Raw genomic sequence first — 121,896 nt, 5'->3', positions numbered from 1 at the left:
ATTTAAATAAATTTTAATACAAATCTGATTGTCCTTATAATCCCTCAAACAACCAATTACTTTTTTTAATAAAAACAAGCTTCTTTATTGATATATGTAATGCCACCTATAGTGGTCTACTTTTTCAATAAGAACCTAAACATTTTCTCACCACTTCGAAAGGAGCAACACAATTCCCATAAATCAACCATTTGAGTGGTAGAAAAATCAAAAATAAAAATTTTCCCTTTAAGAATAACAAACACACCTTTTAAACAGTTTAAACCTTTTGTGCGGTGTTCATAAAGGCACCATTCATTGCCAGTGCGACAACACTTAAAACTAGTCTTCGTAATCGCTACAGAGATTAACTGGAACAATTAAAGTGAACGAAAGTGCTACAGTTGCATAATTTTCAGATCATTTGTTTTCGTCCCTTACTGATATCAATACTAAGGATAAAGAGGGCTCGCTCTTACATGGATTTTGTTAAGTGAAATCGGGGCCAAGGAAACTTGAGACATTGAAATGTTATGGATGAAGTGCTTTATTCTTTTGATTTGGTGGCACGCCTAAAGGTAATAATAAAAATATATTCGAAAAGGTGAACCCACTTTATTTTGATTCAGTGTATCTCGTATGAGATTATGTAATTTATTTTTTATTAAATCAAAAAAGGTTCTACGAGTTTTTTTATGAATCATACTCAAATAAAGTAATAAATAAAAAAAAATATTGTTTATCTTTTCGTTTCTTATAGAATACGCTCAACTCGAACACGGAGAATTCAAAAGAGACATCAAATTCCCGTATAAAATCCGATTCGTAAATATGTTAAAATTTGTTCTTCAATTCAAAATTATCTCCTTAATTTGTAGATAATTAATTTAAATTTTGAGACAGAAGAAATCAGAAGATTTTGTTGCTATCTCTAATTCTTAAAATCCTATCTCAGCAAATAAAACATAAAATAAAAATATTATAAATAACGTAAAATTAAACCAATTTAATCAAATGGTTTAAACAGATTATTCTTCTTGTTTCTCGGAGTGGAATATTTCATAGAACTGATTTAACGTTGCTAAACAACAGAAATATCCAACAACGACATGTGTTTCGAAATAGAATGTTTGCAAATGAAGTGCAAATATAAAGAGTTTGGAAAGTTAAAAGCAAAACTTTTTCTTACCAAAATTAACCTTTTTATTATTTAATACTTGGATTGTTACCAGATAGGTGCTTAACAAATTTCCGGATTGTTATCTCATTGCCGACATGGAAATCGCGACATTTTTTTACAGAAATTTCCTCCTGAACAATTTTTAAATCCATCTTATCAATGCCTTAAAACCCTTATTATGACCTATAAAGTTCTAACTACATGAAGCCCTTCATATATAGAATATTAATGAAGCTCTAGCTTCTTATGCGACAATTCAATATCTATTCAATATAGCATAACAACGTCATTAAAATTAATTTATTAGGAGTTTTAGGTAAGTATATTTCTTTTTAAACATCTTTATTAAATATCTTAATTAAATGCTATTCGGTAGAACACTAAATTTATTCAATACAATATATTCAATGCATAGTTTAAACTTTATTCAATGCATAGTTGTAAAATTCTAACTTTATAATTCACTTAAATTGCAACCTTTTTTACTTTGTTTTGCTTGGAGTCCACTGAACAACGTACTTGGTATGAAATAAAAGGAGAAGTGACTGTCAAGAAAAACTATAAAGTTTTATTCTTAACATATAAATAACCAATCATTACAGGATAAGTTATACAAAGTTATTCATTTTTTTCTGTATCGGAAGTTTAGAAATTGTGATACTCAAAAGAATGCATATCATATATCATTGAAGGAAAAAAAAAAGATACATGCAATAATTTTTATTTTTCATTGCACTCTCTTATTCTTTACTCAATTCATTTTTAAGAATACAAATGAGTATTTATTTACCAGTAAAGATTTATTCTGTCTAAAGATATTTCAATTTCAAAAGTTTGCATTGTAAGATTATCGTCAGCCATTGAAAAATGGACTGATCACAAGACTCAGTACCCAGTAGATCACCGAAGTCAAGCATCACTGACTGCGGTCATTGAGCGAGCGGGTGACCACTTTGATCAGCCTGCGAAAGAAAATAAAAGTTCGCAGAATAGGTATACATTAAAATTACTCTGTCGTAAAGTACTCGACTTTCCACACAGCTCACTAGGCTACCAAAGCAGTGGGGCTATCCGCTCTGCACAGGATCAAAATTATGATAGCCTGTCTTCGAATCATCCTTAGGGATGTTTCCCCGATCACCCCCCATAGCCAATTGGGCAGTTTTAATGTGACGTAAATAGGCTACTACTACAACATTCAAAAGTGAAATATTTTGCAATTTTTCAAGTTTCAGAAGTATTTAAATCTTTCACAAATGCAGCACTTTTCAAGTATATTTTCAGTAATGTTTCAGCGAAAGAACTATAAAGTTTTTGATGAACTATAAGCATTTTTGTATTCCTTTACGAGCATGTTTACATAAAACAGAATACTCTTACATTAACTATCATACTTAGTTTTACAAATAAATCACATTAAAAAAAATGAAACTGATTATACTACAAAAAAGTTATTACTTCGCTGTTTAGCGAAAAAAATTTTTACTAACCATGTGCTACAAAAACTATATTTAAATTCGAAACTGTCAATAATTTATAATTAGAACTGTAACTGCGGAAGTTCAATAGTTGCCATTTGCGTGAGATTTAAAATATTTGCGAGTGATTTAAAATATTTGCACTCACTCTTTACGAACCATATGAATTGTTGTCTAAAGGATCATAAATGTATACTTCTTAATAATTACGCCAAATATGTTTTCTTTTATATTTTTTTCATTCATTTTCTCTTTTTCGCTCAAATGAATCCATATAATAAACGATCAACAAACACTTATTAGTATTTCAATCTTACTTTTACTCCAATTTACACTCTAGGCGTCATTAACAGCTCCATTTGCAGGGAAAGCAGATAAAACTTAAGTGTTACAAAGCAATAAAAGGGGAAACAAAACAGATACACCTTTCCATATAATTACATTTTGATTGAACAATCCATTTTTTTCGAACAATGTAATGAGGAATTTCCTTTTCTTTCGCTCAATTTCTTCTTTACAAACAGTTCGCCATGCGTTGATGCCATTCTGCAAACGATTGCAGCAATGAATTTGAAGTGAAATGACAACGACAGTAAGCTCAGGTGACTGAAACGATTTTTCATAATCTCACGGATGAGCCATATAAAAAATGCATGTCCGGTTTTCTCTTGCATCACTAACTTCCTTAATTGAAGAGAGGGAGGCATTGTCTTGACCATATGAAGTTTATGTATAACAGTTATAATACGAAAGAATAAAAATTATTCATTCTTTGCGCGTGTCGATTACTTAATCGCAATCGGTTGCGTTAAACGCAAACGATAATTTATTCTCTTTGATGTGTACCAAGATCGATACCAATTTGTCGATGTTAAATTGGAATGAGCTATTAATTAAGAGCAAGAGAATGACGAAAGAATTAATGTTATCAGACTGCGAGCATTACTCCTGCATACATCATTTATTTCATTCGAGATACAAGTGATATGTTTTTGTTTTATTTCTTCTTCGTCATACTTTGCTTAAATTATAAATGAGTGGAATATTATAATAACAATATTTATTTCACTTCGTCTTCAATATTCTGTTTTCTAACTTGACAGTATTCAGAAATGCCTATGATTTATGTTTAAAACCTATTACAAATCAAATTCTTGAACATTTGAATGATACTTACTCTTACTTTTTATACGCGAAACTAGCGGAGTAGATTATTTTAAAGCCCATTTTATCTTACCTGCAAATCGAATTTGAATTTTCATTTGTGAATTATTTTCGAAATGAATATACTATTTAAAGTCTTTCGAAAAAGTCATATAATGTTTTTTGTGGGGGGGGGGGATATTTTTCTTCCAATTATGCCTAAATAGTTTCTTTGTTAAAAATTTATACTAATTCATTAAATTATATTACTATAGGTATGATTCCATTACTGTATGTTCTTGTCAGTATCGAAATTATAGTATTCAGGGGTCTGTCTAGGTTTTTCTGAGAGGTACCAATTTTGTGAAAATTTAGACATAATTTGTGAAAAATTAAAAATTATATTTAAAAATCAACACAAAAATATGGTAAAAATATGGATTTATCGCTTCTTAAGGGATACAAAAATAAAATTTTAAGAAAAAGTATTTTGTGAAACTACCGTTTTTCCTAAAACTGAATTTGTGAAACTACCGTTTTTCCTAAAGTTGAATTTGTGAAGGTACCGCTAAACGGTAGTAAATTCGGCCTAGACAGACCCCTGGTATTGCTATATATTGCCAAAACATATCTATATTAACGATATGCCACAATATTTTCAAACTTATTTATTTTAAATTAGTCCATCTCGTTATACAAATACAGTTTATCAACACTGTTCATAATATGTAACTCGATAAATTTCGTTATCAATAATACTCCCATTATTATCGTATTCGATAATTATCATTGTCAATAATTGTTATTATCTATGATACTTGCGACATCATAATATTCGATTTTAATTATTGTCGATAATTATAGTGTTCGGTAGTCATTGTAATCGATAATTATTGACACATTATTGTACTTTTACTATTTAAAGAAAGCATGCACTGAGAAAAAAAAGTGTGATCAAAGCTACCATAATATGGTAGCATTTATCGTGTTTCTGGCTCTATGGGAACACCAAAATGCTCGGTAATTTTTACCGAAGAGTTTTGGTAATGAGTTTAGAAATATTAACAAAAATATATGGATTTATAATATGTGATAATATTAGGTAATTTTTTCTTGATTCCTTAAGGAAGGGCATGAAAAACCACTAATCCGGTTAAATTTACTATTCCGTATTGTATTTTTTTACTAAATGTGTGGTAATGAAAACTGAAACTTTGAAAACCAGAATTTCCATATGACCGGAAAAATTATAAATTAATGTTAACTAAATAAACTCAAAAAACGGAAGAGGTAAGATATTTTTTTAATTCGAAATTTCAATCACTTCAAAAATATATTAATTAGAAATAACAGTTCGACATGTTTGAAGAGTTCGCAAACATGAGCCCATTTCATTCTTGTTCTGTTTTTTCTCTTTTTTTCTCTCTCGGCTACTGCGGTCTTTCTGGTTTTGTGTCTCGCCTTTATTTTTCCAATTTAGTAAGCAATTTTACGTTTTATATTTCGAATCCCTTTTGTTTCTTCTCATTTAGGTCTCATTACATAATACAAAACTAATAATTTAAATACCGTATAATTTGAATTTTATTACCAGAATTATAGATTTTTTGCCAGAAATGTCATTACCATACAGTACAAAAATTTAACCAGAATTTGTTTCTTCGTATGATATTTACTTTATATTCTTAGAATTCTATAAAAAAAATATCGTTATCGCGATGTTCAAAAATCTAGATTTTTTTTGACATATCGATATATTGCATAGCTCTAGTTTACGTGATATAGATTGCAAACTGAACATATACTGCGTTAGTGATTTTATTTATTCTTATTGAATAAAGAATGAAAGCCCAACATTGTATCAATTATTTTAACAGAGATCATAAAGTGATAAATAAGGAAAAATTAAGAAGATTTTGCGTAGTGAAAAAAATTGGACGACTACAATAATGCCGTAAATGATCACGTAATTGTAAGATAAAAGAAAGGGCATTTGTTCTTCATGTGAAAGTATATCCCAGTCTATGCTTTCACACGGAAAAATAAATAAGGCGTTGAATGCTGTTTTAATACTATTATTATTTTATTTTCTACACTCTCAGTCTCATCTTAAAAACAAATGATAACATCATATACTATGCCCAGCATTTCAAAATAAAATATCATTAAATATTCACTGGAAATTTATTTGTAAAAGTAACATTATTTGCGTTTTTCATTTATTCTCTTTCGTTTATTGCGTATTATTGTTTGCAGTTTAAGATGTCTTTGCAGTGACACAAGTTAAAATTTGTTTAGCGCATTTACAGAAAAAAAAATGCAATATCTCCTTAGATTAAACACTTTAAGATTTCATGTTTCTTTTAATGGTTAACAAATGAAGGTTTTAATAAAAAAAAGCTATTGTTAATATTTTCGTACTGTTAAAAATATCAAAAAGCTATTTTCAACTAACTGTTTTTCGTATATTTATAAAAGGAAAATAATTTTTTTTTCAAAACATTTTAATTAAAAATTTTGCATAACTTTTTTTGCAAAAAATATGTTGTTAAAATAAAAATATAATTATTTAATAAAATTACAGATGTTTTAGTTAGTTATTGTTAAATAAAATCTCAAAAATTTATCAAATTACTTCAATTTAAAAATGTATTTCAAAATTTATTTAAATTATGCTTGACGAGAAAAACTTGAATAATATGAAAAAAAGTTATATTTATGTTATGCCTGCTTGATCAGCCAATGTCAAATTGTTATTTATGTTACGAAATTTAGGAATTAATCTTTTAATATTTTGCAACCTGTACATTTGAGCATTAAAACACAAATATATTCACAGGGAATTTAAAAGTAAAAGTAATATTATTTGTGTTCTTCATTTGGTCCTTTTTATTTATTACGTTTTATTATTTGCAGTTTAAGATGTCTTTGAGATGAACAAAAATTAAAATTTTTACGGCTCATTTACAGAAAAAGAAATCTTAAAATATATTATAATTTTTGCAAAATTATGGAAACCTGTACTTTTGTGCTTTAAAAATAGCATTTATCATTTAAAATTATTACTTTATTAATTGTGAGTTTTTTTCTTCCTGTTGAAGAAAGCTATTTTTAGCTGAAGCTTGTTTTTTAACTAATCACATAACCCTTTTTTTTCTTCAAACGTAACTATTTTTTTTTATAAAACTATAAATATTTTTAGCTAATTTAAGGATTCCTGAAGTTTTCCTACTGGGATTTTTTTCACATAAAAAATTTTAACAAACTATCACTTTTAGCGATGATGCATTGATGAGGAAAAAAAATAATAACATAACAGTCAACAAAGAAATCATAACAATCGATATTTCGAATGTTATTTTTCAAATAAGTTGAGAGGTATTATTTTTGTTCCTCAGTAAAATGTACAGTTTACTTAAAAAAAAAGTCGATATTTTAGCACCTTGACAAACTAAATATAACTACAAGAAAGTGAAATAATAAAGATAACATGATTAAACATTTTTTAAAAAACAAAATAGCCGCCTTCCCTCCTGCATTCGTATTTCCCGGATGCTGATACCCCAGGGTCACCTCAAATTAAATTTGCAATATACTTAAAAATTTAAACAACCAAAGCAATTTTGAATGAAACTATACAAAATATGAGATTTTTTTCCTTGAGAGTTAATGACATTCTCAACGCGCTACCGATATGAGAAAATAAAATGCGACGCCCAAAATTAGAATGAGATAAATGCATATGGCTATTTAATGGCCTTATCTCACGCATTATTTTATTACATTTCCCACTTCATTGTTATACTTTTCAAGCTGTAACATTCCAGCATTGAATTTTTTCCGTGAATTGCATTTAGCATTGGTAAAAGGAAAATTTAGAAACCCATTTTCACTTGCGCCGAGTCATTTCATACAACAAAAGCTAAATGTGTCCTCGCAATTATCGTCCTTCAAGACATATACACTAGCTTCCCATTAACAAAAATAGATATAAAAATGATAATGTACAATAACGTTTTGCTAATATCGTGAGAAAATTCATCCAAGTTTATCCAACCAAATTATTTACCGTTTTCATCTATGTAGATTAAAATTTTAATCCATAGAGTCAAGGTCTCGACTGTTATTTTAACTTACTTAGAACACAAATGGGTGGTAAGAGTTTAAAAAATTAAATAAACGAGAAAACAGTCAGCTAGAAAAATAAAAGCTATTACATTCGTTTGTTTGGATCTATTCGTTTGGTTTGTTTGACGAGTTTTTAATCTTGTTTCAAAACAATGGAATACTTATTGAAGATTAAGAGAAGTCGCGCAATATACATTTAGGCTCTAATTTCAAATATATTGCATACATAAATAAAATCTATCATGGCTGCGGTAAATTAGTCACATTTTTTAAGATGAAGATAGTAAAAAAAAAATTTTAGAATTTATTTTCTTGCAATTTTATTTCCAAATTATTCTAAAAAAGTTATTAATAGAGAACAAAGTCTGGTGCCAGTTAGAAGTAACAGATACTAACACTGTGACTGTGTCTAGCGTAAATCCGAGAGCTCGAAATAATTTTAAAACAAAAACTTGTGTTTAGTCCCGCAGTGGACTGATCGTTAAGACACGGATCCCAGCAGTTCACCGAAGTCAAGCATCACTGGCTGCGGTCAGTGTGCGGGTGGGTGACCACTTGGATCAGTCTGCGTAGGGACCGAGGGTGTGTGGTATTGGTCCTCGTTAAACTGTGCTACCGTAAAGTGCTCGACTTCGCGCGCAGGTCGTCGGGCTACCGAAGCGGGGATGCCATCCCCTCCGCAGAGGATCAAAATTGTGATGGCATGCCTTCGGATCATCCTCCGGGATGTTTCCCAGACCGTCGCCAATAGCCCATTGTGCAGCTCTAATGCGACGTAAATTAACAAGAACAACAACAAAACTTGTGTTTAAATTTTTATAATAATAAAGTTTAATCACAATTAGAATTCCCAACTGAAAATCAAGCGCTTAGAACAGGAAGGATTGGAACAATACTGTTCAACGAGCCTTAGCCCACAGTGAGCTATAGCACTATAAAAGAAAGAGGAAAGGAAACCGTATAGCCAATCATATCCGCCAATCACATCCGCAAGCACAGCGCTCAGCTTCTGAAGAGGTGTTCCAGGTTTGTATCCCAGCTACGACTTTTCGGACGACTGCTTCTCTTGACTCGCATAGTTCACAGTGTTAAAATAATAGAGTGTGCTTGTTAAAAAAAAACAGTACTTTTTTGCTTAAAAAATAGGCGTCTGTTTTTAAATAACAGTATTTCTCTCTGAAATAAACGGTTTTATACTGGCACATTAGCTGACAGTTTCTTTTTTTTTTTCATAAATTTGACGGACTTTTTTTTTACAGTGTAGTATCTTTGTCAGTCTAACTACTGCAACTGATCAATCTATTGTTACAGCGGGAAGAAACAGATTCAAAGTTTGTTCAATATACGACAAAAGCATACTTGTTTTTATCCTTATTTGTTTAAATGCTATAAATCTAATTCGCCTTCTCACCACTTACGTATGAATTTTCTTTTAATTTCATGCTGTTGAGGATTATCTGTAATAGTCACGACGATATATTTATACTGGTGACAAATAATGATTACAATTGCAAAGTTCGATGAAATTTGCTAAAGAAATTTTAATTTCCATCATGCAGTTGGAAAGTAAAGGACGAATAGAGAAAGGGTGCATTCTCTGGAGTTACAGTTTTCCAGAATAGTTTGAAAATACTGGGATATTGCACTTCCGAAAGAGCCGTGATGACTCAGGGGATAGAACGTTCGCCTTCCAATGACGTGAACCGGGTTCAAATCCCAGAAATTGCTGGTCGATACGAATTCCACATCCAGCTTGCACCGACCACAGTGCTGGCTGACGTAAAATATTCTCAGTGGCAGACGCACCAATGGTTAAAATCCCCTTAATGTCAGGCTAGCAGCAGGAGGTTTTCGTGGTTTTCCTCTCCATATAACTCGAATGCGGGTTAGTTCCATGAAAAGTCCTACACGAATTTAAGTTTCTCAGAAGTTCCCTTATCTACTACATTGGGTTCAAAATTACAAGGCTACGGAGTTGAACATTAATAGTCGTAAACCCCAGAAATTCGGTCGACTGTTCAACGACAGTCATAAATATATTTACCACGGTGGTTCTGTTTCTTGGCCTCTTAATTCTAGAATTTAAAATTTGTTAATCAGCCGTAAATATATTCACCAAAGAAAAACTACCTTTGATAATATTTGATGTGAAGACTGAATTTTTTTTCATTAATTGTTTTATCCATAAAACTCCTTAAATAATAGGTCTTATGTCAAACAGTTAAATTTACGGGCCTGGAGTGGTATCTAGTCTAATTCAGAATTTGTTTTTGGTACTACATAAGTAGAAATTGAATAAAACAAGGTTTTTAAAAACAGAATTCTTATAGACGTTGAGAATAGTTATATGAAAAACATAATTCATTACTCTTAAATCTGGTAGTTTTATTTTGAAAAGTTCGACGAGAAATACTGATGCAATTTTTTGATTGATGCAAATTCTGCAGATTATGCAGATTACTGATGCAAATTATGCAGAATTTATCAGAGAAAACAAAATTTCGTAAACTAATAAAATAAAGTTTGTAAATCTCAACTATACTTTCTGCTGTAGAAAACTTCACGTTAACTCCCTCCTCCAAAAGTGACCCTATAAACAGCGCAAGCCTCTCCCTCGAAATATGTTTCAAAACATTTTTTTTCCTTTACGATTTTCTGTAATTTATTAAAATTTTGAAGACCGCATTTTTCTTATAGCCATTGTCCACCCTTGTCTGTCATATGATTTTTCAGAAAACTTCTAAGAATGTGTATTAGAATCTGGTACCATTAAGTCAGAATCATAATAGCAATAATAACTTTGAAACTCTTGAGTCTCGAAATTTCAACACTTTCTCATTAAAAATATATTATAGCTAAACACTTCCATTATCCAAAACGACGCTGAACGCCGTAAAGAAAATAAGCAAAGAAAGAAAAAAAAGAGAAAATGTTGGTGCTGCCAACTTGCGCTAAGTAATCACGACATTGTTATGCCAGCGACCTACTTTTCAAATGACAACTAAGAGATCGTTCACTCTTCAGGAATCAAACTAACATCCATTGTTTTCCTACAATCAGGAAGGTGGCGCTGTGATTCGACCTTGGCAAAGAAAGTGAAAGTTCTTTTTTTACTCATATTTTTTGTTCTTTTTTTCAGAGACGCAACTAAAAAAGAGGGCATTTTTTTGTTCCGAACACCACGCCTTTGTAAACGAAGAAAGCTTTAAGAGAAATTCAACCTGTGGTCGATTTAGTATTGCACGAAGTTTAACTTTTTTTTTTCACGAGTTTAGGTCAAGGTTTAAATCTACCGTAATTTAGTTTTACTAATAGGCTACTTTAGGAAGCTGAAAATTCCTTTTTTGTTTCTTTTTTTCAACGCTTAATTGAGGGTGGAGTTGAGGTAATAAAGAACTACTTAACTAGAGTTTCCGTTGGGATAAAATATTGTAACCTACTGTTCATTCCATGCTGTTCAAAATTAGAATAAATAAATAGAACCCAGCAGCATTTTTTAAATTTATGCCATGCTGTTATATTTCTTTACTTTGTTTTATCAACGTCAAAGATGAATAGCTTAGTGTAAGATGATGATGATGATGAAATATATACAAGGCCATATACCATATACAAAGACGAAAGATGAATAGAATAAAAGCAAAATGTAGTTTTAACAACAACTTTTAACTCCGTTAATTTTTAATGCAACTCCGGTGACAAGGAAACTCTCTTTTCAAGTTTCGAGACAGACTCACCTTCTTGGTGGTTTTTTGAGAAAAACTGATCAGTATTTGAAGTTTCCGGAGAATTAAATTCAGTAAAACTTTTTACGGCTAACCCGACAACCGGTAAAAAAAGCTATATAATGTTTTGGAATAAAAATATCTAAACCAAATGAAAAATTAAATCTATCGCAATTAAAATAGTGTAGTTTTTTGATTATGTGAGCAGGTGCATATATTTGAATAACAAATATTAGCCTTAAAAATAGCTGAATCGATTTAATATAAATACTTTTAAACCTTTTATTATGAAATGTAACATATTACAAACAAAATCCTTAGCCACTTTCAAGATATGCGAGCTGCTAAAAATAAATATAAAATTTGAACCACATAAACAAATATTGCTAGCAAATCTCTTGCAATTTTCGAGTACATTTATTACATATGCACGCAAAGCTTATTGATAATTCGTCAAATTCATATAATATAGTATTCAAAACATTTAAATGTTAAATATTATTTTTGAATCTTTAGCTTGATTATCCAAATTTTATCACAAAGAATTGAGCAATTAAATATCTGATGTTATTTTTGTTATAAGCTACGCTTTTACCTGTTTGCAAACTATTGCATTCCTTTTTGCAATGCGTCATGCTTAATACAAATGTTTTTGGATTTTTTAATCAGCCTAACATTTATAGGCTTTTATTTAAATAGTAATATTTTTAGGGTTTTAAGAAAATTTATTATACTTTACACAAATAGCCTAATTTGTTACAAGCATTTTCAAAATGAATCCAAAATATTTTAGGCTGATTACATGACTGTGTAATAATGCATCATTCATTAATCAATCAGGCTAATTCACAAAACGTTTTCTATTCAGAGCACCAGCATAATACAAAACTCATTGCAATATACCTAAGCAAATTCAAGCTGAATAAATGCATTATCTTCGTGCATTTTTAGCCAGGCTAAAATCATATGGGCTGATTTTAGTAAGCCTTAAAAATATCGGGTTTAATAATAAACTCTGGGGAAGCGAATCCAAAGTAATCGAATTTTAAAAGTACGATTTCTTTAAAGTTTGATTTTATAAGAACTATTTGATCTATTTCAATCAAATTTCGTATTTTGCAATGAAAACTTATATTCTTTGAAATGATATAAAGAAAATTTGTACTTTACAATTCAATTTTTTTTATTAGTATTAAATGAAAGATCAAAAAATAAAAAATATTTACTAAAAGTTATTTATTTTCAAAAAATATCTTTCTATAAGCGAATTTTATAATTGTGTTCAAATTATTTTTAATTCACTTAAAAAGTGGTATATGTAACAGTTATGGCAAAATACGCAAAAAGTAAAATTAACATAAGAGGGTCCAAACTTTAGACCGCTCTATTGACCATATTGGAACCATATTTCCCCGATTGCGGCTACCCTCTTTATTTTGGGGATCAGAAATTCGAATCCAAGGAAAAAAAGTATGTTTATTCAGAGAAAGTATGTTTGTGTCTGATTTCGTAACTTGAAATATCGTCTGCACTAATTAATTAGCATCTTTAAGATCACCCATACGAACCATTAAAATACTAGTTCGTAAAGATCCGATCATTAGATCAAAAGTTATTCAGTGTGGTCTGATATTTTTTGTACTACACAGTGGGCAAAATATAAAAAAACTGCACTTTATTAATTTTTGATCTAATACAGTGCTTTTCAGCGTGCAAGATTAATCTGTCCATGACTTAATCTTAATTAAACTAATTGATTAGTGTAACGATGTTTTAAGTTATGAAATCAGACTATTAAGTTTTGAATTTCTTGTGGTTGATGCATTTGGATTCTTAATCCTTAAGAACTTCGCAGTTAAGAAATTTGTGGTCGCAGTAATCGGGAAGAAGAAGTCGAAGTAATTAGTAATCGGGAGTCGTCGCAATTAAGAAATTATAGTCCCAATGTTTGGTCAGAAGAGGGGTCAAAAGTTAGGTTCAGACTACTACATTTTAATTTTTTGTAAATTTTGTTAGTTATCTGGAATTAATAAGGCAAATGAAAAACTTTCTGCATAAAAATATGAATATCGTTCACACAATGGTAATTTCCCGCAAAATAAAGTTTTTTTTTAAAAATTAATTATGATTTTTATTTTTGTTTGAAGTGCAAGGTACACAAATTTTTTCCACACTTTGAACTTAGTAATTTGAAATGAAAATGCACTAAAATTGACCGAATAGTTTGTGAGTTAGTCTGTAAGTAAAAAGAAAAAAATTAAAGAGCTCGAGAGTTTTTAAATGTTTCTAAGATTGTTCAATCCGTACTGTTCAAATATTGGATTTTTTTCATTTAAAATTGCATCGTTTTAAATGAGGTAACAATTAGCAATCCTTATGCATCAAAATTTCTGAACATCCCTAAATAATTAAAAGAAAGCTTAGCTCTACATATTTGGTTGTTTAATAGAAATTTTTGTCTTTAATTTCAGTGCATTTTTCAGTTTTAAATATTGAAAAAAAAGTAGAATTTTAAAATTTTAAATTCTGATAATAAAATAAGACAAACTGCAGTTTTAGTAATTTTACAGCTAATAAATAAAAAAAACTGCTGTTTTCAAATTCAGAGGATATTATTTTTCTCCGTCACTTTTTTAAAGCTTTTAAAATCATTTTTAAAAATGTCTCGTTGAAGATTTGTTAACAATATTTGTAACTTATAGAACAATACAACAACGCAAAAAAGTTTTTTTTATAATTTATGTATATTTTTTGTACCTCTTCTCCTCATAATCTCCATATCTTCATTCAATTTACATTTTCGATTTTAAACTGTATCAAATTCATGCGAAGATTCTGAGCTGTTCAGATTAAATCTCTTTTTTCTTAACTATTGACTAACTAATGTTTTAAAAAATCAATGATTTTTATCTAAATGATACATTATTCCCCCTTTAAAGAGTTAAACGATAAATTATTCAATCTAAGCAATCTGCAAATTTAAAAACAATCGCCTATAAAACCAATTGCTTGATTGTTCATTTCATGTTATAGCCCATTGTAACATTTGGTCACAAATTCAACAATCATTTCCGCTGATTTCCATGATATCTCAAAATTTTATTCATGGAATAAACTTAAGGACAAAAATCTAGAAAATGAAAGAAAGTCAAAACCATGCATATCGAATTATTTTTTCAACATTCTCCACAGCTTAGAACTCCACCCTTAGTATTGAGCAAAAACCAAATAAGTTCTTGATCAACAATCTGTAATAATGCCATTAATTTCACCTTTTTTGATCGAAATCTAAAGGTTCTCCATAGAAATGGAAAGTGCTTTCTTGTTCTGATTATTATTCTTTGTTCTTAACTTATGCATTTATATTCTAGCTCAATTTCGCTCTACAATTGCTTATCAAGGGTCTCCATTTTGTTCTAGTCGTGTGCCAACCCATTTTTTACCTTCACCGTACGAGATTCGTAGCTTAGATTGTGCTCGGAACTAGATCACTCCTCCATCTCGGAGTGATGATAACTTTTATGGTGAAGCGTTTAACTGTAACTGTAAAGGTTGTTGAGGCAAGCTGTTTAGTTTGTCGTTAAAATCATTTTTAATAAATTAGCGGGTGTGGCTGCTGCGATGCATTAGGTGGGTGGTAACTGGTTGGAAAAACTAAAATTGCACGCGCCTAGAAACAATATGCGTGACTACTTAAACCTTCATCTACAGATTCAATTTCTTATTGTTATTTTAAATATTAAAAATTGGATTCGTCTTAATATGAATTGCAGTTATTTGCACTTTAAATTACATCATATTCCATATTTAAAAAAAATAATTACGAATAAATAAAAAAATATGTGTTTCAGCACGAAATAAAAGATTTCAATCATAAATAAATGTAATTCACTCAAGAGTAAAATAATATCACTTTAATTAATTATTTACCATTAATACAAGTTAAAGAATTAAATATGTATTATTTATTAATAATATAATTTAATTACTTATATCTTTATTGTAAATAATAGAAAGTGGACTTGTTTTACACTTTTTATATTACATCGCATTCTTTAAAATAAAAACTAAATTGTACTAATGACTAAGTTTTATACGAATAAACATAAAACAATATATGTCAGACACATGCAATAGTTTTTAAAATAAAACTATCCAATGATATCGAACGTGATCTTCCACCCCACCCCCAGGTCGAAAGCAACTTAGGAATCTTAAATATGAACCCCTATTTTCTTAATGCAGATTCAGATTCTTCAGAAAAAAGTAATTAAGAACATAAAAATTGACATATTTTATTTATTTTTTTATTTATTTATTTATTTATTTGCGTTTTTTAAAATTTTCTTTTGGAAAAAAAATAACGAAACATTTTAGTTTTATTTTTCAAAATTATCCCTCACCTCGCTTCCAGGTTTTAGGGGGCAAGATCGAGTTTGATATTAATGGATAGCTTTAAAAAAATATATACCCAATGCATCATTTTTTCCTTTTTTTCTATACCATGTATATTTCTCGAGATATTTGACCAATTTTTTCTTACACCCTTTTTACCTTTTTAAAAAGTGAGCTTACAGAAATTACGATTATTTGAAAGAAAAAAAATAATCTGAAATTTCATTATTTTTCAGCTTGATTTTATTAATTATAGTTCGAATTAAATTAAAAGGCGTCTTGATCTTATTTACATTGCGAATAATGATATACATAATTAAGAAAATTCCCTTTTAAACCAGCCAGAAACTAAAACTTTTTCACAAACCTAAAATATAAATTTTATAAATTAGGCCAAAACCCCTTTTCATTGCGGTTTTACCATGCAATGTATACTGAGTCGTGATGGCTCAGGGGGGTAGAGAATTCGCCTTCGGATGAGGGTTCAGATCCCAGCGATGACAGATTGATATGAATTCCCGACCACAGTGCTGACGTAAAATATCCTCAGTGGTGGACGGTTCATAGGTTAGAGTCCCCTTGCCACGAGGCTAACAGTGGTGGGAGGTTTTTGTGGTTTTCCTCTCACTGTAACGCAAATGCGAGTTAGTTCATCAAAAAGTCCTGCACGAAAACAAATTTCACTCAATACTTGAGACAGGAGTTCCCTTGTCTTCTGGATTGGGTTTAAAATTATAAGGTTACAGAGTTGAACATTAGTAGTCATAAACCCAATAAATTGGATCAACTGTTTAACGACGGTTGTAAAATATAAAATAATGTATACTATAATCATTTTAATGCAATGGTCACAGACAATATGAAACAAAAATGAAGGAGGCAGCGTTATACTCATAGTCTATAAAAAATGTATTTTCGTTTTGTTTATAATGCAGGGATAAATACATTAGAACCCTAAGCAACTTTTCTTGAACAACTATTGTTTATTTAATGCTGCCATACGGCATTCACTTTGCACTTAAATTACGAAACAAATTTTGTACGTAGAATACGCAGCAAAACAATTAGTTGTAAACTTTAAATAAGTCATTCTAGAACATAACCTTCACAATTCACATTATAAATGCCACAACGCTACTTAAAGACATATCTCAATTTTACTTTCAAAAGGTTCATAAATTCAATTCAAACTGCATTTCAATTACACAGATATTTGTCTAACTCAATTAAAATGCCATGCATAACTTAAAATATTTTAATTGTACATCAAACGTAATTCAGTTAAAAAGAAATCGAAATTTTAATTGGTCCATTCATTAACTCGATAATTAACTGGAACAACAAAAACAGCGCAAGCAATAGTTGTGATAACAACTCAACTGTTCGGAAACAAAGCACTCGATATTTCTCCTCATTGAAAAGCTTTATTTAAGACCCGGAAATGTGTGTAATTCAATAAATAACAATATACTTTCCCTTCCTCCGTCAAAAAAACAATAATGTTTATCATATTCGTTGAAATTCTATGAATTTTTTTGTCCATAGATTGAAATGGTGCTAATTGAACGCACAATACCACTTTGTTTGAATTTAAAATTTGCAAGCGATTTTGTAAGATTTAAATTATTCGATTTCCGCTGTCGCCTGCAAGTTATTACTGCAAAATGGAATGTGTATACGCAAAATGATCGTTTGAAATCATTGTTCTTTAAGAATGAATCGGTAGAACGTTTAGTCTACTATTTCGTGATGAGAACTTGTTAATAACTGGATGTAAGTTTGCAAAATGAAATATTCTCAGCACGTTGTTTGATTTAAAAGATATTGAACGTTTTCTCGTATAATTTGATTTCTGTTGGAACAATTGAAATTTTTTAGTAATTAAAATCACATTACATTTGTTCAACTGTTGTTTTTATTTTAATGAATAAAATATTTACGCAAATTCCTTACATTAATTGACGTAAGGCTGAAATTACGCTGTTAGGAAAATTGAAATTCGCTCAAATTTTAGTATACCATAAATTCTAAATTTAAAATTTAAGAAAGAAATCAAAATTATTTTCGTTTTGCATTAAATATTTTTAAAAAAATTTGTTTATTTTGCAACAATTTAGATTATTTTTACTAGAATGTGTCATTTTACCTTGAATCTATTAATGCTTTACTTTATGTAATTTCAAATTTTCATAATGTTAAATACGCGTAAACAAAATTCAACTAAGTGTTAAGCAGAAAAAAATCAAAAATAGTAATATTTTAGTAAGAAGAGCTGAAGGAATATCATTATGTTTGAGCAAACTATATTTAGAAAAGTTACTCTCAGTTTTAGATTGGTCAGAGAATAGAGATTTTACACAATAAAAAATTATAATTTTATCTACACAATAAAAAATTCCGTATCAAAATCTAACGTCACACATGTATCCGGTATTTTTTACCAGATACATGTGTAATCCATTTTTACCAAATTAGCATCCTTTTCACAGAAAAATTTTATAGAGCAAAATATCTGATATACCTTAAATTTAACAGTAATATTTATTGTAAAATCACTAACTCAATATAGCTAATAATTGTTAGCGTAAAATTTACAGTATAAAACTGTATAGTAAAAATGTATTTTCAAATAATGTATCCAGAATACCGCTAGTTTTTATTGTAATTTTAACCGAAATTTTTTAGAGTATATTTTTAAAAACATTCTTTTCTAAATACATGATAACCAAGGGGAAAGAATGGTTTATATTCGATTTTTGAGAAAAATGATGATTGGATCACTATCAGTTGCATTTTGAAGATTACTGTGTTTTGACAAATCAATAACGTGAAAAGTTGGTTTTCCCTGAGAGTTATCACACAGTGAAGCTAGATCATACGTGGAAAAACCCTTTCTTTTCTCAACCAAAATTGTTTTTTTCTCTGAATTAGATTTTATGAGTTCTTATCCCGAGTGTATTATTTACAAAATGAGCAAATATTTTAATGTCAATCATTTTATGTTCCTAGAAGAAAATTTTTTAAAGCTTTAAATTTAAATCAGAAATATCAACAAACCATATTTCTTATATATATATATATATATATATATATATATATATATATATATATATATATATATATATATTACGGACGGGGAGTGTTGATGAAGCTTCAAAGCAGTCTAGGGTTGCGTTTTAAAGCTTTTATTATAACAAAAAACACTTAAATGACAATAGATAATAATTAGAGCTGGAACATCTTAATGAGCTCGCTCCCCGTAGCCGTTCAGTGAGTGAATGTAAGGGAGTCTGCTTACTCACAGGTGGCGCTAGGGTGGCGATGCAACACTCTGTCATCCTGACTTAGTCGGTCTCCGACTAATTGCTTCGAAGGTAAATATTACACATCACAATAAAAAGAAAATATTGATGACAGAAATATTTTGACAATTGAATATAAAACAATAAATTTATGAAAATTTAAATCTAAACTAGTTCTAAATAAGTAATAAAAAGATATTTTCAAATATATAAATCCACAAATTCTTTTATCTCACTTATGAAAAATACGATCAATATGAATATTTTGATCATTAAAATAGAAATTTGTCATCAATATCAGTTAAATATGTTCAATTAATTTTTGATTTATGCAATAAAATCCAAAATGAAAATAAAAAAAAAAAATTTTTTTTTTAAAAAAATTTGAGTCTGTGTAAAAGTTCTTGCACTAAAAATTTTAAAAAAAAATCGAAAGTCAGTGTAAGAGTTCTTGCACAATTGAAAAGTTCATAGTTCATATGAAAAAAAAAGGAAAAAGTTTATGGATCTTCCCACGGTTTCATTAAGTCTGCTGCTGTGGATGTGACAGTTGGTCCTTCTCCTATACCGATCTTGTGAACATCATATCTATCGTTGGGTCTAATTTTTGTCACTGTGTATGGACCGAAAAATTTTGGTCGAAATTTCAAACCTGTCTCAAATTGGGTTCATTTGATGGCAACTCTGTCGTGGAGCTTATACTTCGTTGCTGTCTTTCGTCTAGTATTATAATTGTGCTTGGTTTTTTCTTGCATCTCAAGTATATTGCTTTTTGCTTCTTTTCGCATTTGTTGTTGATTTTCAAGTAAAATATGTATGTGCTCTTCTTCGAGAATTTTCTTGATGTGCAGGTCTTCTTTATTTCTCATCTTAACTCCTGTTAAGAGCTCGAAGGGTGTAAACTTTGTTGTTGAAGAAACAGTGCTGTTGATTACTCGTTGGACTGCTGGTACATGCTTGAACCATTTGCTGGGGTTGTCAAGGGATAACTTGGTGATGACTGAGATTATCGTAGCATGAAATTTTTCCACCTGTCCATTCCCACGAGGTTGACCTGTGGTGATTGTGATATGATCAATTTGTTCGTCTTCACAGTACTTTTTGAATTCTATTGAGGTGAATGCGGATCATTTATCTGATATGATTCTTCTTGGATTTCCAAAAGTAATTTGTTGCAGTTGTAGTTTTTCCAAGGCATCTTTAGCTGATGTTGACTTGACTGGATAAATCCGTAAGAATTTGGTGAAAGCATCGACGACGGTGTAAATGTATTTATAATTCTTATGTGTACTGGGTAAGGGACCAAGAAAATCTATGTGGTATGTATCAAGAGGAATGTCTCCTTTTGGGATGGGATGTAAGAAACCTTCTTGTTTTCCTACTTTACGTGATGAGAGTATACATGGAATGCAATTGGAAATTATGTTTTCAACAGTCTTTCGCATGTTTGGAAAATAGAATTGTTGTTTTAGCAAATTTTCCGTTTTATTTATGCCAAAATGTCCTTTAGAATGTTCAAGTTGTACAATTTGTTTTTGCATGTCAAGTGGAACAACCAAAAGTTCTTGATCATTGACTATTTTGTAAAGCACATTGTTTTTTAATGTATAATCAGGTGCTGAAGAATTATTAATTAGTTGCTTTATACTTGCTGTAAACTCATCATTGATTTGTGCTTCTCTGATTTTCTGTGTTGTTTCATTGTATTGTATTACCATAACTGGATAGCGGCTAAGAGCATCTACATGTTGCATTCGTTTACCTGGCCGATGAAGTATTTCGTAATCAAAATCTTCTAAAAAGAGTGCCCATCGTGCTATTTTGGGTGGTAGATCTTTTTTTGTCATTGTCTTTTGAAACGCCTGGCAATCTGTATATATTTGGAATTTTGTGTCTATTAGATAGTGTCTAAATTTTTTTAATGCTGTAACTATCGCTAAAACTTCTAATTCGTAGCTGGAATATTTCTCTTCTTGGGGAGAAGTTTTACGACTCATGTATTGTATGGGATGGAAATTGTTATCAGAGTCCTTTTGAAGGAGTATAGCACCAAATCCTTTAGCACTGGCATCACAGTGGAGTTGTATTGGAGCACCTTGCTGATATAGATGTAAAACAGGTTCAGATGATAAAATTTGTTTCAGAGAAATGAAAGCTTGTTTCTGTGCAGGGCCAAAAATAAATTTGACTTTGTCTCGTAGAAGGTCGCTTAAAGGTCTTGCAATTAGTGCATAGTCTTTGATAAATTTTCTAAAGTATCCGGTTAGTCCTAAAAATGATTGAACATGTTGAGTTGTTTTGGGTTCTGGAAAGTTCATGACGGCGGTTGTCTTAGTTGCTGAAGGGCGAATGGTGTTTTGCTCAATAATATTTCCAAGAAAGGTTATCCTACGCTGTAGAAAATTGCACTTTTTGAAATTAAATTCTACACCATAACTAGAAGCTACTTCAAATACTTTTTTGAGTTTTACAATTCCTTCACTCTTATTTTTAGAAGGCACTATGATATCGTCCATATAAATTATAACAGTACCATCATTTAAAAGATCTTTAAAAATAATTTGAATGTATTTTTGGAATACGGAGGGAGAGTTACACAGGCCAAAAGGAACTTTGTTAAATTCGTATTGTCCAGTTGGTGTTACGAAGCTGGTAAATTTGCGACTGTCAGGTTCAATTGAAACATGGAAATAACCGTTCCTAAGGTCAAGGTTGGAAAATAACACTCCTCCTTGAAGTCTATCGAAAATGTCATCAATGAGTGGTAATGGGAATCTCTGTTTAATTGTTTTGGAATTAAGAGCGCGATAATCTACGCATATTCTTGTTGACTGATCTTTTTTCTTAACAAGAACCAAAGGTGCGGCGTAATCGGACGAACTTTCAGAAATAATTCCATCGGTAAGCCATTGGTCCATTTGGTTTTCAACGATAATTTTTTCTGTTTGGCCTAGCCTTCTTGGTCGTAACGCGATAGGTTTATCGTCAGAAAGAATTATTTTCATTTGTAAGTTGGTATCTTTAATTTTGTTTGGCTTATAAGATTTAATAAGTTGTTCAATTTCAGTACGCGTATCGGATTCTAAATGAGATAAATCAACATCGGTGTAAACTATATTTATATTAGATAAACAACAGTCTGTATTTTCAATAAACGCATTTTTAATCTCTTTATTTTCCGGATTAGAAGAATTAAAATCGTTTGTTTCTGTTTCGGCTGACGAAAAAATATCGGTTTCGGTTTGTTTGTTTACATCGGAAAGAGCACGGTTAACATTGGATGTGACGCAGCGATCACGTGTTTCGGTAGTATCCGCTTTCCTATTAGATGCAGACGTCATTGAATCAAACTCATTTATTTGTTTTTCAAATAAATTTTGAGTAGAAGTACTTTTGCATTCGCATAACAAATTTTCGGTTTCAGTTTGAAAAGGGAGTGGTTCATTAATATTCTCTATCTCAAAGAAAGACTGACCTTCGTCTAACTGACGCGACTGTATTGTACCCTTGTCGGATCTATTTTTAGAAACTGGGGGAGAAAAATTATCGTTTTCTGTATGGGAAATGAAAGAATTTTGATTTTCTTTTTTAGACATTGAGTTTAATTCGAAAGTATTTTGTTGTTCGTTTTTAGGCAAAGGAAATTTAGTTTTAGAATAAGGAGAAATCATGTTTTCTTTTGAAATTCGATCATATTCTTTTTTAGCTTCATTTAAATCATCCAAAATATTTGGGGGAATTATTAAATCACAATAAAGATTTTTACAAACGGCTGCCGTTACTGTTATAGGATTGTCACGAAAACTTGGAAGCGATAATTTTACTTTTGAAAGTTCAGCTTGTACTTCATTTCCGAAAGCACAAGTTAATTGAACAGTTCTGACACTTTTTGTTTTGGGGGGAATTAAGTGTTCTCGTACGCAAATAATATTGGCTCCCGAATCAACTAACGATTGAATGACTAGTTTATCATTAACGAAAATTTTTTCATATTGTAATTCATGCTTAGATTCATTAAATATTTTAGCTTCGACTTTGCAAACAGGGTCCCGATTTGAGTTAAATCTACGATTTGAATTAGTTTCGTTTCTGGGAAAGTTTTCGCGCGGATTATTTCGTGATTGGTATTCTGTAGAATTTCTCTCATATGAATTACGATTAGAGCTTTGATATGAGTTATTTCTTTGCTTGTTGTCGAACGGTTGTTGACGGTAGTGTTTTGGACTCTGCTGATTTCTTCTGAAATTTTGTCCGTGGTTAAAGGATTGTTCATTATATTTTGTTTCACTTAGCGACTTTCGTTTTGACGTAAAGAAAATATCACATTTTTGAGCAAGTTCTGGAGGTTTTAACCATTCTTCACCTTGAATTATGGCAATATGCGATTGAGTTTCATAATCTAATGTTGAATAGAGTTTATCGGCGATAATTAACTGGGATAATGTTTTAAAGTCAGTTGCTTTGCGTATTTTGCAATAATACTCGAAGGATGTTGTTAATCGTGAAGCAAATTGTGTGTGCGATTCATCAGGCATGCGTTGAGATTTTCGAAAATTCATTAAACATTCGTGTGGTGTTGGCTGAAATTGTTTCAAAACGGCATTTTTGACTTTTTCATAATCTCGGAGATCATTTTCTGAAATGTGTAATAAAACATGACTTGCTTTTTCGCCTAAAATATTTATCAATATTTCAGATTTTATTTCATCCTGTACTCTTTTTGTGGAAAACGAACGTTCAAGAGATTGAAAAAATAAACTGTAGTTCTCTGGTCTTGTCGGCACTGGCATGCTAAGTGTTCGGACGCTTCTAATAATACTTTCGATATCGGGACCATCTTCACTTGCGTCTGAATTTCTAGATGAGTTCAGGTTGGCACTAGGAGTGTTTCGAAGGTTTGTTAATTCGATTTGGCGTTCTAGCTGTGCGAGCTTAATTTTTTCTAATTCTATTTTAGCACTTTCGTTATCTTCGCGGGCTTTTCGTTCTTCGACGGTTGATGCAACTAGATTTTTAACGAAATCTACGTTCTCTTTGAACACATCAGTTGATTCAATTAAGCCTTTTAGAGTAATTAACGTAGCGTTTTCCGGTACAGTTATGCCTAATTCAAATGCGATCTGTAGTAGATCTTCTTTTCTCGTATTTTTATACATGTTTAGTAATAAAGTTGCTCCTACCTGTATTTTTTTCAACGGTGTGGATTTGAAGGAACGGCGGTTTTTTGCTGTTGATGATCAATGGCGGCAGTTTCGTTTTGCCGGTGTAGCTGTAGGAGGATTCTTTTTATACTGCTGTTGACTTTAGCTTAATTGAGCAGGTTTGGCTGAGCCCCCATGTTACGGACGGGGAGTGTTGATGAAGCTTCAAAGCAGTCTAGGGTTGCGTTTTAAAGCTTTTATTATAACAAAAAACACTTAAATGACAATAGATAATAATTAGAGCTGGAACATCTTAATGAGCTCGCTCCCCGTAGCCGTTCAGTGAGTGAATGTAAGGGAGTCTGCTTACTCACAGGTGGCGCTAGGGGGGCGATGCAACATATATATATATATATATATATATATATATATATATATATATATATATATATATATATATATATATATATATATATATATATATATATATATATATATATATATATATATATAGAAATATGGTTGGTTAATATATATATATATATATATATATATTAACCAACCATATTTCTCTTTATATTATTATATTTTGAAACTTCTTCTTCAGTATGAATAGTTCTTTTTTTTTATTATTATTATTAGAAAAAGTTTTACGAAAGAAAGTTGTAATTTACCGAATTATAAATCATTAGTAATAAGCTTTTAAGTAATTTGAAACTAAGCTGTTAAATAATTGTAATTAAATTATTCAGTATAGATAAGTTTACAGTGTAAATATAATCCATTGAGAAAAAAATTCCGGCAAAATTATCGTTCTGTGTGGTAATGACATTTCTGGTAAAAATAAACGAAAATATATGGTATTTAAACCATTCATTTGGTAAATTTTCCTTTCACATAATAACGGCTTACCGGAAATTCTGGCTTCAAAATTATGGTTTTGATTACCACTCATTTAGAAAATATACAAAATTGAAAAGTCAATTTAACCGAATTAATGGTTTTAATACCATGCTCTAAGGCAGGTATGGACAAACTTTTTTGGTCCAGGGCAAAAAATTGAGAAAAAAAAAGTTTGGTGGGCCAAGTAAAAACTTCTAAAATAAAAAAACGATAGACAAGTTTTAATATAAATATTTAATGAAATGGATGAAATTTCAATTTTAAAAGTTCCTTACATTGAGGTTCGAAGAGAGATGTACTTATTTTAAGGAACGAGGCTAAATGCTTGTCTGTTAGTCTACTTCCAAAATAATTTTTTCTAAGGTTCATAGTCGAAAACACTTGTTCACATATATAAGATAAAGCAGACATAACATTGATTTTCTGGGCATGAGATATTAAATTTGGGAAACTAGCTTTTGATAATGATTTGTAAAACTCAAACTTTGGCATATTTAGAAACAACTACTTCAGATGATTGTTAAGATCGCAACTCAATTAATTCAAGCTGCAAATCCAATTTCACTGTTTCACAATTTACGTTGAAAGGCATGGTAAAAATATCTAACTCTGTTTGAATGGCAATGAAATCTTGAAAACTGGGTTTAAACTCAAAATGGAGTTTTTTCAAGTCATATCTTCATAACTCTTAAGCTTTTCCTTATTTACTGAGGGTATTGAATTTAACCTCGAGAAATGAAACAAATCGTTTTTAACTAGCTGCCCAGCAAATAGATTAAGCTTCAGTTTAAAAGCTTTGAGATGGGCACCAATATCATCGATGAATTGATTTTACATCTTAATATTCAAGTTGCTCATATGACAAAGAAGATCTGTGGAAAATGCGTAGTCTGAAAGCCATTCTGTATCTTCTAATATTTCGCACTTTGCTGAACATTGTTTCCCATGGAAGAACGAGACAATGTTGTCTTTCAGCTGCCTAACTCGCTATTTTTATTTCCACTACTTTTTAGCTATATTGTATTCTACAATGTACAGGGTAACAAAAAAGTATAGGGATCACTTTTGTGGTTATCTACCACTAAAGTTTTAAAACCTTTTTACATATATAGCGTACTGATCTAAAGCTCTGCTATTAGACTTTCAATTGCAATGCTATTTCATAAAATCAAAAAAATACCTTTGAAGAAATTTGACAAAAAGCTAATTGGTCAAGTAAAAGCATTATTAGAACTTCGATGGAGCCACAGGATTATACAAACCCATTTTAAAAATAAAGGTATTGCTATTTCACTCAGCCATATCAGTCGCATCAAGAATTCAAGACTCGGATTGATGCAAAATAATGCAAAACCAAAAAGAAGTGGACGGCCAACCCAATTGAAGAAATCAGATTTGCAGAAGCTTGATAAGATGACATCAAAACCGGATCCACCAACACAGGCAAGCATGGCTAAAGCTCTTAACGTGAGTCAGCAAGTTGTAAGCTATCAATTAAAACAAAAGTTGAAGAAAAAAATGCCATAAAAAAACCTAAATGTCATCATTTAAAAGAGAGATCGGTGCAGATTAGGAGGCAACGTTCATGGCCCCTCTACAAGCTTCTCCGTAAGGACTGATGGCGAAAGTTCATCACAACTGATGAAGCTTGGATCTATCTATCAGATACCAATGCTAAATCTAAAGTTAAATATCTTAGCCGTGGGCAGAACAGGCAAAACTTGACAACATCAACCACGGTGCCTCATCCCAAAGGCGTAATGGTTTGGATGAACTTATCCACCCATGGTGTGACCAAACCTCGGTTTGTGAAACCTGGAGCCAAAATAAATTCTGAGTATAACACACAGAAGATATTAAAACCTTTTCTTAATTATGATTACTGCAGATTGTACCCTAATGGTGATGCTGTGTTCCATCAGAACTCTGCCCCATCGCATGCATCTAAGGTCACCCAGAAATTCCTAACAGATCAGCAAGTGCAATTCCTGAGACCAGAACAATGGATTCCAAACAGTCCTGATACTTCACCATGAGACTATTTCCTATGGGGACATCTGAAAAACAAACTGAATAAGCGAAGAATTTCTACATTGAGAAGCCTTCAAACAGCTATTAGAGAAGAGGTGAAGAAAATCCCCCAGGAAATATATTTGCGGGCTTTAAAATCATGATCGAAGCGTTTTAGACAAATCTATTATGTCGGAGGTCGACATATTGAGAAGCATCGCTGAATTTATGTAATAAATTTTGGAAATAAAAACATTCAAAAATGATCCCTATATTTTTTTGTTACCCTGTAACTTGCTTGCGTAGCTGCTTCTTGAACACTGTTTATCTTCTTGAAAAAATTTTGTCCGCCCGATAATTCTTTAAGGAAACTTTTGCCTTCTTCTACATTCAGACAGACATTGCTTCGAAGTTGGCATTCTTGTGCTTAACTGTAAAATGCGGTTAATGTTGAAATTCTTTAAAAACTGCTACAGCTTCATTGCAGATAAGACATACCGGTTTATCTTTCACAACTTTAAAAAAATTATTTCCAAGTCCATTCATCATTGAACGCACGGCACTCTGAATCAACTTTGCGGTTTTTAGTAGCTATTTTAAGGTTAAATTTTTTGCAAATAACTCAAACAAACACTTGCTATTTAATGCATTTAATAATAATTTCCCCATTATTTGCAATAACATTATATTTGTGCACTCTTCTCATACGCAATAAATAATTCGATCCGTCAGAAAAATCCGCTTTTTGGAGCTTAAAATGCGCAGTCTGCAACATTTGAAGTACAATTCACCTTAGATTCCGTATGTCTGCTCCTCGAGAAAGACAAACGCTCGTGGGTTAATTTTCCTACAATCATTACCAATTCACTTCGGTAAAAGTTGCCGAGCTTTTTGATGTTCCCATAAAAGCAAGGAACACGGTAAATTTTACCATATTATGCTAGTTATGAGCATGCTTTTTTTCGGTGAGATATGTAAATAATGCAATGTATATATACATTAAAACAATGTAGATAAATTGTAATATACAATGTACATAAATTGTACAATTTAGCTTGATTATACCATGTAAATACAAATACAGATTTGACTTGGGTATTGATTCGAACCACTAATTTGATTCGGTGATTCAAATCAGTGATTCGAATCTGTTTTTATCGAAATAGATTTAAATTAGAATGAATAATTTTTCTCTTCAATTTCAGTTAGTTTTGTTTCACGGTGATGCTTTGTCATATGCAGTTAAAAATTTCATCTGAAACCTAAGAGATTCTTAAGCATTCATTATTACGGACTTAAGATTTGCCAATAAAGGAATTCGATGAATTCAGATTAAAAATAAAACATTTCTTTTGTAGTTTCTTAAAATTCATTATAGTTAGAAGTCATTATAACAAGTAGCAACGTATGCAATATAATTGGACGAAAGATATAATAAGTATAGTTATTTACTGGGAAAAAAATTCATTTATGATAAAGAATAATACGTTATCTTCTATCGACTTTACTTTTAAAAAAATAGTGATCGGTATATTAACTATTTTAGAATTTTTTGCAATTTCGAAATTTTTTGAAGCATTTGGCTCGAAGCACACATTTTGCAATTAAGTTGTTTAAGTCATGCCATTTGAATCAGTAATCCAAATTACTGGATTTGAAATGAGATCTGAATCACTTTATTCGAATCCCTGAACCAAATCATTTGATTTGAATTATTGATTTGAATCACTTGATTCGAAAAAATGATTTAAATCACCTGATTTGAATCATTAATCCGAATCACAAAGGTACGAATCAGTGATTTGAATCATTTGATTCGAGTCACTGATCTAAATCACTTCATTCGAGTCATTCATCCGAATTATTTGAAATAAATTACTGATATTTATCACTTGATTTGAAAAAGACCAAAATCGCATGAGTCGAATCAGTTGATTCAAATAGCATGATTTGAAGCATTGACCCAAATCACATGATACGAAACAATGATATGAATCACTTGATTCGAATAATGACCCAAACTACATGATTTGAATCACTGCTATGAATCACTTGATTCGAATCATAAATCTGAATATCTTGGTCAGAATAATTGAGATTAATAAAGCTTCTGTTGGTGTCCCAGCATCCCCGACGTGGCAGGATGAAAACTCATCTTCTTTTCGTCAGAGGAACCTGAATCCATCAAGAACAAGCTCCCTAAAGATTTACTCGGAGACTTGCACTTGTGCATCTAGCATGACTGATCCGAATCGCATGACACAAATCCGCATTTTGAATCGCTTGATTCAAGTCACTGATCTGAATCACTTCATAAGATTAAATAGGAGAATTTGGCCGGGGCTTGCCACTCATGGTTGGTATAGGGCTTAGGGCTAGTAAACCGGGACAGTCATTGATTCTTCCATGCAAAAGAGAAACCAATACTTGCCTTTCACGCCTTGCCAGTGGACATAAAAGTGGTCTTACTTTTCTCAGGGTATAAAATTCTACCCTCTTTGCCCAAAATGCCACCAAAATCAGGCTTCAGCTGAACATATTTTAAGCTGCTTGGGACTTCTTCGGGAAGAAATTTACACTTCTCCTCTCCTTGTTTCCGACTTCTTACTCGTTAACGGATTTACGTACTAACAACAATTTCATAAGAAATACTTAATCAAATCACGTGATCTAAATTAGTGATATGAATCACTTGATTCGAATCATCGATCCAAATGACATGATTCAAGCAACTGATCTGAATCGCTTGATTTGAATCCGTGATCTGAATCACTTGAATCGAGTCATTGATCTAAATCACATGAAAACAGTAATTTCAATTGCTATTTGAATCATTTAATTTGGAACGATATTCGAATCAATCATGTGATTCGGATCACTGATTCAAGTCATGTGATCGGACTATTGATTCAAATCATGTGATTCGGATTACTGATTCGAATCATACGTTTTGTTCCAAATATTCAGACTAAGTGGTTCAGATCAGTTATTCACATCATATGATTCAAATCATGCTATTCGCTCCAATGATTTGAATAATTTGATTTGGATCAACATTCAAATCAAGTAATCCATACCAGTGATTCTAATCACGCCATTTTTACCTTACTCGAATAAAGCTATTCAGATCAGTGATTCGAATCGTACAATTTGAGTCACTAATCAAATAAAGTGATTCATATCAGTGATTCAAATCAAGTAATTCAACTCAATGATTCAAATCAAGTGATTCAGATCAGTGATTCGAATCGTACAATTTGAGTCACTAATCAAATAAAGTGATTCATATCAGTGATTCAAATCAAGTAATTCAACTCAATGATTCGAATCAAGTGATTCAGATCAGTGATTCGAATCGTACAATTTGAGTCACTAATCAAATAAAGTGATTCATATCAGTGATTCAAATCAAGTAATTCAACTCAATGATTCGAATCAAGTGATTCAGATCAGTATTTAGAATCATGCCATTCGGGTCAATGTTCCGAATTAAGTGACTCAAGTCACTGATTCAAATCAAATTATTCGAATAACTGATTCTTATGAAGTGATTCAAGCCACTGATTCAAATCAAATGATTCGCATAACTGATTCTTATGAGGTGATTCACTTCACTGATTTGAATCATGCGATTCAGATCACCATTCCGATCAAGTGATTCTAATCAATGATTCAAATCATGTGAGTCAAATCCCCGATTTGAATCAAGTGATTCAGATTACATTTTGAATCTAGTAATTTGGAACACTAATACGAATAACATGATTTAAGTGGCTTAGTTGCGAATCACGCAATTCAAATCTGTTTCAAAGAAATTCAAAATATTCGAAAAAAGTTTACTGACCTATTACTACTTTTCTTTTAACTAATCTCGATAGAAAAAAATTTATTATTCTTTCTCATTAGTGAATTCTTTCAAGTATATAAATATACTTAATATATATTTCGTATAATTACATTGTATGTGTTTCCAATTGCTCTAAAGACTTATAACCGTGATAAGTTTTAAAAAACTACAAAAGAAATGTTTTTTTTTAATATTTATTTTTTATCTGAATTTATCGAATTCTATTTTTTATCTGAATTTATCGAATTCTTTAATTGGAAAATCTCAAGTCCTTAATAATGAATGCATAAGATATTTCTTAGGTTTTACAAGAAAATTTTAACTGTGTGACAAAGCATCACTGAGAAACAAAACAAACTGTGATTTAAGAAACACTTATTTATTATAATTAATTTCTATTTCGATAAAAACAACTGATTCGAATCAGTAAGTCATTCAAATCGCCAATATGAACTGATTCTGTTGATTCGAATCTCTTAGATGATTCCTTTCGCCCAATTCTAATACAAATACATTCCATAGTGTAGAATTCCACTTTGAATACCTTATAACTTGTCACAAAATATTCGAACTATCACGCACTAGTTCAAATTTTTCGGTGCAAAATGTGCTTGGCCTTTAAAATATAAAGCAACTATAATCTGGAAAACGTAGTTTCATTATTAATTTTCAATGTATTTATAGTTATCCACAACATTAGGAAACAAAAGTCAGTATTTCCTATACGTCTGCAACTGAGTATTTTTGCTAATGTATAAATAACCACAAAAATACAATAATTAAAATCAATTTTACTTATTTTTAGTACATTTATTTTCCTAATTTGCATGGAATGTGTAGGCCGTCATCACAACATAAAGGTTGAGGCATTTTAAATGTAGTTTTCTCCCTTGAAGAACTGCATAGTCTCCAATATATCTGAACGTATTTGTTTTGCACATTTTCTTCAATAGCATCAGCTTTATCACATAGAACATCACCTACTGTGTACATATCCTTATCATCTGAAATCAGAGAAAAATTTCCACCTCCAGTGCCTTCAATTACCTAGGATAAAATAATTTCAATCAATCCATTGTCTTTATTCTCTGGTATAACCAACACTGGTAAATTAATTATGAGATTCTGCGCACATTATCATGGGCCTAGTAATCAGTTTGCTCAAAATATATAATAATTAATTAATAATTACATGTATTGAATATTTTAAACACTAAGCAGTGAAATATCGCTTGAGTCTAATTGCTATGGTATTTACTTAAAGTTTTTCTTGTGTTTATATGGAAAAATCACCTGTTTGATCATTTTTTTAAGCTTTGAAAGAGAAAGTACAAGCTCTTTCTGCATGAAAAAAGTTTGATCCGTCTAACACTGAGGATATTTTTTGCAGGCACAGTAATCGGGGCTAGCCGAGAGCCAACGCTCTATGCCCTGAGCCACCACGGCTCTAACCCTCTTCTTTTGGGTCTTGAGTTCATTAGTTTTCAATTTACGATATTTCTCAAACCCTTATTTTTGTTTATTCATTCTATGAGTTTATATAAATTGGATGGTGCTTTTCTGTTTAAATCTTGGCGAACAATAACGATAAATAAACGATTTACTATTATTTCTAGGACTGGAATAGTCTAGTACTTAATAAACATTATAAAGGAGTGAAGGAGTGCATAAAATGAGTCATTTTGCTGGAATGAATAATTCGAGTGGTTTCAAAAACAAGTACACAGTAGAGAAAATCTGGTACACAGAAATTTCAACTTTTAATTGCAATTTTTTTTTCAAAAATGACGGATATAGAAAAGATAAACATCTACAAAAACTTCAGAAGACGAAATTTGAAAAGATAAATGTCTAAAAAATTTGTTATAAAAAACTATCACTTCGATGTATGGAGAAAATTTCGAATGTTATTTAACGTTCCGATTAAAATTTTGCTGTTGAAGGAAATTCGCTGTAAGGAAAAAATTTAAAGATACATTTTGTAAATTATGTACTATTGCAATCACTATATCTTCCAATACTACTTCAATTTTCCAAAAAATATCTTTTTCATGGATTTCGGATGTAGTGCACCAACGTTTATAATTAATTTTTTGCTCAGACTGTAAATGGTTCACTATAGCGAGGATCTGAATGTATATTATTTATTTTATCTACGTCGAAATAAACATTAAGTCAATTAAGTTATAAATTATAAAAAAGGAACTGCAATTGATTCCACAGACGGAGAAAACTGTAAGCTATTTAAAGGTTATTTAACTTAAGACTGTTTTATATATAATCTGAAGCGTTAATACTTGCTTTAATGATTTAAAAAGTTGAAACTCACAACTTAAAATTGAACATTAAAATAAAAATTCCTTTATTTTGCTCAAAGAATTCCCAAATTCCTGTGAAACATTAAATTTTGTAATTGTTTTATTTTTTCTTTTAAGTCAGCAATTAATTTGCTAATTTAGAATTCTAACAAAAAATCGTTAGAAATTGATTTTAAGAATCGTAAAATAAATTCTTCCAATTGAATTTGCCCAATTTTTTATTAACAGTAATTATTTTTCCAGCTTCCAAGTCGACAAAATAACTTATAAGCTTTAATTCACAATGAAAAAAAACTGGTATTAAAAAAATCAGCTAATTTTCGATTATCACTTCGGACACTTTCAGTGTTGACGAATCGTCACGACATAATACTCACCTGCTTTTCAACAAAGTTTTTGCATATTTCTTTATTTTCTTCATCGCATGATTTTGTTTCAGCTCTCGTTTTTCCAGAATCTATCAGACGAGGATTTTTTCCATCTACATCTTCTATAAACGCTGCTAACTCACACAAATGTTCGCTGAAATATATTGAAATTACTTAGTTAGAAGCCTAATTAATTTTAAATCCTAATAAGTATGTAAGAGCAATTGACCTTTGAGCTGTTTGATAATAATAACTATCCAAGCTGTTTGACAGTTACGGAATTAATAACATGCATAAAAAATCAAAAATAAAAGTTATAAGATTACTGAAGTATAATTTAAAAATCAATTATTTTCAATAACAAATCTAATTTCATTTTTACTGCATCTTTTACTTGAGCACAAACTTTATCTTTTAAAATCTGATTATAGTAGCAAATATATTACCATTAAAATAATTTTCAATGAATTTAAAACATTAAATTTTTTTGTTTCCTTTAAAGAAAACCATATAATTCCAACTTGAAGCTAGAAAGTTAAAAATTAACTAAAAAATTTAATATTTTTTGTAAAGTTTTTTTCAATGGAATGAGAACAGTGTTGTTCCTTTTTGGCTAATACTTTAAATAACTGCACAGTTTTGATTAAATCGAAGAAAATCACAAGATAAATTACTAAGAAATATATTTATGACAAAAGTGGTCACATTGTTCTAGTGTTATAATTGAGGAGGAGGTAAATTTCAGATTAGAATGTTAAGATTTCTATTAAATTCATTTCATTCTCAAAAGGAATATCTTAACATCATTCTTTCCTTGTACAAATCAAGCATTGTTAGTAAATAAGAGATATTCAACGATTTGTAATGCATATTACACCGATTATTTATCTCTAATAATTACGTCATAAAGTATAGTATCGAAAATAACATAAAATATACATAAAATCTAGACCGAATAGTGTGTATGAGTAATTTTAAAAATTAAAGTAATTTGAAGAGTAACTTTATATTAAGCAATATTTTTTAAGCGGCATTTAGCGTAACAACATAATTTTATTTCGCTCCAACTATATTTCCCTTTTTCAACATTATAAGTGTTTTCCTCAATAAAAAAAAGTCTATAATAAATCCGCTACCCTAATTATAACCATAACTTAAAACAATAAAGAGCATCTAATTTAACTTAACGCCATTGTTCAATTTTTAAGACCTTTAAAAATGAAGGTGCGAGTACAAACATAGCCTCCAAACTGGAGCATAATCCAGGAAAAAAAATATGTTTTTAATCACGTATCATTCGAGACAAAGCTTGAAATTGAAGTGCTCAGTTAACGTTCTGAAGTGTTTAACAGCAGGTAGGTGTTATTCTATGCCAATCTTAAAAAAACACGCAATCCAAACATTAATACTGCCTTAAGAATCACTCGGAGCGATTATGTTGCGTGCATAGGACCTTAGTTAACGAAAATAAATCCCACTGACGTTCGAAAAGCCTAAATTAAGTTATATTTAATTGAATCGGCTTTCTTTTAGGTCGGTCGTACGTCACTTCATTCAAATGTTTTGTAAGAGGTACTTAAGAAGTGAATGAAATCGTCAAATTGGCTCCAATAGTTTTTCCTAATGATATATTATGCTTTTTTAACTTCAACCGTCACGTTTAGCTTTCAGAGTTCTAGTAAAAAAAACTTACACCGCTTGTAGAATTAAATGTGATAAAATGGTATTATAATTTTCGTTAGTATATTAGTTATTTAAAACAAACCTTATTAATCATATAGAATTATTTTATAAGTTCGAAATATCTATAGATATTCACGAAAAGCAAAGAATCGTTTGCAGTCACACGAATTCGATGAAAAACAATTAAAGATCAAAAATGATAAAGACTTTTCAAAAAGCATATTGCTCATTAGACTACCCTGCTTATTTACATTTAACAATAAAAATGTATAATTTATTTAAACTAAAGCAGGCTTTTAGATTTAGAGTTTAATATTCTTAGGAACAAAGACTTTCGGGAGGTTTAAAAATGAAGCTATAGTATTGCATTGCGTGTTTGGTTTGTCTCTGACGCGATATTGCGTTTTATTGAGATAAGAAATTTTTTCATTATTATTGTTTTGCACCATTTTATAGTTCAGAAAATTATTCACTTTCAGTTGCATGCAATCAATTTACAATAGTTAATTCTTTATTTGTTATAATAGTATGCCTGTTAGTAACTTTTTTATCGTGCAGCATGATGACCTTATTCTATCTCCATTTTTCATTTGCTAAACAAACTCATTAGAATATTTCTTCAGACATGAACTAAATTTCTGAATATTTTGATTACTTGAAAGGAGTTAAGATATTCAAGACAAATAATGATTTCATTGGTATTGCTTATTTAACCCATTACTGTTCACCCATAAAAATCATTTAAATAAGAATTATTTTCTTTATTCAACTATAATTTTACTTTAAATTAGGAGTTTCCAGACATTTTCATTAGAAGACTACACAGTTTTCTCCACTAGTCCAAGGTTCGAATCCCAGTCGGCAAAAGTATCATTCAAGAGAAGGGGCTTTTAAAATTTGATAAAAATATCTTCTTTTTTTTCTGATTTTCAGAATAGGCATTTTTTGAGGCATTTCGATTATTTTTTCATCCGATGGTAGGATTTTTTAGCATTTTGTCTCGTTAGGTAGCTCCTATCAACATACTATAGACAACATACTTCAACTATAATTTTACTTTAAATTAGGAGTTTCCAGACATTTTCATTAGAAGACTACACAGTTTTCTCCACTAGTCCAAGGTTCGAATCCCAGTCGGCAAAAGTATCATTCGAGAGAAGGGGCTTTTGAAATATGATAAAAACATCTTTTTTTTTCTGATTTTCAGAATAGGCATTTTTTGAGGCATTTCGATTATTTTTTCATCCGATGGTGGGATTTTTTTAGCATTTTGTCTCGTTAGGTAGGTCCTATCAACATACTATAGACAACATACTTCAACTATAATTTTACTTTAAATTAGGAGTTTCCAGACATTTTCATTAGAAGACTACACAGTTTTCTCCACTAGTCCAAGGTTCGAATCCCAGTCGGCAAAAGTATCATTCGAGAGAAGGGGCTTTTAAAATTTGATAAAAATATCTTCTTTTTTTTCTGATTTTCAGAATAGGCATTTTTTGAGGCATTTCGATTCTTTTTTCATCCGATGGTAGGATTTTTTTAGCATTTTGTCTCGTTAGGTAGCTCCTATCAACATACTATAGACAACATACTTCAACTATAATTTTACTTTAAATTAGGAGTTTCTAGACATTTTCATTAGAAGACTACACAGTTTTCTCCACTAGTCCAAGGTTCGAATCCCAGTCGGCAAAAGTATCATTCGAGAGAAGGGGCTTTTGAAATATGATAAAAATATCTTTTTTTTCTGATTTTCAGAATAGGCATTTTTTGAGGCATTTCGATTATTTTTTCATCCGATGGTAGGATTTTTTAGCATTTTGTCTCGTTAGGTAGCTCCTATCAACATACTATAGACAACATACTTCAACTATAATTTTACTTTAAATTAGGAGTTTCCAGACATTTTCATTAGAAGACTACACAGTTTTCTCCACTAGTCCAAGGTTCGAATCCCAGTCGGCAAAAGTATCATTCAAGAGAAGGGGCTTTTAAAATTTGATAAAAATATCTTCTTTTTTTTCTGATTTTCAGAATAGGCATTTTTTGAGGCATTTCGATTATTTTTTCATCCGATGGTAGGATTTTTTAGCATTTTGTCTCGTTAGGTAGCTCCTATCAACATACTATAGACAACATACTTCAACTATAATTTTACTTTAAATTAGGAGTTTCCAGACATTTTCATTAGAAGACTACACAGTTTTCTCCACTAGTCCAAGGTTCGAATCCCAGTCGGCAAAAGTATCATTCGAGAGAAGGGGCTTTTGAAATATGATAAAAACATCTTTTTTTTTCTGATTTTCAGAATAGGCATTTTTTGAGGCATTTCGATTATTTTTTCATCCGATGGTGGGATTTTTTTAGCATTTTGTCTCGTTAGGTAGGTTCTATCAACATACTATAGACAACATACTTCAACTATAATTTTACTTTAAATTAGGAGTTTCCAGACATTTTCATTAGAAGACTACACAGTTTTCTCCACTAGTCCAAGGTTCGAATCCCAGTCGGCAAAAGTATCATTCGAGAGAAGGGGCTTTTAAAATTTGATAAAAATATCTTCTTTTTTTTCTGATTTTCAGAATAGGCATTTTTTGAGGCATTTCGATTCTTTTTTCATCCGATGGTAGGATTTTTTTAGCATTTTGTCTCGTTAGGTAGCTCCTATCAACATACTATAGACAACATACTTCAACTATAATTTTACTTTAAATTAGGAGTTTCTAGACATTTTCATAAGAAGACTACACAGTTTTCTCCACTAGTCCAAGGTTCGAATCCCAGTCGGCAAAAGTATCATTCGAGAGAAGGGGCTTTTGAAATATGATAAAAACATCTTTTTTTTTCTGATTTTCAGAATAGGCATTTTTTGAGGCATTTCGATTATTTTTTCATCCGATGGTGGGATTTTTTTAGCATTTTGTCTCGTTAGGTAGGTTCTATCAACATACTATAGACAACATACTTCAACTATAATTTTACTTTAAATTAGGAGTTTCCAGACATTTTCATTAGAAGACTACACAGTTTTCTCCACTAGTCCAAGGTTCGAATCCCAGTCGGCAAAAGTATCATTCGAGAGAAGGGGCTTTTAAAATTTGATAAAAATATCTTCTTTTTTTTCTGATTTTCAGAATAGGCCTTTTTTGAGGCATTTCGATTCTTTTTTCATCCGATGGTAGGATTTTTTTAGCATTTTGTCTCGTTAGGTAGCTCCTATCAACATACTATAGACAACATACTTCAACTATAATTTTACTTTAAATTAGGAGTTTCTAGACATTTTCATTAGAAGACTACACAGTTTTCTCCACTAGTCCAAGGTTCGAATCCCAGTTGGCAAAAGTATCATTCGAGAGAAGGGGCTTTTGAAATATGATAAAAATATCTTTTTTTTCTGATTTTCAGAATAGGCATTTTTTGAGGCATTTCGATTATTTTTTCATCCGATGGTAGGATTTTTTAGCATTTTGTCTCGTTAGGTAGCTCCTATCAACATACTATAGACAACATACTTCAACTATAATTTTACTTTAAATTAGGAGTTTCCAGACATTTTCATTAGAAGACTACACAGTTTTCTCCACTAGTCCAAGGTTCGAATCCCAGTCGGCAAAAGTATCATTCAAGAGAAGGGGCTTTTAAAATTTGATAAAAATATCTTCTTTTTTTTCTGATTTTCAGAATAGGCATTTTTTGAGGCATTTCGATTATTTTTTCATCCGATGGTAGGATTTTTTAGCATTTTGTCTCGTTAGGTAGCTCCTATCAACATACTATAGACAACATACTTCAACTATAATTTTACTTTAAATTAGGAGTTTCCAGACATTTTCATTAGAAGACTACACAGTTTTCTCCACTAGTCCAAGGTTCGAATCCCAGTCGGCAAAAGTATCATTCGAGAGAAGGGGCTTTTGAAATATGATAAAAACATCTTTTTTTTTCTGATTTTCAGAATAGGCATTTTTTGAGGCATTTCGATTATTTTTTCATCCGATGGTGGGATTTTTTTAGCATTTTGTCTCGTTAGGTAGGTTCTATCAACATACTATAGACAACATACTTCAACTATAATTTTACTTTAAATTAGGAGTTTCCAGACATTTTCATTAGAAGACTACACAGTTTTCTCCACTAGTCCAAGGTTCGAATCCCAGTCGGCAAAAGTATCATTCGAGAGAAGGGGCTTTTAAAATTTGATAAAAATATCTTCTTTTTTTTCTGATTTTCAGAATAGGCATTTTTTGAGGCATTTCGATTCTTTTTTCATCCGATGGTAGGATTTTTTTAGCATTTTGTCTCGTTAGGTAGCTCCTATCAACATACTATAGACAACATACTTCAACTATAATTTTACTTTAAATTAGGAGTTTCTAGACATTTTCATAAGAAGACTACACAGTTTTCTCCACTAGTCCAAGGTTCGAATCCCAGTCGGCAAAAGTATCATTCGAGAGAAGGGGCTTTTGAAATATGATAAAAACATCTTTTTTTTTCTGATTTTCAGAATAGGCATTTTTTGAGGCATTTCGATTATTTTTTCATCCGATGGTGGGATTTTTTTAGCATTTTGTCTCGTTAGGTAGGTTCTATCAACATACTATAGACAACATACTTCAACTATAATTTTACTTTAAATTAGGAGTTTCCAGACATTTTCATTAGAAGACTACACAGTTTTCTCCACTAGTCCAAGGTTCGAATCCCAGTCGGCAAAAGTATCATTCGAGAGAAGGGGCTTTTAAAATTTGATAAAAATATCTTCTTTTTTTTCTGATTTTCAGAATAGGCCTTTTTTGAGGCATTTCGATTCTTTTTTCATCCGATGGTAGGATTTTTTTAGCATTTTGTCTCGTTAGGTAGCTCCTATCAACATACTATAGACAACATACTTCAACTATAATTTTACTTTAAATTAGGAGTTTCTAGACATTTTCATTAGAAGACTACACAGTTTTCTCCACTAGTCCAAGGTTCGAATCCCAGTTGGCAAAAGTATCATTCGAGAGAAGGGGCTTTTGAAATATGATAAAAATATCTTTTTTTTCTGATTTTCAGAATAGGCATTTTTTGAGGCATTTCGATTATTTTTTCATCCGATGGTAGGATTTTTTAGCATTTTGTCTCGTTAGGTAGCTCCTATCAACATACTATAGACAACATACTTCAACTATAATTTTACTTTAAATTAGGAGTTTCCAGACATTTTCATTAGAAGACTACACAGTTTTCTCCACTAGTCCAAGGTTCGAATCCCAGTCGGCAAAAGTATCATTCAAGAGAAGGGGCTTTTAAAATTTGATAAAAATATCTTCTTTTTTTTCTGATTTTCAGAATAGGCATTTTTTGAGGCATTTCGATTATTTTTTCATCCGATGGTAGGATTTTTTAGCATTTTGTCTCGTTAGGTAGCTCCTATCAACATACTATAGACAACATACTTCAACTATAATTTTACTTTAAATTAGGAGTTTCCAGACATTTTCATTAGAAGACTACACAGTTTTCTCCACTAGTCCAAGGTTCGAATCCCAGTCGGCAAAAGTATCATTCGAGAGAAGGGGCTTTTGAAATATGATAAAAACATCTTTTTTTTTCTGATTTTCAGAATAGGCATTTTTTGAGGCATTTCGATTATTTTTTCATCCGATGGTGGGATTTTTTTAGCATTTTGTCTCGTTAGGTAGGTTCTATCAACATACTATAGACAACATACTTCAACTATAATTTTACTTTAAATTAGGAGTTTCCAGACATTTTCATTAGAAGACTACACAGTTTTCTCCACTAGTCCAAGGTTCGAATCCCAGTCGGCAAAAGTATCATTCGAGAGAAGGGGCTTTTAAAATTTGATAAAAATATCTTCTTTTTTTTCTGATTTTCAGAATAGGCATTTTTTGAGGCATTTCGATTCTTTTTTCATCCGATGGTAGGATTTTTTTAGCATTTTGTCTCGTTAGGTAGCTCCTATCAACATACTATAGACAACATACTTCAACTATAATTTTACTTTAAATTAGGAGTTTCTAGACATTTTCATTAGAAGACTACACAGTTTTCTCCACTAGTCCAAGGTTCGAATCCCAGTCGGCAAAAGTATCATTCGAGAGAAGGGGCTTTTGAAATATGATAAAAATATCTTTTTTTTCTGATTTTCAGAATAGGCATTTTTTGAGGCATTTCGATTATTTTTTCATCCGATGGTAGGATTTTTTAGCATTTTGTCTCGTTAGGTAGCTCCTATCAACATACTATAGACAACATACTTCAACTATAATTTTACTTTAAATTAGGAGTTTCCAGACATTTTCATTAGAAGACTACACAGTTTTCTCCACTAGTCCAAGGTTCGAATCCCAGTCGGCAAAAGTATCATTCGAGAGAAGGGGCTTTTGAAATATGATAAAAACATCTCTTTTTTTCTGATTTTCAGAATAGGCATTTTTTGAGGCATTTCGATTATTTTTTCATCCGATGGTGGGATTTTTTTAGCATTTTGTCTCGTTAGGTAGGTTCTATCAACATACTATAGACAACATACTTCAACTATAATTTTACTTTAAATTAGGAGTTTCCAGACATTTTCATTAGAAGACTACACAGTTTTCTCCACTAGTCCAAGGTTCGAATCCCAGTCGGCAAAAGTATCATTCGAGAGAAGGGGCTTTTAAAATTTGATAAAAATATCTTCTTTTTTTTCTGATTTTCAGAATAGGCATTTTTTGAGGCATTTCGATTCTTTTTTAATCCGATGGTAGGATTTTTTTAGCATTTTGTCTCGTTAGATAGCTCCTATCAACATACTATAGACAACATACTTCAACTATAATTTTACTTTAAATTAGGAGTTTCTAGACATTTTCATTAGAAGACTACACAGTTTTCTCCACTAGTCCAAGGTTCGAATCCCAGTCGGCAAAAGTATCATTCGAGAGAAGGGGCTTTTGAAATATGATAAAAATATCTTTTTTTTCTGATTTTCAGAATAGGCATTTTTTGAGGCATTTCGATTATTTTTTCATCCGATGGTGGGATTTTTTTAGCATTTTGTCTCGTTAGGTAGGTTCTATCAACATACTATAGACAACATACTTCAACTATAATTTTACTTTAAATTAGGAGTTTCCAGACATTTTCATTAGAAGACTACACAGTTTTCTCCACTAGTCCAAGGTTCGAATCCCAGTCGGCAAAAGTATCATTCGAGAGAAGGGGCTTTTAAAATTTGATAAAAATATCTTCTTTTTTTTCTGATTTTCAGAATAGGCATTTTTTGAGGCATTTCGATTCTTTTTTCATCCGATGGTAGGATTTTTTTAGCATTTTGTCTCGTTAGGTAGCTCCTATCAACATACTATAGACAACATACTTCAACTATAATTTTACTTTAAATTAGGAGTTTCTAGACATTTTCATTAGAAGACTACACAGTTTTCTCCACTAGTCCAAGGTTCGAATCCCAGTCGGCAAAAGTATCATTCGAGAGAAGGGGCTTATGAAATATGATAAAAATATCTTTTTTTTCTGATTTTCAGAATAGGCATTTTTTGAGGCATTTCGATTATTTTTTCATCCGATGGTAGGATTTTTTAGCATTTTGTCTCGTTAGGTAGCTCCTATCAACATACTATAGACAACATACTTCAACTATAATTTTACTTTAAATTAGGAGTTTCCAGACATTTTCATTAGAAGACTACACAGTTTTCTCCACTAGTCCAAGGTTCGAATCCCAGTCGGCAAAAGTATCATTCGAGAGAAGGGGCTTTTGAAATATGATAAAAACATCTTTTTTTTTCTGATTTTCAGAATAGGCATTTTTTGAGGCATTTCGATTATTTTTTCATCCGATGGTGGGATTTTTTTAGCATTTTGTCTCGTTAGGTAGGTTCTATCAACATACTATAGACAACATACTTCAACTATAATTTTACTTTAAATTAGGAGTTTCCAGACATTTTCATTAGAAGACTACACAGTTTTCTCCACTAGTCCAAGGTTCGAATCCCAGTCGGCAAAAGTATCATTCGAGAGAAGGGGCTTTTAAAATTTGATAAAAATATCTTCTTTTTTTTCTGATTTTCAGAATAGGCATTTTTTGAGGCATTTCGATTCTTTTTTCATCCGATGGTAGGATTTTTTTAGCATTTTGTCTCGTTAGGTAGCTCCTATCAACATACTATAGACAACATACTTCAACTATAATTTTACTTTAAATTAGGAGTTTCTAGACATTTTCATTAGAAGACTACACAGTTTTCTCCACTAGTCCAAGGTTCGAATCCCAGTCGGCAAAAGTATCATTCGAGAGAAGGGGCTTTTGAAATATGATAAAAACATCTTTTTTTTTCTGATTTTCAGAATAGGCATTTTTTGAGGCATTTCGATTATTTTTTCATCCGATGGTGGGATTTTTTTAGCATTTTGTCTCGTTAGGTAGGTTCTATCAACATACTATAGACAACATACTTCAACTATAATTTTACTTTAAATTAGGAGTTTCCAGACATTTTCATTAGAAGACTACACAGTTTTCTCCACTAGTCCAAGGTTCGAATCCCAGTCGGCAAAAGTATCATTCGAGAGAAGGAGCTTTTAAAATTTGATAAAAATATCTTCTTTTTTTTCTGATTTTCAGAATAGGCATTTTTTGAGGCATTTCGATTATTTTTTCATCCGATGGTAGGATTTTTTTAGCATTTTGTCTCGTTAGGTAGCTCCTATCAACATACTATTGACAACATACTTCAACTATAATTTTACTTTAAATTAGGAGTTTCTAGACATTTTCATTAGAAGACTACACAGTTTTCTCCACTAGTCCAAGGTTCGAATCCCAGTCGGCAAAAGTATCATTCGAGAGAAGGGGCTTTTGAAATATGATAAAAATATATTTTTTTTCTGATTTTCAGAATAGGCATTTTTTGAGGCATTTCGATTATTTTTTCATCCGATGGTGGGATTTTTTTAGCATTTTGTCTCGTTAGGTAGGTTCTATCAACATACTATAGACAACATACTTCAACTATAATTTTACTTTAAATTAGGAGTTTCCAGACATTTTCATTAGAAGACTACACAGTTTTCTCCACTAGTCCAAGGTTCGAATCCCAGTCGGCAAAAGTATCATTCGAGAGAAGGGGCTTTTAAAATTTGATAAAAATATCTTCTTTTTTTTCTGATTTTCAGAATAGGCATTTTTTGAGGCATTTCGATTCTTTTTTCATCCGATGGTAGGATTTTTTTAGCATTTTGTCTCGTTAGGTAGCTCCTATCAACATACTATAGACAACATACTTCAACTATAATTTTACTTTAAATTAGGAGTTTCCAGACATTTTCATTAGAAGACTACACAGTTTTCTCCACTAGTCCAAGGTTCGAATCCCAGTCGGCAAAAGTATCATTCGAGAGAAGGGGCTTTTAAAATTTGATAAAAATATCTTCTTTTTTTTCTGATTTTCAGAATAGGCATTTTTTGAGGCATTTCGATTCTTTTTTCATCCGATGGTAGGATTTTTTTAGCATTTTGTCTCGTTAGGTAGCTCCTATCAACATACTATAGACAACATACTTCAACTATAATTTTACTTTAAATTAGGAGTTTCTAGACATTTTCATTAGAAGACTACACAGTTTTCTCCACTAGTCCAAGGTTCGAATCCCAGTCGGCAAAAGTATCATTCGAGAGAAGGGGCTTTTGAAATATGATAAAAATATCTTTTTTTTCTGATTTTCAGAATAGGCATTTTTTGAGGCATTTCGATTATTTTTTCATCCGATGGTAGGATTTTTTAGCATTTTGTCTCGTTAGGTAGCTCCTATCAACATACTATAGACAACATACTTCAACTATAATTTTACTTTAAATTAGGAGTTTCCAGACATTTTCATTAGAAGACTACACAGTTTTCTCCACTAGTCCAAGGTTCGAATCCCAGTCGGCAAAAGTATCATTCGAGAGAAGGGGCTTTTGAAATATGATAAAAACATCTCTTTTTTTCTGATTTTCAGAATAGGCATTTTTTGAGGCATTTCGATTATTTTTTCATCCGATGGTGGGATTTTTTTAGCATTTTGTCTCGTTAGGTAGGTTCTATCAACATACTATAGACAACATACTTCAACTATAATTTTACTTTAAATTAGGAGTTTCCAGACATTTTCATTAGAAGACTACACAGTTTTCTCCACTAGTCCAAGGTTCGAATCCCAGTCGGCAAAAGTATCATTCGAGAGAAGGGGCTTTTGAAATATGATAAAAATATCTTTTTTTTCTGATTTTCAGAATAGGCATTTTTTGAGGCATTTCGATTATTTTTTCATCCGATGGTAGGATTTTTTAGCATTTTGTCTCGTTAGGTAGCTCCTATCAACATACTATAGACAACATACTTCAACTATAATTTTACTTTAAATTAGGAGTTTCCAGACATTTTCATTAGAAGACTACACAGTTTTCTCCACTAGTCCAAGGTTCGAATCCCAGTCGGCAAAAGTATCATTCGAGAGAAGGGGCTTTTGAAATATGATAAAAATATCTTTTTTTTCTGATTTTCAGAATAGGCATTTTTTGAGGCATTTCGATTATTTTTTCATCCGATGGTAGGATTTTTTAGCATTTTGTCTCGTTAGGTAGCTCCTATCAACATACTATAGACAACATACTTCAACTATAATTTTACTTTAAATTAGGAGTTTCCAGACATTTTCATTAGAAGACTACACAGTTTTCTCCACTAGTCCAAGGTTCGAATCCCAGTCGGCAAAAGTATCATTCGAGAGAAGGGGCTTTTGAAATATGATAAAAACATCTTTTTTTTTCTGATTTTCAGAATAGGCATTTTTTGAGGCATTTCGATTATTTTTTCATCCGATGGTGGGATTTTTTTAGCATTTTGTCTCGTTAGGTAGGTTCTATCAACATACTATAGACAACATACTTCAACTATAATTTTACTTTAAATTAGGAGTTTCCAGACATTTTCATTAGAAGACTACACAGTTTTCTCCACTAGTCCAAGGTTCGAATCCCAGTCGGCAAAAGTATCATTCGAGAGAAGGGGCTTTTAAAATTTGATAAAAATATCTTCTTTTTTTTCTGATTTTCAGAATAGGCATTTTTTGAGGCATTTCGATTCTTTTTTCATCCGATGGTAGGATTTTTTTAGCATTTTGTCTCGTTAGGTAGCTCCTATCAACATACTATAGACAACATACTTCAACTATAATTTTACTTTAAATTAGGAGTTTCTAGACATTTTCATTAGAAGACTACACAGTTTTCTCCACTAGTCCAAGGTTCGAATCCCAGTCGGCAAAAGTATCATTCGAGAGAAGGGGCTTTTGAAATATGATAAAAACATCTTTTTTTTTCTGATTTTCAGAATAGGCATTTTTTGAGGCATTTCGATTATTTTTTCATCCGATGGTGGGATTTTTTTAGCATTTTGTCTCGTTAGGTAGGTTCTATCAACATACTATAGACAACATACTTCAACTATAATTTTACTTTAAATTAGGAGTTTCCAGACATTTTCATTAGAAGACTACACAGTTTTCTCCACTAGTCCAAGGTTCGAATCCCAGTCGGCAAAAGTATCATTCGAGAGAAGGAGCTTTTAAAATTTGATAAAAATATCTTCTTTTTTTTCTGATTTTCAGAATAGGCATTTTTTGAGGCATTTCGATTATTTTTTCATCCGATGGTAGGATTTTTTTAGCATTTTGTCTCGTTAGGTAGCTCCTATCAACATACTATTGACAACATACTTCAACTATAATTTTACTTTAAATTAGGAGTTTCTAGACATTTTCATTAGAAGACTACACAGTTTTCTCCACTAGTCCAAGGTTCGAATCCCAGTCGGCAAAAGTATCATTCGAGAGAAGGGGCTTTTGAAATATGATAAAAATATATTTTTTTTCTGATTTTCAGAATAGGCATTTTTTGAGGCATTTCGATTATTTTTTCATCCGATGGTGGGATTTTTTTAGCATTTTGTCTCGTTAGGTAGGTTCTATCAACATACTATAGACAACATACTTCAACTATAATTTTACTTTAAATTAGGAGTTTCCAGACATTTTCATTAGAAGACTACACAGTTTTCTCCACTAGTCCAAGGTTCGAATCCCAGTCGGCAAAAGTATCATTCGAGAGAAGGGGCTTTTAAAATTTGATAAAAATATCTTCTTTTTTTTCTGATTTTCAGAATAGGCATTTTTTGAGGCATTTCGATTCTTTTTTCATCCGATGGTAGGATTTTTTTAGCATTTTGTCTCGTTAGGTAGCTCCTATCAACATACTATAGACAACATACTTCAACTATAATTTTACTTTAAATTAGGAGTTTCCAGACATTTTCATTAGAAGACTACACAGTTTTCTCCACTAGTCCAAGGTTCGAATCCCAGTCGGCAAAAGTATCATTCGAGAGAAGGGGCTTTTAAAATTTGATAAAAATATCTTCTTTTTTTTCTGATTTTCAGAATAGGCATTTTTTGAGGCATTTCGATTCTTTTTTCATCCGATGGTAGGATTTTTTTAGCATTTTGTCTCGTTAGGTAGCTCCTATCAACATACTATAGACAACATACTTCAACTATAATTTTACTTTAAATTAGGAGTTTCTAGACATTTTCATTAGAAGACTACACAGTTTTCTCCACTAGTCCAAGGTTCGAATCCCAGTCGGCAAAAGTATCATTCGAGAGAAGGGGCTTTTGAAATATGATAAAAATATCTTTTTTTTCTGATTTTCAGAATAGGCATTTTTTGAGGCATTTCGATTATTTTTTCATCCGATGGTAGGATTTTTTAGCATTTTGTCTCGTTAGGTAGCTCCTATCAACATACTATAGACAACATACTTCAACTATAATTTTACTTTAAATTAGGAGTTTCCAGACATTTTCATTAGAAGACTACACAGTTTTCTCCACTAGTCCAAGGTTCGAATCCCAGTCGGCAAAAGTATCATTCGAGAGAAGGGGCTTTTGAAATATGATAAAAACATCTCTTTTTTTCTGATTTTCAGAATAGGCATTTTTTGAGGCATTTCGATTATTTTTTCATCCGATGGTGGGATTTTTTTAGCATTTTGTCTCGTTAGGTAGGTTCTATCAACATACTATAGACAACATACTTCAACTATAATTTTACTTTAAATTAGGAGTTTCCAGACATTTTCATTAGAAGACTACACAGTTTTCTCCACTAGTCCAAGGTTCGAATCCCAGTCGGCAAAAGTATCATTCGAGAGAAGGGGCTTTTAAAATTTGATAAAAATATCTTCTTTTTTTTCTGATTTTCAGAATAGGCATTTTTTGAGGCATTTCGATTCTTTTTTAATCCGATGGTAGGATTTTTTTAGCATTTTGTCTCGTTAGATAGCTCCTATCAACATACTATAGACAACATACTTCAACTATAATTTTACTTTAAATTAGGAGTTTCTAGACATTTTCATTAGAAGACTACACAGTTTTCTCCACTAGTCCAAGGTTCGAATCCCAGTCGGCAAAAGTATCATTCGAGAGAAGGGGCTTTTGAAATATGATAAAAATATCTTTTTTTTCTGATTTTCAGAATAGGCATTTTTTGAGGCATTTCGATTATTTTTTCATCCGATGGTGGGATTTTTTTAGCATTTTGTCTCGTTAGGTAGGTTCTATCAACATACTATAGACAACATACTTCAACTATAATTTTACTTTAAATTAGGAGTTTCCAGACATTTTCATTAGAAGACTACACAGTTTTCTCCACTAGTCCAAGGTTCGAATCCCAGTCGGCAAAAGTATCATTCGAGAGAAGGGGCTTTTAAAATTTGATAAAAATATCTTCTTTTTTTTCTGATTTTCAGAATAGGCATTTTTTGAGGCATTTCGATTCTTTTTTCATCCGATGGTAGGATTTTTTTAGCATTTTGTCTCGTTAGGTAGCTCCTATCAACATACTATAGACAACATACTTCAACTATAATTTTACTTTAAATTAGGAGTTTCTAGACATTTTCATTAGAAGACTACACAGTTTTCTCCACTAGTCCAAGGTTCGAATCCCAGTCGGCAAAAGTATCATTCGAGAGAAGGGGCTTTTGAAATATGATAAAAATATCTTTTTTTTCTGATTTTCAGAATAGGCATTTTTTGAGGCATTTCGATTATTTTTTCATCCGATGGTAGGATTTTTTAGCATTTTGTCTCGTTAGGTAGCTCCTATCAACATACTATAGACAACATACTTCAACTATAATTTTACTTTAAATTAGGAGTTTCCAGACATTTTCATTAGAAGACTACACAGTTTTCTCCACTAGTCCAAGGTTCGAATCCCAGTCGGCAAAAGTATCATTCGAGAGAAGGGGCTTTTGAAATATGATAAAAACATCTTTTTTTTTCTGATTTTCAGAATAGGCATTTTTTGAGGCATTTCGATTATTTTTTCATCCGATGGTGGGATTTTTTTAGCATTTTGTCTCGTTAGGTAGGTTCTATCAACATACTATAGACAACATACTTCAACTATAATTTTACTTTAAATTAGGAGTTTCCAGACATTTTCATTAGAAGACTACACAGTTTTCTCCACTAGTCCAAGGTTCGAATCCCAGTCGGCAAAAGTATCATTCGAGAGAAGGGGCTTTTAAAATTTGATAAAAATATCTTCTTTTTTTTCTGATTTTCAGAATAGGCATTTTTTGAGGCATTTCGATTCTTTTTTCATCCGATGGTAGGATTTTTTTAGCATTTTGTCTCGTTAGGTAGCTCCTATCAACATACTATAGACAACATACTTCAACTATAATTTTACTTTAAATTAGGAGTTTCTAGACATTTTCATTAGAAGACTACACAGTTTTCTCCACTAGTCCAAGGTTCGAATCCCAGTCGGCAAAAGTATCATTCGAGAGAAGGGGCTTTTGAAATATGATAAAAACATCTTTTTTTTTCTGATTTTCAGAATAGGCATTTTTTGAGGCATTTCGATTATTTTTTCATCCGATGGTGGGATTTTTTTAGCATTTTGTCTCGTTAGGTAGGTTCTATCAACATACTATAGACAACATACTTCAACTATAATTTTACTTTAAATTAGGAGTTTCCAGACATTTTCATTAGAAGACTACACAGTTTTCTCCACTAGTCCAAGGTTCGAATCCCAGTCGGCAAAAGTATCATTCGAGAGAAGGAGCTTTTAAAATTTGATAAAAATATCTTCTTTTTTTTCTGATTTTCAGAATAGGCATTTTTTGAGGCATTTCGATTCTTTTTTCATCCGATGGTAGGATTTTTTTAGCATTTTGTCTCGTTAGGTAGCTCCTATCAACATACTATTGACAACATACTTCAACTATAATTTTACTTTAAATTAGGAGTTTCTAGACATTTTCATTAGAAGACTACACAGTTTTCTCCACTAGTCCAAGGTTCGAATCCCAGTCGGCAAAAGTATCATTCGAGAGAAGGGGCTTTTGAAATATGATAAAAATATCTTTTTTTTCTGATTTTCAGAATAGGCATTTTTTGAGGCATTTCGATTATTTTTTCATCCGATGGTGGGATTTTTTTAGCATTTTGTCTCGTTAGGTAGGTTCTATCAACATACTATAGACAACATACTTCAACTATAATTTTACTTTAAATTAGGAGTTTCCAGACATTTTCATTAGAAGACTACACAGTTTTCTCCACTAGTCCAAGGTTCGAATCCCAGTCGGCAAAAGTATCATTCGAGAGAAGGGGCTTTTAAAATTTGATAAAAATATCTTCTTTTTTTTCTGATTTTCAGAATAGGCATTTTTTGAGGCATTTCGATTCTTTTTTCATCCGATGGTAGGATTTTTTTAGCATTTTGTCTCGTTAGGTAGCTCCTATCAACATACTATAGACAACATACTTCAACTATAATTTTACTTTAAATTAGGAGTTTCTAGACATTTTCATTAGAAGACTACACAGTTTTCTCCACTAGTCCAAGGTTCGAATCCCAGTCGGCAAAAGTATCATTCGAGAGAAGGGGCTTTTGAAATATGATAAAAATATCTTTTTTTTCTGATTTTCAGAATAGGCATTTTTTGAGGCATTTCGATTATTTTTTCATCCGATGGTAGGATTTTTTAGCATTTTGTCTCGTTAGGTAGCTCCTATCAACATACTATAGACAACATACTTCAACTATAATTTTACTTTAAATTAGGAGTTTCCAGACATTTTCATTAGAAGACTACACAGTTTTCTCCACTAGTCCAAGGTTCGAATCCCAGTCGGCAAAAGTATCATTCGAGAGAAGGGGCTTTTGAAATATGATAAAAACATCTTTTTTTTTCTGATTTTCAGAATAGGCATTTTTTGAGGCATTTCGATTATTTTTTCATCCGATGGTGGGATTTTTTTAGCATTTTGTCTCGTTAGGTAGGTTCTATCAACATACTATAGACAACATACTTCAACTATAATTTTACTTTAAATTAGGAGTTTCCAGACATTTTCATTAGAAGACTACACAGTTTTCTCCACTAGTCCAAGGTTCGAATCCCAGTCGGCAAAAGTATCATTCGAGAGAAGGGGCTTTTAAAATTTGATAAAAATATCTTCTTTTTTTTCTGATTTTCAGAATAGGCATTTTTTGAGGCATTTCGATTCTTTTTTCATCCGATGGTAGGATTTTTTTAGCATTTTGTCTCGTTAGGTAGCTCCTATCAACATACTATAGACAACATACTTCAACTATAATTTTACTTTAAATTAGGAGTTTCTAGACATTTTCATTAGAAGACTACACAGTTTTCTCCACTAGTCCAAGGTTCGAATCCCAGTCGGCAAAAGTATCATTCGAGAGAAGGGGCTTTTGAAATATGATAAAAATATCTTTTTTTTCTGATTTTCAGAATAGGCATTTTTTGAGGCATTTCGATTATTTTTTCATCCGATGGTAGGATTTTTTAGCATTTTGTCTCGTTAGGTAGCTCCTATCAACATACTATAGACAACATACTTCAACTATAATTTTACTTTAAATTAGGAGTTTCCAGACATTTTCATTAGAAGACTACACAGTTTTCTCCACTAGTCCAAGGTTCGAATCCCAGTCGGCAAAAGTATCATTCAAGAGAAGGGGCTTTTAAAATTTGATAAAAATATCTTCTTTTTTTTCTGATTTTCAGAATAGGCATTTTTTGAGGCATTTCGATTATTTTTTCATCCGATGGTAGTATTTTTTAGCATTTTGTCTCGTTAGGTAGCTCCTATCAACATACTATAGACAACATACTTCAACTATAATTTTACTTTAAATTAGGAGTTTCCAGACATTTTCATTAGAAGACTACACAGTTTTCTCCACTAGTCCAAGGTTCGAATCCCAGTCGGCAAAAGTATCATTCGAGAGAAGGGGCTTTTGAAATATAACAAAAACATCTTTTTTTTCTGATTTTCAGAATAGGCATTTTTTGAGGCATTTCGATTATTTTTTCATCCGATGGTGGGATTTTTTTAGCATTTTGTCTCGTTAGGTAGGTTCTATCAACATACTATAGACAACATACTTCAACTATAATTTTACTTTAAATTAGGAGTTTCCAGACATTTTCATTAGAAGACTACACAGTTTTCTCCACTAGTCCAAGGTTCGAATCCCAGTCGGCAAAAGTATCATTCGAGAGAAGGGGCTTTTAAAATTTGATAAAAATATCTTCTTTTTTTTCTGATTTTCAGAATAGGCATTTTTTGAGGCATTTCGATTCTTTTTTCATCCGATGGTAGGATTTTTTTAGCATTTTGTCTCGTTAGGTAGCTCCTATCAACATACTATAGACAACATACTTCAACTATAATTTTACTTTAAATTAGGAGTTTCTAGACATTTTCATAAGAAGACTACACAGTTTTCTCCACTAGTCCAAGGTTCGAATCCCAGTCGGCAAAAGTATCATTCGAGAGAAGGGGCTTTTGAAATATGATAAAAACATCTTTTTTTTTCTGATTTTCAGAATAGGCATTTTTTGAGGCATTTCGATTATTTTTTCATCCGATGGTGGGATTTTTTTAGCATTTTGTCTCGTTAGGTAGGTCCTATCAACATACTATAGACAACATACTTCAACTATAATTTTACTTTAAATTAGGAGTTTCCAGACATTTTCATTAGAAGACTACACAGTTTTCTCCACTAGTCCAAGGTTCGAATCCCAGTCGGCAAAAGTATCATTCGAGAGAAGGGGCTTTTAAAATTTGATAAAAATATCTTCTTTTTTTTCTGATTTTCAGAATAGGCATTTTTTGAGGCATTTCGATTCTTTTTTCATCCGATGGTAGGATTTTTTTAGCATTTTGTCTCGTTAGGTAGCTCCTATCAACATACTATAGACAACATACTTCAACTATAATTTTACTTTAAATTAGGAGTTTCTAGACATTTTCATTAGAAGACTACACAGTTTTCTCCACTAGTCCAAGGTTCGAATCCCAGTTGGCAAAAGTATCATTCGAGAGAAGGGGCTTTTGAAATATGATAAAAATATCTTTTTTTTCTGATTTTCAGAATAGGCATTTTTTGAGGCATTTCGATTATTTTTTCATCCGATGGTAGGATTTTTTAGCATTTTGTCTCGTTAGGTAGCTCCTATCAACATACTATAGACAACATACTTCAACTATAATTTTACTTTAAATTAGGAGTTTCCAGACATTTTCATTAGAAGACTACACAGTTTTCTCCACTAGTTCAAGGTTCGAATCCCAGTCGGCAAAAGTATCATTCAAGAGAAGGGGCTTTTAAAATTTGATAAAAATATCTTCTTTTTTTTCTGATTTTCAGAATAGGCATTTTTTGAGGCATTTCGATTATTTTTTCATCCGATGGTAGGATTTTTTAGCATTTTGTCTCGTTAGGTAGCTCCTATCAACATACTATAGACAACATACTTCAACTATAATTTTACTTTAAATTAGGAGTTTCCAGACATTTTCATTAGAAGACTACACAGTTTTCTCCACTAGTCCAAGGTTCGAATCCCAGTCGGCAAAAGTATCATTCGAGAGAAGGGGCTTTTAAAATTTGATAAAAATATCTTCTTTTTTTTCTGATTTTCAGAATAGGCATTTTTTGAGGCATTTCGATTCTTTTTTCATCCGATGGTAGGATTTTTTTAGCATTTTGTCTCGTTAGGTAGCTCCTATCAACATACTATAGACAACATACTTCAACTATAATTTTACTTTAAATTAGGAGTTTCTAGACATTTTCATAAGAAGACTACACAGTTTTCTCCACTAGTCCAAGGTTCGAATCCCAGTTGGCAAAAGTATCATTCGAGAGAAGGGGCTTTTGAAATATGATAAAAATATCTTTTTTTTCTGATTTTCAGAATAGGCATTTTTTGAGGCATTTCGATTATTTTTTCATCCGATGGTAGGATTTTTTTAGCATTTTGTCTTGTTAGGTAGGTCATCTCAACATACTATAGTTATAAAATTCGCGAATTTTTTTTTTCATAATTCGTCAGAAAGTGAATAAATTGCAAATTTTTAACCATGTCTTAATTATGGAATTTGATTAGATTGTTCTTCTGACTATTGGTTGAATTTTAATGATTGAAGTTTTAAAATACAATAAAAATAAATTATATCAGATCAGATACCTGGTATACCAGGGTTGATGCATGCATGGATAGGATAGGTAATAATGTATGGAATTTCATTATGTAGGTAGTAGTTCAGAAATCTGCGGTTTAAATGGCCTACACAGTAAAAATTTCTTTACCCTGACTGCTGCATTCATAAAATGAATTTTTACATTTGGCGATGGAAATGGGCAACAGGTGGCGCAGAGCAGAACTCGTTACCTATGGCAACACTTCTCTTCCTTTCACCATTAGCGTGTGGAGAGTCATAGGAGAAGGAGGTGCGTTAGTTTCTGTCTTGATTTTCAAATAGATTAGAAACTTTTAAGTAAGGAAACTACTATATGGAAATGAAACCTGAATATAGTTCTAAGCGAAAGCGTCGTGGTAATTTTGAAAAATGGTTTTGACACTTAAATACGAAAAATATTAAGAAACAAGAAATTATCGTAGCACATTCTTATGCAACTGAGAAGAGGAAGAAAGGGAAGGGGGGGAGGGTCAAGACATGGAAACGATCTCCCTACAGATGGCGTATTTGAGCGTTGCGATCACGAATAATATTTAATTACAGTGATTTTACTGTGAATATAACTGTAAAAAGTATAGTTTGTCAGATTTTTTGTACCATAAAATTTTACGGTAAAAATGGATTTTACAATAAAAAGTACCGGCATTCTGATTGCTGTTTCTTTTTACCATAGTGGAATTTTTTACAGTGAGTCAGAATTCCATAACTGAGAACTCATTTCAAGTTTAGATACTAATTAAACCTTTTATAATTTAAATATTACAAATATGCTCCGGAACTTACAAAATCTCTTCTACTTAATATAATAAAGGTTAATTAAAATTTATTTTATTTATTTATTTTTTAATTTATTGAGAAATTTTCTCTCAAACTGGGGATATTTCACTATAGTTGTGACGCTTTATTAAGCCTTTTGCTTGATTTGAACTTTTTTAATTTCTACTTAGAACAGAGTTCCACTGGAATAAAACTAGGTTGAAATAATGAAAAGAGTAAACACTTTAATGTAAGAAGCGAATATTTGAAATAAAAACTATTTTATGCAAATCTTTAGGAGCTGAAATAAATTCAAATTTTTAAATTTACTATTTGCAAAATGGCAGCAGAACCTCGTTCGGACATACAAGCATCGTCTCGGCAAAAAATGTCAATATGTTTCCGGATTAGTAGTAGTAATCCTCGTTATTCATTCCAGAAATTCTGGTTTCAGTTCTTATTAACTCACATTTAGTAACAATGCAAAACCAAAAAGTAAATTTAACCAAATAAATGATTTTATGCCATGCTGTAAAGTATCATAACAAAATAACTAAATTTTTACACCTATTATAGAACAATATGAAATTGTCAATTATACCACATTCATAGTCAAAGTGCTTTGGTAAAAATTCCCGTGCTTTTGGTGTTCACATAGAGCCAGAGACACGGTAAATTAAACCATATTCTGGTAGTTTTTATCCTACTTAATTTATTGTGCAGCAATAACACTATTTAACTTATAAAAGAAAAAAATATTTAACAGACTTAGCACAGCATTGATCTACGCAGGCTGTTCCGTTATCAATATACATAATGTATAGCTTTAGAATCTTCCTTTTTCAGTTCTCACATTAGGAGTCATGAATTGATATTTAAGCGAAAACAAAATCTCTAATGAGAAAGGCTGAATGAGTTCTAACCCGGTTCGATTGATTAATGAAATTTGGAGATGCTTTTAATAATTACCTTCTAACTGATCTCGGATTTTCTTTCGTAATCAAAGAGGTCTTTCCCCCCCCCCTGCCTTTTTTAACAATGTTTGGCTAGATTTTAATATTAATCTGCGACCCTCAAAATGTCTATTCCTTTCACTAAATTTTTGAAACGATTCTATAAAGAATGGTCATTGGGTAAAATGGTACGAAATTGTCTATAAGTTCTTAAACTGATTCATCCCTCAGGTAATCTTTCATCAAAGATAGTTATTTTGACTTACGAAATGTAGTTTTAAAAAATTATCTACAGACCACACAGATCGTTAATTTTTTTTATTTCCTATAAAATGACTGCGAAATTTTAAGATATAGCCTCAAATCAAATTATCCAGCTCAATGGGTATCCATTTATTAACATATTCTTTTTCTTACACAATCCGCCATACTTTTATAAGTTGCGATTTATACCGAAAGTTATCATTATTTAAAAGCATTCATCGCCTAGATAATAGAGCGTTATTTGATAACAAAGGAGAGCAAAATCAGGTTAACTAAGACCATGGTAGAAAGTAGCCCCAGTTATTCAAGGGGTGGGATATTGGGGTGGGTCCTGAGACCGGATTTATTTTCGTGGTCAGATTGATCCACAAAAAAATAATACGCAGAATGAAAAGAAATGTAAATCATTTTGGTAATTTAGTAATTAAATTCTAAGAGTTTTCAGTTTAAATGTAGAATATTATTTGAAATTTCAGTTTTAACATGCAATAAAGTTTAGTTTTTTAGTTTCTCTTTAAATGAACTCTTTAATTAATATTGATAATTGTGTCAGTATTGATAATTATATCAATGTTGGCAATAAATTTATATTATAATAATGAATTATGATTAAATTTTTGTGTACATTATATGCATAAGTAAAACAAAATAAATAAATGAAAAAATATAAGCAGATTTGAATATAAACGTATTATATATATATATATATATATATATATATATATATATATATATATATATATATATATATATATATATATATATATATATATATATATATATATATATATATATATATATATATATATATATATATATATATATATATATATATATATATATATATATATATATATATATATATATATATATATATATATATATATATATATATATATATATATATATATATATATATATATATATATATATATATATATATATATATATATATATATATATATATATATATATATATATATATATATATATATATGTCCCACAGTGGACTGATCGTTACGACATGGTTCCCAGCAGATCACCGAAGTCAAGCATCACTGGCTACGGTCAGTGTGTGGGTGGATGACCACTTGGATCGCTCTGCGTAGAGACCGAGGGTGGGCTGTATTGGTCCTCGTTTAACTGTTCCACCGTAAAGTGCTCGATTTCGCGTGCAGGTCGTTGGGTGCCATCCCCTCTACAGAGGATCAAAATTGCGATGGCATGTCTTCGAATCATCCTCAGGGATGTTTTTTCTCAGACAGTTGCCAATAGCCCATTGTACAGCTCTAGTGTGACGTAAATGAACAACAACAACAATACATATAGATATGGTGGAGATCGATGATTGCAGTAAAAACATGTAATATTGTATATTAAAATAATAGGCTAAGAATGTTTTCAATAATTTTTAACCATTAAAGTTTTAAAAAATCATTTATTTCTATCCCATTTTCAAATCAAAAACTAAACAATAACTGTAGCAAGTTTGTTTTTAACTTATCAAATAACAAATATCAAATAAACTATGTTATTTTTTGTCTGATATTAATTAATTATTATGCACATAGACAGCTCTTTATTAATACATAATCAAGCACTTTAAAATTATTAAATGCAACATACGTTTTTGAGTGGCAAACTGAAACAGCAAATGTGATCAAAGTAAAAACAAAGTAGACTTTCGCAGGTAACATATCCTCTTTATATGCTTCAAAAAGACAGCTGTTTTTAATTTGCACTACATAAGGAACAGAGACTAAAAAACGAATGTACAAAAAATAAACTCAGAAGTCCACGTGGCTCTGTCACCTTAGATTTATCAAGCATCTGTTTGGATTAGACTGAAATTGGATCTACTTATCAATTATTTTGATAAGAAAATCATTTTCACTTGAAAGTCGGTGATAAACTTAATGATTAGAAGAAAGACAAACTATTTTTCAAATGCATTACTGTTTATATGATAAACTGACGCATATAGGTAATAACTGGCTTACTAGAGGATATTTTTACCTTTTTTACAAGTAATGAATGTACTTTCTTGGTACTTTTGCTTGTACTTTTCCTACAAGTTAATAAAATTCAACGTTATTTATTTATTTTAATTAATGCAGGTATTATTTTATTTTTCCTTAGAAGTACTTGTTTTATTTACGTTGCACTATATCTGCACAATTGGTTATTGGCGATGATCTGGAAGACATCCCTGAGGATGATCCGAAGACATGCAATCACAATTTTGCTCCTTTGCAAAGGGGATATCTCTTCCTCTTTGGTAGCCCTACGCAGACTGATCAAAGTGGTCACCCACCTGCTTACTGACCGCAAATGGTGATACTTGAACTCGGTGTTCTACTGGGAACCCTGTCTTACCAATCAGTCCACCTTTCTAGATGAACTACTTTTCTCTTAGCATTTTAAAAGGAAAGTTCTTTTCACGGAATTTATTTTCATTTATTTCATTTACTTTATTAAATCTTGATGAAAATGTCAAGACTAGTTGCAAGAGTGAGGAAAGTTAGAGGTCTTTTTAATGATCGCCTTAGCTCATCTTTGTTTTCTCTGGCATTCAAACAGGTTTTGACGTTTTCAACCTCGCATTTCTCAACTGTGATTTGGCAGATTTCAATAGAATTTTTTTTTCCTCTTTTCTACATCGATTGGCGACTCTTTAAGTGAATACTTTTTGACATGAATTCTAATAATGATTGTTAAAGGCAGTGATAATGAAGCGCCATGTTTAAACGCGTTTACAAAATATCCCAAACAAATATCTAAATCTAATAAATTTATTTTGTGGATTTTTATAAGTAGATTACTTTACGCCATTATCGTAATTGAAAAATAAATATTTAAACATTGAATAAAAAACTATCTAATAATAGATCTTTCAAACTTGAAAATAATAAATTCCAATCACACATTGTCGAAATGTTTCCAGGTATCTAGTGAAGCTTCAAATTACTATTCTTTACAATGTACAAGAAACGGAACAATTTTCAATTTATTAATTTTCCAAAAAACTCCAGAATCCATTTTCTTCGCTTGATGGCTTCAGCAGCTCGTGAGTAAGCTACGCATTGACAAGTTCCATCAAAATTCGCGCCTGCATACGTCCATCAGAACTGCGTTCGCATGGAAACGAAGCTATGTTGTGCCATTAATCCTGCAATTAATTTTTCCGAATCATACCGTGACCGTAACCATTGTCTAATGTTTAGTCATTTGACGATATTAATGTAAAATGTGCGCAAAAATAACCTAAGCGGCAAATGAAAACTATCTAATCGTAGTATATAAGGAAATTGCACCTAACCATTTCTCAAACAAGATCGTGGCTGATTCAACCACAGCAAAAATTTGCTCCGATTTCCTCTTAATTGAGATTAAACTGAATTTAATGGAAAATATTTTAAAATTTTAGTTACAAATAGCATTTGATGAGGGTCTTTTGGATGTCCTGATGGTAAGTGACAATTTGTCAAAGATCGATTTTTTTTTAGATGTTCGAGAAGATATGATATCAGTAAATAAGCATATAATTATGATCGATGATAATGATTCTTAATATTTATGTAAGCGGGAATCGATGATATTTGATTTTCATAACTATTCAGTGAGTTTTAACCTTAAAATAAAATAGCAGTAACATTTTAGTTAAAATATAGTATGATAGTTAATCGACAAATAATGAAAAGGAACCCATTAAAAAATATAAAGTTTGAACATGAACTAATATTTCGTGTTAGTTGGAATAAATTGATTAGTTCATTTCTTACAATTACTTATGTAAGATTTTGAATTTCCAAACAGAATAGTAAAAATGTTTTTGTTAAACAGTACACTGAGAAAAAAAATTTGGTTAAAACTGTCATAATATGTCAAAACTTATCGTGTTTCTGGCTGTACGGAACACCAAAAAAAGCTCGGTTACATTTAAAGAAGCGCTCTGATAGTGATTTTTGAAAACTTACAATAAAATATGGTTTTATAATATGTGATTAAAACTTAGTAAATGAGGTAAATTTTGATAATTTTATCATGAAACATTGCAGCATGCCATAAAAACCATTCATTCGGTTGATTTTTATGTCAGCCTTTAATCAGCATTAGTTTAATCCTTTTTCACAATCTTTACTACATGTGTGGTAATAAGAACTATAATTTTGAAAACCAAAATTTCTGGTAAACCGTTACTATATAAACGGAAAAATTACCAAATGAGTAGTTTAAATACGGTATACTTTAGTTTTTACTACTAGAATTGTGTCTTTATTTTACCAAAAATGTCTTTATCATACAACACGATAATTTCGACGGAATCTTTTTCTCCGTGTAATATTTATTTTAAAAATTAGCTTCGAAAATCCTAATTAATCCTAATTTGTATCGTTCGAACTATTCTGGTCTGGTTGACGATTTGTGTAAAATAAAAGGAGTTGATCGTTCTTTTTTTAACATTTATTAATAAGTGCAAAATTTGACTAGTAAACAGAATAGGAATTATAATTTTGTCAGACAATAGAATAATTGTTACCAAGCCGTACAACTTAAGAAATTCTTTTGTTCTATAAAATTTAACGTAAAATAACGCAAGTTATACTATGCTGTACAGTAGGTGATTGCTCGTGGTTAATAAAGCATTGAATGTTTATTACTTTAAGAAAAAACTTTTGTTAAAATAAATACTACAATAAATTAAAAATTAGATTTCAAATCAGAAAAAGTAATGGATTGACAAATATGTCGGATAATCGAAGTTTCATGTAATGGAAAATAATAATTATTTTGTGCTATGTACATTCTAAAAAATTACAGATCAAATTACAACAAAAAATATTGGCTCACTGGGTGCATTATTAAGTAAAGTAAAATCCATTTTATTGTAAAATACTAAAAGGTAAAATTTATTTTATTGTAAAATACTTTACTACCGTAAAATTTTATACCGCATTTAATTACTATTTGCCGCACTCAAATAATATATTTATTTAATTACAGTGATTTTTTTCAGCAAATATTTCTATAAAAATTAAGGTATATCAGGTTTTTTGTTGCGTATAATTTTACGGTTAAATGTACTGTCACGCTGAGGGCCGATACTTTTTATCGTTATTTGATGCAGAATTTTTTACAGTGTAATTATAACGAAATATAACGCATGGTATACTAAATTCGCGCAATAAATAAGCATTCTTATCTGATTGTTCAAGTCAGACGGAAGAATTAATTCCTGTAAAGCTACTATACTGTATAGTAATGACATTTCTGGTAAAATGAAACAATAATTCTAATTAATTAAACTGAAATATTCAGTATTTAAACCATTCACTCGATAATTTTTCAGTTTACATGGTATTGGCTTACTGGAAATTCTGGTTTTCAAAATTATAGTTCCTATTGCCACACATTTAGTTAAAAATACAAAACTAAGAAGTAAATTTAATCAAATAAATTATTTATCTACCGTACTTAAATATATCACGATTTATCGCCAAAATGTACCACATTTTTCAAACTTTATTACTTATTTTAAAATCATATTTTATTTTTAATCTTAGAGCAATCTCAAAGAACTTCGATAAGAATTACCCAGCTTTTTTGCCCGAAAGACAGAAAATTTTACCATATTTTAGTAGTTTTGACAATTATTTTTTCTCAACCCCAAAAAAAAATAATAACTAAGAGTGTAAGTCAGAAAGTATATGAATTATGGGGGATGTTGGATAATCTTTGTTTTAACTAAAGAATAAAAATGAGAGTGCAAGTCAGAAATGGTCATGGATTACCGATGATGCTGAATTTAGAAATAATTGTTTTATGCTTCATATCTAATTATAATGTAAAATAAAGTAAAATATTATACCGTAGATTATCACACACCGTTAATACAGCACTCTATGTAATTGCATACAATAAAAAAATTATGAAACTTTTTTTGTAAATTTAACAAAAATTGTGTGTTTGATTCTTATTTTCAGGTTAGAGTAGCTAGTGGAATAAAGACTAAAAAATATCTCTTGATATTAACTGTGCTATGTGCCTTTGTATTGATAGGTAAGTTATATTATTTTCATTTTTTGTAATGTTTTTTTGCAAAAAAATATTATATTTAATTTAATAAAAGCTTCTATTAAAGATATCAATAGCATCTTTATGAGTCATATTACATAAAACCCAGTTCTCTCAAAACTTATTGATAACAAATAAAATTTTGGGCCGCTATAAACATATGAGTTTAAATTTTGTGATATGAGCTGTGTCTGTAGCATTAGAAAAAATGTGAACGCAAGTAGAAATTTGCTGCGAATTTTTCATCACACTTGACAGTGTATAATTTTACTCAGTTGGTGTGACATCCGTCACCAATAGAAGTTGATGCTTTTCGAAATATTACGTTTATTTAACTGATTCCATTTAGGATCACCATTTATTTCAAAGAGTTCTGATTCCATACTTTAATGGTACACTGCTAGCCAACATAAGGTCTTTTAAATGAAAAAATTAGGATGAAATACTTTAAGAAAGATAACATTCTAACTCATTGTTTGGTTGTCATAAACTGTGCAAAAAAAAATTTGTTACTTGAGATGTTATAGAACTTAATGCCATTTTATGAAGATGATTGATGGGGAAAAGTATGCCATTTAGAATTAATTTTTAAGAGTTAACTTACATTTTTATAGAATATGTATAGTTTTATAACACAACCAGCATGTTAGTACACTGTGAAAAATTCCAGATCAAATTACGGTATGAAGTACTGTCACCTAGGTTGCATCGTCCATAAATTCCTTTTTACCGTGAAATCTATTTTTATGGTAAATATTATACCGTAAGTTTTACAATAACATTTATTTAAATAGAGCGGTTCAGTGATTTTATGATAACTATTACTTTGTACCACAACATGTAATACCAGCACCATGTGTGCCGGTTTTTTATACCATAATTTGATAGGATTTTTTACAGTGCACCGGAATTTTATAACAGTTTTAGTACAACATAAAATTTAAAAAAGTTTTCATTTGTGTCTATAATGTACAAAATAAAATTTATTCAATATAATTTTGTTTTACAGTTCGGAGGATTGAAAGTAAATAAAATAAGAATTGTAAATAATGTTATATAAGTCCCTTCATACCTAAATGAATTTCAATTATTCAAGCAAAATTACTGCAAAAATATAATAACTCAACTGATGCACTCATTGCGTGTCCTATAATATTCTAAATTCATGCTGGTACACTGTTAGAAATTTCTCGGAAAAAATGGTTAAATAGAAATTTATTGAATGATTATTTTACTTTATCTAATCAAAACAGTCAAATAACCATAAATAAAATGGTAATCAAACTGTAAAATTTGAGAAAAACTGTTCATTAATTGCTTTCACCTAATACAGTTAGATAACCAGAATTTTATCGCACCAACTATAACCACCTAATGAAGCTACTTAGTTCGTTTGTACTGCCTACATATCATAGTCGAGAGGACTTATCTGTCAATCTCATAACCGGCAAAACTGGAGTTCGAGTCCTAGTGTTGACGCTAAAATATTTCCTCCATTCCCTTCAACACATGAAGAATTTCCTGTGTCCGGCACTCTCCAATACCCATTACCTTACAAAAAGCCGAGCTCCAATGTCTAGTTAGATAATTTCTTTTTCCTTTAGTTTTTGAATAATGCTAGTAGTAAATGCTTAAAAAACCGTGTAGTTTTGTATTCATGGTTTTATGAGCATACTTTCTGTAAATGGTTTCAAAACCATAAAGGAAAAAAATGTTCTTTACCGTAAACTATACGGTTAATCGGATGGACAGACAGCTGCCAGTTATTTTACCATAATTTTAGAATGAAAATTTTAAAAGTGTAGAAATTAAAACAATTTTATTCAATGACATTTTTTCTTTCTTTTTCTTTTGCAGAAGGCCAAAAGCCAAAGAGGTGCCCTAGTCCATGGCGAACTTTTCGGAGTGTATGCTTTCTCTTTGCTGACAATAATAACCAGAAGTTTGAAGACGCACAATCAATATGTTTCAAACAAGGTGGCTTTTTAGCAAGCATCAGAAGCAGTCAAGAACAAGGGTTTCTAATAAAGGTGAAATTCAAAAAAAATATCACTTATTATCTTTTGAAACACCTCTGTAACTTTAGATCTTCGTTTACTTCAAGACATTTCTCCAGAATAGGCCTAAAATACCCTGGAGCAGTTAGTTTATGATAGTTCTAGTAAAATTAGAAGAGATCGTGAGGAAATCAAGTAGTGGGGTGAAACAGGGTACCTCGATTTTAACGAAATTAGTTCTGTCATTTTTTAGAGAACAAACTCTGAATTAGACTTTGCTAGCTAAAAGCAAGGACGAACCATATTGTAGTGTTGATGTTAATTAATTCCAACCTGTGTGAATAAGTTTGTTTTTCTACGTCCTCTCTCTAACGTTATCTTGTTTTTAAGCTATAATTTTTTTATTGATCACAACAGTTTTAAAAGTTATTTTTTCGTCCAGCTTATTATAAATTTGCTTAAAATTCACACACTAACAAACAAACAATAATGATTTAGTCCAATAACAAGCACTATTCTTTTCCTTTTCGATAATTTTTGCTCGTGGAGTATAACGGTACGACTCAGTTCAGTCCAGTACAATTTCGTTTATTTTTCGTTATTTGTAGCACTTTTTAGTGATTTTTTGTTATTAGATTTATTAAATGTGGTCTTACTTTATAATATAAGTATTTGCGATATAAGTAGTATATGTATTTTAATCATTTTTGACGAACAAAGCAATACAGAAATTACTTTTAAATATGCTGAAAATTATCTTTCTAACTTTGCGCTCAGTAGAAAATTTTAATTATTTCGTTCTAACTATACTAGTTGCTTTGAGTAAACATATTACACGAACAAATTTTCGATTCTTGAAAATATTTATTAATGGCGATAGGCTCTAAATTATTTTGATGAACTACTATCGTAGTAACGAAAAAATAGTTTCGTTTCTTTTGGTGTGGCAAATTATCTCGATGATTTGTCACTTTGTGCACAATTTCTATTTCATTTTTTCCCGTTATTTGTTGCTCTTTTCCCAGTTTTACATTATTAGATTTATCAAAAAACGATTGATAATTCATAATTAAAGAACCATGAAAATAAAAATAATGCGAAGCTTTACTAAACCTGACCAAAAGTTTTAATTTTAGATTTAAAAGTTCTTTTCTAGTATAAGGAAGCCGGACTTAATCATAATTTGTCAATTTTTATTGCCTACTTCAATCCTACTTCCTCTTCGCATATATATATATTTGTTCAATAGTTTAAGCAGACATAAATAAAAGCTATAATAAATATGCGATACTGTACTTCAGTCTGACTCATATGTACATACTGTCCAAGTGCGCATTAGATGTAGGTTTATTTGAGCAAACTCTTTTTTTCAACAGGTACTTAAAGGGAGTACATAAACTCAATTGATGGCATTTGAAAATAAAACAAATAGTTGGAACGAAAATTGATAAAATAATGCCTACCATAACGCAATAGAATTTACCTTTAAAGTACAAAACTCTTGTTAAGTATGTATAAATTTAATGACAAGACTAAATAAATAATAACTTCTTAATACATAAGCTTTGTATTATGAGGAATGAAAAATAGAAATCCATAAACATAATTATGCAAGTTGATCAGGTATATTCTTCAAAACTATACTATCAAAAAGTAACCTTTTTCCGGTAAATACGAATTAAATGATCTGAGTCATCCTAAGGAACTGTCAATTTTCTATCAGCTGCTACTCCTTGTTTTAACGTCAAATTGAGTTTATAACACTGAGTTTCGTTTCGTTGAGTAGGTAAATACCTAAAATTACATATTGAGTTTAGGGCAGTATATCCGCCTTCTGCACTAAATCCCAATCCTTTAAATCACCGCCAGACTACACTAAATCCAGATCCTTTAAATCAAAACCATTTGGCAATAATATTTACTTGGGTTTGGATGCAATGAGTTCAAAGATGCTTTATGCAAAATTATGAATCAAAACATGTCTTTTAAATTTTGCGCTTGTTCAAAACAAATAATTTGCTTAACATGCTTTTTGAACACAGAATATTGAAGTGATGCCATTTGTTTTGAACTAAATGTATGCTTACTTTAATTTTTGATTGGGGACACGCCTTTCTCGTATGCTTTCATTCTTTTCTTGTATGCAATTTACGTATTGATGCAATGTGCTATTTAATTTTAGTTTAGGGTTAGTCAAAGTGGATGATTTGAGTAGATCTTAATTTAATTATTAGAGAAAATAAATGAGTTTTTGTTTTGTTTTTTTTTATAATTAAAAATCATCAGAGCAAGTTTTGGTTGTATAATTTCAGGTTGAATTTTGTTTTGCTGCATGAGAAATATTACACTGAAGGAAAAAAAACGAAATTATTGTGGGGTTTATAGAAAAATGTATCTGGTTTACAATAAATAAGAAAATTTATCATTAAATAAATATTAACTTGGAATTATTAAGTGTTAAACCCGACGTAAAAAATACCCTTGAACAACGAGAAATAAATACACTACCAAAATGAAATAAGATGTGCTGAAAGAATAATTTTTATGAGGAAATTGACATCAAATATTGTATTTTAAAAAATTTCGATTTATTCGAAAAATTACTTAATTACTCTTTTAATTACTTATTTGACCCATTTTTCTCACATTTGCTTTAAACAATGGCTATATTTTTTTTGTAGCAAAGAAAAAAAAAGCTTTTCTCTAGAGATATTTAATTTTTGAGCTTTCTCGTCTTTTTTTAAGTTGACAATAAAACAAAACACGGAATAGGATGCATATAATATCACCAAGATTTACCTCAATTGTTATTAACTCATTGGGTCAAAAAATAAATTTGCTTTGAATAGTTTTTAAACTCGCGCTACCAATCAAAATTAACGAAGGCGTTCCTTTTCAGAAGAAAAATATCGAGGATAAAAGTTCAAGAAATAATTAAATATTTCAACAAAGAAAGATAAAAATCACAATTTAAAATCAAAAATCTAAATGGAAGAATCCAATTGAGTAATCCAAAATCAGAAGAAATATATTTTATACGTAACCTAAAATGTCATCTAGATAAATTAATTAGTATATATTATCAACCTGCTCGAACCATTAAGATTTCGACTTAGTACAAGACTATTCAATCATTAGTTCAATACCTATGAAAATGTATCGCGCACTGGATAAAGCTCATTTATCTTTCTTAAAAATGTCCGAAAATATTTGCGTAATAAAACAACATTTGATTATTTAATGCTTTTACAGACCATCCAAGGTATGGGATCATCTTTGCAAAGAGTGCGGTGGTTGATTGGATTGTACCAATATGATCCTACAGACAATAAAGCTTACAGGTGGTTAGATGGGAGTGTGTCAAACTTTCGGAATTGGATGCCAACGCAACCGAACTCTGTTTATGAACGATGCGCGTTATTAGATGGCAGCAACGGTTACAAATGGCGAGATGAAATTTGCTCAAATAGAGCTCTTTTTATTTGCAGAAAAGATTTGGATAAAGGTAAAAATTGAGTTTATATTATTAATGCATGCAGGTCTCTTATATTCTTCCTCAATTTATTATAATACTAAAACTGAAAGAATTATATTTATAAACCCAAAAGAAAATGTTTGTAATGAAAAATATACAGATTTTTAAGTTCCTGCTAACAGAATCAACAAACTAAATACAAACTCGTCATTCATTTGATACTGTTTATTTTTACCTATATTATTTTTATACCGTAATACTATGCCTATTTTTATACTGCTTATTGATACTGTTTTAGTACTTTTATTTTAAAGTCTTAACAGTTATGTAAAGCCAGTATGCATTTAGCAAAATGTTCAGTCATCCTCTGTTTGGCATGCATTTTTCTTTTTTAAGGATTATCTAGTATTCTCATAACCATTCGGCAGTTTCATAGATAGTCAAATATCGGGAGAATATTTCTAATCTATACGCGTTTTTTTTGTAATTTATTGTAAGAAAACTGATTTTGCCATTCAGAGGATTATACTGGTCGAAATTCGACTTTCCACAAGCTTAATTGACAGCTCTTGCTTGATCATTTTTAGAACAAATCAAATGTTTAAACTGAACTCTGAGTACAACAATAAAATATGCTACGTTGAATGGAATAAAGTTAGTCATAGTCCAATTTAGCTCTAATTCTGAACAAGATGCGTTAAAAGAGTTTGGTGACTGGTCCACAGATGAATAACCTGGAAGATTAAGATTTTTGAGCTCACGTAGACGCGGCAAGAAAAATTACAACTTGGGATCCCTGGCTCCTAAATTACGACAGTTAAGTGAAACTGTGCTTTGCGTTAAAATTATTAACTCAGTCAGTGTGCGAAAGCTAAGTAAAGTTCTCAGAATAAATGCGCACCATTAAGTTTGGTGAGAGATTTTATTTTTATTTTATAACCATCGTGGAACAGCCGACCCAATTTTTGGGTTTACGACTACTATTGTTCAACTCCGCAGCCTTGTAATTTTTAACCGATCCAGAAGACAAAAAAACTCCTGGATCAATACCCCCAGAAGTATGATTTGTTATGGAAACATGGAGGAGTTTATGACTCTACAGATTTAACGTGCATCAGTCACCATTTTATTACACGGGGAGTCTTCGACCGGCTGGGATCGAACCCACGACTTTCTGGACATGGGTCCAGTGCCCTACCAATCAGGTTATCACGGTTTTTGGTTATAGATTGGAAAAAACAGCGAATATTGTGTAAAATTGCGTTTCTGAGTAATTTAAAAGCTTAAAGGACAGATATGTGTCTTCAGACATTGCATATATCCAACAGAATAGCGGGAATAAAAGCGACGGATAAAAGAAATCACGGAAAAAGCACCAAAATACCGGGAAAAAGGGCCAGAAAAAAAGCCCTTTTAACAAAAACTTTTAACGTCTAATTCGATTCGAGGCGTTGATCCCAAATCCAATGTAATTAAATATTATACATATTTGATTTTAATCAGGTATTTCTAAAATAAATTAAGATAAAAAGAAAACATTTGAAGTTCACAGAAAAAAACTTTTCATACTTAACAGATTTTTAATAGCAAATACAGTTTTATAATGTATAAAAGAATTGCTATAAATAATGTAACAATCAACAATAGCCCACCATAGGCTATTTTAATTAGTTAAAAATATTTGCAAAAACAATAAAATATTTCACTTTAATGCATTTTTTAAAAAAACTGCTAATTTGGTAAAAGTGTTTTATGTACATTATTAGATCACAATACAATAAATTTAATTATTGAAATTTAAGTAATGTCATAGCTGCTTACGAATCCTAATCCTTTTTTTTAAATAATATGAAGTGGGGAAAGTGTCTTTCAGTAAACTTCAAATAAAGCCTTACATATTAATTAATTTTCAAAAAAAAAAATTATTCGTCAAAGTTTTTTAATACATTAAATTCTGTCTCTATCGCCCAAATTGAATCAGATGTTGAATTCATTCAGATCAACAACTTAACATTTAACAAGATCTTTTTTCCGGTACTTTTCAGGGACTTTTCTTTCGGCAACTCTTTTTTTCCATCCACCGATACAACAACAACATCTTCAGCAATGCCTGTATCGCCGATCTGTTTTAAAAGCCTTAAATACAACCTATTTGAAAAGAATGTTGTTGCTAATACACTTCCGAACTTTGCTAGCACATCTTGTAATTAGTGCGATTTCATGCATGGTACAAATATTGCATGTATAGATAATACTAAATTGAATGTAAGTTATTAAAATTTCCAAGAGTAGAAAAATTCATAGATATTTGTAGCTTGTTTCATGAAATTATTGTTTGAATCATCCTGTTTATAAATCCATTTTAATATCATTAGGTACATTATATACTGACACTTCTAAATCCCAAATTGAACTGTTTCAACTTTCCTCTAAAATTTTTCTATTTCTTTACAGAGGGCTCTATGAACTGTTTTAAAGGTCACCCACCAAGTAATCAGATCCTGGAAAAGAAAGGAATTAGCGTTACAGAATGCTTAGAGCACTGTCGTGGCCTTGGATTTCCCTTGGCAGGTACCATACCAGATAAATGCTTCTGTCTACAGAAGGATAATCTTAACAATTTGCCGATTGCCGAAAGGATGGAATGTAATGGAATTTGCCAGAATCAACATTGTGGCAACAAAGACTTCGTTACAATCTATAACCTAAGTAATTATTTTTCTTTCTTCTGGTTTTTCAAGTAGATAGATTGAAAGTTAAAATTAAGTAATACTCTAGTTATTTGTCATTGCAAATAAGAGTCTGGGTACCAATAATTAAGATAACAAAAGTCTTAAGATAAAGGCGTCTTAATGATGTAAATGAATGCACACATCCGGCAACAAATTCGAGTTACGACAACTTTAAAGTATTTACTTTAATTATATTTTAAAATATTCCTCGTCTTTGACATTTCTTGTTTGTACTTAGTTCGTGGTTTTAGCAGCAATGTGATTCAAGATTTGACTACTTTATTTTATGCTCAAGTAGATAGATTGAAATTTAAAAATAAGTAATACTCTGGTTATTTGTTATTACAACTAAGAATCTGAGTACTAATAATTAAGATAACGGAAGTCTTAAGTAAATTAATGATAACGGAATTCTTAAGGTAAAGGCACCATAATGATGTAAATGAATACACAGATCCGGCAACAAATTCGAGTTACGACAACTTTAAAATATTTACTTTAATTATATTTTAAAATATTCCTCGTCTTTGACATTTCTTGTTTGTACTTAGTTCGTGGTTTTAGCAGCAATGTGATTCAAGATTTGACTACTTTATTTTATGCTCAAGTAGATAGATTGAAATTTAAAAATAAGTAATACTCTGGTTATTTGTTATTACAACTAAGAATCTGGGTACTAATAATTAAGATAACGGAAGTCTTAAGTAAATTAATGATAACGGAATTCTTAAGGTAAAGGCACCATAATGATGTAAATGAATACACAGATCCGGCAACAAATTCGAGTTAAGACAACTTTAAAATATTTACTTTAATTTTATTTTAAAATATTCCTTGTCTCTTGCATTTCTTGTTTGTACTTAGTTCGTGGTTTTAGCAACAATGTACTTCAAGGTTTGAGTACTTTATTTTCATTTTCTAAAATAAAGGGTTAAAATATCAATCTTTAAGTCTAAAAAGGATATATTTTGAATAATTTTATAATAAGACACTGTTAGAAAAAGTGTTACACTGGGATAAACGCTTAATCAATTCCGAGCAATCCATTGTGTAATCATTGCAACAAATCCTTTACATTGTTACTCATCGTGACTTTACACACACTGTTAAATATTTTGCAACATATTGAACCATAATATCGTTATAATTTACTAACAATGTACTTCAAGGTTTGAGTACTTTATTTTCATTTTCTAAAATGAAGGGTTAAAATATCAATCTTTAAGCCTAAAAAAGAGATATTTTAAATAATTTTATAACAAGACACAGTTAGAAATAGTGTTACACTGGGATAAACGCTTAAGCAATTCCGAGCAATCCATTGTATAATCATTGTAACAAATCCTCTATATCGTTACTCATTGTGACTTTACACACACTTTTAAATATTTTGCAGCATATTTAACCATAGTATCGTTATAATTTACTGCAACTATAATACGGCGCTAAGTTGGACTAAACAAACTTGCAGATTAATCCTTCTTAAATTTGATTACACTAAATTATGTTTAAACTTGAAAGGAGACGTGATAGATTTTTACTATTTGATAAGGTTTCAGCAAATTTGCAGTAATTATTTTTTGTAATTGTAAGCTTATTTTTCTCTAAATTTATCTCGATTTTAACAGCATTGCAGCAAGAGGTCAAAACCCTTTGCTTAATAAATATCTCAGTTATGTTCAAAATAGAACACTATACTAAACACACAGGCCGAAATCAACAGTCATTTCTCTTATTCTTTATATTTCTTAAATTTTAATTGCAGAAAACATTCTCTAATATTTTTCAAAAAATTTTTGTTAAAACAAACGACTTAGCTAGTCAAGTTTAAGATTGTATAAACTTCGTAAATTTGTTTGATGATATTATCAGTAAAAGCTATTTGTGAGTTTAAAAGAGGGCAGGTGTCTATACGACAAAATAGCGTGACAGAAGTGTCTGACATTTCAAAACAACTTATTTTATTTCATTTTATCTTATTTTATAACCGTCGTTGAACAGTCGATCCAATTTGGGATATACGACTACTAATGTTCAACTCCGTAGCCTCGTTATTTTGAACCAATCCAGAAGACAAGAAAATTCCTGGATCAGTACCCCTAGAGGCATGATTTGTAATGAGAACATGGAGGACTTTATGACCAGACAGATTTAACGTGAATCAGTCATCATTTACTACATGAGGAGTCTTCGGTTGGCTGGATCAAACCCACCACCTCTTGGACATGGGCTCAGTGCCCTACCAACCAGGCCATCCCCGCCCTTACTTATTTTATCGAATTAAAGTGTAATGAGAGCATTTACAGCATTTTATAGCACCTCCGCATCATCTCCTCCACTGCGTGGGGCTTTTGAAAAGGAGGACCTTATAATTACATCTCTTATTGTATATGACTTTTTGAGAATTCACGACCTCCTGGACGTAGTCTAGCTTGCAGCTAGACCTTGAGGAATAAGCCACATACACATAGAGGGAACATATATCTAAGAAAATTGCAAAACGTGATAAAAGAAAATTGAAACGGATTATGAAGAAAAATATTTAAATCAGACTGTTTGACAACTCTACAAACTACGATGGATCAATTCAAACTGAAATGAAAACATCTCACATGAAAATTCGAAGGTAAATAAAATTTGTTTGGCTTGAACGTAAACGAAACACTTATTATTAAATAAAGTAATTTGAGATCGTTTGCGTAAAGTGGTAGTATAAAACCATCAAGGAATAGCAATAACCCAATAGGTCCAATGGTCACACAATTTGACGTAAACACTGAACATATTGGCCTTACCAAATATGAAATAAAATGGACATCAGAAAAATAAAGATTAATAATAATGACTTGTAATATCTTAATATTGGGTGTACAAATTAGTTCGGTCCATTTTTTGTGGTCAAAAATGAATTTATTTCAGAACAAAATGAATGAGCAGATTAATCAAAGTATGGTCCATCACTGGCTACTACTTTTTTCCGCCTCTCAGACAATTTTCGAATTCCATCTCGAAAAAATGGCTCGTCTTTTGAGGCGATCCAAGTTAGGAACCAATTTTCGATTTCTCCGAAAGAAGTGAATCGGTGACCTGCCAAATCGAGCTGCATCCGTTGGAACAACCAGTAATCAAAAGGAGCAATGTCCGGTGAATACTGCGGGTGTGGTAAAATATCCCCCTTGAGAGTTTCCAAATACTTTTTCACGACTTTGCGACATGAGGCCGACCGTTATCATGCAGAAAAATATCTTTGTCGTGTCTTTGCTCATATTCTGGCCGATTTTCTCGTAATGCACTGTTCAAACAAATAAATTGTAGCCTATACCGATCGCCCGTAATGGAATCGCCAGGTTGTAGCAGCTCATAGTATACAACATTATTCACCATTCGCCATTCTTGAAACGTCGAAACCATTTCCATCAGTTGGAGCATTGTCACCATAAACTTCTACAAGCATTCGATGCTCTTCAGCTGCACTTTTCGTTCAATTAGAGCAGAAACATAAAACCTCCCGCAAATGCTGCTTAGTTATCCCAAAATTTGACATATTCAACAAAGTAAAAAACAAGGGTTTTGTATGAAACTCAAAGTGATATAAACTGAATAATATTGACAGATGTCTAACCTCTCTGAAACCGCCGAAACCAACTGTCACTTTGAAACATTCATAACAGCTAGAGGCATATTTTAAAAACGGACCGAGCTAATTTGTACTCCCAATACAAGCATAGAATTTATCTTAACCACTAATGTTTTCAATTAAAAGCAAATATGTGTCCCAAAACTGCAAAATGTACTCACCGCATACAAGAGAAATAAATCTACCAGACGAAAAAGGAGACAATTTAAAATGGTATATTCACACGTTCTTTAATTCAGCTCAATATTATTTACATCACGCTCACAATTTTTACCAATAAAACACGCTTTTTTTCACACAATTTAAAGAAAAGACATGCCCAAATATAATGGGTGACAAGAGTAAGAATTTGCAATGAAGCGTAATACAATATAAAAGATAAATTTAAAGGGTGATAAGAAGATAAATGCAAATTGAACACTCAAGTTGAAATAGTCTGTGATTTCTATAGAAAATTCAAAGGTATAAAAAATAGACGTAAAGGACATTTTTATTACTGTAATTTATAGCGATTTGAGGATTTTATCAAATATTTTAGCCAAAGAAAAAGGATGTAAAAAAAAGTAATTAATTCCCTGGATACCGGCCAAAGTCCACATCTCAGAGAAGAAATGGAAGAAGATACACCAATACGAGTTAGTCAGAGAGTGTGTGTGTGACAATATTCAGAAAATTCATTGACTGAGAAAAATCCAGACAAGCCATAACCAATTAACCTTCAAGAAGCAGATGATTAAGTTTGGATAAGTAAGCTCCCAAAAAATTATATAAGAAAAGAAAATAACGATTGTGTAATTAATTAGCAATTTTGTGAAAAACAAACTCATACAACACTTTCAATGACACCCTCTTCTAAAAAGCGGCAAGGCACCAAAGGCGAGAAGAAGAAGGGTGTTTCTCCCCCACAAGAAATTTAATATCAGACCACTTCGTGCAATGACCATTGACCAGTAGTGAAGGGCGGATCGAAAGTTAAGATTCTTTTCGAAGAAAAAAAGGGAAATGTTTGCCAGACTAATTATAATCTACTAGTGGGCTGCGCCCCCTGCTCGCTAACGCTCGCCATCTCCCGAAAATTGTATACGCAATCTTATGTGGTTTGCTTCGCAAACCAAGCTCGCTTCGCTCGCTACTAACTTAGGTACATTGCAAATGCACAAAATTCTAAGAATTCAAAACAATCATTCAAATCCATATAAAAACTTTTTTTAGTAAATACTAAGTCATTAAAATAAATTTGAATTCAAATAAATGACATGTAATTCGTTAAACCAATTAGAAATGTGCTACAGTATAATTCGTGATATAAATCAAAAATCGTCAAATAAATTCGTAATATATAAATTCGTGAAAAAAATGCGCTTTCGACAAAATACTAAAATAGAGATCTATCGACAAAGATTACTCACTTATGCCTAGCTTAATAGTATGAGATTGCCGCAGCTGATGCTCTCTGGTTATTACAGTTTCCGTTTTTAAAAGTGCTACATGTTGAGCCACCTCAGCTAGATTTGGCATGTGACATTTTTAGCGGCCATCATTGGTCGATTCGCAGTATAAGAGAAATAGTAACGTAAACAAAACAAAGCAAACGTTGCCATCGGCGGAAAAAAAATACAGCCAAAATTTGGGAGCCTAAATTCGTGAAAAAAAAGCGCTTTCTACAAAATACTAAAATAGAGATCCATCGGCAAAGACTACTCACTTCTGCCTAGCTTAATAGTATTAGATTGCCATAGCTGATGCTCTCTGGTTATTACAGTTTCCGTTTTTAAAAGCGCTACATGTTGAGCCACCTCAGCTAGATTTGGCATGTGACATTTTTAACGGCAATCATTGGTCGATTCGCCGTGTAACAGAAACAGTAACGTAAACAAAACAAAGTAAACGTTGCCACCGGCGGAAAAGAAATACAGCCAAAATTTGGGAGCCACGTAAGTGAATTATATATATTAGATGTTTTACGTTTAAATTAGGAAAAAAATTCCCTTAATTAATGAAAATTACTTGAAAATTTCACACAGAATTAACTCAAACTGTTATAAAACTAGAGATAATTAAAGATTTAAAAAATTTTTTTACATTTAAAAACATTAAAACATGTCAAACCATAATATTGTGCAATTTTGCTGAAACCATTACACGGTACCAGTTTAGGCAATATATTCTATTTTCTCAAATACTATGACCAAGACATCATTCAACTTATCACTTTGCTAAGATTGGAGTAAATATGTTCCATATTATGGTTCGAATTGCAAATATTACGATTTTATCTAGTGCCCAAAATAGAACAGTATGCTGAATCATATATTGATTCCATTAATCTTTCTTACTGAAACTCTTCAAAATTTTGAAACGTATTGATATGTAACACACTGTTAGAATTTCATTCTAAAATAACGGCAAAATAACCGGCAGCAGTTTGTCCATCCAATTAGCCGTAAAGTTTAAGGTAAACAACGTATTTGACCTTTACGGTTTTGAAACCGTTTACAACTAGTATGACTAAAAAGACATGAACACTCAACTACATATTTTTTAATCATTCACAACTAGCATGGTTTCAAAACCATAAAAAAGAAATTTAACTGGCCATTAAAGCTAGGCTTTTCGTTTGGTAATAGGCATTAAAGTTGTGGTTGAGTTGTGCTTTATTGACTGAACCGTGGAATGTGGCTTAATTGGTTAATCTGGTTGTTTCAGCAATCGTAAAAGATGGAAAATACTAGACTTTTTGTGTTTTGTGTGGTGCTGCCACCTATGCGTGAATTAGAGTACCATATTCTAGCAGTCCAGGGTCACAAACTAGAGAGCGCAGGATACTATAAACTCATCGTGTGTTTAAGGAAATGGGGGAAATATTGTGATATCAACGCTGAGACTTGAAACCCCGTTCTGTCGGTCATGGGATTGACAGATTCGGCTCTCGTCTCTCATATGTACCCATCTGCAAGGAATTAAGTAGCTTCATTTCGTGGGCCTAGCTGGTGCGGATAAAATTCTGATATTAAGTGAAAACAGTTAATAAACTCTTTTTCTCTCAGTTAAGAGTTTGAATACCCTTTTGTTATGTTTATTTTACTGCTTTGTTTAAATATGGTAAAATAACATTGAAACAAATTGTTATTTAACCATTTTTTCTGTGGAATGTTCAACAATGCACTTCACATTTACAACAATACTGAACTGAATCAAATAATCGTGGAAATTTTTCCTTTTTAATCATGATTTCTTGATTCTTCAATTTGAACGGTAAAATGGTCCAATTTAATATCAAACTAAAGCTTCAGATTATTTTCATGATATTATGGTTCAATGTTGAACCGAATTTTCAAAGTGCATTGCGTAAAATTATAGTCATATTACTGCTTCTTTTTCCAGCTTTTTACTCAGATACTGCTGAATCTTGCGAAGATCTTTCCCAACTTGGTCTTTCGAATCCGAGTACTTACGTCACTAAATCAGGAGAGGAAGAGAAGCTTCAAAACTGTTTCAGTGATGGTATATTTATGTGCTATTATGTATAACATTAGATCTTTTAATTTAAACTATATCAGAAAACATCATGACAGCTTCTAATGCAAAATTTTGATTTCATTTTAAACATAAATTCTAATTAACACCATGATAAATTAATAATCAATTTTGAATGAATATAAATATTGTTTTTTTTCTGCTTGAAATTGCATTTCAAAACTTGAATAAACTGAATCACATGAAATTTATGTGTTTTCAAAACCTTAACTAAATAGATATATTTCATGCACTTAAAAGTAAGTATATATTATTCTTGAAAGTTAACAAATTTTGTATGTCTTTTACGTCTTTGCAATTTTTTTAAAGTTTTTTTCAGGTATTCTTCCATTGATGGGCTACATCTGCTAGAGAATCCTTTCTTGTTCCTAAGTTTACTTCATACTAAGTAAGATTATATTGAATTTCTTAAAAACATTAACAAACAGTTTGTTTTAGTGTTGATTAAAAATCAAACTTAAAAACTATTAAAGCAAAGAATGGCAATTTTATGAAGTCTAAATCAAATCTTTTAAAAAAAGATTATTTTTCTTCTGCTCTTCTGCCTAAACTTTTGGGACTATATTTTCCAGGTTGTGGCTATCCCCCCCCACCCTTATTTTGAGGTTTAAGAATCTAATGTGTTGAAAAAAGATCTGTTCATTCCGCGGAAGTATTTTTTGTGTCTGATTTTGTAACTAAATATATCATCTGCCCTATTTAGCCAGAATATTTAAAGTTATTCCGTAGAACCATTGAGTTTTGAAAATCCGAGTATTAGATAAAAAGTTAATCGATGTGCGTTTTTTTTTTCTTTGTGCGTTGTACTTTTTTGAACTTTGTATAAAAGTTTAAATTGAACCTGTTGCAAATGAGTAGAATACATAATATTTTGAACTAAAGCGCATGGATGATACACCCTTTTGAAAACATTGAATCAAGCCTTTTTATTTGAGCAGTTTAAAATTTTAATGATCACTCAGACCTTTTCAGAAGTCAGAGTTTAACATTTTATTAATAAAAAATTTTACTGAAACTATCAACAATAATTATTCACAGCTCATTAAATTTTTAAATCAATCAAATTATAATATAGTAGCTATTATTAATTCGTTCTGATTTATTCAATACGTTAAACTTAAATAAATGTGACGCTTACATTAAATTAGTTTTAAATGCAAAATATTACTGTTTATATTAATAAGATCTAGAAATAATTTCTTTGGAAAAATATACGTTTATAATAGTATAAGATTGAAAGTATTTTAAATAGATAAAACTTTTAAAACTAACTCCAAAACGCGCAACTATTTCAAGTAATATTTGCTTTAAATATTATTTTTGGCGTAATTGCTTAAAAAAATTAAAGTAATTCTTTTAATTTATTGAAAATTTTAAATTAATATCTCCATTACTTTTTTATCATGATATTGTTAAATAGAAAAAAATTACTTCTGTAAACTTGAGGAAACATCAAATCAATATCGGTGACAGCAATTAACGCGAAATTGTGTTTTTTGTTACGATTGGTGACAATAGCAATCACGTTTATTACCGAAAAAAATAAGTTTTAAAAACTTTTTTGTTTTCAAAGATAAGTCGCTTTTATTTGCTTTCGTGTTTTCATTCTCTCAATTTATTGTTCTTTTTTTCATATTAAACTTTATCTACGTAAAACAGGAAATAAATACAATTAACAACAGTTTTAATTTATAGTAGTTTGTCAATAAATTTAAAATATGTATTATAAACTAACATAATGAAGAGAAAAAACACATTAAGGTGATGATGTGCTTCTCTAGTATTCTCTAAATTGAAAACAAGGTTTTCTTTCTCATTTGTCATTTAAATAATTCATCTAAAATGTAACTGCTTGAAGTTTGCTAACTAAACGAAAGGCCAGCAATATTTAAAGTATAATACCATTGACAATAAAATACTGTTAGTATTAAACTCTCCGTGCGAATGCAAAAGGCTCAACATTTCAGCTAAATCAAATCATGTATCAAATATTGTTAAGAAATTAGCACTATTCTTACTTGTTGCTCTTTATTTCGAATAAGCAATTTTCTAGAAACGATACCAACCTACACTATATTTCAGTATTGACTAAATTTTACTAATAAAAAATCGCTAATTTTAAGAAGACAATGTGCCTGCAGATTTTGAAATGAGTTTATAAACATAAATATTAATAGATAAGTAGACGGTTTCAAACGAAAATAAGAGTTTATATTGAACTAGCTGAATACTTGATCTTCGTACGGGAAACAAAGAAAATAATTAATAAATCAGTACTGAATGAAATTGCGCACAAAACTGAAAGTTATATACCGACACAATTAATAAAGCTAAACAATTCTTTTTTTTTTAAATTATTATTATTCGTTGTCCTTCTCGGTGACTTTACCTTAATAAAATAAACGGAACACGTTTTCAGAAGTTCATTCCGCTAAAATAAAGATTGTTTATATTCAGTTTTATTTAGATAAATGTTGTTGCTTAAGGCCAACTCATGATAGTCAGAACTTACCACATTTAAGCAATATCCTCCTATAAGTAACGAAAAAACAAATTTTCCACACCATTCAGTGGAATATTTAAAATTACGTCTAATACTTTCATCAATGAACGAAAGAAAGCTGTTTTACCTTCTTTGTAAGAAAACTTTTAAAAAATGAGGACATGAAATGGCCAAATAAACTGGCCAAATCATCAAAATAAAGTAAATCATTTGAGAAACATGTTAAGTTTTCTTTTTCATTATTTTATAGCAGGTCTATAAGAGAATTATAAAATTATTTGGGTTAATGGTTAAAAAGGTATGGTGACCCCTGCTATAAGTTTTTTATTTAACTTCAGAAACCATCAATCTGTATCGCTAATATTATTTTAAGTGATTTATTTTTTCATTTCATAAACAACTATGACTGACTACAGAGGACTCTTAGAATAGAAAAAAATATGCTTTATTTAAACATAAATTGATTAAGTTTGGTGGGAAAATTAATCAATTAGACGTTTTTTTTAATTAGATGTAGCGCATAAAAGCCGCCACTACAACAACTTATATAATAAGAAGCTAATAACGTGTTTACAACACACGAGTATGTTTTTACTCATCAAAACATGCTGTTTAAATATTACAGAGACACTCTCAAGATAAATTCAAGACTGCAAACAACTATTATTGTTAGGCTATAAAATATTGTTTTTCTTTCCGTAGATAATCAAAACAAATATAGCTTTAATATAATGTCTACGTCAAATGAAATTTTAATTAAATCTATCACACTATAATTAATCAATTAAAAATATGTTGAACTCATATATTACACTATAATATGAATTAAAAATAAGTTGTAATATTTGAATAATTTTTTTCTCAACATAATCCGAGAATAAACAGAACACAAATACGCAATTGTCCGTTTTAATATTATAAAACACACTTTAATTATCTTTAACTACTTAAGACGAAGACTTGGTATAATTTCGTGCTTTGCAGTTTTGCTTCCAAAATGATATTAACGTATCCCAATATTGTGTAAAAGCAATTTGTCTAACCATATATATTCAGCGATATCACATATTTCGGATTAAATGAATAAAATAAAATAAATTAATATATCTTACGTTGTTCCAAATTATCTATTAATGTTTCGCCATTCCAGTAATTTCTCTTAGAATTTATTTTATCCAAATTGCTATATTTGTCACTAGAACTTTATAATTAAATAATAAAATTAAAATACTTAATTGTACTGCAATTTAATATGCAATATATATGTCACATATTTCGGATTAAATGAATAAAATAAAATAAATTAATGTATCTTACGTTGTTCCAAATTATCTATTAATGTTTTGCCATTCCAGTAATTTCTCTTAGAATTTATTTTATCCAAATTGCTATATTTGGCACTAGAACTTTGTAATTAAATAATAAAATTGAAATACTTTATTGTACTGCAATTTAATATGCAATATATATATGTAAGTCTTATAATTTTTAATTACAATTTTCTTGCTCTCTGATATCTTGGAACAATTTCAGATATAATAAATCAGATATTTTTGTTATTATTTTATTTTCAAAGTACTATAAATAAATGAAATATTAATTATAAAAGAATGTAAGTAATTTTATAAATTGTTTATAGATTTATATAATTATTTTTAAGAGTGCCTACGTGAGTTACAATCTCTTATTCATTCTTTTCTTTTTCAGGTTCAAGAACGAGAAAATTTTATAAATGTTGCTTACCGTCGCATATTACATTAATTAATTCCTAAAATAAATTATTTTTGTGTGTAACAATGTAATTATGTGTTTACTTGCGTTATAAATTTTATTGATTCAATTTTCTAAATGTGATTATTGAGGGATCATTATTTATTTTTAAAAATAAATATTTCTAAAACATTTTATATTAAATGTTATTATATAGTAAAAAAGGAATTTTTGCATTTTATTTTTTAAATTATGATTTTTATTTCGTCACGGAATGCCTGCAAGTGACAGAGTGTGTGTATCTCGTTTCTAATTGTTCATTGAAATGTGGCATTTGTTTACGTAAGCAACTGTTCTTTTCATTCCATTTCGAGTAAGCCAAGCCCATCAAAGTATCAATTCTCTTAAGTGACACACTCCATATTCTTTCTAAAAGATTTTAATTCTTTCAATCTATATTTCTTACTTGGCACAAAGACAGGCACGAAGCCATGTAGAACATAAACAAACTAATTATGCATCAAAGTTGCCAGGTACACAAAACAAATATATATCAGGGTCACAATAAAATACATAAACAAATAATAAAAGTTAACTAAAAGAAGTAGATAAGATAGAATTATATTTCGACAAATTCGATGTGCGATACAGCGTTGTATTTAATTAACTTCACGTTAATTAGCATTCTAATTTATTTGGAGAAACTTAGCTCAACTTCAACACGTCATTTTGCTTATAAGCGATCAGCTGGCACTGACGTCATAGGTCACATGTGCTGGTTTCCGTGATCTTCTTCTTGAAGTTCAAAAAAAAATTTTTTTAAATACATTAAGTCAGAAAACTAAAAAATTTTTGTTTCTTTCTCAGGTAGATGTTTATTCAAGAAAAAACGTTTTTCCTTGTTGAACAATTATATGAGTATCACAAACCGTAGTATCATGTAATGTCGTAAAAAATTTTAGGTAGTGCCAGATTGAAACACGATTTATGTAGTGCTGGATACAACGGTGCTTTTGTAGAAACATGGTTTAATCTAACGCTTTTTAAAGTATCCAATAAAGTTTATAAAATATTTCAATATAACTAACTTATTTCCTACACTGTAAAAAAATTTCGAATCAAATTACGATTCGAAGTAACAGCATTTGAATACATAATCCATAAATTCCATTTGACCATAAAACCCCTTTAGACGCGAAAACCATTTTACCGTAAAATATTTAACTGTCATTTAACAGTAATATCAATGTAATTAGAGTGGCTCAATGATTTTATGGTAATTATACTGTAAAAATTAGGATATATCAGACTCTTTGTTCCTTAACATGTTCCGCTAAAAATGGATTTTACGGTAAAAAGTATCGGCACTCATACTTTTTACCTTAAAATCAAACTTAATCGGAATCTGATCCAGAATTTTAAAAGGAAGACGAAATCAAGTTTAAAAACTACAATAATATGGTTCAACTTTTTACCAAATTAAGATTGCAGCTGATTACGATATTATACAATAGTTCAACACATTCTAAACTTTCTATCATTGCATCATTATGTTACAATACGTTAAAAATTACCCTAATGTTAAGAAATGAAAGAATCAAATCAAATTCTTTTGACAGAAAACTGAAACGCATGATTAAGTTAAACGAATAGGGATAGGGTATAGTTGGAACTACGTGTGCAAAAGCAATACAATGTAAATATGCAATACGTTGATGCAATATAAATACAGCGTGATTTAAGAACATATAAAAATTCAAATATGTTCCTTTATTTGTACTTTTGTTGATACTATAATTTCATTTTTGTGCCTTTATTAGAGCTTTTTTAACATTGTTTTGCTTTATTCGTGACTAAATTAAGAAAGTGCGTGCCAATTGCTAACATAATAAATAAAATATTAGTCTTAGCATGTTTAAAAATTTTGTACACAGTAAAAATGTTTATGTATAGTTGTCACCATTTATGTTGTTGTGATGAACTAAAATTTTTAATTGTGCTTATATGTTCTAATCATTTACATATTATATAATGTAAACATTTTTTATTTAACTTTTCACTGATATAGTTTTATTTATTCATTCATTCATTCATTCATTTTATGTTTATTATGTTATGTTCATGTTATGTTATGTTTATTTACTGACAACACATACTTTCATGCGCATTAGAATCAACTCATAGCTTTATTGAAAAAAAATCGTTTAAAAAATAAGCACATGTTTAATAATACATTTTCACTCATTTTTTCAATTAATTGTTACTTTGTCAATTTAATACACTTATTTGCACGATAATTAGAGTTTCTGAACTTAAAAATACATTTAGTTTACTTCAACCCCAAAAATGATGGCAATTATACACCAAATTTCTTTATTGCGTAACTGAACAAAATACCTTTTAAACACTGAACTATTGTAATACAAATAATTATATCTATAATAGTTTCAGCTCCTCAATATCTCTATAAAGAGTAAATTTCACTTATTTTATTGTGATTTGTTATTTTAGTAGTGAATATTTATATTCAATATTATAATTATTTCTAACTATGTATAATTTATCCCGTAGTATAATTTATTTTCCTTTTTTCCTTCTTTTATTATATTAGTTTTTTTTAATTTGTAAAATGCTCTAAATTAGTATGCAATTATTTATATACTAAAAATTTTTTATATATCCTTAAGAAAATAACAACGAATAAATAAATTATTTTAATTTATATAATTTGTCTGGTATTGATTAATGATTTTCCAATCCATTATCTTTCATACAAAATGGTCAGAACTAGATTATATCATAAATATTTCATGTTAATTACCTTCAGCATACACGAAACAGCTTTTAAAATTCACAAAAAATATCCACAAAGAAGATATTAGTTATACGTTGCTTGGATACTAAACTGTGTTGTGCTTAAAAGCTTCATAGCAAAGTCAAAAGCCGTGACGAAAATCAATGTTTTTAATCAAGTTAAAAGGGTATATAAATGTAAAATTAGTTCGATTGCTATCTGGATATAAAAAGGCTATGAAGAACCAAGCTCTGCACAACTTTTTATAATTGTGATGGATTTATATCCCAACTATCTTATCATAAGCTTGTTTAGCTGATGAGATACAAATGAGCGCTATACTGTACAACTTAATATTTACAATTATTCTTTGATGCTAATATTAAAGTAGCATTCTCTAAATCCAATGGTAAGTGTGAATTTGCCTCCATGCCTAAAAACCTAACTACTTAAGGGGACAAGGGATATTTAAAATGTCTTAAAAATGATTTTTTTAATATTTTACTGAACGTATAAATAATAGAAACATAATTCTTTAGAGTAAACTATACCTCATACATTGTAAAAAAATTCAATTAATTCAAAAGTAATCAAATTACGGTATAAAGTACAGGTGAATAATCCGTAAAATCCATTTTTATCGTAAAATATTATACCGTAATTTTTGCAATAAAATTTATTTAATTAGAGCGATTTAGTCACTTTATGGCAATTATTACTTAAAAAATTACAGTATATAAATTTTTTGTTCCGTAATATGTTCCCCATAAAAATGGATTTTACGGTAAAAAGTAAGTGTGGTGGTCGGTACTTTTTACTGTAATTTTTACAATGTATACCACGTATCATAAGAAATATTGAAATATTAATTAATATTCTTGTTAATCAGCGTATAATTAAAAATGTCTCCCGCACTTTTAATTCAGTTTTAATGTCACAGATAATGTCTAGAATAAATGTTACCGAAAATTATTTCAACGCTTATAGTTTGAAATGTTAAGTATTTAAATAAGAGCATTTCATATCTTTTCCTATATAAATATAAGAAATGTTATTTTACTTTTTCTATTTTTATCTAACCTTATCTATCTAAACCTATTTTTATCTACTTCTTATGAAAAGCAATATTTTCAAAAGTATTTTATGTGAACTTATCCATGATTAAATATTTTCAAAATTTGAAATTATTTTTTAAAAATTAGTGGTTGACTTTTTGAATCAGTTGTAGTTAAATTAGTTACATTTTAATTTTATTAAGATTCATTAGTTAAAAAGCATAACTTAATGTATATACATAACTGACTCAGAAAAGCATTACCTAGCATCAAAAATAGCAAAAACTCATTTTAATGGTCTACTGTTGACTTAATGATTAATTAATAATAATTAAACTTCAAAAACTACAGCAAATAATTGCTAAATAAAACCAAGTAAAAATTGTTGTAATATTTAGTCACATTTTTAAGAAATAGTGCCTAAATTACTTTGTTAAATACTACGTAATAAATAATATAATAGTTAAACCACTTGTATATGTTAAAAAAATTTTGAATCGTTTCAAAATTTTTAAAAATATCTTTTGAAATTTCTACACAAATTCTTAATACATCTGTTTTAAATTAAAATAAAATAACGAAATTTAATCAATTTCTCAAAAATGTAATGAATGTGTAAAAAAAATAAACTAATAACTTCAATTGAACTTTAGAAAAAAGTTTCTATTTGCTGATAATTAAAATAAACTATGATTAAATTAGAAATAACTTTATGACTTCATTATGAAACACTCATAGCTTTTTATAATTTTGAAAAATAAAATAATGGAAATCAGTTCTAAGTTCTATCATAAGTCATTTTTCTTAAAAAAGTTAAGAATTATACAGAAATAATCATCTACGGTTTTCATATTATATTAAAAGAATCGAATCTAGTATTCAATGACCCATAACGTTTTTAACAAACTGTTTTAAAAATTTGCAAACGCAACAAATTATTAATGCCTGTGTTAATATAAATTTTACCACTAACTGTATAGGTAGAATAATTTATAAGAATAATAGAAAATAATAAACAACTAATTTTTGTGTATAATACTTGTCCTTGTTTATTCATCAACTTGCATGGAACTTTTCATATTAGGTTCTAGAAATCTCAGATTGCTGGAAAATGCTTACTCTAACAAGCTTAAGACAGTTTAAATACTAGATGTTCAATAATCATCACTCTTAATAAAATTCTTTAGAATCCTTGCTGAAAATAAAAGTTTAAAAAAAAAATGCACAACGGGGATCTCAAATTAGAATTCAAACGAGGAAAAACAAAAACGTTATGAAATCACTGCTGAGGAATGCAGGATAAAAAAAAAACAGCTTGATTTTATCTACCCAATGAAACTTAAAACTAATCAAATTCTTCTCTGCTTCTTTCAGCAATCAAACAAATTTTGAAATTTTCAATCTCACATTACTCAGTAGTGAATTATTAGATCTTGATTGGGTTTTTATTTTTCACTCGATTAAATTTTAGTTTGTAACCCTTAACATTCATACTTTTTTATTTTATTTTAGACAAGGATTCTAAAAGCATATATTTTGAGTTGGCAATCTTTCGTTGATATTTTTAAGCTATCTCACCAACAAGCACACGAATTTATTTATTTATTTTGAAAAATTTTCAGTGAAATATATAAAGGGTTTTCTCTCTATTGTTAAAATATATACAAAGGCAACATGTTTTTTTTTCTTCCAATGCGCTGCAAAATGGTAACACTAGTCCAAACGGTTTCTACTATGGCAAAAAACTAACTACTAATTTTAACTGATGATTTCACTGTTTTCTTTTATCGTATTTAATTGTCTATCAGCAAATAACGTCATAGCAGGTAAATCGTGACATTTGTTGTTTCAGAAATGAATCAAGTTTGACACTCGCGACGTTACTTACATGCATCCAATTAAGCCCGATTTAAAAATCAGATGGTTAAGCATAATCCCTTTATTTCTTCTGGAGTTGCAAGTTCCCACCTGAATTTAAGAAATTCGTTATAAACGTTTGGTTATTTTTTTATTATTATTATTTTAGCTCAATGAAATGCATAGATATTAATTATTTAAGGATGCCGTGCGCAATAAAGACGAAAATGTATTTTGTGAAATAAATTATAATTTATTTTAATTCCTCACAGCTCCATCAAAAGTCCTCCACGAAATCAAATTTCTCCCAATACTTGATCCAGGGGTTCACTTGTCTTCTGAGTTGGGTTCAAAATTACAAGAATACGGAGTTGAACATTAGTAGTCGTAAACCGAAAAAATTGTGTCAGCTGCTCAATGACGGTTATAATAATATAATAATACATTCTTCTGGAACATGTGAGCCACAATATGTGAACCACAGCAATCTAAATTTAACTTCTTATTCTTCTTAGCTAGAATTTTATTTTTTCTAACCATACCAATAGCTTGTAGAATTACCATAACTGATATTTAACGAAAATTTTGATCATTGCGAATTTTGATCAAAGTTAAGCACTACAAATAGAAGCTTTTTTAAATTAATGATGTTAAGGCAATTTTTAACATACTTAATCAAAGTTCAAAAATAAAAAATGTGTTTCGAAATAATACGAGATAACCTTGCTATCAATGGGCTGGATTTTTTCGTTTGTTTACCACCATTATTTTGTAGTTATTGGAAACAGGCACTTTCTGCTGACTGCTTAGTATGAAGCGACGTGACGTTACTCATCATATTCTGCATAAATTATTTTTATAATTATTTATGAACTTTAAGTTTGTTTTTACTACAACTTTAATTCTTACATTTTAGAATTGCATTTTAATATTGTTGATAAATTCAGACTTTCTGATTTAGTCTCTTCTGAATTTCTATAGGCAGCCAACGCACTGGTACCTGCCCCAAGTTTCTAAAATTTTATCGCCCATTTCAGCCAGTTTATCAAGAGCTTCAGTGCTGACAGCTAAAATGGCTTGAACTTGCTGCGGCAATTGAAGTAACCAAAGCGGTTTTAAAACATTTTCATTTACTTTACCCATCGCTAAATTCCGCATTTCACATAGCAACTGACTAGGGAGCTTATCGCCAAGATCTAGTTCGGAGAAGAGTTTTTTTAGCTGAGCACTTTCGGAATCACTTAAATGAGCAATGAGTGCGAGTGCTTCCTTTAATGCAGTATATTGATTTTTTTCGGGAGGTGACAAAACCATATCACTTACCGTATTCAAAATTTACTATATAATATTTAATAAAGTTTAAAAACACCAGCTTGACTGTGAGTTAATTGATCCTCAAGCGAATTTCCATTACAAGAATTTTATGCTCTTCTTAATATTTTGAATGTAAACAAATTGAATGTCACTAAAATTTTAATAGCGTTTTAAATGTTACGTATAATACTTAAAACTGCGTTTAATCAGCGTTTTTCAGCCATACTGTAATTTAAAAAAGTAAACAATAGTTGTTTACTATGTGAAAGATTTTACGAACATATTCGATGCCGATATCTAGTTGTTTTTAACGCGTTAATCGCTAAGCGTATTTTTAAGGAAATCTGCGGCAGACCAAGCACGCTGCTTAGCCATGCTCTTATTGTGGTATAGCAATACAACGTGCACTACTAACAGATTAAAATAAATAAAAACTAAGTATTAAATAAATTTTAACTAAGTAAATTATTATTAAGTAAATTATTATTTAACAAATAAATTATTATTTGACAAGGTAAATTATTATTAAACTAAGTAAATTAATATTAAATAAATAAAAACTACGTGTTAAAATAAATAAAAAATAAAATATTAAATAAATTTTCAGTAATTGCTAAAAACAATATAACTGTTTTAGTTCTATATCATATTTTATACGGTCAGCCATCGATATACGGTCTAAACTGAAAGTGAAGTGTCGGTCATCAATAACTGACGACTTATTAATAAACCAGCTCGGTTGCTATTAATCAGCTGGTGACCCGACCAGAGAAACATTCACCAGGATAACATTTTGAGAAAAATGAAAAAAATGCCGCTGTTTATTAATATGTAATAACAAATATAGGGTAACTGAATCTAACTTGTATAATAATCTAATTCATTTCTCTTAGATCATATAATCACACATCGGAAATCTTGAAATATTTGTAATCTCTCAAAAAAATGGTGCAATTATGCTTTCACTCATAAGTAACAGAGGTTGATTATATATTTTTTAAACACTTTCCATTATTAATAATATATTTTTTAAACATACTTTAATAAAGAAAAATTCCTAGAAATGATTTGGCCCAATGAAGGTGACAGGTTTCTTTCATTAAGTTCAATGACATTTATATTTATTTTTTCAACGTATACTCAAAATTTTATAATTACAATGAATAGGCCAAGGTATGCGTAGTAGGGAAAGTGATAATTGCGTAGGCATACACAAAATCAATATCGAAAACCCAACGACAGCAACTTTACCCTAATAATGCCATGCAATGTAAAAATCAACGCAAGCAACAAAAAATTCAAAATAATGATTTTTATATTTTTGGCATGTTTGTATAACAAGTTAATCATTTCAAACATTTTTTTAAAAAGTCAATTTTCTTTTCAGTTTTCTGAAATAATATTTTAGTGTTGATATAGTATATGCAAGGGAAAGAAAATAGTTGTCAAATGTTTCTCTCGTAATTTATCGTAAAGTACTTACGTTGTTTGTTTGTTTGTTTGTTTTTTGTTTTTTTTTTCAATTCCACAACAAAATACTGAACATAGTTTTGCTTTAAATAGATATTATTTTGCTTAATTTGAGTATTAATTAGAGTGTATACAAATATGAAGAATATATATGAAATGGAAGAAATCAAAACAATATTTGAAAAATAAAAATAAAACATGAAAAGGAGAGAAAAAAAGTCTTGTACAATTTTCACACGTACTTTCCATTTGATTTTTCTTATTAGGTTTTTATGCAGCTTGGTAAAAAAAGATTTTAAACATTACGCCCTTCTGTATGCTATGACCTATGCATTAATTATCATGCAATTGATTAGTAAACCTATGTTAATAAGGAGAGAGAAATAAGACATTGCCGATAAAAAAAAAAAGTTCGGTTCATAGCGTAAATAATAAAATTATAACTGGCTTATTTCTTGTAATAATGTATTCAGTATACTGTAAAGAATTTGGGATCAAATTATGGTATAAAATATAGATACTTTGGGTGCATTATTCCAAAAATTCTTTATTGCAAAATCCATTTTCACCCTGAAAAATCCATTTTTATCGTAAAATCCTGTTTTTACCTTAATATTTGCTTAAATATAAAAATTCAGTAAATTTACGATAATTATTACTCTAAAATTTACTCAATAACTGATTTTTTGTTCCGTAACATGTTCCGGTAAAAATAGATTTTACGGTAAAAAGTACCAACAGTCTGAGTGCCGGTACTTTTTACCGGAATTTGATCCGGAGCTTTTGACAGTGCAGACATTTTGGAAAATTGTATTGTGTTGGAAAAGTTGTGTTAAAATTTTCAAAAATTTCAAAAATACTCTTGCACCTTCAAATTTCAAAGTCAATTATGTAATAACTATAACATTGAAGTTGTAATATTCTGACATGGATTGCAATTTTAACAAAGCAAAGTAAAAAAATTTGTTTCTATTGATAAATATAACAGTTAAAGCAGAAGTGACGCAGAAAATACGAACAGTGTTTGGAAGAATAACGGCATTATATTCTCATCTTTATAACAAATTTTTATGAGTGGCGATTATGACACCACATATTAACTTTTTTTCCTTTCTGCGCATAACATAAAATGTTTCATCAAAGTCAATAAATACTTAATAGTTTGCATGAATGCTTTCAAAAATTATGTCACTCACTCATTTCAATAACATGCCACGGTTCTAAATATTATTGAAAATTCGTATAATGTCCACTTTTTGGCAACAAATAAATACTTCATTAACAAAAACATGCTTTTTCTTACAGATATGTGGTAAAAATTATTTTATTTTATTTTAACGAACCAACAAAAAAATGCATTTAAAAAATTATAAGGAATTCTATTTTTTAATTATACCCAAAGGAAAAATATTAATAACTAGTGGGCTGCGCCCCCTGCTCGCTAACGCTCGCCAACCCCGAAAATTGCTACGCAATCTTATATGGTTTGCTTCGCAAACCAAGCTCGCTTCGCTGGCTACTAACTTAGGTACATTGGAAATGCACAAAATTCTAAGAATTCAAAACAATCATTCAAATCCATATAAAAACTTTTTTTTAAAAAAAATTACATCTTTTTAGTAAATATTAGGTCATTAAAATAAATTTGAATTCAAATAAATGACAGGTAATTCGTTAAACCTATTAGAAATGTGCTATAGTATAATTCGTGGTATAAATCAAAAATCGTCAAATAAATTCGTAATATATAAATTCGTGAAAAAAAGCGCTTTCGACAACATACTAAAATAGAGATCTATCGACAAGGACTACTCACTTCTGCCTAGCTTAATAGTATGAAATTGCCGCAGCTGATGCTGTCTGGTTATTTCAGTTTCCGTTTTCAAAAGCGCTATATGTTGAGTCACCTCATCTAGATTTGGCATGTGACATTTTTAGCGGCAATCATTGGTCGATTCGCCGTGTAAACGAAATAGTAACGTAAACAAAATAAAGCAAACGTTGCCACCGGTGGAAAAGAAATACAGCCAAAATTTGGGAGCCACGTGAGAGAATTATATATATTAGATTATTTCTTAACGCAATTACAAGGAAATAATTCTCTTAATTCTGTCTAAAAGACACAAAACTTATGAGTGAAAAAAAACATTAAAATAAATGTATACTAAATGTAAATGTTGATAACTTTTGAGAAATTTCTAAATATGGATTTAGAGGTTTTTAAAAAACGCCCACAAAGAGAACACAATTGTGATAATCTGAAACAATAGAAACATTTTCCGAAACTTCAAAGATTACTTAGTATATACAAAGCATATACAATGCCTACCAAATTTCATTTTCTCGCACTTAACGTTCTAACGCTTCAGCAATAGCAAAAAAAAAGTATATAGGCTTAGTAAAATGAATATGTCCAAGAGAAATGAGACCACTTACAGCGGCACCTAAAGAAAAGCTGCTCAGTTAGAGTTTCTTCCTCTAAAATGATTCTAGATAGGGGTGAGAAAATTGCATCAGTTGCAGTGGATCACTCAGCGAGTTCACACTAAGAAAAAAGAGATTGTCAAAACTAAAATTTACTACATTTATGGCTTTATGGAAACATGAAGAAGCTAGGTAATTCTTACTGAAGCTCTTCGGTAATGATTTTGTTAAAATTTACAATAAAATATAGTTTTATAATATGTGATAAAAATTTGGTAATTTCATCATGATACCTTAAAGCATGGCACAAAAACCACTCATTGGATTAAATTTATTTTTCAGTTTTGTACTTTTTATTAAGTATAAGAACTATAATTTTGAAAATCATAATCTCCGACAAACCTTTCCCATGCGAATGGAAAAATCATCAATTGAGTGGTTAAAATACTGTATATTTTGGTTTTATTATCAGAATTATGATTTTTTAACCAGAAATGTTATTACTTTACGATAAGGTAATTTTATCAGAATTTTTTTTTTCTTCGTGTAAGAAGTAAAAAGATAAGAAATGGGGAGAAATATCATTTGTTACAAAATTTCACATGTAAAATTTAAATCAGTTGTTATGATTAGTTTCTTTTCAGTTGTGTGGTAAAAATAACTTTAATTTTGGAAGCCAAAATTTACTGTAAATCATTACAGTAAATAGCATACATTTTGGTTTTTATTACCAGAATTATGAGTTGTTGTTTTTTTTTTTCTTTTTTTTTACCGAAACTTTCATTACCATACATGTCGGTAATTTAAACAGAATTTTTTCCTCCGAGCAAACATGCACCTTGTTGAAATTAACGTTAAGGAAAAAAAGCGCTTAAAACACTTCAACCTACGCATTTTGTATTCGATCTGTCAAAAACAGAATTATTTTCATTTTTTTTCTAGTTTGCTACTTTCTTTAAGAAAGCAGTTTGTTAATTTATTTTATTATTTTATTTCAATATATTTAAATTTATTAAGGTTTATTCTATCTCTATGCATGTCAACACATTATGCAACGTATTTCTATGGTATTGCGTATACCTGGGGAAAAAAACTATAACTATAAACTATAACTATAAAAAAACTATATTTTAACATTAAAACAGTCCTATTTTCTTCCTATAAGAAATACAAATATATCCATAATAATGAATAAGTTTTATATGCTGTAGTTATATATTCTTTATTTCATTTATTTATTTATTTTTTCAGATTGAAGTAGACACCGGGCAAATTACTCGGAAAAAATGGCTGCTTCTTGTAACGTTTCTTATATTTATACCAAAAGCAGGTAATTAATATTATATAATTATTATTAATAGTATTAATATTTATAAAGAATTTTAAAAATAATATTTTACTACTAAATTTTCTTTTACTAAATTAAAGATTTTTTTTAAAAATACTTTAGTTCAAAAGAAATAGAAAATTGCTAGAGTAGTTTTTATTATTATCAGTATTAAACAAGGAATAACTAAACAAACTGAGAAATTATTTAAGACTTTGTTCCGGATAATTTTTTAATGACAGTTGAAAACTAAGATTGAAGATAATGTTAACCCTTAATGGGCCGATGCCGTCCTGAAAGCGGTAAGGCACTTTTACTTACTTTTTTTTCTTAATATTACATATGATAGTTAAAATCATTTTATTATTTTTATCATACTTATTATAGTCAGTTAAATTTGAATTTAACTTAATTATAATAAATTATTTCAATTTCAAACAATTATAAATTATTACTGTAATTAAACCCAGAGGTCATTAAACTTGTAATACTTCCCTTAAACGGAGGCTAATTCCCCTAATTTGTCTAAATTTCAGAACTGCTTAAGCAATAAATACAAAATCTAACAACTAATTTGCCAGTTAACGTTACACTAGTACTGCATACTACATCGTTGGATTATTGTCGAGGATTTCTTTAACAAAGAATACAAAAACAATACTCTCCCTTACTACAAAGTACACCAAAAAAGCAGATTATGTTAGTAACTACTCAATCTGCACTCCCATACTCACAACCACCTAAATGCGTGTATTATCAGACTCTTAAGCCACCGAGTATAATGTTGATTTAGAGCCACTGACAAATGATCAGATACGATCTAATTCAATCAGACGCTCAAATTGTGCCACGAGTAATAGAAACCTAGTCCAAGCGTTGAAAGATGAAAACTTTCTCCACTATACCAGCCTAGAGGCAAAAATCATATTCAATCAATTGTCAATAAATTCATAAAATCAATTCAAATGATTTACTAACGACAAAACTTTGTTTTACATTCGTTAATTTCATTAATTTATTATTTTTCTTCACGTCTTTCTTATTTTTCAGATAATGCTGAAAAGAAAAAATGTGATAAACCTTGGAGAACCTTCAAAAATGTATGTTTTATGTTTTCGGACACTAACAGACAAAAGTATGAAGAAGCACAAACTTTTTGTTATAAGCAAGGAGGATTTTTAGCAAGTATCAGAAATCCATCAGAAAATGGTTTTATTATTAAAGTAAGATGCCTTTATGATACTATTTCAATAAGTAATAAGTTTTTTATATTGCGATAATTTATTTTAAAATAAGAAAGCAGTATAACCATAAGGAACTAGTATATGTTAATAAATTGCATTTATGATACTATTTCAATAAGTAATAAGTTTCTTATATTGCGATAATTTATTTTAAAATAAGAAAGTAGTATAACCATACGGAACTAGTATATGTTAATAAATTGCATTCCACGTACTAAAAAAGCAAGTAAAATTCAATTTATGTGATATACCAGTTTTAAAACAGATAACTTCTGCAAAAAATTTAAAAAAAAGAAAAAAATTTCGTGTGAATAATACTAAACAATAAACAATAACTTTAAAAAAATAAATAAGTAAAGAGAAAACTGCTTAAAAAATTTGAGATTAGACAGATTAAAAATTATTCTCATTATTTAATCCACAAATACAGTCCTGGAGCATATTATCGAATACCCACCCAAAACCCTATGTTTTCGCTAGTACTTGACAGTGCATGGACGAATCATAAGGTAAATAGCCTGTGTTTGTAATGAATTTCAGATAAAGCGAGACTATTTCAACTAATCAATAATATCTAATTTGAAAAATGTGAGTTAATTTTGAAAAATGTGAATATAACTAAAGAAACTATTTTTTAAAAAATATTGTAATAGATAAATTAAAAATTTAAATAAAGATAATTTATTTTAGGTTTTATTATACCGTATGTTAAGAATAAATTGGTCTCTAAATCAGATGCACTGTTAGAAATTTCTCGGAAAAAAATGATTTAAAAAGCAATTTATTTAATTGTAGTTTTACCACATTGAACCAAAACAATGAAATAACCACAAAAAATAAGTTATTTAAACTGTTAACTGTGAGGAAATTGTTCATTAATATATTACGGTTAAAACAACCAGACTTTTTATCTGTTTCAACTAAGTTAGATGCATACCCTAGCGAGAGGGCTGATCTGTCAATCTCATTGGTTGACTGAACGGCGGTTCGAATTCCAGCACCAAAATATTCCTTCTATTCTTCTAACACATGTTTCCAGTTTCAATTGGTGACCCTGGAGCATTAGAATACGAAACTCTCATTAACGCATAGATGCCAGCACCAAAGAAACGCTTAACGAAAAGGTCTAGTATTTCTTATCTCTCACGGTAGAAAGGCAGATGGGATCACCAGATTTACTAATTAAACCTAATTTAACAAAAAACAGCCTAACTTTTTTGTCCTTTATCTAACAAAAATCTTAACATGACTTAACTCCCATGCCGGGTTAAATTTCATTAGTACGGATTAAAATCATGGAGTTATAAATGGTTACAAATCCTTATAGTTTAGCATTCCCTATTTCTTACCATACCATTTTGTAATATCATTTACAAATGGTTCCCAAACGGTAAAGCTAAAAAAATTTCTTAACCTTAGTCCTTAACGGTTAACTGGAGAGACAGACTACAGCCAATTAATCTACCATAATTTTTGAATAAAAATTCAAGCTATGTATATGTTGTTGAATTCACTTTAATTTTTCTCTTGAAATTCTAACACATTGTCAAATAAATTTGCTCGGTGACTTCACTTGAAACACTCCAAAAATGCAATATTTAAATTTTTTTAGATACCAGAATTCCATATATCGATACCCAAATTCTTTGACAAGTTTGCTAACTTAGACATATGACTACTCGATAGATAATAAATATTATGGAAGGGATTTTATTGTAGGTAAGGGAACTAATTCCCGATCGAGTAGTCAAACGTATAAGTAAGAAAATTTGTTAAATAAATTTGTACGGTGACTCCATTTGAAACACTCCAAAAATGCAAATACTAAAACCTCTTCGAGTGACTAGGATTTCATAAATTGGTATCCCCTTGTCTTAAGAAGCTTGCTAGCTTAGACTTTTGACTACTCGATCTGCAATTAGTTCCCTTACCTACTATAAAATCCCTCGCATAATATCTATCAATTAAAAAGTGTAATTGTACTTCACAAAAAATATTTACGGGAACTAATCATTGCTCGCAAATAGTATCAGAAAAAAATCATCAATATCTTCAATGTCTGTTATTGGTTTAAATTATATTCGTTTAATAGCTGAATATATTTTTAAAGTCTGCTAAGAAATTGGCAAAATACTACACAAATTTGTTAACTTTAATAAAAAGAAATCAAATTAAGAAATACTTTACCTTCGCCAAAGTTATTCTTTCGATTTACATATTATGACGAACAATTAATTAATTTTTTTATATTTTTTAATTTTTTATGCAGCATTATTTTTTGCTGCTTAACATAATAAACAAATTTAAATTTGAATTGTGATTTTAACAATAACAGCAAAAATTTATATTGATATTTTTTTATATATTAGTGCTCTATTTTAATGTTTAAAAGTATTTCCCTTCTTAATAGACAGTTCTTATGTTTCCTGTTTCTGAAATGAGTCAAAAATACCACTTGCGAAAAAACCATTAAAAACCCACTTCCGAAGAAACGTCGAAAGCGAAAAGGAAAGGTAACAGAGATAAATACCCAGTCAATCCGAAAAAGTTAAATAAATGACACATTTTAGTTTTAATTAACCTTAATCTCATGAAGCTATTTTTGAATATTAAGGACCACCTAAGAGTTTCATTACGATTGAAAATCTTTTTTTTTTCTTTTCCACTCTTTAATCAAGTTTTTCTTAAAATAAAAAATAACTTTAAAAGGGAACTTATAGTTTTCTAGTTTTCAAGAATCGAAAAAAATCTAGTTTTCAACGATCTCTTCTATAATGTATATTATAAAATATAGTTGTTTATATTAGTTCTCTTAATCATATTTTAACGCATTCAATGAATGCTTTGATAAAGTAAGTGAATAAAGGTATAAAAGAACGAAAGAAAGAAATCAATGAACCAGCGAATCAATTAATTTGCGTAATTAGTTAATTTAATACATTGGTACAAAAGCAAATCATCTTATCAAGTGAATCTACGATTCAAGGAGTTGTTGAATCAGTTTATAAGCAAACAAAAAGAGTTCATTTCTTACACTGTAAAAAAAATGTAGTCTGCGTTGAACCATAACATCGTTCAAATTTGCTGGAACCTTAATACGGTTCTTAGTTGGTGAATAATGTCATACTTCTTAAATTTTTGTGCACGATACTACAGTGCAATTTGAACGGTTGTAGTTTCTAATAACACTAAGACAAGTTAAGCTCTCCAGCCGTTGGCCTTTTACGAATTAAGCCCGGAATGTGCTCCTTTCGTTTTACAAGAGAGCACCGCAAGAGTGAAACTACGTCTTAGCTCAGAACTCTACGGATAAGTTGCACCACCACTCATTTGTGAGGTTTCCTTCTCAATTTAGACATAGATCTAAAGGGGAAGGAATTTCCTCCAAATCTCTGTACCCATGGTACTGCTCAGAGACCGATCACAGGACTTTCGATGCCACAGATTTTAAAAACACATGTACTCGGTGGGTATTAGTGGTTTCAAGGATCGCACCCCGCCCCACTGGACTGGATTCCGATTCTCTAATAGCAAGGCTACCGCGGCCCATTTGATTCGAGTAGTTCAATTTAAAAATTTAATAGCGTTACAGCTGATTTGCTGTTTGTTTGATTTTTGATTGTTTTTGTTTTTTAATTAAACTCATTCTAACGAAGAAACCTTAAATTTTATATAAATTTTATTATTATTTTCTAGACAGTACAAGGCATGGGTTCATCGTATCAAAGAGTTCGATGGTTTATTGGACTGTATCAGTATGACGGAGACGACATGAAAGCTTGGCGATGGTTAGATGGAAGCGTCTCTGGGTTTCGTAATTGGATGAATTCTCAACCTAATTCAGTTTACGAACGATGTGCAATGTTAGATGGGAGTAATGGGTTCATGTGGAGAGATGAAGTTTGTACCAACCGAGGCCTCTTCATTTGTAGAAAAGAGTTAGATGATCGTAAGGAAATAATATTTTCTTTATTAATTGCTCTGTATTTTCAGCTCTTACTAGTTTTATTCTTTACTAGTAGACAAAAGTAAACATTTTACAAATTGCTGGAGAGTTTCAAGTGTCTACTTGACTAATCGTTTACCTGAATTGCTGAGCTGCCCATTTCAATTCTGCCCATTTACTAAATTTCTTGTTTTTTAGTAAACGAAATTAAACTTTTCATAAATTTTTACCATTTGTCGCTTTTTTTTTCTTCATTTACTTTCTTCGTTACTTTAGATAAGTTGTTCAACAATTTTATTTTTTTATAACCGTCTTTGAACAGCCGACTACGACTATTTATGTTCAACTCCATAGTTTTATAATTTTGAAACCCAACCCAGAAGACAAGGAAAGTCTTGGATCAAGTACTGGGAGAAATTTGTCTTCGTGGTTACCTCCCATGGTTAGCCTGGCGGGCAAGAAGACTCTAAATGATCCTTCTAACACTGAGGATATTTTCGCCAGCTCCATGGTCGGTGCGAGCCGGGAGTAGAATTCATATCAACCAGCCATCGCTGGGATTCAAACCCGGGTCACCTCATTGGGAAAAGAGCACTCTATCCCCTGAGCCACCGCGGCTCTTCAACAATTTTAGGCGAATCTGTTTATGTTGTAACTAAACCATTTTAAATATAAGTAAACATTGTGTTTTTTAAATTGGTGCTAGTTTTAAATAGGAACGCCAATTTTTTATTATACCAGATGTAAAAAATTATGCATTGTTTGAAAACTAATTAAATAAAAAAGAAATAAAATAGAATTGTTAGGTTTACCGCATTCAGCTAAGAAAACCACTAAGTTTATTCTCGCCAAGTCACACTTGAATTTCGCAGAAAGTTCGCTCTGTTGACTTAAAAAAACTATAAAACATTCTACTGAATGTAAAAACATTCAACTAATTTATTTCTTATCAGTTATCAGTACCATCTGTTGATAAACTTTATAATATTACTTATATTGAAAGTTGTGGGAAAATATATGTAACTTCCTGAACAGAGCATTGGTACAGCAAACAGTTATTTCTGTCTTCTTGTGTTTTTTATTTTTTCTTTAATTAAATTTTTAAGTCATTTGTCGTTCTTGGGAGACCTGACGAATAATAACGATTAATTTCTTCAATAATTTCCTGTTTGATCTACCTTTAAATTATGTCTATTTAAAAACATTAAACCATAAAAATAAAAAGTTTTTCAAATGAGGATAGGATCTACGCATGAATAAAACAAAATAACGTGAATATTTTCTTTTATTTGTGCTTAATTTAGATTGTCTTGCTTTATTAAAGAAAATGCTAGTCCAAATATTTTGTAATGACATGAAATAGGGTTTTCACTTATAATTTCTGCAGCAAATCATTTATTGACACATTTTTGTTTAAAAAATCATTATTTATTTATTTATTAATTGATCACAAATTGATATCTTAGTTTTAATTTGTGCAACTTTGTCTTACTTGCAATGATTTGAAACACGTATACTTTTTACTCCTTGTGATTTTATTTTATACCTGAACGCTTAAATCTATCAGCGTGCACCTATTTTATAGTTCCTTATCCAAACCCATTTTATAGCAGGTTAAAAATAAATAAATAATTTTCAAAACCTAAAAACGAATTGGAAATTAATTAGGTTTAGTTGCTTTTGGTATATATTTTAATATATTTTTCCGACTGAAACGACAGAGTAAAAATTGTGGAAATATTATGTAATCCATTTTTCTGACCTTCCCGTAAAAATATTCCTCATTAAAAATTTAATGGGGCAAAATAAAGTATCGTAATGTAGGCTTACCTATGCGCTCTGGGTACTATTCAAGACCTGGTAACTCTAGAGTTACTATATATAGTTTCAGATCTTTTTAATAATACCGGATGTCCCAAAAAGGATCGATAATTTGAAAAATCAATTTTAAAAAAAATACAACGTGTGTGTGATTTAAATTAATGCTTAACGACAGTTTGCTTAGGGACCCAATTTTCCCCTGCAGAGTTTTTTTTCTAGCCAAATTTTAAAAACTAGCAACAACAACAAAAATTTCTCAAATACAAATCTGACTTTAAGAAACTATAAAACTGTTTTCGAAATAACCAACAACGTAATGAAGTCTGAGGACAAAATCAACAGATGCCCGAACAATTCTTTCATGTAGACGGACATGGATTTATAATTTTTCCGGTCAGCAGAGCCGCCTGTAAACAATCTTTGCAACTGATTTTGGTAAAAATAGATAACTTATTTCCTAAAAAAAAGACAACAAACCATACTTTTTTATTTCATGAATTTTTTTTCTTCCTCAATATCAAAAAATTTAATGATTCTGGTAAAAAGAAAAAAAAATAAAAGCAAAAGTCCAAATGCTTAAATTTTCACGAACTTATTGGTTTTAAAAATATTACTTCGTTATGAACCTAATTTTCTTTTCATATGGCAATTTAATCTTTCAGAGGGCTCTATGAATTGCTTCAAGGGCAAACCACCACCGAAAGACATTTTAGATAAGAAAGGTATTAGTGTCACAGAATGTTTGGAGCATTGTCGAGGTTTAGGGTTTACTTTAGCTGGTATTATTCCAGACAAATGTTTTTGCCTAGGAGAAGACAACTTGAAATCATTTGCAAATGCCAATCGATTACAATGCAGTGGAAATTGTGGAAACCAACACTGTGGAAATAAAGACTTCATAACCATTTACAATCTAAGTAAGTATGCTTCATTTAAATAATATCTTATGGTTATTTACGTTCTTGAGTTTTCTTTTTTTCCTCATATTTAATAATAATCACTGATATCATTGTCAATAACTGATAATTATTTTTCGTATCAATAAAACGACTGAGATGCGACGTATTCATGTTGAAAGGACTGCGCAATGCAGCCACAATATATATACAATCATTAAGTGTGATGCAATCATTAAGTGTGGTGAAATCATTATGAACCAAACATTGTCCTGCATAGTGGCCATAGATCATACTTACTAATACCTCTTACGCATATCTACTTACACCTCGTAAGTATTAGTAGCTTATGCTATTCCTTATGCTTCCTATGATCCATAGGGAGCATAGCATTCTCCATTTACCCTATTGGTGGTCAAGCACTTTATCTCTTTCCATGTTTTGTTTATCGTCTTAATTATTATTGTTGAATAGGTTAGTACCTATTCAGCTCCAAAGTATTGTAATTTTGAACCAAACCAAAACTTCAATTAATCTTAATTGCGACAAACTTCATGGGGAATATTTGAGGGATAAGAACACTAAAAATGTAAAGTAATAATAACGGTAATTTTAACTGTTGAGGATTGTCTTTCAAGTTCAGCACTGTGAACCAACAGCATGAAAACACCTGTCTTTCTTATAATTTTTTTTACAAGTGCATGATGTTCCTTAATCATTTTCCTCAATATATGTTTATAGAATCTTTTTAATAAGAATTCACAAAATATATACATGGAAATCGCAAATTAATACTACAAAAGCGTCATAAAAACTTGGTAAATCAGTGACAGGAAAGATGAGATTAAAAACGTTGAATAAATTTGATAACGGAAAGAATCGAGAAAGAGAAGTAAAATGCGATTATCAGTTTCAATTTAAGTTTCCTTCATGTTTCATTAGATAGTCAAACTGGTTCTAATGTTTTTAATCTTGCCTTCCTTGTTGTATATTTGACTGATTTTGATAAGGTTTTTTTTTTCTTATATATGAACATTATATATATGAGCATCTACAACGTCTTATTTATGAATAGCTTATAAATGATTAATTTGAGACCCCCAATACATATTTTTCAATTTCATTTTTCACAAAGATTCGAAAAATATACATCAAAGGTGATTATTACGAAATACTCGTATTGCGCAAGCGCACCCTTTTTATTAATCACATTCCTACTTAAAGACTACTTAAAATATTTTTTATTGGTTCGCATTTTTTTAACGAATCATTGATGCATGTTCTACAGTATTTATTGTTTAAACTTCCATGCTGTTATTATAACTATGCAATAACCTATGAGTTATCAAATGAAGCTTTAAAAATCTTTAGATTAAAATTTAAGCTTTAATAATTTTAAAAAAATTCCCTTTATCTTTTCTTTTTTCAGAAGATAGACTTTTTTTAAAACATTTACCTTTTTTTGTCATTTAGCTCACTATAAAGAAACTGCAGATTCTTGTGAGGATCTCTCTCAATTGGGCTTTTCAAGTCCGAGTACATACGTCACAAAAGTTGGAGATGAAGAAAAGATAATGAATTGCTTCAGTGGCGATGGTGATTTTTAAAAAAATTTTATATCTATTTATACATTATTATTATGTTTAAAACATATTTCATAAAGCTAGCTTGAGTTTCACTGCTTTTTTTTACTATAATCTAATTTATAGAAAATAAATAATTAAAATATACAATAAATTATTAAGTAAATAAATAATGCAAGTGACATAACCATAACTTTAATTTGAAATGTCCATTTTTTTTTATTTATGTTTATTTTATCCTTTTACTTATATTTATTTTATCTTTTTATTATAATCAAAAATAAACGGGGTTAATTATGTGAAAATTATAGCCCTTTCATTTCACTCGGGAAAGTTTTGCAAGAAATACCTTACTCAAATCGCAAGAAATATCATATATCTTTATTTATTTTCTCAATGTAAAAACTAAACTAGACTTTCATGAATAAAGATATTTTTGATGGTTTTAAGATATAGGTTATAACCTATTACATCTTCCTTTAAAATGCTGAATTTCTATTAATTGCGTAATATACTTTTTTCAATGTTAAAGAAATAATAATTTTGAAATCACTTTATTTCCACGTCTTATCACTATATTTCCCCAAGTCCTTCAAATATGTAATATACGTAACTCAAGTAAATAAATTTAAATAACCCAACTTACATTTTTCATTAACCCGTGAAAAATTTCTTTAACTCGGATGAATTTTCGTATAAACAATATCAGACTGAATCGTCCACAAATTCATGATATTTATTTACTCTTTAAACTAAATTTATTTTAAAATAATTCAAATATTTTGAGTTATTGGTTCTATTTTGAACAAATTTTTTTTGAACTATTGTTTCTAAAGACTCGTGTATTGTATGAATCGTATATACTCCTGTATTCTCATTTAAATTAGCATAAAAATCAGTTGCATAGAAAACAATTTCTCACTTGCTTAGATAGATATATCAAATGAGCAAAGAGAGACAGGTACAAATTTGTACTTCTTGTATATTAAACTCTTATAACTTCTAAACTATTGGTCCAGTCATCTCGTTATTACTCTTATTCTATCATACGTGGGAAAAAAAGCATCAGGAACAATGCCTTATTTATCTGGATAATAGAAATTCAATTCTAACCTTCAAACCACACCCATTTCCCTTCAAAACGGGAGAAATGTAAGAGAGTTTTCATGCATAATTTATGAAGACATAACAAAGTTTTCCATGGGGAAAAAAATCTGGGGTATTTATTTTTTCGAAGAAATAGTATAATTTTACTGGATTACATTAAAAATTACAATGGTCAATAATTTCAAAGTGTATTATATTTTATAGCATTTTAAGCATTTTTATTTGGCATAAATGTTTTGCTATTTTTCCCGTCATATGCTTTTATGACTGTAGTTAATTTGCTTATTATTTTGTAGCTATTGTTTTGCAATTATTTGTTTATCTTAAATGATATATATTGTTATTAATATCATCATGACAGCTAATTTATATTTCTAAAGACATTATTTCATTCATACGTTTATATATTTCAGTTTCTCACCCTTGAAGAGAAAAGTCGATTTATTGAGATTTTGTGGTATTTTCTCTAATTTTTATTTTTCCCCTTTCGTAAAATCTTTATTATACTTATGACACCATAATTATTTTGTATTTGCTATAAAATAACTTTTCCTTTACATTTTTGTTTATTTATAAAATATGCATTACATGTTTATTTTTTAATGCTAATTTCATCACGTAAAAATGCTACGTGATTATTTCCTTAACTAGCAAGATTCAGAAGTAAGAAATACTGATAAGAAGAAATTCCAGCATCATAGAAATATGTTTTATTTGATGTTGAGCTGTTATATGGTGCCTACAAGAAAGATTTGAATCCTTTAAAATTCATGGTAACCAAGAGGTATAGTGCAGTTTAATATTATGTTGATATCTTTAAATAAAACGTGTTAGTGTATGTTTCGTGTTAGCTAATTGTGTAATAAGACCAGCCGTCGTCATTTTGGAATGCGCCCACACTGTAATAAGCCTTAAACTAATTATAAAGGATATCATTCATTGTTCAATTCTTAGGATTTATTTTAGATAACTTGCAATAAGTAGGCTTAATGAAAGTAGCCTTATTTTGAGTTTATTGTAATGAACCTAAGCTAATTCAATATGATTGAGCAATTCTTGGAACATTTCCTACTTAACATAAGGACATATAGGATGATCTTAATAAGCATAAGAGATAGATTAAAAAACACTGACGACTTTTCAAATCAGCCTGCTACATTGTAAAATGCGACATTTTCAAAGCGCTGGAGTTTTAAATTAGCTTATGCCCATATGATATGTTACTGAAAATGGAAAAACATATTTCTTCATTTATGTTGTTTCCAGATATTTATGATAAAAATATTAACATGACTATCGACCAATGTAGTTTAGTATTTGATCAATTTGTTTTAACTTCGACCTGATAAAAATACTAATAATTAATGAAATTCAATTGAAGATATATTAACTTAACTAAAAAAATTTGATTAATATGCAAAACTTCTTTGTTAAATGATTCGAAACAGATTTAATTTTTTTTTTTATTTGTTTCAGAACTTGACTGTTTCTTTTCATTTGTGATTTGAAGAAAGATCCTGAAATCTGCATTTATCAGAATGTGAAGATTACCCAGAAATTCACAGAACTCGAACTAATTTATTATGTCATTAATATAAATACGTAGTCAAATATCAACAAACATGTTAAAATAATACGTCGAAGGAAAATAATCATAATTTTTTTTGTGAAATAGTACCATTTTTTATAACTCAAAAAACATATCTAATTTATTTTTGTATCAAATAAATCTATGCTTATTTATACATTGTAATTCATTTACTATGTAATTCATTTTCTTTTTATTATAATTTACAAACCACTATTAAAAAGAGGGATTTACTCTGAATTGTAAGTAAAAAAAATTTTTAATAGTCACATCTACGTAATAATTGCAATTACAGAAATACGAAATTACTGTTTAATCGTTTGCTATTGTGTATATATATATATATATATATATATATATATATATATATATATATATATATATATATATATATATATATATATATGTATATATATATATATATATATATATATATATATATATATATATATATATATATATATATATATATATATATATATATATATATATATATATATATATATATGTATATATATATATATATATATATATATATATATATATATATATATATATATATATATATATATATATATATATATATATATATATATATATATATATATATATATACATATATATATATATATATATATATATATATATATGGGTCATTCTTACAAAAACAGTCATTTTCATGTCCCCAGTATATTTAAGTGGATAATTATATGTTGCTTTCTTGTATGAATATAATTGTATGTGATTGACTTCAGAAATTAATTAGGCCTAACTGTTATTTTTAAATTTTATTGAATTCGTCATTCCCTCACTAGTGTATAAAGTGAGGGAATGACGCTGAAGTGAGGGAATGATTCAAGATGAGTATATTATTAAATTTTTTTTTTGTTCAATCGTGCCAGCCAATTTTATTTCCCAAACCTGTAAAAACTATTAAATATATAAGAGTAAATTATAATAAATATTAGATATATTTAGTATGCTATCATTTTCAAACTTTAGGTAGAGGTAACTTAGATAAAAACATGTATTAAAATAAAATATCATTCCCTCACTATTAGTGTCATTCCCTCACTTTTTAAATAGTGAAAATAATTAATTTACTTATTAATTAACTTGAAAAATAAATTAAAAAATTAATAAATTAATTTATTAAATTAATTAATTTATTTATTAAATTAATTAATTTATTTATTAAATTAATTAATTAATTATTATAAATTAATTATTTAAAAAAATAAATAAATTTAAATATTAAGTATATTTTGTAGGATATATACTTTCTTTATTATTATATATATATATATATATATATATATATATATATATATATATATATATATATATATATATATATATATATATATATATATATATATATATATATATATACAGTACCGCTCAAAAGTATCAGTACACCTAGAAATTTATAAAAAAATGGCAAAATTCAAAGTGTCATAACTTCCTTAAAAATGATCAAAAATGCTTCTGCTTTAGCTCATTTTGAAGCTTAAAATCTCTACTTTTATGTACTCTAATTGTTTTTAATTAATATATTTTGCAACTATGTACAATTACACTCTAAACAATCATAGAAAATTGCATTAATTTTTTGTGAAGTTTGACGCGATGCGCAGGCACAAAGGGGTTAGATATTGTTAATTTTTATTATACCATTAAAAAATTTGGACTTTTAGCTTTCATTTAAAAAAAAAATTTCCAAAAAAACATGTTTTTTGACGAAGTTATTGTCAAATAAAAAAAAAAGGTTTTTTTTTCAGAATTTAATGATTTTTCAGCAATTATAATGAATTTTAGTGTAATTACAATATGATATGAAATTTTTTTAATTAAAATAAATTAAAATTTAATATTTCTCGATAATATTATTTCATAATTTATTATAACAATTTTAACTTTTTTTTTTTTTGGAAAATATAATAATGAAATAAGAATCAACGTTTACAATTGAATATTTTAAAATTTATTTTTTCGTATTTTTCTCAGAAAAAATTTGAAAACAAAAATGTATGTACATTTTTGTTTTCAAATTTTGTTTTCAAAAATTTTCATATCATATCATAATTACACTAAAATTCATTATAATTGCTGAAAAATCATTAAATTCTGAAAAAAAAACTTTTTTTTTATTTGACAATAACTTCGTCAAAAAACATGTTTTTTTGGAATTTTTTTTTTTAAATGAAAGCTAAAAGTCCAAATTTTTCAATGGTATAATAAAAATAAACAATATCTAACCCCTTTGTGCCCGCACATCGCGTCAAACTTCACAAAAAATTAATACAATTGTCTATGATTGTTTAGAGTGTAATTGTACATAGTTTCAAAATATATTAATTAAAAACAATTAAAGTACATAAAAGTAGAGATTTTAAGCTTCAAAATGAGCTAAAGCAGAAGCATTTTTGATCATTTTTAAGGAAGTTATGACACTTTGAATTTTGCCATTTTTTTATAAGTTTCTAGGTGTACTGATACTTTTGAGCGGTACTGTATATATATATATATATATATATATATTTCTTTAAAACTTTTTTCCGTTAATCGAATATTTATTTTCCTGAATTTCAACAAATCATTAGCTTACAAATCTACACAATTGTTTTTGTTTTTTTTTTTTCAATTTTTTTCTGAAGAGGGGTTAAAATTTTTAAACTTGTTCTGTATTTTAACCAGCCGCGCATCATTTCTGTGTTTTCAGCAGCCACGCATATCCACTGAGACACGCGGCTGCTATGGTTCAGTGGTTAAGGCACTGGGCAGGTGCTGATCACATAGTCACAACCATGCCGTTGGTCACGGAATTCTGGAACCTTATACTCCATGACCCCTGGCTCACAAAGGGCTGTTGCGGGAATGTTTTACATTTTTTTAAGAATCATTTATTTATTTATGTAGATAATAAGAATATAGACTAATATTAATACATTTATATGCACATTAATACAACTGATATGATCAAATTCTGAAATATTCCAACTTTTAAGTATTAATCTTAAATTTAAAATTGTGACCAATTTTACTTTTTAATTTCTATTGAGAAGTATGTGAAAATAAGTTTTTCAGATATACTTAACTTGCAAAGTATTGCTATATAGAAGTTTCAAACTTAAAACAAGTCTTGATATACATACATTATATCAGCAAAAAGAGAAATTTAAAATAAATAATAAAATTCAAAAATATGCCGTTTAATTAAACCGTTTGTTCCATGATTTTTCTTCCTTTTCAATTTATTCAATTTTATTCCTTCTTAAATTAAGTAATTCTATAAGTACGACATAGATAATATGGTTTTCACGAAGAATTTCATTTCTTTTTAAAGTATTATTTTTCATACATTAAGCTATTACACAAAACTATCTAGTTAAGAACTATTTTGAAGCATTTATGTGTGATTTATATAGAAATATTAAAGTTATTTCCGAAAAATAGCATACGAAAAAAGTGAACGAAAAATTCATTTGTAACTATAATATTTTCTCAGTAAAGGAAACTAATCATAACATATATCAGTTACCAACCCAATGCTCCAAATCAATTATAATACCCCATAGAAAGTGCATCTATCTGATAAAAGTAATGTTTCGGTAGGTTATTACAAAAATTCCTTCTTAAAAAACCCGTCACGTACACCCGCCTTCTACAGGAAACATCTCTAACATGACACCTTCGACATTTTACGCTTTTCCAAACAGTCGGAACTACAATTAAAGAACAATACTCTACAAACAATCCGCCTTTTTTCCCCCATAACAATGACTTTTTTCATTGCTTTTCACTCTCTATCGTGTCTCTGTACCGCACGAAATCGGGACTTTTGTAGTATTAAAGATCTATAACATAACCAGAAAACCTATCATTACTAGTAGTGAATGTGTACAAAAAGAACTGTTATTAAGAATGCGATTATTGAGTTGGTGTGGTTGGGATTCAGATATTTAGGTGGAATTCGTTACGCGCTTGCATGATTTGGAGATGTGTAGATTTTGTAATTCCACTGTGTCTCGAAGCGATAGATATTCAAAAGCTTCTGTTGCATTCCATGGAAATTTGGGGGAAGGGGAACAAAAATATACGCTTGTTCATAATTACTAACTAAAAGCCTTCTTTTTAGATCCTGTTTACCTTTTTTGAGTCTGAACGGGACTTTGTACCTCAGATGAAATATTTCTTGGCAAATTCTGTTTTATTTAAATTAATGAACTAAATTTTAAAGTATAGAAAAAAGTGAATTCCTGTTTACTAGGAGTAAACCATGAAGTATCAAATGCTGAAGCTTTCTTCTTCTTTTTTTGTCTTTCAAAATATCAAAATGCTGATAAATTACGGCAGGATAACTTCCCTGCAGCGTAATCCTGACATAATTTGTTCGCATTTTGATATTTAAAAAAAAAAATATTTCAGCATCTGACATTTCACGGTTTATTCTAGGTTTACATAAACTCCCTTTTTTCTTTACTTTAAATTAAAAACTATTTATGTAAATAAAACAGAATCTGCCATAAAATATTTCTCCTGTGGTATAAACTGTTCTTCGTAGGCATTGATTTCCTGTTATAAAAGCACTTTTAAGCAAAAAATTCGCAACTTTCATAATAGCTGGGTATTTTTAACAGTTATGCATGGTTGTTAGGTTAAGTTTTATCCATTTTCAACCAGCGCCCACTATGTTCTTTCAAAAATGAAGCAAAAGGTTGATATTACAGATATCTAAAGTTGATAATTATCTATTTTTTTAATATTTTAAAATTTTATCTACCACTTCAATGTTTATGCTTATAAAAATAAGTAAAAAATAACGAATAATTCATTGATTTATAAATTATAGTGTAAAATGTAAAATTTCGCCAATTTGTTTTTTGAAAACGTAATTTATATTAAACTCCAGACAATTAATTTTTCATCAAGCTAGTAGTTTAAAATTAAAACGTTGCTTCGAATTTGTTGGTTTTTAAATTCAATTAAAGTTTACTTTTTCTTCATATCTTTTATTCTCAATAAAATACTAATGATGCATTATTATTGTAAACTAGAATACGTTTGCTGACCGTCTTTGCAATTCAAAGTTTTTTACAACTTTTATCCCATACAAAGTATATTCCTGTACTTTAATGTAATCCAATAAATTTAGAACTTGTGCATGAATTTTTTTTATTTACAATACTAGAAGACTTTTTAATGTAAAAAAAATTCTCAGAATTAATGTTACCTCCAGAAGAAATATGAGCGAAAGGTGCTTACAAATATAAGCTTATAGTATTACTATCAAAACTTTAAAATTTCGAACATTTTTATAATTTTTCAGTCTTAAGCGCCTATCTAAGACGTTTTGGTTTTCAAATGAAATTATTTATCACTATTTCTCACGTTTTTTTTTAATTTTCAACAAAACAATTTATACAATATCCTTACAAGAGCCATGGTGGCTCAGGGGATAGAGCGCTCGCCCTCCAATGAGGTAACCCGGGTTCGAAGCTCAACTATGGCTGCTCGGATTGGGTTCAAAATTACAAGACTAAGATTACATTGGTAGTTATAAACTCTAAATTGGGTCTGCTATTCATATAATATAAAAATATAAAATAAAATAAAATATTCTTATAAGCTAAAATACGTTCTTTCCTTGCATATGAAATTCAAAAATGCGAAATTGTATAAATTTTTTATTGCTCTAACCTCAAGCAAAATATGCTAATCTAGAAGCTTTCAAATATACTTTAGACAACTAATGTCCAGGAATCATCTGTTAAAAGGTGAAACGTAATATTGGTACCTTAAACCATAATACGAAGTAAATTAGTTACAACTTTAATAAGGTGTTAAAATTAACAGTGTTACTATTCAAATTTAATCATAGCATCATTTAATCTTCTTTGAGAAGCACAAGAGTATGGTTTAACATAGCTCAATATTAAGGTCGCTCTTAAAAGCTAAGTTAAAACTTTTAGATTAGCTGCTTTAAAAAAGCAATAAAGAGATAGCTATTATAAAAATGAATTATTTATAGTCTCGAATGAAAAGCTCACCTTTTAAGCAATAGAAAACTAACAGAAACTCATCTTTTGAGTGGTAGAACAAAACAAAAACTGAACTGAATTAATTTTTAACTGGAATTCCATAAAATAATGCAAACGATATTATAATCGATATAAAAAAAATTGTAAATAATAAAAATGTTTAGAAATATGCAAACGATAGTTTTTTGATAAAATACTTTACAGTCGCAGCTGATATAAACGAGAGCTATCGTATAACACGCTCAAAAATCAACACTCTCAAAATGTAAATTTAAAACTTTCTTGCAATAAACTTTAACTGAATGACCAAAAAATTGTTTTACTTGAATGCTTTTTAGCATTAAAAAAATCTGATTCAAATTTTGCAGTACTTTTCCAACCTCTCATAGTTCCGATATTAAAAATTTTTAATCACAAAAAAGACAAAAAGTTTTAAACACAGTGCATGAACGATTTTTTTTTTTCGTATTCGTTTTATAATAATTTTTTTTTCTCAACCCTATATACCTTTTCCTTACTATAGAATAAGGGAAGAGGGAATAGTAAAGAAATAAATTTTAAATTCTAGAGACAATCACTCACGGAAGGACAAAACTAAAGTGAAAATATGAACAGAGAAAATATGTAAAGCACTAGCGGTCTTTGGGGACAAGGCTTGTCACCTTTCAAAATTATCTTGCACAACATAAATAAATTTTAATGGTAACCAAGCGGAATGAACAGCACAAATGTATTTAAATATTCTAATTCTTCGACTCTTCCTCTAATACTAACACCTTAATTAGTTATAAACAATGTATTAATCAAATTTTTTCACCATCTGGTTATTGCCCGCACTGAGGCACTTTGATTTCAATTTTAACGATTTTCAAGAAGTATCTGCGATATTGTCAAAGTTCTTAATGTATTGAATTCCAGAAGCCATTAACTACCAAAGTATGAGTTAGGCACATTTGAACAAAATAGGCAACAGAAGTATTAAAATTATTTCCACATCTCTGTTGTTAGAAAAGAAAGAAAACTCAACACAATACTCCATTTTGTGCTGTACTACTTCCTCTTGCACCCCTCGAGCCATAACTTCAAAATCGTATAATATCTATATGCTATTGCTCGAAAACGGCGAGCTCCTTCCTCAATAATAAATTGCTATGATAGTATACGGCACCATAGCACCGTATATTTTAAAATTTCGACAGCCATTTTAGGAAGGATCAAAAATAGATCTAAATAATTCTTTCGCAATTAAGTTTTTACTTTTCTATAAAGAAAAAATTATTCTAAATAAGTACTCAACGTATAACTGACTATTCAGAGGTACTTAAACTATTTTTTAGCACTAGAAGTAATTATTACTTCAGACAACCTAACAAAATGATAGTGATAGCCAACTGATAGAGAAATACCCAAGTTTATGGTACTACATAATCGAAAAAAATATAGAGAGATTGTTGCTTTAAAACAATCCAATTATCATTGAAAGAAATTGACAAAATACTTTTCATCGTATAAAAAACAGTGCATACAAGTTACGTAAATGGACCATGGGTATTGTTTGTCTAATCGAAACAGCGATGAACACCATTGCGTGACTAAATGTTTTGAACTGGAAAACAAACGCAGGCATGTTCAACAATATTAATTATCTAAGTGAAAACTAAAATAGTATTAATTGAGAATCATCTGCCATCTAAAATAAGTGGAACTAACCTGGTTAAACAACGCTGTTAATTTTTGAACGAGTCGTCAACCTGTCAAATGATTGTAATCACCTCATATACGGGTAAACTTTTTTTAAAAAAATTATTTATGAATCATAAAAGAAGCACATGATAACATTGTAAAGAAACTAATGAGCATTCAACAAGCGGTATTAAACAATGATTGTTTAGTACCTGTTAACCTCACTTGTATTTTTTTCTTTTGATATGAAAAAAATCATGTTTTGCTTCTGTAAAAAAAAAGTTAAAGACATTACTTAAAACTTTTCTATTAATTACTATTCAATTCTTCATTCAATCTTTTTCTTCGTTCAATTCTAAAATTCCTCACTAATAAATATATCGAACTAGGAAGCTTCGCCCCCTACTCGCTGGCGCTCGCCAACCCCCGGAACTGCTTTCGCAGTTCATTTCGGATTGCTTCGCAATCCAATGCTCGCTATGCTCGCTCATTGGATACGTTCTTAACGTCTAGCTTTTGTATACTTTTTTGAATACTGAAGTTCCGAAAACTTTTCACTGTAGAAAATTCTAAACCTGTACATTTCAATATTAATTTGAAATTGCAATTGTTAATTTGGGCATTTAGCGATAGAACTCTTATAGAATTGAAGGATTTGTTACGTCAAGCGCTCAGGTATCATAATTTTGATCTAGTTGCGCTTCTATGTCATTTTGATTTATGTTGCTAAGTTAACTTTCAAAAAATTCTATGGCTGGCAACAGCATTTTTATTTTTTAAGTTGTTTATTTTTATTTCTTTTAGAATTCGTTCTTGTTTTAGCGAAATGTTTTTTAACCTAACAGAATTCTTCGCCGACTGTTTTCTCTATAAATGAAGAAAATAAAGTAAATATTTAAGTGTTGGGAAAAGAATCTTATTTAGTTGTACAAAGTACTTCAGAAAAGCGCTTTCGACAAAATACTAAAGTAGAGATCTACTACTCACTTCTGCCTAGCTTAATAGTATGAGACTGCCGCAGCTGAATTGAACAACCTGATAATGCTCACTCTGGTTATTGTTTCCGTTTTTAAAAGCGCTATATGTTGAGCCACCTCATTTAGATTTGCCATGTGACATTTTTAGCAGCAATCATTGGTCGATTTTCTAACGTTGCTATTCGGGGAGTTGTATTGAGGCTTTTTTTTTGGTGCCGTGTTAGAGAAATATATATATAGATTTTAGTTTTAAACCATTAATGCCGACTACAAATTTCGCATCCATAACAAATGAGGTATATATACTTGATTAAAAATTTCATTAACTTAATAAAATATATGAAGATGGTTGGAAAAATATGAAACCAATGAAGTTTTTAATCAAGCATTTATTTTCTGCTTCAGTTCTATTGGATTATTTATTGAAATATGGCATATGTATAAACCAAGTTGCGATTTCCTTCTGTTAAATATAACTTTAGCTTTGAAAAGAATTCATAAAAAAATATAATTATTACTATTATTAATAATGTTTTATGGTTGGCAGAACTTGTTTGTTTCTGCAAAATAAATTGAAAATAAAGAATCTATTGTGTACACTGCACATTTTTGAAAAAAGATGACATTCTTTAAATAGGACAATATGAGTTGAATTATGTTGTTTTCTGTTGCCTTTTCCCCCTGCTCAAAATTGTAGGGAAAAAATAGGTTTAACATTTGCTCATATAATTAACCATTATGTCACTTATTGAGCTAAATATTATGTGCTTGATTGCAAATCGTGGATTTGAGCAGGGCATTATTTGTCACCTCAGTCATTTCACCGAAATCAGTGGCGTTCAAATGTGGATACCCAGGAAAAACTCACTGATTCGATGTCACTGATAAGGACAGATTAATCATTAAAGGGAAAATGAGAGGAAATTATTTTATGGTAAAAAAAAATTACTATTTCATGCAAATACTAAATAAACGCAAAAGAGTTATTTATAAATTTTATTGGTGAACTTTCTCTTCAATATTTTAACGCTCAAAAATTTCACCAGCATTTTGGAAAAAGCTAATTACGTTTTTTAAATAAGACACTGAACAATAATGAGTTAAACTATGTTGTTTTCTGTTGCTTTTTTCTCTTACTCAGAATGGTAGGAAAGAAAAGGTTTAACATTTGGTCAGATAATTAAACATAATGTCACTTATTCTGATAAGTATTATGCACTTAATTGCAAATCGTGGTTTCGAACTAGGCCCGATTTGACACATCAATCACTTCACCAAAAATCAGAAGCTTTCAAATGTAGATACCCATGACCAGAGCAGAGTAATAATTAAAGGTAAAATAAGAAGAAATTATTCTATGGCAAAAAAAAAGGTAATATTTCATGCAAACACTAATCAAATGTAAAAGAGGATTTAAATTTTATTAGTAATCTTTCTCTTCAATGTTTTAACCCCCGAAAACTCAGTCATTAAGTTTATCTAGAAATCTTCATAAAGTTATAAATAATAAAAATAACAGTAGTAAAATTCGAAGTTTAAAAGTCATTCGATTTCGTAGATTAGATGTTCCCTTATATAGGCTGGATGCCTGGGGTCGTTTCTCTCTTGGTTTCCTCTTTGCACGCCATTGCCTTAAACTGATGTATTATTTTTAATTTTCAATCTCAAGACTGTTTTGGGGTAAAATTGAAATTTTTTTTTATTTTTTATGCAAAATTAAATCATTAAAAAAAACTTAAAGTATAACGGTTTTATTTTATGTTTATAGAATGTCGGTTATATAAAATTTCGTATGTTAAAAGTGCATTGCAGCTAGTGCGCATCCTATATTAATTTAGAAAAAATTAATTGTATTGGGAGTACAAATTAGTTCGATCCGTTTTTTTTTTTTGTTTTTAAAAATGCATTTATCTCAGAAAAAAATGAATGAACAGAATAAATAAAGTATTGTCCATCGCTGGCTACTACTATTTCCCACATCTCAGGCAGTTTTCGAAATCTACGAGACAATCTTTCTAATCTTTTTTCTACGAGACATTTTTTCGTAGAAAAAATGTCTCGTCTTTTGGGGCGATCCAAGTTAAGAGCCAATTTTCGATTTCTGCGAAAGAAGTGAACCGGTGACCTGCCAAATCATGCTGCATCCGTCGGAACAACCAGTAATCAGAAGGAGCAATGTCCGGTGAATAAGGCGGGTGGGGTAAAATACACCACTTAAGAGTTTCCAAATAATTTTTTACAACATTTGTGACAAGAAGCCGACCGTTATCATGCAGAAGAATAACTTTGTCATGTCTTGGCTCGTATTCCGGCCGATTTTCTCGTAATGCACGGCTCAAACGAATCAATTGTAACCTATACCGATCACCCGTAATGGAATCGCCAGGTTGTAACAGCTTATAGTATACCATTCACCATAGCTCACCATTTCACCATTCACTTTGCATTTAACGCCACATTTGATTTGTCTAAATTTTAATTTAATTTTAAATAATATATAGGTTACTACAAAAGCTTTTATAAACATGATTTTTCTCTGATATTTAAATTGCAAGTTACTTTGATTTCTGGGTCGTGTTAAAAGTTAAAAATATAAGAAAAGTATTTCACAACATCCACTAAGATGACAAATTGTCTGTCAAGAATGATAAAAAAATTAATGGTTAAAAAATAATTCATTGCGATAATGAACATACAGCTGTATTGTTATTATTGTTCAGTTATCTAGAAGACTTTTTCGTGGTTTTCCTTTGCATTTAACGCCACATTTGATTTGTCTAAATTTTAATTTAATTTTAAATAATATATAGGTTACTACAAAAGCTTTTATAAACATGATTTTTCTCTGATATTTAAATTGCAAGTTACTTTGATTTCTGGGTCGTGTTAAAAGTTAAAAATATAAGAAAAGTATTTCACAACATCCACTAAGATGACAAATTGTCTGTCAAGAATGATAAAAAAATTAATGGTTAAAAAATAATTCATTGCGATAATGAACATACAGCTGTATTGTTATTATTGTTCAGTTATCTAGAAGACTTTTTCGTGGTTTTCCTTTGCATTTAACGCCACATTTGATTTGTCTAAATTTTAATTTAATTTTAAATAATATATAGGTTACTACAAAAGCTTTTATAAACATGATTTTTCTCTGATATTTAAATTGCAAGTTACTTTGATTTCTGGGTCGTGTTAAAAGTTAAAAATATAAGAAAAGTATTTCACAACATCCACTAAGATGACAAATTGTCTGTCAAGAATGATAAAAAAATTAATGGTTAAAAAATAATTCATTGCGATAATGAACATACAGCTGTATTGTTATTATTGTTCAGTTATCTAGAAGACTTTTTCGTGGTTTTCCTTTGCATTTAACGCCACATTTGATTTGTCTAAATTTTAATTTAATTTTAAATAATATATAGGTTACTACAAAAGCTTTTATAAACATGATTTTTCTCTGATATTTAAATTGCAAGTTACTTTGATTTCTGGGTCGTGTTAAAAGTTAAAAATATAAGAAAAGTATTTCACAACATCCACTAAGATGACAAATTGTCTGTCAAGAATGATAAAAAAATTAATGGTTAAAAAATAATTCATTGCGATAATGAACATACAGCTGTATTGTTATTATTGTTCAGTTATCTAGAAGACTTTTTCGTGGTTTTCCTTTGCATTTAACGCCACATTTGATTTGTCTAAATTTTAATTTAATTTTAAATAATATATAGGTTACTACAAAAGCTTTTATAAACATGATTTTTCTCTGATATTTAAATTGCAAGTTACTTTGATTTCTGAATCGTGTTAAAAGTTAAAAATATAAGAAAAGTATTTCACAACATCCTCTAAGATGACAAATTGTCTGTCAAGAATGATAAAAAAATTAATGGTTAAAAAAATAATTCATTGCGATAATGAACATACAGCTGTATTGTTATTATTGTTCAGTTATCTAGAAGACTTTTTCGTGGTTTTCCTTTGCATTTAACGCCACATTTGATTTGACTAAATTTTATTTTAATTTTAAATAATATATAGGTTACTACAAAAGCTTTTATAAACATGATTTTTCTCTGATATTTAAATTGCAAGTTACTTTGATTTCTGAATCGTGTTAAAAGTTAAAAATATAAGAAAAGTATTTCACAACATCCACTAAGATGACAAATTGTCTGTCAAGAATGATAAAAAAATTAATAGTTAAAAAAATAATTCATTGCGATAATGAACATACAGCTGTATTGTTATTATTGTTCAGTTATCTAAAAGACTTTTTCGTGGTTTTCCTTTGCATTTAACGCAACTTTTGATTTGTCTAAATTTTAAATAATATATAGGTTACTACAAAAGCTTTTATAAACATGATTTTTCTCTGATATTTAAATTGCAAGTTACTTTGATTTCTGAATCGTGTTAAAAGTTAAAAATATAAGAAAAGTATTTCACAACATCCACTAAGATGACAAATTGTCTGTCAAGAATGATAAAAAAATTAATAGTTAAAAAAATAATTCATTGCGATAATGAACATACAGCTGTATTGTTATTATTGTTCAGTTATCTAAAAGACTTTTTCGTGGTTTTCCTTTGCATTTAACGCAACTTTTGATTTGTCTAAATTTTAAATAATATATAGGTTACTACAAAAGCTTTTATAAACATGATTTTTCTCTGATATTTAAATTGCAAGTTACTTTGATTTCTGAATCGTGTTAAAAGTTAAATATATAAGAAAAGTATTTCACAACATCCACTAAGATGACAAATTGTCTGTCAAGAATGATAAAAAAATTAATAGTTAAAAAAATAATTCATTGCGATAATGAACATACAGCTGTATTGTTATTATTGTTCAGTTATCTAAAAGACTTTTTCGTGGTTTTCCTTTGCATTTAACGCCACATTTGATTTGTCTAAATTTTAATTTAATTTTAAATAATATATAGGTTACTACAAAAGCTTTTATAAACATGATTTTTCTCTGATATTTAAATTGCAAGTTACTTTGATTTCTGAATCGTGTTAAAAGTTAAAAATATAAGAAAAGTATTTCACAACATCCTCTAAGATGACAAATTGTCTGTCAAGAATGATAAAAAAATTAATGGTTAAAAAAATAATTCATTGCGATAATGAACATACAGCTGTATTGTTATTATTGTTCAGTTATCTAGAAGACTTTTTCGTGGTTTTCCTTTGCATTTAACGCCACATTTGATTTGACTAAATTTTATTTTAATTTTAAATAATATATAGGTTACTACAAAAGCTTTTATAAACATGATTTTTCTCTGATATTTAAATTGCAAGTTACTTTGATTTCTGAATCGTGTTAAAAGTTAAAAATATAAGAAAAGTATTTCACAACATCCACTAAGATGACAAATTGTCTGTCAAGAATGATAAAAAAATTAATAGTTAAAAAAATAATTCATTGCGATAATGAACATACAGCTGTATTGTTATTATTGTTCAGTTATCTAAAAGACTTTTTCGTGGTTTTCCTTTGCATTTAACGCAACTTTTGATTTGTCTAAATTTTAAATAATATATAGGTTACTACAAAAGCTTTTATAAACATGATTTTTCTCTGATATTTAAATTGCAAGTTACTTTGATTTCTGAATCGTGTTAAAAGTTAAAAATATAAGAAAAGTATTTCACAACATCCACTAAGATGACAAATTGTCTGTCAAGAATGATAAAAAAATTAATAGTTAAAAAAATAATTCATTGCGATAATGAACATACAGCTGTATTGTTATTATTGTTCAGTTATCTAAAAGACTTTTTCGTGGTTTTCCTTTGCATTTAACGCAACTTTTGATTTGTCTAAATTTTAAATAATATATAGGT

At 29.7% G+C, this 121,896-nt stretch overlaps 3 protein-coding genes across 6 annotated transcripts; 2 read left to right on the top strand and 1 right to left on the bottom strand.

Moving 5' to 3' along the window:
* Nucleotides 1-430: 430 nt before the first annotated feature.
* Nucleotides 431-83,034, top strand: LOC107457445 (uncharacterized). Of its 2 annotated transcripts, none has more exons than XM_087157472.1 (7): nt 431-557; nt 63,223-63,298; nt 65,171-65,343; nt 68,563-68,815; nt 71,240-71,494; nt 78,539-79,079; nt 82,902-82,988. In XM_087157472.1, exons 1-6 carry the CDS (start codon nt 513-515, stop codon nt 78,682-78,684), a joined length of 948 nt encoding a protein of 315 aa, XP_087013598.1. In that variant the 5' UTR covers nt 431-512; the 3' UTR covers nt 78,685-79,079; nt 82,902-82,988. The 2 variants fall into 2 exon arrangements, with proteins under 2 accessions (XP_087013598.1, XP_087013599.1); XM_087157473.1 differs by lacking the exon at nt 431-557 and adding an exon at nt 60,492-60,707 and having other exon boundaries at nt 82,902-83,034.
* On the bottom strand, nt 32,003-81,333 carry LOC107457444 (uncharacterized). 3 transcript variants are annotated; one of them, XM_071177645.2, is made up of 3 exons: nt 81,204-81,333; nt 33,927-34,071; nt 32,003-32,278 (listed from the first exon to the last, which is right to left on the bottom strand). In XM_071177645.2, exons 1-3 carry the CDS (start codon nt 81,206-81,208, stop codon nt 32,042-32,044), a joined length of 387 nt encoding a protein of 128 aa, XP_071033746.2. In that variant the 5' UTR covers nt 81,209-81,333; the 3' UTR covers nt 32,003-32,041. The 3 variants fall into 3 exon arrangements, with proteins under 3 accessions (XP_071033746.2, XP_087013601.1, XP_042902627.2); XM_087157475.1 differs by lacking the exon at nt 81,204-81,333 and adding an exon at nt 75,316-75,335; XM_043046693.3 differs by lacking the exon at nt 81,204-81,333 and adding an exon at nt 58,865-59,072.
* A 2,779-nt stretch (nt 83,035-85,813) lies between the features above and the next one.
* Nucleotides 85,814-105,530, top strand: LOC107457442 (C-type lectin lectoxin-Lio2). Its single transcript, XM_043046700.3, has 6 exons — nt 85,814-86,107; nt 95,070-95,148; nt 96,196-96,368; nt 100,086-100,338; nt 102,819-103,073; nt 104,526-105,530. Exons 1-6 carry the CDS (start codon nt 86,105-86,107, stop codon nt 104,657-104,659), a joined length of 897 nt encoding a protein of 298 aa, XP_042902634.2. The 5' UTR covers nt 85,814-86,104; the 3' UTR covers nt 104,660-105,530.
* Nucleotides 105,531-121,896: the final 16,366 nt, after the last annotated feature.

This window comes from Parasteatoda tepidariorum, chromosome 2 (assembly GCF_982258835.1).
Source record: "Parasteatoda tepidariorum strain Cologne lab strain chromosome 2, Ptep-v5.0, whole genome shotgun sequence".
NCBI classification, from domain to species: domain Eukaryota; kingdom Metazoa; phylum Arthropoda; class Arachnida; order Araneae; family Theridiidae; genus Parasteatoda; species Parasteatoda tepidariorum.
This window is presented reverse-complemented; position numbering and strand designations above follow the sequence as displayed.

Excerpts from the sequence above, each read along its gene's own strand:
- LOC107457445 (XM_087157472.1), top strand. The coding sequence starts at position 513 with ATGGATGAAGTGCTTTATTCTTTTGATTTGGTGGCACGCCTAAAG. Across the intron at positions 558-63,222 it reads ATTTGGTGGCACGCCTAAAG|GTTAGAGTAGCTAGTGGAAT; the intron begins GTAATAATAAAA and ends TCTTATTTTCAG. Across the intron at positions 63,299-65,170 it reads ATGTGCCTTTGTATTGATAG|AAGGCCAAAAGCCAAAGAGG; the intron begins GTAAGTTATATT and ends TTTCTTTTGCAG.
- LOC107457442 (XM_043046700.3), top strand. Across the intron at positions 95,149-96,195 it reads TATATTTATACCAAAAGCAG|ATAATGCTGAAAAGAAAAAA; the intron begins GTAATTAATATT and ends CTTATTTTTCAG. Across the intron at positions 96,369-100,085 it reads AAAATGGTTTTATTATTAAA|ACAGTACAAGGCATGGGTTC; the intron begins GTAAGATGCCTT and ends ATTATTTTCTAG.
- LOC107457444 (XM_043046693.3), bottom strand. The coding sequence starts at position 58,935 with ATGTTACCTGCGAAAGTCTACTTTGTTTTTACTTTGATCACATTTGCT. Across the intron at positions 34,072-58,864 it reads TCAGTTTGCCACTCAAAAAC|CGAACATTTGTGTGAGTTAG; the intron begins GTATGTTGCATT and ends AATATATTTCAG. Across the intron at positions 32,279-33,926 it reads AAAACTTTGTTGAAAAGCAG|GTAATTGAAGGCACTGGAGG; the intron begins GTGAGTATTATG and ends ATTTTATCCTAG.